General features: G+C 41.0%; 1 protein-coding gene and 1 pseudogene across 3 annotated transcripts; both read right to left on the bottom strand.

The window, feature by feature from the left end:
- Positions 1-35,722: 35,722 nt before the first annotated feature.
- LOC148040461 (thiocyanate methyltransferase 1-like) lies at positions 35,723-119,561 on the bottom strand. 3 transcript variants are annotated; one of them, XM_087699577.1, is made up of 8 exons: positions 119,339-119,559; positions 118,785-118,915; positions 118,601-118,687; positions 118,423-118,520; positions 52,617-52,716; positions 36,126-36,172; positions 35,929-36,007; positions 35,723-35,792 (listed from the first exon to the last, which is right to left on the bottom strand). In XM_087699577.1, the coding sequence occupies exons 1-8, from the start codon at positions 119,526-119,528 to the stop codon at positions 35,745-35,747; spliced, it is 780 nt and encodes a 259-aa protein (XP_087555703.1). In that variant the 5' UTR covers positions 119,529-119,559; the 3' UTR covers positions 35,723-35,744. The 3 variants fall into 3 exon arrangements, with proteins under 3 accessions (XP_087555703.1, XP_087555711.1, XP_087555720.1); XM_087699585.1 differs by lacking the exon at positions 36,126-36,172 and having other exon boundaries at positions 119,339-119,561; XM_087699594.1 differs by lacking the exons at positions 36,126-36,172; positions 52,617-52,716 and having other exon boundaries at positions 119,339-119,561.
- Positions 112,537-117,910, bottom strand: LOC148040462 (uncharacterized; annotated as a pseudogene).
- Positions 119,562-144,179: the final 24,618 nt, after the last annotated feature.

Below are 144,179 nucleotides of genomic sequence, written 5' to 3'. Positions count from 1 at the left end.
ATGTCTCTCTAAAAAGAGGTAGTAGCATTCTTGAGGCTGCACCATATTACCAACGTGCAAATATATACTACCCATGTTGAGATGGCAACCTCGATATGTGCGGATATCAACAATAGACCAGTTGGTTAGATGGATCCGCACATCTAGGTTCATGGTCATTATGATCCTTACATAGCTATTGACTTATCAATTATTATATTTATTTTGTTGCACCTATTTACAACTGGCATAGTTATAGCACCAATCCATTAGAATAGCCAGTTATACATTATTTGACTTAGTAGGCCACTTTCCGTTATGTTATCTTATCTACACTTTGTGTAAATTGTATTGTGTATAAAAGAAGAAGAAGAAACTATCAAGAAAACATTTTGGCCTCCATCTCTCTTCTTGTGTTCTTGAGTGAGCTTTCTCTTGTATATATGATGTGTGTTTGGCATAGTAGATCAAGCTAGTCCCCCACCATGTGATTCTTGACATGGTATTAGAGCAATACCCATTAAGAGAAGCTAGTTTTGAATATTGAAGTGAAGGAGAAGAAGCAAGGATTCAAGCAAGCAAGCAACGAGTAAAAAGCTCCCATTCTTCAACTCTTTCTATTGGATAGTGCATGTGGAGGCACTGAAAGCAAGGCAAAGTGAAAATCTCCAATTACTTTTTTTGCCATCTGAGGCTATTTTGGGCCTTGTTTTAGATCCACAAGGTTGTGGACAATAGTTTCAAGATATTCTACAATTTTGGTTTTATTAATCGAAAGTGGATATACATGTTACAAATTTCAAATTTGTAAGTTTTGATATGTTCATCACAAGAAGAAGCAAATACAAGTTTATCTGTAAAAAGGTTACAAATTACATGTACTATTGAGCAATCGGTGAAAAAGGTTACTTGGTGTATTGTTGTAACTTATTGTGAAAAGTCGTAGAAGACTTGCTTGTTGTTTTGTATCGATTTCCTAATAATAGCAAAGAATAGTGGAAACCCCATCCATTGAGAAGCTAGACAAGAACAAGTACCCATCATGGAAGTTTCATGTGACAAACTTCCTTATTGGAAAATGCCTCTTTGAGTTTTTTTCAAGTGAAGAAAAGGAGCCAAAGTTGAGTGACCCTATGACTGCATATGAATTAAAGGCATGGAAAAAATGGAAAGCAAAAGATAAAAAGATGATAGATAGGTTATATGTAATCATTAATAATACTATGTTGGTGTATATTGAAAATGCAAAAAGTTTATATGTAATATAGACCACATTTAAAAATATGTTTTTTGTTAATACAAAGTCACGGAAGATTCTGGTCAAGTAAGAGTTGACTACTTTGAAGAAAGAGAAATATATATCAATGAGTATGTTGTAAGGTGAGGAGCATTGTAGATGCTTTGACAATGATTGATGCAATTCCTGATGGTGATGATTTGGTATTATCTACTTTAGGTGGTCTTTATAATGAAAAGTCTTAAAAATCATTTGTTATTTTCTATATATGTACCAAAACCATTTTTAGATTTCGATGAGTTGATCTCTCTCATGATCACTAAACAGATCAATATGTAAGGTGAACCATCTAAAAGAAGTGATGAATAAGTTTGAGCATTTTACTCAAGTTCAAGAAAGGCGCGTGTTAGATCCTCTTCAAGCAACCATGGTATGGGACATGCTCATGGATAACCAACAAAACAATTTAAATCAATAGTTTGGTGAAAGACAAGTTTCAGGGGACCATGGAAACTTTAGGGGCAGGGGGAGTGCTAGAGGAAGAGGTGGATAATAGAACAGATGTTCTAGCAATTTTGGTATTGTTTATTATGATTGTGGCAAAACAAGTCATATTGTAGCCCATTGTTATGTTAAGAAGAATGATATTCGTAGTGGTAAATCATAGCAAGGAAACTAAGCATCGTCTTCATGACAAAAAGAAGATAAAAATGAGTGTAAAGAAGATGGATGGCCACCAATATCCAACACTTAAATCCTTTTGTGCCGTCAACTGCCCAACAAAGTGCCTTCCACAAGCAGAGTCATGGCACTTCGCCAAGATAAATGAAAACTCATCAGGCATCACACATCAACGATAGATATCATCAATACCCTACCGATATAGTGTTCTTGCAATCAAGGAAAATTTCAATGCCTATTGTTTAATTTTTCTTTTCTCTGATTTGGATAAAGTAGATTCAGTCTCTCCCATAGATAAATAATGTGTTATAACAACATACCAGGAGGGAATAGATGCCATATCAATCTTAAACAATGTTTCCATTTCACTTCCTTCAGCCAAGGCCTCTTTGGGCTCTTCGAAATCCACAAGGCATTCTACAATGCCCTGTAGCCTTGGTGGCTTGCTCTTGATCTCGTAATGAAACTCCTACAAAGTGATTAACCACTTTACTAAACGATCCGGTGGCTGTAACTTATTCAACAACAATCAAAGCCCTTCCTCCTTCATATAAAAAACCACCTTTTCATAAAGAATGTAGTGCCTGAACTTTTTGGTCGCAAATACCATTGCAAGGCACAACTTCTCCATATAGGTATAGTTAATTTCCAATATGCCCAACTTCAAACTAGCAATATCTATCGAATGATACCATTTTTCCTCCCAAATTTGGGCCAAACAGCAGTTGATACTATACATAGTGGCTGCTGAAAATATATAGAACATTTCACCCCTTTTAGGTGCTTTGGCAAGCTCCTACTTCACATCGTCAAAAGATACTTTGCAAGCATCACTCCATGCAAACTAACAGTTAAATGACAATAGGTTCATCAATGGCAATGTCCTTTCTGCCAAGGCATTGATAAACCTCTGATAATACCCTACCGATGACAAAAAGCTATGTACCTCCTTTGGAGTATGCGGCTGACTCATAGCAACTAGGACCTTGATCTTTTTGGGGTTAGTCGCGATCCCCACTAAACTGATCACATGGCCTAACAATAGCCCATAAGGCACTCCAAAGACACACTTCCGTGGGTTGAGAGCTATACAAAATTGTCTGCAATGCTCAAAACACTTCCACAAAATAATCAACTACATTTCCCTTATGGTGGCTTACCCCACGTCATCAATGAATACTTTCAACTCCTCTAGGGAGATGTCACCAAAGGTCTTGTCAACTGTCCTTTTCCATGAACCACGTGCATTACATAAACCAAATGCCATTACATGGTACGCAAAGGTACCAAAGACAGTAATAAATGTCGTTTTAAGCTTGTCTTGCTCAACAATTGCCATCCGATTGTACCCTGCAAAGCAATCCATGAATGAATATACTTCCCTACATGCTAATTGATCCAAAATTTGGTCAATAAAGAGAAGTAATAGTAGTTCTTGACTGTTTTCTTATTTAGCTCTCTAAAATCTACACAAAGCCGGATTTGATTATTCTTCTTCTTTCTAATCACAGCTGGCAAACACCATTTAGTATGCTGAATAGGGAAGATCAAACCCGCTTTCCGCAACTTCTGTAGCTCTTCAAAAAACCCGTCCCTTAGTTCAAAAGGCATACGCCTTACTTTCTGATGTATAGGGCGGGTTCCTTCCTTTACAGGAATAGTATGCATAGCCACACTAGGGCGAACGCCTCGAAGTTTCAAGCAAAGATGTCGCAGAACTCCTGAATCAGGGACACATAGACCTCTCTCTCTTTCGAATTGAGCATGGAACCTAAATTAATTAGCCGTGAATCATTAGGCGTACCAAGGTCCAACTCAATTACATCCACGTCTCTTATTTGATCTTGAGGCTCTATTGGCTCATTCAATGTTATCTGATAAATGTCCTCTGTAGTGGACCCTTCTTTAGAGCCATTACTCGATGACATCTCACTATTAGATGGATCTTCTACTATTTCTAGTTTAGTAGAGGATAAAGGAGCTCTCTAACTCTGAGGAGACTCAGGGTAGGCATCCACTATTACACGATTGGCACCTCTCCCTAGAATCCGGGTATATCGACTTGGTAGTCTCTTTGTAAGATCCATGGCCTACCTAGCAAAACTCGAAAGCTAGGACCTCCTGCAAACCTTATCACCCTAAAGTCCAGATAGCATTCCATGCACCTATAACGTGGACTTTAGTTATGCAACCTTCTGATTGTCTTGGATTGTCATTCGCCATCCTAAGAAGTGCGAAGTTGTCTTTTTGAATTTCCAGATCTAGCCTCTCCATCAAGTATGAACTCATGATATTGATGGAGGATCCAGTGTCCACAATAGCATGCTCTACTAATATTCCATCCATGTATGCTAGAACCCTAGGGCAATGCTTTTCAGCATGATCGAACCAATATTCTCCCACACGTGTGATGCCCAAAGGTTCTACAATATACCCAATATGTAGGATTTTCTTGAATTCCTTGCATACTCCTGGAGAAAGTTTAATCAATTGCACGAGATTCACGTCTGCTTTAACTTCACAAAGAGAACTTGCTAGATCAAAGTCGTGGTAGTTAGCCAAAGTTCTCTTCTCGCACCAAACCATTCTCTCCTTTGGTCTTTGGACCGGCTTTAATGCCTCTTTTTTAACTTTTGCCTTCTTTCTTGGAAATCCTTTATCCTTCTCGAGATCAACTTTACTATCAATAAGTCTTAGAGGTCCATCTTTCATATCAGGATTCAGAACTTGCTTTTCCCTAGCCTCTTGCTTAGGGTTTCCTTCGACAGGTTTTACAATTCATTTATCACCCTCTTTAATCTTTTGACCTCTTGTTACGGCTCATAGATTAGAAGTTTCAATGTCATTGACACATATAGCCTCAATAAGACTAACTCCACTACCATGAGGCAACTCCTCTACAATAGCCTTTCCTCTTTGCAGCATTTGTATTGGTCCCTCATCTTGCTGGAGATTATTTCCTTGTGTGCGATGGTTAACTGGACTTGGCAGTTTACTTTCTTGTTGGAGAGAACTAATCTTACTCCAACAAGTAGCAGCTAAGTGGCCAGACTTTTTGCAAATATCACATTTGACTTTTGGACAATTCCTAGGGAAATGTTGGCCACCACACCACTTACAGCTGAATCTTGAGGGGGCACCCTCTTCACGGCGTCAGCTCCCTATCAAATTCTATTGCTTCTTAAGAAAATTGACATCCACAACTATTTGTCTATATTATTCAGAAATCATATCAGTGTAGTGCTTCATCATGTCCTTAATTTCATCAAGGACATTAGAGACACTCGACTCATAGTTGCAATCATCTATCTATCGTCCCATCGGTCTAACCAGTTGATTAGGAATTGGGTGTGGACCTATTAGGACAACATTAGGATTCGTTATTTGGCCTCCACCATATAGTGGGCCTGTCTAACTAGCCATAGGCATAGTCATGCTATTGGGAGGAGTTGGTAACGTAGGCAGATTCAGCATGATACTCCCTCTAACATTCACATTTGACATGGGTCCCCCTTGACTCCCATTGGTCAGTGCCAAATTATTACCATTCCAATTTATCCTTGTTGTATAAGTTGCTTGCAGGCGTGACTCTACTCCTTCTTCTTGGATAATAGCAGTGTCAATGTCGACCAAGGCAACACTACTGAGCTGCATCTGGATATTGAAATCCAATCCATGTAGAAAATATTGCAACTGTGCACCCGGTGGAATGGGAATATAAGTATTAAGTTTGCAAAGAACTTGCTTTAGCTTCTTGGCATAATCCTGGACAATCTCATTTGGCTCTTAGCATATTACATTCAAGACACTCAACCAATAATGTCCACCCCTCTCAGGAGCAAACTCTCTACAGAAGGCCACGAAGAATTGGTTAGTGCTAGTTATGGTTCCGACCTCTAGACGATGATACCATACTGTTGCCCTTCCTTTTAACGTCATATTGAAAAACATCATTAGGTGTCCTTCATCTTGGATTCGATAGTTGAACATGAGCGTTTGAAACTCCTTAATATGGAGTTCTCCATCTTCTTCTACTAACCCATGGAAAATGGGAAAAGGTGCTCCTAATGCGGGTAAATCCGGTGTCCCTGCCAAAATTGCGATGGGTTGTACCATAGCTACAATCGGATTGACAACAGGAGTTTGTGTAGGTAAAACTACACTCCCACTTGAAGTGGGTTGATTGACTGGAAGTGGGGAAGTACTAGGACTTCCACTTGCACTCAAAGGGCTACTTATAACACTCAGGTTATTAGAACCACTGCCGCTTATGCGTAATGGGCTACTTCTTTGAGGGGAATAACACCTTACAATCTCCAACTGCCGTTTAGCCCTCTCAGCACATTCCGCTTTTTGTATTTCGGCTTGATGGTTCTTGTCAGAGGACATAAACCAATTATTTGGTCCCTAGAAACCCTAGATTCGGAACTACCACTTGTTGGCAACTCCCAAAAAATGCACCACTAATGGGACCTAAAATGGGCTGGCATTAGCTATGGCACTAGCCGGACCTCATGCACAAAATAGACAACCCCACCACAAGGCCTCGCGGGCCAGGAGCGTCTGTAATACACCGATGAACACTAGATAGACTTCATTATGCATTTGTAGCTGATATGTAGTCCAACATTTACCTTCCCTTCTCCTCAAAGGGAGATCCCATAACATGTAGGTATAGTGCCTCGTCACACAAACATCAGGAAACTCCCCTCCTCGACTGATTGCCGTGGCTCCACTGCGACTCTCCTACGCCTGGGGGATTGGCCCCAAGATGGGTCGCTCCAACATATAAGACATAACACAGAAACTCCACTCTTTTCTTGTTTTGCACAATCCAGGAATATATAAATCCTCACCAAATAATCCCAAGGAAAGCATACAACTAGCCTATAGCAAAGGCTCCTTTCCACTCAGCGTATAAGTCATGTCTTAGGAAGACAATTGCTATGCAATCCAGGACTGATACCATGCCATGCGTCATGCATAGTGCATATGATCCTCGTGCACAAACAATATTTATCAAATCAACATTTTGTGATATAGACAAAACAGCCCTTTCATGATTTTCACTAAACATATGCTTCGATGTATAGAGACTAGCACCGATCTCTCATGCTACTAGCCCCATAAACTCAATTATCACAATTATACATGAAGTACAAGATCAAATGTTTCTAAAAAATTCAAACCCTCTCAACCCTCTTTATCTCTTAACCTCACCGTTTCCCTCTAAGATTTAGATTATGCTGTGTTGCATAGGTGTAGGGTATTGTTTTATATGTATTTTTCGCATAAAACGAAAAAAACATGAACTCTAACACATAAACAAAGCAAAATTGAAGCCAAACTTCATACCTCAGCTTTATTATACAGCCACAACCACGAATCATACTACTTTAGATTTTTATAACGTGAAAATCCTATTTTTTCCATTTTTAGTTATTTTTCTCTATTTATTTGTGCATAAAAATAGGTTATTTTTTATTTATGATTAGTGACTGATCATGAAACTTGAAATATGTTTTATCTCAGAATTTTATCCCATGCGCATCTCTTTTCCCCACCCGAAACCAATAAAGCCTTCATTTTTATACTAAAAAAGTGCTTTTCGGACCATAATTTAATTATTACGCCTATTTATCATTACGGGTCTGCAATTTCTTTATGCACAACCCTCAATCATAATGAAAACAAGATCCAAACAAATTTTTGTTCCATATGAATTCCATTTCAACCATCAAACATGAAAAAGAAGAAAATTTCCTTTGTAAAAATGAGGCATACCGCTTATTTGCGTGTTGCGGGTTTTGTAATTAATTTTTTGGGGTTGCCAATGGACCAACCAGCAGCAAATCTTTAATGTTGAACATCTCTCCTCAGCGTCTTCTTGATCTTGGAGCAATTTGATTCATGCCGATAGGCAATCATCCTTCAATCGGTCTTCATTCTTCTTCATGGGCATGAACTGCCAGTTAAGGGGAGAGAGGGAGGAGAGAGAAAGACTGGTTTTGCACCTCCTCATCCGGGAGGAAGTGAGAAGATCAGTCATCTAATCAGTTGATAGGGGTACATTGAGGTGGCATTTGCCCTCTCCCCTCCTCTTCATCATTCGTCGCCTGAAACATGGCATCTTCTTTTCCCCCTTTTTTTCCACAAAAAATAGTCCCCCCCCCCCCCCCCCTCTTGCGTGAAAATTGGGGGATGGAGGCCCCAAAGGTCGCACCCCCCCAAGCCTCTAGTACATTTACACTTGCTTCCTTTGGCCCTTGGCCTCCTGAGCACCCCCATTTCCGCGTCCAGCGTCAGATTCGAGGTCTGAAATTTTTTTCTCGACCATCTCAAAGTCTCCCACTACCTGGCATCTCCTGGGATTTGATCTGGCAATCATAAAATTTATGAAAATTCCCCAACTAGCACTCGGTGTGTCTTTAAAGCACTTTTGGGACTTTGCCACTTAAAATCGTACTAATTGCAGCTTCCGCCTTCGACGAAGTTTATTTTTCCCTGAAATTTGGATTTTTTGGCTATTTTTAAGCACTTCTTCCATAAAAAATCAGCTGTCATAAGTGCAAGTAGAGTTGGCCCCATATTCACTTTAGATACTTGAATTCCTACTATGAATGCTACTATGTATACTGAAGGAAAAGGAATGGATGCAGATACTAAAACATGGCACAAATGTATTGGACATGCAAATGTGCATAGGTTGAAATTAATGTAGTCCAAAGGGTTGATTACACGGTTACTTGTTTTTAGAGTTGCAAAATTTTATAAAGTGGTGAAGCATGTCAATCTGGTAATAAGCAAGCAAGATAACCTTTTTCGTATGATAGCGATGTGAGGAGAAATATACTTGATGTTGTGCATACAGACGTTTAGGGACCTACATAGAATATCTCACTTAGTATCAATAAATATTTTATCACCTTTATTGATGATTATTCAAGAAATTTGTGGATATATTTCATGAAGGAAAAGAGTGATGTATTTACTTTAAAACTTTTAAGGCTATTGTTGGAATAGAAACATGCTTAAAAGATAAGTGCTTGAGGTCAAATGGAGGGAAAGAGCACCTCTTTAATGAGTTTAATGACTTCTTAAGGTCTCATAGGATAAAGAGATAGTTTACTTACAAGTATAACAACCTAGAGCAAAACAAGGTTGTTGCAGAAAGAAAAATACGCATATTGCTTGTATGCGCATTGATGGTTGAAAAGAATATGCCAGAATATTTTTGGTCTGAAGTTGTTCATACTATTGTCTATATTATGAATAGAACTCCCACATGTGCAATTCATAAGATGACCCCCGAATAATGCTTTACAAAAAAGAAGCACGATGTGTCACACTTGAAAATGTTTGGTTGTATTAATATATTCATGTGCTAGATGAGCTACGAAATAAGCTTAATCCCAAAGCTAAAAATATATTTGTTTATTGGATACTCTTTAGAGTAGAAAGGGTATCATTGCTATGGCCTCACAAGTCAGTTTAGAGTGAGCACAGATGTTATTTACTTGAGTTATGCTATTGGCCTTGTCAGTCAATTAATATAGAATCCTAGAAAGCCTCATTTGGATACAATTATATGTATATTGAGATATATGAAGTCCACATTTCATTATGGACTTTTTTGTGAGGTGGGTAAGGATATACATGTATTTGGATACGTAGATGCCGATTGGGTTGGTGGTAGCATGTCCGAGACAAAAGATCTACCAATGGATTCATGTTTTTCCTTAGTAGTGCAACAATTATGTGGAGTAGTAAAAAGCAACCTACAATTGCTTTATTGAGTATATAGACTGAGTATAGAGGTGTTGCTATGATAGTATGTGAGGTGATATGGCTAGAAAAGTTATTGGGTGATAACATGAACAGCATTGTCATTCATTATGATAACATGAATAGCATATAGTTAGCTAGGAACCCGATATTCAATGCTAGGATAAAACATATTGAGGTGCATTATAACTTTTGAGAGAGAATCTACTTGTAGGAGAGGTTGACTTGGTATATATCAGCATACAGGATCAGATAGTTGACATTTTCACAAAGGCATTGGGTGTAGAGAAGCTTCAAAAAATTTGAAGCTTACTTAGAGTTATAGAGATACAATTGAGCTTGAAGGGGAGTATTGAGATGGCAAGCTCAACATGTGCAGACATTGATGATGGATCGCCTAGTTTGATGGGTCTGCATATCTACACTTAACATATCGGTGGTCATTACAATCCTCACATGGCCACTAACTTATCACTTATTATTTTTGGTTTATTGCACCTACCTACATCTTACATAGTTATAGGACGAGTCAATTATTATATTCAGTTATGCATTGTTTGACTTAGAAGGCTACTTTTGTTTATGTTGTATCTTATCTATACTTTGTGTGCATTGTATTTTGTGTAAAAGAAAATAAGAAACCAAGAAGAAAAAGTTTTGGGCTCCATCTCTCTTGTTGTGTTCTTGAGTGAGCTTCCTCTTGTGTATATGGTGTGTCTTTGGCACAGTAGCTCAAGCAAGTCTCCCCACCATGCAATTCTTGATACCCCAAGGTTTGATGAACATTGTTTTAGGCTAATATTCTAGGGTAAGTTGGACCTAGTTGTAGCTGAAGAAGCCATCAAGAAAGAAGTACATCTCATGGCTAGCCACTTTATTCAAAATAATATCCAAGTAGGGAATGAAATATCAATTCAGAATAGTGCCTACATTGAGCTTTTTGTAGTCAACAAAAATCTGTATCTTTTTGTCCTTCCTGGGGACTATGACAATCAGGAAAATCCAATCAACTCAGTCTACTTGGGCTATAAAGCCAACTCGCAATAGTTAGTGTAACTTCTCTTTGGGCTATAGCAGCATAGCATTGGTTTTGATAGGCTTTCCCATCCACTGACAAGTATCACAATGTTTGCAATAGTCGTAGGCATCTTTGTAAAGGGTTGGCCACCAGTATCTTGTGAGCAGAGCCTTTCAGGCTATCACTTCTCCTTCAAAGTATCCTCCATAGGGCTTGTCATGGCATGCTTTTAGAATTTTCCTGATCTCGTCTCCTACAATACATCTTTGCAACACTTCATCCTTGCCTTTCTTGTATAGAGCGCCACCTAACAGGGTGTAGGGGGCTTATTCTAAGAGAAGCTTCTTCTTCTCTCAGTTGTAGATACCAGGAGGATACTGTTATCTTGCTAAGAGAAGCTTCTTCTTCTCTCAGTTGTAGATACCAGGAGGATACTGTTATCTTGCTAAGAGAAGCTTCTTCTTCTCTTAGTTGTAGATACCAGGAGGATACTGTTGTCTTGCTAAGAGGTTGGATATGTTTGCATACCATGGGGTTACGGTTCCAACCAGAAAGAGGAAATCATCATGAAGGAGGTTTGGATCATTCTATTTCTCTTCGTTGTTCTAAGGGATTCACAACATATGATCAACCAATACATGGGATCGACCAAGTTTGGTAAACCACTTCAAAGTTGAACTCCTAGAATAGAAGGAGCTATCTCATCATTTGACCTTTCACATCTACCTTATTCTCATCAGGAAGAATAAGGCCTCATAGTCCACATAGAATTTAAAATGCATCGATAAGGTAGTGTCAGAATTTCTCTAAGGCAAATACCATAGCGAGGCATTTGAGCTCTATCATTGTGTAATTTCTTTCACGATCAGTGACCTTACGGCTTGTGTAGTAAATGGGTTGATCTAACTTTGAGAAGCCTTTTTTACATAAGCCTTTTTTGCATTAGTGTGCACATGGAATTCATTTGTCCAATTAGGAGGTTGCAAGATGGGTGCTTAAATCAAACAATGCTTCAAAGTATTGAACACTTCGTCATAATCAATAGTCCATGTAAACTCTACTTCTTTCCTCAAGAACTTATGCAAGGTAACTACCTTTATCGCAAAGTGTGCAATGAGCTGTCTATAATAGCCCACATGGCCGATAAATCCCCTCAACTGGTTGGTTGGCACTATTAGAGCTGTAATCTTCGCAGGATTTATTGTTATCCCTTGTGCAAATATAATATGGCCTAGAAGAACTCCTAAAGAGACTCCAAAGACGCATTTGTCGAGGTTAAGAGAGATCCCATACTCTCGACATCTATCAAAGCAATGCTCCAAGTGTTCCCAATGCTTATGAATTAGGATATAGACACAAAAGTCATCCAAGTATACCTCAATGAAATCATACAGATGATTTTAGAATGCGGCCATCATCACTCATTGGAAGGTAGCAGGAGCATTACAGAGCCCAAAAATGACATTACTTTGTAAGCATAGGTTTCCCATTATGTTGTGAAGGTTGTTTTGGATTATTCCTCTTCTGCTATCTAGACTTGGTTATATCCACTAAATCCAACTAAGAGGAAATAGAGCTCATGTCTAGCCATTGTGTCCAACAGTTGGTCTATGAAAGAAATAGAAAAAATATCTTTCTTAGTCTTGGAGTTTAGCTTTCGGAAGTCCATACATATTTGCAGCTTTTCATTCTTCTTGGTTACTACCACGATGGGCAAAACCCATTCACTATTGGCCACTAGATAGATAAACTTGGCTTCAAGGAGCTTTAGCAATTCGCTTTTACCAGGCTGAGTAATTTGAATTCATGCACATGTGTCTTTGCCTTATAGGCTTGGCATCAGGCTCAAGGGCGATGTGATGTTGACATACCATGGCGTCAATCCCCTTTAAATCTTTATACAACCATGCAAACACATGCAAATTCTCCTTCAAAAGGTCATGCAAGACCGACATCTCTTCTTCTAGGAGACTGGTATCCACCTTCAGGTGACGTTTAGTACCATCAGTATCCATGAAAGTTAATTGCTTGTCACCTTCCACTTTGCGGATGAAGGTCCCACAAACTGCTTCTGGGTATAGACTACCAACTCCTTCAAGGGAGTAGCCTCCTCATCTAATATGCCATTAGAACTGGGTTCTCTTTCAATGAGGATTGGGCTTGCTCCTTGGGATGGTGAAAGGGTATCATGGCTATTTTGGATTTTATAAGAGGGTTCATTATCTCTTGACTCGAGGACTCATCTTCTGAGATTTCCTCCAAGAGTGTCACACAATAGAAACTATATGAGTCATGTTTGGGAGGTAGGATTGGTGGTTCTTGGCATGATGCATCGTCATCATTCTCTCTTGAGAAGAGTAGATTAGGGTGATAAGAGCCACTAATAAAGGAAGGCTTATTCTCCTTAATCCATTTCTTATAGATATTTTGCATATCCTGCAATTCATTTACTAATCCAAAATGTATCAAAGTTATTCTATCTAACAGCATGGGTCTTTATCTTTAACCACTTCTAGAACTTCATTCTCATTGGTATCCTCTAGATCTTTCAATTTTTTCTCATAACCTTCTTCTACACTATCATCATTATCCTCTTTAGACTTTGTCTCTGCCTCTGTAGGGGCTCTATGAGAGAAGAGCATATTCATTGTTATATCCTCTACTTCTACTTCTACATCTAGCTTTACTCTTATGTCTCTCTCTATCTCTACTTCTGTCTCTAGCTTTGCTACAACCATGTAAAAAGGAGAATACTACATCCATGCCTCTATCTCACTATCAAAGAGGTGATTTCTCAAGGACTATTCTTCTATTTTCTTAGGAAAGATCTGTTTGACAGCTTCTTCATCTCCTGAAGTGCTATCTATAACTTTATTGGAGGAGTCTGTTAAGAATTTAATAGAGGTGGATCCATTACCTTTTTACGAGTCATACAACTTCATTACCACTTTTTTGGATCCTCTACCTAAGGTTAGGGTTTCTTTGAACCAATTCATTCATGCTCTTTCTTTAAAAATCCATGGTCTTCCCAATAGCAAAGAATAGGAGGTCCCATAGGAATTAGGTTTTACCAGCAAATAGGTCAACCAATAGTCTCCCTTGCAAGAGTTGTCTTTACATATGGGAGAGTGCCCAAAGGCTTAATTCTGCTTTGGTTTACTAGTCTGATAAGCCATTCTATAGGTTGCATACCTTGAAAGCTGAGACCTTTCATTGTCACATCCGTCATTATGTTCACTTATGAATCTCCATCAATCAATGCATCCGCTATAAAGCAACCTTCAATCCAGATGCCAATCTTTGGAGGAGTACTAAGATCTAGGAAGGTATTAGCCACATCTACTTCTTTCATAGGTTATGAGGCCTTATTGATGGGGACTTCTGTAAAGAGTGCCACAAGGGCATCAAAGGAAGCTTCTACTACTATCTTGTTCTCGGCTTTTATTTTTGCCTTCTCTCTTCTCACGTACCTTTGGACTCATTCTAGTGCTTGCCTCTTGATCGTGTCATTCATTAGGGAGTTAGCTCCACCTAGTTTGCTTGTACTCAACAGAACACAGAATCAAAAAGGTTTCAGTCTTTGGAGGACTCTCTTGCCAACATTTCTTCTATTTCCTTCTTTTCAATGTTTTTGAATTCAGTTTTCATTCCACTACTACAAAGGGGAAGATATTCAATTCTGAAGGTATCAAAACTCATTATTTTGAGGATCGCCATAGTGCCATTGTCTTGATAATACCAACTTCAAAGGATTTCAATAGCATAGGTTGTAAAGAACACTCTGTCTACAAGCTTCCAATGGGTTTCCAATTAGACAAATAGAAGGTTGTCCCAGTGCACCAAGCATCCCACGTATCTTGCTGTTGAGCATCCACGAATAGATTCCAACTCTTTTCCTTCTTGTTCTTGTGAACTTCGATTGACCATGACTCCTAAAGCTTCTTCACAATCTCCCACTTTAATTATGTCTGGAAGTCTTCAACAAAGGCAAAGTATCCTATGGATGGTCATTCTCTGTGTTTCTACTTCTCTTTTTAGTTTTGTAGAAAAAAATTGGCTATTGTGATACAACTTTATGTAGCTTCTTCAATGGACAGTGGAATCAACCTGTCACATAGAGCCCCCATCAAGATAGTGACATGCTTCTGCCATTGAGGGATTCAATTCATGTAGAAAGTGGATGTGGCAATGAATATCTCCAATTCTTCAATGGTAGCAAGGATTCTCCAATCTTCCATTGCCTTTCTTCCTCTTTAATAGTACCACTTCTTCCATTTTCTAGTGCTTATTGATGGCTCCCTAGCGTGTGCACAAAAAATATGCAACTCCATGAGGAACACCAAGGAAAACAAGGAATTTACTACAAGAAAATCTATATTGTATCATCAACAAGCATGTTTTTCATATTTTAATCAACCACAAGGGAAAAAACAACACCAATCTTCTCAAATCTTCATGCAGCATCATATAGCAATTCTCCTACGGATTTATCACAATAAAACTTCAACAAATTCTTATATTCTTCATAGAAATAATCAAAAGGACAAGATAACACAAAATAATGATCCAATTGGTTATCTCACTCTCCCTCTCGCTCAAATGTCCTCTCTCTCAATAGTAGATTGGAATAATGAATAATAGTAATACATAATCTCTATTTAGTCATGGATACCCCTCCCAAGAGTTATATCTGATATGAAGGTCACCAAAGCCGTTATAGTGTCATGTCACTTCCTTAGTCTTTACTTGAGTCTTCAGCAGCTACTTCCTCCACTTCTTTGAGATTTTTTGAACTTCTATTCATCTCTTTCAATTCTAGAAAACTTCCCCAAGCTACACATTCATTCCACATAACACTAATAGAGGCATACAGGGCAAAAATAGAATAGAGATAGAGGCTCTACAAAAGCTCTATAGAGGATCAACAATACCATACAAAAGGTCATCGAAAAGTATCAATCTCATTAAAACCATTCAAACCATGAAGAATCATTCAATAAGCTTCCAAACACCCTTAAAATCCATCAATCATCATTCCAATCTCTCATTCACAAAAGAAATCAGAACAAAACAGAAGCTAAATAGAACCAATCAGAACCTATCAGGCACTCAACAAAACATTTCAACACATCATATCTCCACTGAAAAACATCATGAGCTTCTCAAACCTACTCTACCTTATCCAAAACTCTTTCAAACACTTTAAAACCAATCAATCATATTTCAAATCATACAAAAATTACCCAAAAATCCAATAGAAAACAATCAAATACACAATCATATCAACTCTCAACAAGATTGCTTGGTGTATTGTTATTCACTTGTTGTGAAAGGTTACCAAAGACTTGCTTGCTATTTTATATAGCTTTTTTAATAATGAAAAATATTGAGAAGCTGGACAAAAATAGCTTCCCATCATGAAAGTTGCATGTGACGAACTTCCTTATCAGAAAAAGTCTCTTCAAGTTTGTTTTAGCTTAAGAAAATGAGCCAAAGCTGAGTGACCATACATTTGCAAATGAATTAAAGGCTTGGAAATAATGGAATGAAAAAGATAAAAAGGTAATGTATTGACTATCTATAGTCATTGATAATACTATGTTGGGGCATATGAGAAGATTGATATCCACAATGGTAAATAGCAGCAAGAAAACTATGCATCGTCTTCATGATGATAGAATGAAGACAAATTTGAGTATTTGTTTTTGTTATACAACATATGATGAATATTGTTACACAAAAAGGAACACATGATTATGTATGGTACATTGATTCATGTGCATCTAATCATATGATCAACCATCCTAAATGGTTTTGAGATATGCAAGATTTACAAAATCTAAGTTATGTGCAAATGGTTACTGATTCATGTCGCCTAATTTTATACATTTGAAAAGTTTCCTTGTCGTTGCATGATGATCGAACAAAGAGTCTGTTAGATCTATTACATGTGCTATCCATCATAAAAAATTTAGTGCATGTTGACCAAATGGTAGAGTAAGGGCTGCAAATTTGATTTAATACAAAATGTTGTTTTGTAGAAGACTTTAATGATAAGTGCAAGTTGGTTACAAAAGGAAGTATAGATGTTGTATGTTCACTTTAGATGCTAGAATTCTTGCTATGGATCCTACTATATATGCTAAGGGAAAAGAGGTGGTTATAGACATTAAAATATAACACAAACATATTGGATATGTAAATGTGCAAAGGCTAGATTGCCTACTTTTAGAGGTGCTGAATTTCATAAAGTATGTGAAGCATATCAATTTGGTAAGCAAGCAAGACAACCTTTTTTGGATGATAGAGATGTGAGTATGAATATACTTAATATTGTGCATAGATATATTTGGCGTCCTACACAGAGCATATCTCTTGGTGGCAATAAATATTTTATCACATTTATTGATGATTGTTCAAGAAATTTGTGGGTATATTTAATGAAGGAAAAGAGTTTGTATTTTGAGCACTTCAAAACTTTCAAGGCTACTATTAAAATGAAAATAAACTTAAAAGTTAAGTGCTTGAGGTTAGATGAAGGAGAGAGGGTATCTCTCTAATGAGTTCATTAACTTCTTGAGGTCTCATGGGATAGAAAGACAGTTTACTTGGTATACTCCACAACAAAACGGGATTATAGAAAGAAAAAAAAGCATATTGCAAGGGTTCCACGAGCATTCATGGGCTGAAAAGAATATGCCAAAATATTTATGGTCTAAAGTTTTTCATGGTGCTGTTTATATTATAAACAAAACTCCCATATCTGAAGTTCATGGGATGACCCCTGAAGAATTCTTTACAAGCAAGAAGCCTCATATGTCATACTTAAAAGTGTTTGATTGTATTGCATACGTTCATGTGTCAGATGAGCTGTGAGCAAAAGAAGCCTAATCTAAAGGCTTAAAAATGTATTTTCATGGGATACTCTTTAGAGAAAAAATGATATTACTATTATAACCTTGTCATAAGTGAGATTAGAATGAGCAAGGATGTTATTTTTTATGAGATGAGTAGTTAAGTATGCATCTAGTGGTGATGGATTTGATGATGATCATGATCATGATAGCTAAGTGTAGAAAGAAAAGCAAGAATAATGGAGCCTTAGTGGGCTAGAAACATCATCTGGTACTATATATAAAGTTACTCCTTGGTCTGGGAGACTAAGGAATAGTTTCACATCTTCAAGTGCATCTACTAGTGTTGCATGTAAAGACAAAGGAAAGAAGAAAGTGTCGAATGGTAGTGATGCATCTACTAATCATTTGGGGCTCGATGGAGATTCCAATGGTTTAGAGAGTTTGGATGATGGGCTTATCATTCCTTTAGCTAGGACACGAGGTATACATAGAGTACATGGTAATGTAAAGGCTCCACTAAGTGACCCAATGGTATGTAGGTCTAGCAAGTTGTTTAGATACCTTACTAAAATATTTGTTTTTGAAGGCTATGCGGCTTACCATTATGTTTATATGGTAAAGGTGGTTGAGGATATTGAGCCTGGGTGTTTTGAGGATGTTGTTGGTCATGCTCATTGGTATATAGCAATGGATGAGGAGATTGCTACATTAGAAGGTAATAAGACTTGGGATCTAGTACCCTTGCCTAAGGGCAATATATTTATTGATTGTAAGTGGGTCTACAAAATTAAGCATAATGCAGATGATTCTATTAGCAAGTATAAGGCTAGACTAGTTGCAAAAGACTATACTCAAACACATGGCATAGATTATGAAGAAATATTTTGTCTAATTTGCTAGGATGACAATTGTTAGATGTGTGATTGCTTTGGCACTAGCCAAAGATTGGAGTTTGCAGCAAATGAATGTAAAGAATGCCTTCTTGTATGGTGAATTACAAGAAGAAGTATATACAAAGAAACCAATAGGTTATGAGGATATCAAGCATCCCACCTATGTATGCGGGTTAAAAAAGGAACTCTTTGGGCTAAAGAAAGCACCCAGAGCATGGTCTGACAAGATCGAAAAGTATCTTGTCAACATTAGCTTTCATGTTTTAGATGCTAGTCACTCACTTTTCTGTGAGAAAGGGAGATGAAAATTTAGTTATCATAGTCATCTATGTGGAGAATGACTTGATTATTACAAGTGACTATGACTGTGGGATTGCAAAGTTAAGAACCTTTTGAAGAAGTTGTTTGAGATGAAGCATTTGGATTAGCTAACATACTTTCTTTGTATTTAGGTGATCAAATGTGATTATGATATATGTTAGTCTTGCAAAGGAAGCAATATGACTTGGATATTTTATCCAAGTATAGTATGACAATGTATAAGCCTCTTTCAATGCCATTAGAGTAAAATGTGAAGTTTGAGTGCTAATGTTGAAGATGGGATAAAAGACCCTACTATGTTTAGAAGAATAATAGGGAGTGTGATTTATATGACTATCAAAAGGCACTTGAGTTATACTATTGGCCTTGTCAGTCAATTTATGCAGAAGCCCTTACAATCTACTTTACTTTGTCATATCAATTTGAGATTGACATCCCATCTTTGTGGACTAATTAGATTGATGATCAATGTACTTTTTGCATCTATCAATCATAGGTTTTTCTAGGGGAGGGGAAGATGACAAGATGTTCGTGATGATGATAATGATGGTGATTCCATTGATAACACAAATGAAGAGGACAATGTTGATGACTTCCTTGATTGGACCTCAAGTAAATATTTAAAAATATATTTTCTCCTTGGACTCAATCAAGTAACTCATTAGTCCAAGGGATTGGGTACTTGTTCTGAGTTGTGACCTAATTTAGCCTATAGTAGTCTATATAAAGACAATGGGTTTTATCTTTTTTTTTCTAAAACAGGGCTGGGACTCATCATGGTGAATTTCTTGGTCAATGATCTAGTAATTACTTGAGTTTTTCTTTTAACTCCATAGCTTCAGTGATGAACATTCAAGAATGTCTTTTTGTAACAACGAAAGCAGCTCCTAGAACTAGCTTAATTTTCATGGTCAATTTCTCTTAGAGGTGGAATTTTAGTTGAGTCTTCTAAAAAACATCTACATACTCCTTCATCCATGAAGATTCTTCTTCTAATTTGTTATCTTGACTAATACATAGACAATCCTTTTCTTGGCCTTTGCACTATCCATGAAGCTTTAACCAATTAGATTTTTTATTTTCCAGATTTTCTTTGAGTTGTCACCTGATTTCCTTCTAAGTTTTGGAATGTAACTTGGCCTCTTACACAATGAATGTGAGCATCATTGGGGGTTAGCTAGTCCATTCCTAGCAAGCATTCATAAACACCCAAGTTCATGACACAAAACCTTGTAGGCTCATGGCCTAAATTAAACCTTACATTCCTTGTTTGATGTGATGATACAACTTCCTTCCCATTTGCTAACTCTACTAAGAGTTTAGATCCTTATGCAATCTCTATACCTAGTTTCTATGCACATTTTGGAGAAATAAAGGAAGTAGAACTTCTACAATCTATCAAAATTTAGAAGGGTTTACTTTAATGGTTCATCAATATATGAATCATCGAGAATTGGTGGTTTGGTCCCTTCTTATTAAGAGTAGCATGAATCATCCCTCTTTCCATTTTTTCTTCCATTGTGGGTTCTTATTCTTCCACTCCTATGATAGTTACTATATCAACTCTTTCTCTTTCTCTTACATCTCTATTTTGGCCACAAATTTATCTTTATTAAGGAGGTTGATTTTGTTTGGTACATTGTCTTTTATAGTGGCCTAGTTCATTGTAATGGAAACACCTTTGAGCACCATTGGTTTGATTTAATGGAACAAATGTGTTACTTTTATTAAACATGGCCTTCTTTCTCATATCAAATTTTTGTTGCCCTTGTGCTCTTTTTACAAAAGCACAAGACCCTTTATTGGGCAATCCTTGACCCCAATATCTTATATTCCTTGACTTTTCTTGAAGGCTAAGTGTTTTAGCTCTCATCCAACCATTCTATAGATTCTGAGATGCATAGCTTCTAATTGAGTATCCAAGGGAGGATTTAAGCTTCGGAAAAACTTAGCCACCTATCAAGTGATATCCATAGGTAGAGCGTACTTCTTGAGAGCCACATATTGAGAATAGTATGTTTCTAAGCTCAATCCTAACTAGCAAGGTTCAAAGAACTCATTCATATTTAGGGTACGATAGGAAGATAGAATATATATTCCACACATAGCTTTCTTTAAGAGTTTCAAAAGCAACAATAACCTCTGAGACTCCAGTGTCTCTACACCAATGTTTCCATCAAAGGTATGATTCCCCTCTTAACTTCAACTTAGCTAACATGGCCTAGTTAGGGTTGCTTATCCCTGTGGCTCAAAAATAATCCTCCATAGATTCAATCTAGACTTGAGCATCTGTCTTTACATCTTTGTCTTTCCAATCAAAATCGAGAGATTTTATTTTCTTGAGAAGGGATTTATCCTCTTATAATTCGTTATGATTAATGTCAATTGGAATGTCTTAGACTTAATGTGCAAAGAACTAGTTTAATATGCGATGTTATTGAGATTCCATAAAGATCTTCTCACACTTTAACATAAGATTTTTAAGAATTTTTATTGACATTTGCACAACTAGAAGAGAAAAAAATATCCTTTATTTCAATTTTTTTAATAGGCAAAGGCATTAATCATGATAAGGCTTCTACTATAAAGATTCAAGCATGGAAATCTAATACATTGAGTGTGATAGCATAAAGTTTCGACAAAAAAGTCTAGGATTTTGTATTTGAAAGAAAGCTTTAGATAACCACCTTCACAATAATTTTGGCAATGAGAGCGGCCTACAATAGTAACTCTATCAACCAAAATCACTTTAGTTACTTCATCATAAATGTAACAATTTAGATGAACGTGCCGAATAGGATTAACCCTAGATTCCTCAAACATAAATATCTTAACAACTTTTAGGTTTTCCATCCACTCTATCCACTTAAGGTTGGTTTGGATATAGGGAAGGTGATCAGTGTTAATGAAGCAATATATGCCATTCCACATCCATCACTTTTCATGATACAATGGAGAATGATCATAAAGTCAATCTAAGGTATGCATAAATTAATCTCTCTATCCAAAATCTAGAGAATGTATGGCCAATGTAAACATAGCTTGAAATATAAGAAAACACTTCCAAGTTTTATCATTCTAATACAACTCATTAAGCATTAGTAGCTAAATGAATCATAAATAAATAATTTCTTCTCAACTCAATCTTGTCTAGCTTTAATAATTTTTCAAAAAATGTTTAGTCTCATATCTAAATTTTTGTTTCATTTTGATACCAAGTATAACGTGTCTATGTAACAAATCCTGATGGCACTTGTTCTTAGTAGTCTATCAAGAAGTAATCAAGGTAACTGCCATTCGGAACTCCTTAGAATAATCAAACATTCATAACCTTAAGCTGCTTGATTCTATCTCACAAGGGAAGCTCTACCAAGTATAACATGTCTATCTAACAAATCCTGATGGTACTTGTTCTTAGTAGTCTATTAAGAAGTAGTCAAGGTAACTGCCATTCGGAACTCCTTAGAATAATCAAAAATGTTTAGTCTCATATCTAAATTTTTATTTCATTCTGATACCAAGTATAACATGTCTATCTAACAAATCCTGATGGCACTTGTTCTAGTAGTCTATCAAGAAGTAATCAAGGTAACTGCCATTCAGAACTCCTTAGAATAATAAAAAATGTTTAGTCTCATATCTAAATTTTTATTTCATTCTGATACCAAGTATAACATGTCTATCTAACAAATCCTGATGGCACTTGTTCTTAGTAGTCTATCAAGAAGTAATCAAGGTAACTGCCATTCGGAACTCCTTAGAATAATAAAAAATGTTCAGTCTCATATCTAAATTTTTATTTCATTCTGATACCAAGTATAACATGTCTATCTAACAAATCCTGATGGTGTAAAAAATTACACGGCACAACGAACAGAATCTGAGAAAGAGATAGAGAGTATACAATAGATAAGAGGAGAATCAATAAATTCTTTAGCTCCAAACAACCGATACAAAGATGGCTCTGTCCACCCATGTGCTTCCACTATGTGAAGCTTAGATGGTGATCTAGACAGAAGATAGGTGAAGAGCTTAAGGCTACCTGGAACAACAACTCTGACTAGGTGAAAGATGAATGATGGATGGCTGTGAAGGGGTTTGTCTTTTATAGCCCGTGAAGGCCGTTAGGTCGGCCTGACCGATCTACCATATAAGCCTCCACTAGTCGGCCAAGGAATATTCCCTTTACCTTTGCCATCCGGTCACATAAACCTCATCTGATATACAAGTCAAGACTCAACCAATGTCCGGGCTCACATTTGGCTTCTCCTCATAATGGGGGCCTTGCAACTTTGAGCACCATGGATCATTGGTGGCACCTAATGAGGGTGGGGCATTGATCATATCTAACAGATGGCACTTGTTCTTAGTAGTCTATCAAGAAGTAATCAAGGTAACTACCATTCGGAACTCCTTAGAATAATCAAACATTCATAACCTTAAGCTGCTTGATTCTATCTCACAAGGGAAGCTCTACCTCAAACCCACAATGATTGATCACAAACATGGCCTAAAATAATATTTCGATCTCCTATCAGCATTTTCTAGTGTCATTTTTTAGGTGGTTGCATTCCTATCATCCCTCAAACTAAAGAAAACTTTTATCGTACTTAGCTCAAAGAGAGTGAGAAATAAGGGGGAGCGATACATATTGACCCCTCTACCCATAAGGTATAGTCTCAACTCTGGTCTCGTAAAATAGCATTGCTTGGTTTCGAGGATGACACACCAAGATAGTCAACCTTTGGCCCTTCTCTCTCGGCTAACCAAGTATTTCTTACCATAGGAAAAATCTCTAACCAGTTGCTTCCCTCTAGGAATATTTCTAATTTTCTAATTATCTTAACATAATTTAGTTTGATATATAAAAATACATTCATTAATTAATGTGTTAAACAATATGCATTCACATAAATTAGGCACAAATATGAATACAAGGGAAAATGATCCTTTTGAAAATACAAAATATTATTCAAAGTTATTATCTTTATTCTTATTCCAATACTCTTTCAATAACTATTCCAAAACTCTGTCCAAGGCTAAAATAAACCACAAAAATTTCCCTTCATTAGTATAAAGGCCTTCCAGGAGATCCACCCAAGCTCTAGGAGAAGTAAGCTAGTCCTAGCATTCCCAACAAATTATGACCAAATTTTCCTAGCTCCTTGGCACCTCCTAGTATACAACAAGTCCCTATGGAGAGACCTCTTGCATTTTATGCAAGTCCTAGCAATCAAGAGCAGTAATCCACCTTCGTTAGTAAAGAGCTAGCAAATCTAGCCTTAAGGGATGTGTAGTGCGTATATCTAATAATGAACCCATTTTTGGATAGATTAATTCTTAGCATCTAGAAATAGTGAAAACGCTACTTTCAATGTGACAAGCAACATGATATATTGTGCATGAGTACTCAACTAAGCCCTAAGCTTACAAGCATAGGTTCTACATTATTTTAAGTCATGGATCTTGGTTTTACTGATGAGACACATTTTATTGGGCTATCTCATTTCTAGTCTAGGTAACAAGATGATGCTTCTATTTCAAGCATTGAAGGTTTCCTTTTTTATAAACATCAGGTTATCTTTTTGTATCAACTTCATCAAGTTTATATTTCCATCCAAGATAATTCCTAGCAAAAAGAGTTGACATTTCCTAACCCTTGCTAACTCAAAAGGCTAATCTTTTCCTATTAACATATTTTTACAGGATAATTAGATAGTTTCTCAACAAATGTTCTTAATTATCATAACTTCCATAAACATTTTATTTCAAAAATGAAAGTAAATTTAGGCATCCATTGTTTGAATATTCTAAAACATGGACTAGGAACTATCATGAGAGGGCATTCCTATTTGAATTTCCTCCTAAGCACCTATGTTTCATGCCCGTCTACTTAACATGTCAAGTACCCACAAGGATCATGGAATGCCTAGTGGTTGCAATTTAGATTATCAATATCATTCATCCAATTTTCTATTGTTATTTCACCAAGATTACTTTGAAAAACAAAGGAAACAACCTAGAATTAAGTTGGTGTCACAAGGGCCTCACTTGCACATGCTACCTCTTGTCCAGCTCAAGTGTTTCTTTTCTTCAAAGCCATCTAGTTGATACATTCCTCACCTTCCATATAGACTTGAAGGAATTATAGGTTAAGTAGAGAAAAGTTCAACTCAAGAGAGCTTAGTAGCAAGGTGAGAGAGAGTGTATGATGTCTTTATGGAAAAGATAAGAGTTGGGTTTAATCATGGAGCGGGTGGAGCAAGATGGGCAAGGGGACTTATCAAAGGAGAATAAGATGAAGTCTCCACAAGCATGACCCTCTATCTCTTCACTCTCTCATACTTTTACCCTCACTATATCTCTTCTCACTGTCTCTCCCCCCCTCTATTTATCTATCTATACTTATATATGTGTATGTGTGTGTGTGTGTGTTACTATTCTCTCTCTCTCTCTCTCTTATATATATATATATGTGTGTGTGTGTGTGTGTGTGTGTGTGTGTGTGTGTGTGTGTGTGTGTGTGTGTGTGTGTGTGTGTAATACACACACACACACATCCCACTCTATCACAATGCTTATTGTCTTCTCTATTCTCTCTCTCACTCTATCTATCTTCCTTTATCTCTTACTCTGTCCCTATACTTCCCTTACTCTCTCCATCTCTCTCTCCTCTCTCTATCTCTCTCCTCCCACCCTCTCTATCAACGAGTGCTTGAAATGACAAATACAATAATTCCTATAATCTAAGGCTTTATATAGCCTTTGGCTTTGGCCCCCCTTCAATTTCATAGCATTATTTTGCTCCTATGCATGCTCACTTTACTCCGTTGGATTGAATTGGGATCAGCATCCTACCTTTGTGGAGTGATCATACTTGACAATCAATATACTTTGCATATCCAATAGTGACCACATAGCTTTTTTTCTTTTTCTTTTTTCTTTTTTTCCTTTTTTTTTTTTGGGGGGGGGGGGGGATAATGTTCATGATGCAATAATGATGGAGATTTTGTCGATGAAGAAGATGAAGAGGACGAGATTGGACAACTTCACTAATTCAAAAATCTTTGATTAAGGTTTAAGGTTATTACAAATCTTAACTATTAACTAGCTACAAATTTTAGTTACATGTACATACTTTTGAAACTTTAAGCTATTGGTCATCGTTGCAACATCACCCCATGATCTAGCCAATCCCAACATAGAGACTCTTGCAACTAAGCCAAACCATGCCACATGAAGCCAACAAATGAATGAAAGTAGACCTATGGCAACTAGAGGCCAAAAAGGAGAAAGTTCAAATCCAGAAGGTGAACAATAAAGTTATCATCCTAGGGTAATTATGTCTACTAAGTTCATGCACTCATGGATTAAAATTAATGGGGAATCTTTAGGTTACAAATTTGTGGAGATGAATTACATGCCAAATAATTTCTTTTTCTTTGTATTCACGTCAAAGGAGATGGCCCTCAATATCTTGGGGGTAGGCCAATGGATGATCAAATATTTCCCTCTTACTCTCTTCAAATGGATTCTAGAGTTTAACCCCAAGACTGATAGACCTACCAAGGTTTTCTGTGTGGAATTGACGAATTTGCCTCAAAATCTCTAGCCATTTGGTAAATCATTGATAGCCCTATTAGGGAACCTAGGATAGAGACCAATAAATATGCTCAACCCCAAATCATTTCCTCAAGTGTTAATTGAAATGGATTTAAGCAAAAAATTGCCAAATTTACTACCCATCTCATATACTGAAAGAAATATCATCACTAAAGATGCGCTATCCTACAAAAATCTGCCAAATGCTTGCTTTAAATGTATAAAACTAGGTCACTTTATTAGAGATTTCCTTGAGCTTATGCCAAAGAAGACAAAAAGGCATTAGAGGATAGCTTCCAAGCTATGAATAAACAGGAAAAAAGGAGCAACAACCAATGTAAGGGGAAAAACAATAATAATAATAATAACAGAAACATCCTCCTTCTTATTTATTAGTGAAGTCTCTGATGAGTCAATAGGCCCCAAGGTAGAAGTAGGGGACCCTAAAGAAGGGGAGGCTACATTAGACTTAGAAAATGAGGAGAGTTTGGTAGATAACACTAAAAAAAAAGACAACCCTAATAATGACCTTGATGAAAATTGTGATGATGGTCTCATTGAGGATATAGAAGATAATGAATGTAATATTCCCACCCCTTCATATAGGACCCCCCGCCCCCTAAATAATTAAATTAACTGAATTTTTTAAATCCCCCTCCCCCATGTCGTCGCCGAACAGGTGGTGGTGGGGGGAGGAAGATGAAAATTACGACGACGAAGAATGGGAAGTTGACATGGAGGAAGACAATGATGACGAAGGAAAAGACGATAATGTGACGACGAGGGGGAGGCCACGTGGCCTACCAACCCCCACCTTGGGATCAACGACCAGACCCTATGGCCCAAATGGGTTTCCCGTTGCCATGCAAAACGGATAGGCAATGGAGACATCACCACCAACACTCCCCACCTCTTCCACTATACATGGCCCAAATGGGTTTCCCGTTGACATGGCAGGTTGAGACAGAGATATATATATATAGAGAGAGACCCTATGGCCCAAATGGGTTTCCCGTTGACATGGCAGGTTGAGACAGAGATATATATATATAGAGAGAGACCCTATGGCCCAAATGGGTTTCCCGTTGACATGGCACGTTGAGACAGAGATATATATAGAGAGAGAGAGAGAGAGATGGAACCTTCTAGAAGGTTCTCCTTCTCTTTCCCTCCTTAGAGGGTGACCATATGCACTTGTTCTTCTCCCCTTTCCCATGAGGTTATCTGCAAGCCTAATTTCCCCCCAATTGGCCCCCACTATTTAAGAAAGAGGTAGCTGAAGTCTTTTGGGAATTTAAAAAGTGAGGAAGATTGAGAATGGCCCCCAAGCAAAGAATGTCAAGTGTAGTGGAAATCCTACAAAACCAGCAACGAAGCTTCGGGCAAGGGCATCACTGTCAATCCAACTGCGGTAACGATCATAAGTAATAAATCTCCAAATTGACAGATGCTTGCTTGATTCCCGCATGCAATTCGTTAGGTCCCAAACTTTACCACATGAGAATAGTTCATTGAAATTGATAAACTGCATCTCGATTATTCGAAGGATTGAGCTTCCCAAATACATGTATCAAGAGAAGCTAATTGCATTTAGATGCTATGCGATAACTTCATAAATAGCATATAAGGCTTTAAGCATTGTCAACTTCCCATCCTCCCATTAATAGACGTGTTTTCCTCACTTTGAAGGTATATGTTGCAACTTGCGCGCCTAATGGATTGCATGGCAAGCAACCTAGTCTAAAAGAAAATCTTTTTTTTTTTTAAACTCTAGACCTTTGTCCAAGCTCTTGCTGATATCACGAACTGATAGCTCATTTTAATAGATTGGAAACTTGAAGATGTGCATAGTTAGCACAAACAACAATCATAAGGACTAAAACTAAGATGCCTCGAGGTCCGTCTGATAACTACTACCTTCATCAATCCAATTCAGGGTTAGGCTAGGTACAAACAACAATTCTCGTCTTCAAAGGCAAGTAGAGAGCTCTAGTGATAAGAAACCCTAAGTCAAAGAGAAGATCGATACTTTTATACTTTGCTTAGGAAGAAAATTAGGTTATCAATCAATGTAGGTGATCTATAGAACTTACCTCTTGTACAGTATTTGAAACCTTAGTATATGCCCTAGCCGAAGGGAGTGTTAAGTAAAATTTTGCATAGAATCGCTCTTTGATCCCAAGGGGGAGAGCAAATATGCAATGGAAAGGTTATTACAACTATTCTTGCAATGTTTGGAAAAGAATACCATTGTTTTTGTTGGTTGATCAAGCAACACCCTAAATGCTTTTACATTCAACTAATTGTTGGATTGTTGTTTGGATGACTATTCCAAGTGCTTGTGATTGATGGTAAATTCATGGCAGGGGTCTGTGGTGACAAGTTGCCATGGGAATAAAGGAATGTTTTCTTAGAAGATGATATTAGGTTGACTGCCTTGTTTGTGCTTGATTCTTAAATGCTTTAATTAAGGAAAGGTTCTTTGCATGGGTGGATCACCTCCAAGATCGCACCATGGATCAACCCCAAAAGGATAATGCTTGATTTACGGACCAAAGGTCGAGTGGTAAAAAGGCCAACCACGTGAATAGTATTTCACTCCTAGACAACTTGTGGGTCAAATGGAGCTCTAGACACCCCTTGCCAAGTCCGGAACAGATTTGAAGACTGGCGTGGCCCCAACGTCTATGGCATTGGAAGATCCTATTCTAGATAAAGAATGGAAATTTTGGTGCCATGTGATTTGGACTGGGTACTTTTGCAGGACAGAAGGGATATATAATTTCTCTTGTATGGGTAGGAGACAAAGATTAACTTGAAGATAAGGTAAGGTACTTATTTGAACTTGTTTATCAAAGGATTGTTTGCTTTGTATTCGTGTTTGTGTCGTAAATTACGGGAACGAACCCTGTTTTCTAAACGGCTTGATTAAGGAAGCTGATTTAAATGTCACTCATAAATGTGATAGGACCTAATTAGATAATTGAAGAACGCGAAGAACGCCTATTAAGGAAAGCATGTGGACGAAACCCCTGACAAGTCTGTCCTACGACAGGGTGGTCCTAGAGAACTAGGAGGCTTCTCACAAGGTTTTACCGACAACCACGCTTAGTAATTGTTAGGTTAGAACCCTAATTCATGTTGTTTTAGGGGATCATAATGGGACTATGCCCTACGGGTAGAGAGGTTGAGCGACGCATCCCTCTCGTTTTCCATTCTCCTTGAACTAAGTGCGGCATGGATCTCCTTTGAATTGGATATCTCTGCATAAAGTAGAATGTCCAAGACCCAATGTTAGAATGTTATCAGGAGACCTTGACCACTACGAACCCAGATTTCAGGTCAATCCCAGTGGACTCAACCGCGAATATTTCATTACGAGGCAAACTCGAGAAACCCTAGGCGACAAACCCCATAACATCCCATGGGAGTGCTGGGCGACATCGCTTAGATTCATCTCTCGATGGACATTGCTTAGATTCATCTCTCAATGGACCACTAAAAGCGTGCCTTAACAGCTGATAGACGGGCATGTTACAATAAAAAAGGCTATGCTCAATTTCAGAACCCTAATCTGACCATTAGCCTAAACAAATGGAATTAGATAAGTGAGCTAAGAGCTCCAAAAGGAGACACTCTAAAGTGGGAGATAGTGAGAGCATAAATTATTTTCCAAATTTATACATAGTTATTTTCATATCCTTATTCAACTACTACTGTTAGTCAATTACCCTTATATATCTCATTGCCATTGGTCCTTCCTCTTCTCTTCTTCTTGGTCATATTGGGTAACACACTAAGCGCTCTCTTGCCCCATTCAAATCCATTCTATCAACAAATTGATTTCTAGGCAATTTCCTTGGCTGCGTACAAGACTATGTGACACAGAGTTATAATCTCCATTAGTATATATAAAATCAAACAAGCGAATGGGAGTATCATAAATATATGCCGTTGATTTTGCTACTTACATGTGAGAAATTGATGAATGCCATTTCCAAAAAAGACCGCATCCTTTCTAATGTTCACTTTCTTTATAGTAGGACTATAAAGTGTATAACCTTGTTATATCCCATAAAAAAGCATTTCTTTTTCTTAGAAACCAACCTTGTGTGTTGTTTTTATTACAACCTTATCATCCAAGTTTGTTTGTATTTTTCTCGCACAAGAGCTTAAGCCAAACACCAATAATATGCAGATGTGCAACAAAAGCCTTTTTGTATGATAGGCCTTATAAGGCATAAATCTTTGCAAATCCTTGATTAGACACCAATTCAAAGTGTTATTATCACACAAAATAGCTTCCAACCAAAAACTATGAAGTAAAGTTTGTGTTTTTACCATGCATCACACTGTCTCCATATCTATCCTATATCTCCCCTCTACACTTCATTTTGAGTGTGAAGTGTTTTGTTTTAACGTTGGATGCCTTTTCTACCATAAATGGATGAAACTCTTTGAGCATGTACTTCATTGACACATAAATGTATGAAACTCTTTGGGCATGTACTTTCCCAACACGCTACACATATTGTACCAACAATGCCGCATATCTCATTCTCAAGCATGGATAAGATACACATGAATACCTTTGACTTCAACCTCAAAGGTTAGACCCAAGTAAATCTCTTGTAGTCATCAATAAATATGACGAAGTACAATCAGTCACCCATAGAGGGTATTCTCATAGGAGCACAAACATCACTATGTACCATTTGTTAACTTCTAAGTTGGCCTAAATAGAACCATCCTTAGGAAATTTAGTGTTACATATTACCAAGCACATAACCCTCATAATGCATGTTTCAAGAGTCTACAAATATAGCAAATTAAATAATAGGTCTTACCTAATAAGATGCAATAAGAAACCATAATTCAAGTGATCAAAATGTGCTTACCACAACTTAGTATCATCTGTAAAACTAGTAATAACAACACATGCATATCATGTGCAAGTCTCTCATTGACATCCATCCTATCAAGTCTACAAAATAAAGCCCCTAATGCAACAATTACGTTATTGTTTGTGTCAATCATGGACTGTACATCTATCATCCACAAATATAATTGTGAAACTAACTTTTGTAATTGAAAAAACTAATTTGATTCTTTTTCACGCGCCAAGTTCACAAAGCACCAATGAGATAGTAAGGGCACTACCACAAGTCATTGCAAGTTTCATTGAATCGATATCTTTAATAAGGTATGGAATGGTCTTGGCACGCTAAATAGTATCTTTCTTTTAAGGCATGTCTAAAAGAGCAAAATGACTCCTTACATGAAATAATATGCTTAATGCCACCAACATTAAAATACTAAACATCATATTCAAAAATTGCCAATGCATATATCATGCTTAGAAGGATTGTAACTGCAATGTATAGGAAATTCATAATTCCTTAATATAATGTGACATCATGTATAAGATAGGACCCTAGGGTGGGCATGATGGGTGGTGACCCACAAGTGGATAAACACAACACTTCATAGGAGGATGAAGACTACTATAATGGGAGAAAATAGACACAAATGAAGAGTTATCTAGCTCTGCATCACAATAAGGAGCCCTCACTTGCCCTTACAACGCCCTTCCATCGCTTCAAGGGCTTCTGACAACACTCTCAAAAGATGTCATTAGTAATGCCTTTGCACAAGTGGATGAGGAGATGGATGGTGGAGGCCGTTTATTACTTTGGGCAATACTTGCAATGCCATGTGCTACTTTGTCTCCCATGATGAGATGGATGATGGATGTCATTTATACCTTTGGGCAATACTTGCAGTGCCATGTGCAAGTACTAGACTTTTCTTTCACTCACCCAAACTAGAACTAATGTAAGCGAAAGGCTTCATGAAGGTTCTTCTACTGAGTACTATACACACTCCTAAGGACCATAAGCAAACCACCAAGATTGAAACAATTAGGGAGATGGTTTGGGAAAGGGATTGAAAGGTTATTTAGATGACATATGATGGCCCCCTTCTCCAAGCACGAGTTGCTTAAAGTCTTGGCCACCTTGCCCAAGGATAAATGTCTAAAAGAGGATGGATAGAATAAGATCTCTTTCCATGCCTCTTGGGAGACATCAATAGAGGCTTGCTAGTTGCATTCAAAAATCATGTAGAGGAAAGATGCAAAAGAGACTATCTCAAGGCTCAATTCATCCATAGTTGTCTGTGCCCGATGGACGGATGTATTAGCATGAATGTCCTATCTAGTACGACTCATTCGATACCATCCTATGGAGTTTGAGCCAGATTGTTTAACCATTTTAAAGTGCCCATTTGTAACCATTTGGCATTTCTTTTTAAGGGGTTGTAAGTGTTGTTTAGGCTTCCTCCCCCATAACATATCCACACCCCCAATCAATCTCTCTCTCTCTCTCTCCACACAGCCCCCCTTCTTACAATATATTCTCTCCATCTCTACCCCTCTCATTTCAATTTCAGCTTTCAAGCTCTCTACCCTCAAACTCTCTCTCCTCAAGCTCTCTACCCTCTATTCTCTCAAGCTCTCCACCCTCTCTCTCCACACGGCCCCCCTTCTTACATAACATATCCACACCCCCAATCAATCTCTCTCTCCTCCCCCATAGCATATCCACACCCCCAATCAATCTCTCTCTCTCTCTCTCTCCACACGGCCCCCCTTCTTACAATATATTCTCTCCATCTCTACCCCTCTCATTTCAATTTCAGCTTTCAAGCTCTCTACCCTCAAACTCTCTCTCCTCGAGCTCTCTACCCTCTATTCTCTCAAGCTCTCCACCCTCTCTATCCTCAAGCTCTCTATGCTCTCTACATTGAAGCTCTATCCTCTCCACCCTCAAGCTCTCCATATGTCAACTCTAGTGTAAAGGCTCTAAATGTTTGAAGTGTATTGTTTTGAGTCCTAGGTTCCAACATTAAGTATAGGCCTTAAGATTATATGTACTTTTTTTTTGGATCGAACAGAGCATGCAACGTACGCCCAAGATTTATAGTACTGTACTAGTTTCAGACAACTAATCGAACACCATCGGACATCGTCCTCAAAAACCGCATGACAGGTTGAGATCACCTCCCGTCACCTCAAGATTTACAAGCCGATTGGCAAGAATTTCTCCCTCTATTTTTCTTTTTTCCTTCATAACGAGCATTTGTCGTTCTTTGATTCCCAACATCATCCCTTCCACTCTCGAGTTTGGTCGAGAACAATACACTTCACAATATTTTTACATTTTGGGAGACCACATCCCTGGCCTGATACAAAGAAGCCTTATTCTATTCTTCGATCTCAAGAAAGCTTATGATGATAGTGGGTTGCGATTCCTTAGAAGGCAGACCACATTCCTGGCTTGATACAAAGAAGCCTTATTCTGTTCCTCAATCTCAGGAAAGCTGATGATAATAGTGGGTTGCAAATTCTTCGAAGCCACTGTGCTACAGATTTCTAGGATACTGAATTAGGGCAGTTTCGGCTCTGTATCCTTCAACACACAGCCAGGTTTTGATTAGGAGACATTTTTAGAGGTCCATGAGACAGGGATGCCCTCTTCCACCATTCCCTTTCATTTTGTTGCAGGGATCATGATCTCCTTTAGACGGACAGGCAAACTAGTGGGAAAGGGAAGCCTCCCATTTAGGAGTATGAGGAGTTGACAGAAGCAGAATTCACTGATAACACAGCGGTTTGTCTGGAGAGAGATGAGGCTAACCTTAGGCCCTTGTATCAATTCTCACTTGCTTAGGCTGAGTGCCGATTTCCATATATACTCAGAATTACTGAATTTCGCAACACACTAGCTGCATAATAGCGTCATTAATCCCTGCTGCTCATCAAATGTTTCACAAGGGAAATGAAAAGTTTCTAGGCCGTTTTGGGTTGGCACAGATTATATGGTTGAATACATTTTACAAGTCCCAATCAACAAATCTCTACTGAATCGATAGCCATCATAAGATGGCTTCCAGCTGTATATATGCGGCAGCTGGTCTAGGTGTACCAAGTGCATCAGTCAGATACATTGTAATAAAAAGCATTAGCGACCATTTGGGCTCACATATCACATGAGCCCTAGATATACCAATCATTTGTAGAACTGGATACTGGATTCTTCAAATTTCTATAAATCACTCAGTACATTTGCACACCGAAGATTAAAAGTATTTGGACCTATTTGCAATCGCATGTACAAGGTTCCCAAATATATCAACCTAAATACCTGGCATTTTATAGGCAATGGTATTAATATTCTTCACTAAATTTGGTTGACTTCGAACTTGCTGCACACATCTAGCGGGCAATATTACTTGATCTCGAAATTTGGTTTGACTTCCAACTTGCTGCACACATCTAGCATTCTTAAAGATCAACCTCAAATTCTCACAGTTTTTAAAGGGCTGTTTGCTTCAAACTTATAATCAAAACTGAACGTGATTTGCATGAGCAGCACGCATCTCATAGTAGATGTCATTATCTCATAATTTACTTTTGCAAGCAGCCTAGGTATAAGTTGCAATCTGACATAGAGACTGACCGATATCAAGAAAGTACTTAAGCAGCAAATCCTTAATGGTAGGGTGGAGTTCATGCTTGGCAAGGTACTGAGGATTGCTAAGCATAAATTTCATGATGAAATCATACATAATATTAAGGAAAACAGGTGGTTTTTGGGAGAAACCACTCAGGCACTAATGCTGGTGTAAAAGAGCGTGCCTGATGCTGGTGTAAAAGAACTAGTTACTCAGACTCAAGAAAACATATAAAATAAACAAGAAATATGAATAAGCCATGATCAAACCAACCATAGCTATAATCTCTGATTTCATGGAAGGTAAAAATATGACAAGCAGCAAGGCGCACACTCACTACACAAACCCCCCCCCCCCCCCCAACAAAAAAAAGTACAAAAGCTTGTCAGCTATAACTTCAATAAGAAACCTCATGGGTAAAAGAAAGAGGCCCATGTGAAACAGTTCACTTTATCTAATTACTTTCAGATGTTAAAACATATCCTGCCCCTCTGTCAATTACTTAAATCATTTAAGCCAGGATAATTACTCAAAGAAAAATTTGTACTAATATGTAAAATATTGAAGTGTTTGCTGGTGTATGATACGGTTTAATCTGTACAGAAAGATCAATGACATTCAATAAATAGATGTGCACTGTGATCCACATTTGCCACTTGACAATCCCCTTATCCAGAAAGAATGGTGTATGATAAGGTTTTATCTGTACAGAAAGATCAATGACAACTGAATTCAATAAGCAGCTGCGCAATGTGATACACATTTGCAGCTTGCCAATCCCCTTTTCTAGAAATAAATAAACAGCTCTTATACATAAAAAAGGTGAAGTTAGAACCGTGTGACACAAATGTAGTTCCCTAAATTTTTGGCACGATCTTTTGCCACCTTCCCAGGTACTCTCGACCCTGCTCATTAAAATGGGGAAATACCTTAAGAAAGAATATATACTAAGCAGTAATACTACCAGGAGAAACTAACATGGTGAGGCAATGGTCAAACAGAAAATTAGGACATGCTCTATCCCAGAATTAAAAGAATCACCTTGCGTTTCTCAATGGCAAACAGATTTTCCTCAATATATGTGCTAACAAAACCTTCTGGGAAAAGAACCCTTTCGTACCTGCAAAGTCACCACAGACAATTCAATTTTGAAAGACATCCATACAAGCACAGGTATCACACACAGGTGCATATGTAGAATGGTGACTTCCAAAAATGTTAAAGATGAGAAATCTCACGCTTCCACAGAAACTGGATATGGAGGGCCACCATCGTGATCATCTAACTTTTCTCAATGAAAAATTCACTTCTGTTAGTAAATTTATTGAAAGAGCTTGGCAAAATTCCCACACTGAAAAAGAACATATTGAATGACACATTCTGCATGCAGCCCAAACACTTATCAACAAGACATCCACAGATACTTCCTGCCACACTTTTTATGCAATCATTGTACACTGATGTGCACATTACTGCTTGAAATCATCAGCTTACAGTTCTTATGTAGGTGCATGCTGATTTGCCTTACTAAAAATAAAATGTTTAGAAAGGAAAGAAAAAGGTTGAGCTTGGTCAGCTGTCACATGCTCATAACACAAGAAAAATGGGTAATGATCTGTATATGTTCCCTGATGATCATCTTAAGGAAGTGTGTAGGCACGTAGAAAAATGAGAGAGCAATTTATTACACCTAGTTTGATCTGTCTTAGCAACATGAAAAAAGGGTTTCACTCATTATATAGGAAAATCCAAAATCAGAATCACTACTGGATATTAATAACTCATTATGTAGGAAAAACCAAAAGTAGAATCGCTACTGGATATTAATAACTGCCAAAGTTTTTTAAAGCAGCTAGTTCCACTCCTTGGCATTCCCTTCCACCATGCTATATGTAGTCACCCATCACCCCTGCTCTGTCACCCCAGAGCAATCAGTAGCTGTCCTCAAGTGGTCAACCTTGTGCCTAGTCCTTAATGATGATTAACAGCCCCATTCAATTAAGAATCATACATTTGGGAGAGAGTTGTGCATTACGGGTACTCCAAGATTGCAGTTTATAAGAGGATTGTTAGGCACACCCCTCCACGCTCGCATTCATGATTGGAACAGTCCTCCCTGCTTATTTTGCAAGTAACATTATGTTCATGTGTTTTTACTTCACAGGCGTGTGCAATGGCAACCCCTTGTCCAATTCACAGGCGTATGCAGTTTATAAGAGGATTGTTAGGCACACCCCTCCATGCTCACATTCATGATTGGAACAGTCCTCCCTGCTTATTTTGCAAGTGACGTTATGTTCATGTGTTTTTACTTCACAGGCGTGTGCAATGGCAACCTCTTGTCCAATTCTACAAAAGCCAAGCAGCTGCCCCCAAACTTGTGCATAGTCCTGAATGGTGAACAGGCCCGGCTGAGAGCAAGAAATCTAAGAATGCAGTTTATAGTGAGCACTCCTCTTGGCACACCAGCATTATTGGTAGAATCCTCCCACTTTTCGAGTGTCTCATATTTCATTAACTGTGTTACAACATCCCCTGGCTAGTCTTCATGGTTCCCAAATACAATGATTGACAACTCCTCAAAGGCACTCCATAATGGTGTCATCCATATAGTCACAGCAGCAATACAACAGTTATTATGTGGAGCAGAATGATTTTTGAAATAAGGCACCTCAACATCCATTAGCATCCCTCTTCCTTGGCTTAAACTCTTTGGTGGAGGACCAATTTATTTGCAAACATAGTGATTGTGGCCAATGTCCCCAGAGCTCAAGTGCTAGACAAGGAAGACGTGGAAAAGCTATGCTTGACATGAAGCCCCCACACACCCACCATAGTCTCCTATGAAAGATGCCAAGGACTTCTCCATAGTGTAGAGGCATTGGATCTACAAAAAGCCTAATGAACAAGCTCAAAAGCCTCAACAGACTCAACAAACCCAAGAGTTCCAGGCTAACAAGCAATCTATGGTCCTTGAAATGCCCTTGCAAGATCCAATCTGCACATGAGACACAACACAAGCTATACTAATGTTGAATGGGACATAGGGAAACAAATATTAGAATCACCTCCGGGAACTCATGAACCCTTAATGGGCTTGCCTCCAAGCATAGGGCCACTGTTGAGCTAACATAGGCATTACATGCTGAATTAGCTAGTTAAATAGCCCCAAAAATGCTTAATTAATGAAAACCCTAAAATGGTGCACGGTTTAAGAGAGCTTTAAAACTGTGCGTGGTACAAGGTCCTAAAACTTTCTATAAATAGGTAGGCTACCCTCCACTTAGCCGAATCTTGTATTTGCAGGTTTCAAACCCTCTAGCTTTGCTGCTCACACCCCGTTTGTAGAGGACATCTCAGCCGAAGCTGCCCTTTACTGTCTACATTAATCTGATGCCTATTTCCAGCCTTCCCTTCACAATCTACACCCCTTGGAGCTGTCACCTACTATCCTCGACCCCTTAGGTGTCTGCGCATCAGCGTAGCAACCAGCTGCCTTGCATTTACTACTGATTCCAGCCTGACGACTGTTCATACTGCTGTTTGACTCTTCCAGCTTCCGCCATGCACTTGGACACAAAGGCTGTGTTTGATCATCCCAGCGGCTGCATGACAGTCCACATCATCATCAAAATCTGTGTTTGCTGTTTTCTCTCTCCTCTACCTGTCTGACCACATACTGCTGTGTTCGCTGATGTCTAACACTCAGAGGCTGCATTGCTGCGTTTCAAGATCCATCAAGAGTACGACAAACTCTTCCGCTCAACAACTCTGCCTCGGTCCACAAGATATGAGAGTTCAAGGTACAGTTTTCATTCCTACACAATTTTTTTGTTGCATGAGCATTGTATATTCAATATTCAATCATTCATTCAAATTTCCATTGTGTTCATTGTCCCTAAGTTACCCTAACCCTAACTGTATTCTATTGAGTTTATGCTTTGTCATACGCTTTCATTTATGTTTCCACCTTAGGCTATTTCTTTACATGGTATCAGAGCAAGCGTATCTTCCACAAAACCTTGACCTTTAATTTGAGAGCCCCTCACAAGAAGCAGGAACAACACAAGGGCAAGATGACTTCGAACACAACTTCACCACATCATCATCATGCTCCCAAGTCTAGCGCATCAAGACACAAGATGGAGTGGGCTTCACAACTTGCTCCTCCTTCATGGAGTCCACAAAACATATGAGATCTCACGAGCTGATTACAATCTCATCCTCATATATCGAGCTCAACAATAGATTGAAAAGTTTTTCCGTTTAGATTCAATGCACCGGTCTAATGATTTTGCAGAAAGGACGAAAGCTTTACAAAGGACTAGCAATCCTGACATGGAGACTGGCATGAAGTACAAATCATTTCCCTCTCTACCACCATCATCTTCGTCTTTACTGCTTTCATCTTTTCCACACACTTCTCCACCTTCATTCACTCCTATGTCAGGTAGGAATGTTACTACTTCTCAATCTTTTGAGTTTACTTCCTCTTTTCCACAAGATATTGGTGATGCTCAAGATGAAGGAACTCTTGATACAAAGTATTGGTTCATAATCCCTGAAGAGGATAGGTTTTTCTTTTTGAACTCAAGAAAAGGCAAGCAAAAATTGCAAAAAAACTATGATGTCTTTTCCTTCACCTTTTACATCTCATGGTCAATTTGATTTTGGTGATTTATCTATTTCTTCACTTGCATTTAATGGACAAAAGGAACCCAACACATTTCCCACATCTACACAAATGACAAATCCATTTAATCTCCCACCCACTATTTCCGTTGCACCACCCTTTCAACCTCCATTAAGTGCACCTTCTATGTCTTCACACATCACATTGGGAGGTCCTTCACAATTAGGCACGCCCTTTAGGACCTCGTCTTTTCCTCAACCGAGTGGTGTCTCCCTAATGGAGGTTCATCCTCCCATCCCTATACTTTCAAGTTTTCCACAGCTTGGAAACGCCACCCAACCTTCACCAAGTGTGGATCAATTGGTACCATAGTTTGTCTCCATGGCATTACCTAGTGGGCCTTTTGGTCATTTTGTTATGCCCTAGCCAACCATTGGACAGGGCCTATGTGTCTCATGCCTCCATCTCCACCAGCACTTTATGGAAACATTCATGTTCATGTGCCTCCACATCAATCAACATCCATTGGACATTATCAACCTATTTCTGCCTACCCACGTCCCTGTCCTACTTATCCCCCTCCACCACCTCCTTATTCCACTTATGCAACAACTCGTGGTTCTTCCTCCTCATCGGCCAAACATGCCTTTTATGATAAGACTCATTTTAACAAGTTGAACTTCACTACTTGGTCAAACTTAATGAGATATATCCTTCACTCACAAAACCTATGGTATCTTGTGCAGGGGTTGAAACCCCAACTTGAGGCCATCGTACTTGTTCCATACATGGTTGTCCGCTCATGGAAGGCTAGGAATGCCTCCACTATTGTCGAGTTGATGCAAGGTCTATTGCCTAAATTTCATTTACAACTTCAACATTTTGACTTAGCATCCGAGCATTGGGCACACTTGGCTGACCACTATGCGGCTCATGATAGGACCTGTCGTATCAATTTGAATCATGATTCATGAGCTCCAAACCTTTAAAATCACTAACCGGATGACCTCTTCTCGCCGAATTCTCAACCAAGGGGGCTGTTAAGTTCTCTAACGATCAAGTCACAATGTTTCTAAACAAGCTGCTAAGGAAATACTTTCATTTTATGCAACAGTTGATCTCACAACTACTATGTCCACTTTCTATGAATTTGAGTGTTAGCTACTATGTTACACTTAGTTGTTCGATCAATTTCATAGCTTGACCTCTACAAACGGGACTCTCATTGCTTCTTCTCAGAAGGGGTAGCAAGGGAAGGATAAATAAAATCAAATTCCAATCAAAATCAAAAACAAACTCAAAACAAAATCAAAAGTAAACTAGTGAGACCGAAGGAAATTCCCAGTCATCTCTAAAACTTGGGTGGTAGAATGTACCAAAGAAAAATCATTATTGCTAACATTATCAGAAGACTGGCCACTTTGATGACAAGTGTCGATCAAAAGCAAGAGGTACAATACCAAAAGTTAAAAAACACACCCATGCCCCTCAGTCGGGCAACCCCCAACAAGGGAGACAAGGTGATGGCAATCCTCAACAAGGGTAGTAGCAAGGCCGGCGGACCCACACTACCACCGGTTAGCCATCACAGTCAACAACGTTCTCAACGCCAGAGAGCTTGTCTGACTAGTCTACAAAGACCCACATTGTCTCCATAGAGACATTTGAGAATGTGAGTCTTGTTCACATTTGCAAGTTACCTCCTGACGAGCTGACTACAAAGGCCCACTTGTCATAAGCAAGTACTTCAGCTACTCCTTAGATCGTGGATAGTAGAGCTACCCATCATATAACCCCCATCGAGGACATTTTCATTTCTCGAGCCCCTACAACCAGACACATCTAAGTTAGCAACAACTCCTTGGTCACGATTCAGGCTCATGGCCGTGTCCCTTTTACCACTCACTAGGGCCCGAATCGCACTACGCTGATGGATGATATACACTATGTATCCCAACTAGGAGTAAACTTATTATCCATCCAACAGCTTTGCTAATTGAATCGAGTAGTCTTCTTCACGGCGATCACAATCAAGGTCCTTGACTCTCAAATTGAATTAGTGATTGCTCACTGTGAGGCACATCCTAGTGACTTGTACCACATGAGACTGTTTCTTTCCAAGCTAACTGCTGAGGGCTCTAAGTTACACCATTTTTAGGCTTTATCCACTACACGAGAACCTACGAACATTGAGAATCTTTGGCATTTTCACTTAGAACATCTTGGATACAACTCCCTTTATGAGTTGTCACATCGCATCGCCAAATGATTGATGGTTTTCCCCACTTGAAGCTATTGCGGGATATCTATAAAGCTTGTCAACTCACAAAGCAGCACCGTACCACATTTCCTCAAAAGTCTTCACATAGAGCTGAGGTGCCTCTTAGATTACTTCATGTTGATCTTTGTGGTCCACAACATCCACCGCCACCTTGAACAGCGCATTGTATTTCTTTTTTATTGTGGATGATCATTCTAGATACATATAGGTGTACTTTCTCAAAAGCATAAGTCTGATGCCTTTATATATTTTTCTACTTCGATACTACTCGTACATAACCAAGCTGGTCGTCGTGTACTATGCATGAGGAGTGACAATGGAAGCAAGTACACCTCCCATGAGCTTTTTGAGTTTCTACAAGAGCATAGTATTTCACACCAGCTTACCTCTACTAACTCCCCTTCACAAAATGGAGTCCTAGAGCATAGGAACCGGACCATCATGAATATGGTACGCTCTATGTTGTTCGCAGCAAAGCTCCCTGAGTGCCTTTGGGTCGAGCCTATTGACACTTTGGTGTACATCCTCAATTGGTTCCCCGCTGCAACTGATCCTCAAAGGACTCCATATGAGGCATTCTTTGATTCCCAACCTGTAGTTTTTCACTTTGGAGTCTTTGGATGTCGTGCTCACTCGTACACCCCTAATGATAAGATAGGCAAGCTCACTCTTCAAGCTGATCTCTTGATTTTTATAGGATACTTCTCTAAAGTGAAAGCCTATCGTTTATTCGATCCTCGGATAAACAAGGTGATTGTTAGAATAAATGTAGTATTTAATAAGAGGGCCATTGTGCAATCTTCTATACCAGATTCTGAGCCCTTTCCTCGCATCATTCCTTCAAAGATAGTGCCTTCTAAGTCGAGTCTACTACCTGCTCCTAACCCACCCGCAGATTATTCAGCTTCCAAGTCCCCTCCACAAGACTCAGTGTCTCACCGGTACCAACAAAACATGCAGGATTCGGGAATCCTTTACCGGATTCCACTCCAAAGAGCTCTAGAAGATCTGCCTAGCTTGCATCTCAACCTTCATTTGCGTCGTCGTTTACAACAAATCACATAGCACATTCTGAGCTAAATAGTTGGCAAGAAACTCTTTAGCACCCCCAGTGGCGAGAGGCCATGGAAAAGCAACTAGAAAGTATTGACTAAAATGAGACTTGGACCTTGATTGATTGTTTGATCCACAAGAAAGTCATCAACACGAAGTGGATTTTTAGGACTAAGCTAAAGGCTGATGGGACTTTAGACAAGTAGAAGGCTCGCCTTGTGGTACAAGGGTTTCGACAAAATCAAGATATTGACTATGAAGAGACCTTTGCTCCTACTATGCAGTTGATATCATTTCGTCTGTTGGTTGCACTAGCCACTCACTACAATTGGCCAATCTAGCACATAGACGTCAAAAGTGCCTTTCTAAATGGATATCTAGAGAAGGAAGTCTATGTGGAGCAACCTCCCATATTTTTTCTACTAGCCGAAAAGATAAGGTCTTTCATTTGTGGAAAGCTCTTTACAGACTAAAGCAAGCACCGCGCTCTTGGTTCCAGAGAGGACTGATGAGTTTCTTTGAATTCACGAATACCATTCTATCCCTTATGACCCAAACTTATATGTGTGTACTACTTCAGAGGGGGTCAGTTATATCCTGCTGTATATAGATGAGGGGATCAGTTATATCTTGTTGTGTATAGATGATTTGCTTATCACTAGCTCAAATTTGTTGCCATAGCAAAATTAAAGGCCTAGCTTTGTTCTACTTTTAAGATGAAAGACCTTCATTTGTTGTCTTATTTTTTGGAACAAAGGTAGTTCAATCTAGGGGTAGTATTTTTGTGTCACAGCAAAAGCACGCTCTTCAGTTAGTGGACTAATATTGTATAGATCAGGCACGGCCTATGGCCACGCCTCTTGATCCTACTATCCATCTTTCTAAGGATTCCCTAGGTCATCCCTTCAACAAACACACCCATAGATCTATAGTGGGAAGCTTCTTTGGTTTATTCACACTAGGCTAGATATAGTGTACTCAATTAGTTTACTTACTTCGTATTTCATTACACCTAGGATGTCACATTGGATAGCATGTCTTCATGTTTTGAGATATTTTCAGTGTACCCATTCTTATGGCCTTTAGATCTGGTTTATGTTTGCATGGGTACACTAACTCTTAAGGGCACGAGATTCTAACACCTAGCGTTCCCTTGGTGGTTTCCTCTTTACCTTAGGCATGACACCCATCTCTTGGGCCAACCATAAGTCAGAGACGATAGCGGCTTCTACAAGCGAAGCTGAGTATCGGGCTTTTTTTATGGTACATCATTATCACACTACACCCAAACAACCTCTATAGTCTTGGTAGACCACTGGGCAACCATTATACACCCTTTGTCCGATGCCCTAGCTACTTACGGTGGGAGACCTTGGGATAAAAATACATAAAAGCAAAATCACTCAAAACTTCAAATTGATCTTCCGTTCTAGCTTAGTTTTTAGGCTTGAGAGGGGGTGTTGAGCTAACGTAAGCATTACATGCCCTGAATTAGCCATTTAAACAGTCCCAAAAATGCTTAATTAATGGTGCATGGTTTGAGAGAGTTTTAAAATGGTGAGTGGTACGAGGTCCCGAAACTTTCTCTAAATATGTAGGCTGCCCTCCATTTAGCCCAATCTTGTTTTTGCGAATTTCAAGTCCTCTAGTTTCACAGCCCACACCCCGTTTGTGAAGGACATCTCAACTAAAGCTACCCTTTGCTATCTACATTAGTCCGGTGCATGTTTCCACCCTCCCCTTCCCAATCTACACCCCCTGGAGCTATCGCCTACTATCCTCTACCCCTCAAGTGGCTGCGCATCAGCCTGCTAAAAGTTGCCTTGCATTTTTTGCTGATTTCAGCCTGGCAACTGTTCACACTGCTGCATTTGACTCTTCTAGGTGCTGCCCTGCACTTGGACATCATCACAAGGCTGTGTTTGATCATCCCAACTGCCACTTGACAATCCACGTCATCATCAAAATCTTTGTTTGTTGTTCTTTCTCTCCTCTATTGGTCCAACGGCACCACACACTGCTGTGTCTACTATTGTTCAACACTCAGAGGCTGCCTTGCTGCATTTCGGAATCCATCAAGAGTATGACACACTTCCGCTCAGCACCTCTGCCTCGGACCATGAGACACGAGAATTTAAGGTACAGTTTTCATTCTTGTACGGCTTATTTGTTGCATGAGCATTGTATATTCAATATTCAATCATTCATTCAAATTTCCACTTTTTCATTGTCTCTGAGTTACCCTAACCTTCCCTAACCTTAACTATGTTCTATTGAGTTTATGCTTTGTCGTACACTTTCGTTTATGTTTCTACGTTAGGGTATTTCTTCACAACCACTAGATAATGGGCCATGCTCACATCACAAGCATTGGTATCCTATAGTACCAATCCACACCATCCCAATGTGTGGAAATGATATCCTATGGGCCTAGAGTCCAAGTAGGGTTATCACACCAAAATGGCACAAATGAGCCCATGATTCCCTTTTCTATGACTCCTTAACTAACCTAGCTTTAGGGTGTGTTGACACAAAGTCACATGGTGATCCACAACTATGACCAATGCGATAAGTGCCCATTCTAGAGATCCACCAATGTCACAATTTCCTCTTATGAATCCTTTGATATATGTCCTCAACAATATCCTTCGGCACAAAGTTAAGGAAACGGCTCTTGAGAAAGCAGCCGAGCTCATATATTCCCTCCACTTCCAAGTAGTGTTTCCACTTGACTAAATATTAGACTTCTTCCAAGAAGAATATTTCCTCCTAAGGTGAAGAAAAAATTTGAGTTACATTGGAATATAACAAGAAATATCTTCCAATCAAAAATCTCCTTCACTAGGACTTGTCCCAAGTACTCTTGCAAATGGCTCAAACAAAATCCAAGATGATATCTTCCATGTCTAGAGGTAAATTCAACTAATAAGATATGTAACTTATCTTCTCAATAATTTGGAATAACCTACAATATGTGAAAGACAAGCTAGTGCACATCATATCAGTCTTTCAGCACCTTTCGGTACCCACATGCCTTCCAAGGATCTTGAGGAGTATGATTCTAGTAGCCCAAAACATAGCACAATCTTGGACTGTTTCAACACCTTCCCATGCAATCATTTACATCTCTTCAATTTTGAGGAGAATGATTCTAGTAGTACAAAATATATTGCAATCTTTGGACTGTTTTGACATATCCTTTGCAATTGTTTACATCACTTGGATATCATGCAAGAAGTCAACTACAAACTGCATTTTTACTCCTTTAAATGCCATGGCTATCAACGGTTTTGGCTCATAACCATACAGCAGCATGAACATCCATACCTTGTAGTCGAATGCTTAGCACGTGTCACTATAAGATTTAAACTCAATACATAGAAAAGATAGCACTTCAAATTGTATTGATAGCAAAGACATAAGCATATGGCATATCCTCCACTTGTTCTTTTGGTTAGTCCATCAATTTGAAGGTGCTTCAAGGATGGCATGGACAAGCACATCTCCAATTTCTAGAAGACCGTTTGCCAAAAAAGATGAGTGAACTTAGGATCACAGTCACTAACAATTTCAACAAGTAATCCATGTAGTTTGTAGAGATATTCCAACAAAGAGACTAGCCAATCCATGGCTTTTAATAGTTGTCTTGTCAAAATGAACTAAGCCATTTTTACCACAATCAGTCGATCACAACCTAGGTTGCATTATGGCCTCAATTTGTTCGGGGCAATCCCACTACAAAGCACATGGATATACTGGTCCAATCTCTATTAGAAATTTAAAGTGGATGTAAACAAATCTCCTTGTCTGTAACATTTAGCTTTACTGAGCTAATACTACATGTACTCATGTGTATGAGTCCATTTTTTATCAAGAATTTGAAGAGGGTGTAACAACCTTGCTTGTTTACACCTTTTAGTTTTCTTGAGCTAGCACTAAAGGTAGTCACTAATAATCGTATAAAACTTTTTTGCATGTATCTCATCAATGGGAACATCCATTTTGCCTTGTTTAAACAATAATCCATCTTTGAAGGAATACTTTTCCACTATCTTTCTCTTGATACCCAACTTCCAAAGTCCAAACCCCTAAAGTTTATGTGCTGCATGTAGACTAGTTTCAAATCCTACTAAAGTGAGGATCTAATTGGCAACCCACCTTCAAAGAAAGAGATGAAATGGTCAAACTTTGCATGAAAGAAAGAGCATTGACACTTGGAATCATACTAAGAGCATCAACAACCTTCTTGGTCGTGCTCTTATAACAACAAGATTTGAAAGTCAAAACTATTGCATCAATTTGTTCACCTTGTGTTGCAACCTCAAAGATTGGGCAATCACAAATGAATCTCAACTAGTAGTGGCCAATCCAAACAATGAATTGAGCACCATACAAATAAGGATGCTAGAGTTTAAGCATGTGGGTGACTGCCAAGAGTTCCTCCTCCTACTACGTGATGTAATGAATCCGGGTATCCCTAAGCTTATAACCCTCAAATGCAATAGGTCGGCTATGTCAATATGAAACAAAACCCCTAGTCTTTTCCCTACAGAAAACCCATATAGGTATGAAGTATGAAACAAGTATGGTTCACTACCTCCGATTGAGCCATAGAAGGCCCTGAAATTTTCTAAATTTCAACTTTCAACTACTTAAGCATTGCAAATATATATCCTAAACCTTTCTTCACAAATGCACAGGCAGCACGAAATTGACCAAACTTGGAGATAGCAGCACAAAATTGCACGAACTTGGAGATGGCTAGTTGATGCAAATTCATGGTTGTCTATGGCAGATTTTGCTTCTTTCATGCCAGTCTTGCCTCAATTTCTATGTGACAAGCTCTAGCAAGAGTGCATAGGTGTTTTGCCCCAATGATGACATGTAAAACATCAAATCCCAAAACTTTCGGCATTGAAGTTTATTGTATATATGGTCAAGTACAGTTTTTTTTCATGTGCTCTTTTTAAAGTGTTTGCAAATGTTTGGTTCATGAACCATAAATGTATGGAAAAATCTATGGCAACACCTATGGCATAGTCATTAGCATCCGTATGAAGCTTGTAAGGTATATTGATATCAATGATCTATGATACCAGTGCACTTGTAATCGACCATTTAAATGTTTGAAAACATTGATCATGCTCAATGTCCCTAACAATAATATGCTCTTTCTTGCTTCGCATACCCTTAAGCAAATGAGGTTAAATGTTCAACATTTTTGGCACAGTTCTCTATGAACTTTTGAAAGAAGCCAATGAAACAACGTTTTAATGAAATATGTTTGTCGTACAAGAAAGCAATTATCTACTTTCCTAGATACAAAAGAAATATATGATTCATCATCTTGCTAGAAAGTTGCACAAGTGTTTGCTAATCCAAAAGGTGAAACCCAAAGCTAATAGTGTCCATATTGCAAAACACGGTTTTCAAAACACCCTCAAGAGCTATCCACATCTAATGGTAACAAGATCTTAGATTACTCTCGAATTTTGAGAAAGCCTATGACTGGACTGGGATTTCCTAGAGGGCACCATGGTAAGGTTGGGTTTCCCCCAGGCTTGGATTTCCAGGGTCTCCGCACTTTACAGATCGGCCACCAACAGGGTTCTCATAGGAGGGAGATGAGGGGAGGAGTTTCGGCTGGAGAGATCGGTCCGACAAGGCTACCCCCTGGCCCCGTACCTGTTCCTTCACTTTGCAAAGGCGATGTCTCACTTCCTCAGGTCACATGTGAGCGGTTTACGCGGCCTCCGACTTCCAGTAAGAGAGGAGACCGAGCTGTTAGACTCTAAGTATGCAAATGACACAGCGCTCTACATAGAGGACGACGAATTGATGCTGGAGAGAGTGAGGTTGGCTCTTGAGGTGTTCTGCACTGCAGCGGGAGAAAAAATCAATTGGCAAAAGTCGGTTGGATTCCTCACAGACCCGAACTCCAGCACGGAGTGGGGCGTCCACCTGGGATTTAGATGGGTGAGCAGAGGACAGACCGTCCGGTACCTAGGGTTCCAGGTGGGACTCGACATCACTCCCGCCCAGCAGTTTCTTCCAGTCCTCCATTCTATTCGGAGGAAGCTGACCTACTGGAGCACGGCTCGCCTCTCACTAGCTAGCCGAGCCCTCATTGTTAACCAGGTCCTCTTAGCAACGGCCTGGTACATCGCCTCATGTTGGTGCTTCTCCTCCTACGTACTACAACTTCGCCGCCTAGTGCGGAACTTCCTTTGGTCCGGGTCAAACGGCTCCAAGGATTCCAAGGCCAAGGTGGCGTGGGCGACCATCATACGACATCGGTCAGAGGGAGGGCTTGGAATCATAGACCCAGAGTATCAGAGTATGGCCCTCCTAGGCAAGCTAGTTGTCCACGGCCTCACATTGGGAGGGCAGACCTGGAAGGTCCTATTGCAGGAGGGTCTTCAGGACTGTAGATGGAGGCTTGGCGGTGAGTGGAGGCCGTCCCTAAGATGGATCTTCACGACAGCCCAAATCACCCCCCCTAGATCACCCTTCCTACGCAGCTTGCTCCACGTGTGGCAGGGCCTCCATAAGGCCCTTATCCAGAGCCCCCCAGGCTGCCAGGAGGAGATAGATCGTCAACCGGTGATTTGGAACCCCCAAGTCAGGGACCCGAAAGGGGCACAGATCGGTGAGCACCCCCACATCCAGTGGGCTGGTTGGGAGGCTGGCCCAGCTCGTATAATCAGGACATGGCGGAAGGTGTATAGGATGGCGGACAAGGAGGTGCTGAAGCAAGTGTCAGGCTGCCAGCGAGGAGTGGAGCTAAGGAGAAGGGAAATAGACGAAGCAATACCTCAGGAGTGGCTAGCTCCCCCGATCCGAGAGCTGATAGAGCCCGGGGAGGTATGGGCCGCCAAGTTTTCACCAGCAGGCATCCCCTTACAGGTGGCAAGAAGAGTGGGTGGCGCTCCACCTGGGACCTTTTTCACAGTGCAAGAAGGGGGGCGTCTGGCTCTTGACAGAGGGTAGCAGGACGAGGGGATAGCTGTCCTTTCATGAAAGAGGATCCGGGTGATTGGCCTTCAAGGGAAGATATGGCGGCTGGACCCTTTGGTCTTTTGGCAGGAGCTCAGGGAGTGGCGCCTCTAGATCTGGAAAGAAAGGCCACTTGATGAGCTGGAGTGGGATCCGAGAGAGTGGCTTTGGCCGGCCACTGTGGTCGCCAAGAAGCCACCAAGGTTCCCGGAGTACACCGCCAGGATTGGCAGACACATACTGATGCAGGAGGACATGGATTGGGCGCCATCACGTAGCACGCACTGAGCGGAGCACAACATCAAGGAGCCGTTCCGATGGGCCTTCTGGCGCCGCATATGGGACAGCTAGAGGCCGAGGAGGGTGTCGTATTTTTTGTGGCTGGTGGCACATGGAGACTTGGCGGTGGGAAGTTGGCTTGCCCAGATGCAAAAGAAGGGAGTTTGTAAGTGCTGCACACAACAGTCGATGGAAACCCCAAAGCACTACCTTTGGTCATGTGAGGCGGCACAGCTTGTGTGGAGAGGAGTATGCCGCATCCTGCGCCGAATAGCACCCAGCCTTGGTTGTATCTCTTGGGGTGCTTTCTGTTGGCAGGCGGTCAACCAAGGCCACCACCTTCTGTATGAGGCCGAGATGCAGGACACGATATTCATGATCGAGGCAGGGTCGTGCGCAATGGTGAGTTTAGAGGCTCTACCCATCCGCCAGGTACTGGAGCCCACAGCAGACCGCTCTGAGGTATGGGAAATCATAGGGAGTCTCACTAGTTGGCATATCTGGAAGGCATGGTGTCAGGTGGCTTTCGGCGGAGAGAGACCTTCAGTACACGCAACCCTAGCAGAGCTCTAGACCTCCATCATCCACTCCCTTCGAGGCCGATGGGATCAGGTGCAGGGCGAGTCTAGGGCTTGCCAGGAGCTCCATGGTCATTTCATGCGCACTTGGGGCGGCCAGGACCTGTTCTTCGTAATGCAGGCAAGCAGCCCCAGATGGCGATACACCCCCCCCCCCCCCCCCCCCCAATGGCTTCTTGCCCCTATCCCCCCCAGACCACCTTGAGAGGCTTGTATATATGATGTATCTGTGACTCTCACCAGCTCCAGCTTGGTCTGTTGAGCATGAGTACTTCTTTGTATTTAGGTTTTTTCTGGAGTAATATAACTAGCCATATTTTATTTGCAAAAACAAGATCTTAGATTGATCTTGGTGAAGTACTTCACACCGCAGCTTCTCTCTATGATATCCAAGATCTTGGGCAAAAACCTATAGGCTATTCTCAATGGTTACCATATTGAGATCTTTGTAGTCCACACAAAGGCACACCTTTCCATCCTCCTTTTTAGTGATTTGCAAGCCACCACTTCTCCAAGAATCAAATTCAAGGAGAATTATTAATGAATCCATTCTCAATAATCTCATAACTGCCTAGCTATCTCATCACCCTCTTTTGGACTGAACCTATAGGTTACCAAGAGAGGAGTGTTTCTATCATGTGACCTAATGTTACATGAGAGGGTTTGAATTCCATTGAGTAATCTCAGCAAATCCGGTTAAGTTTGACCATTCATGCCCTTATAACATTACTATTTCGCACTGTAAGAAAATTAAACTGGAAGGAAAAAAGATTGGACTTTATCAACAAAACATAGATAACCTTTAATATTAGACTACTTGTATTCCAAAGATGAAATCATATATACATCATACTCAATTTACTTTGGACAATGGACATCCCTCAACTACATGATAGCAATCAGCAAACTCAAAAGAAATTACATGAATTTGACGATCTATATGAAGTGAGGCAGATATAATGACATCAACATGGTCGAACATCGTTAGTTAAAAGTTGAAAGCTTCACACTACTACTAGATCTTGAGATCTACTAGGTGCATACAGTTTAGGTACAAGAATGCACGTAAGTTCTTAAGCTAGGTGTACCAAGCAAAATGCAGCCTTCAATTGTATAAAGAGTAAGAAGCCCAGTTCAAATAAGGGCCTACGAATCTTGTTGATCTGGGAATTTCGATAACAATGTCAATACCTTATTGAATCAAGAAATTGCTATATAGGATTGTCAAAAATACAAAGCATTGATGACTTCAACAATATAACTTACATTCAATAAGATTTTCTATCCCTTCCTTTTGGCACCCATGGACACGTAATCTGTTATGTAAGAATCGTGGTATATTTCTCATAAGAACTTTATCTAGTGCCACATTTCTTTGATACTAGGGAATTTTCATTCAATCCTTGAGAATTCGAGATCTTCAATTTATTTTTTTTCATAGATGATATTGGCAACTTCAACAGCTTTTATTCATTGATGATATTGGTAACTTCAACAATATAACTTATGATACAAAAGGATTCACTATTCTTCCCTTTTGGTGCCCATAGACAATTTCCCTAGTGTTATGGATCATGGTATATTTACTATGGGTATTTTATCTAGTGCCACATCGCTTTCATATGTAATCAGAATTTTCGATTATAAAAAACATCAATGTATATTGGCAATCTTTTGAAAGCCCGTTGGCCTTCATCATTTTCACCCGCCTATCTTATCATTAAAAGATGTTATTCTAATCAGCAGTCATAAGATGTTTGTTAGTAAACAATTGCAACAATTGAACAAATCAAAACAATTCCCACTTTTCAAAATAGAACAAAGCTAATTTGAACTGATTATATTTCATTTCTGGGTCTTTGAAAATGAAGATAGAAAGGAACTCGTTGCCTATATTGTTGAATCTTACTGGAAACATAATTGTAATTAGCTCGCCATCAGCATCAAGTAGCTCAGACATTTTGGATGCCCATAGGGGTCTTAATCGAGGCTCTAATGCGCAAAAGAACCTATACATGAGCATATTATATTAGACAATTATATGATCAAGAATAGAGATTCAGTTCACCAGGTACTTAGTCATGAATGCACCCAAAGTGACCAAACCAAGCCCAAAAACAGCACTCAGCAACTAAATTTAGACAACTTAAAACTTATTGCTTATATCATTGAATCTTGCTGGAAACATAACTGTAATCAGGCCACCATCAGCATCAAGTACTTCAGACATTTTTTATGCCCATGGAGATCTTAAGGCAAGCTCTAATGTGCAAAAGTTCCTACACATGAGTATATTATTAAGGCTATCTGAAACCAGCCTTCCTCCTCAGATAGGGTGGTAATTACCTAATTTAACAATAATTACAACAAGTAAACAATTCATACAAACTGAAATGCACACTTTACCACTTAAATCTTGGACAATGGACAGCCTATTGGCCCCAAAATTGGTGCCTTTGCGGTATTTCTTTACCTTCAGTTGCAAATGGATGGAGTCCCTTGTCATAAATGACCAGCAAGCCTCCAAACCATTTTGCTCCTTCGTTTGCTCGAGCCCCCCTTTTCAAGCCATGCACTCCCCTCCCCAGCCCTCTTTGGATTCCTTCTAGCTGGCAGCCCTCTCTTTGACCATTGGCCCCTCTTTGATTGTTTGAACTTTGATACTTCTCTCATCTACAAAAGGTACTCCTCTCCTCCATGCTTCTACACTGATTCAGCAAGCACTTGTGATCTACCATTCTCATCTTCCTCTCTCGGATCTTGATTCTTGAATGGACTTGTGATTTGTCATTTTCGAATCTCACCTCCCATCCGCTCTTTCCCGCACCGGGGCACCCTATCAAAGCATTTGCCATTCTCAAATCTCATCTCCCATCCCCTCTATCCCACACCCTATCAAAGCATTTGCCATTCTCATCTCCCATCCCCTCTCTCTCACTCTTGCTCTTTCAACTTTACCCCAACCCTCGAGCCTCTGAAGTCTCCCTCTCAGCTTTCAAGAGTCGAGACTCTCTCTCTCTCTCTCTGTCTCTCTCTCTCTCTGGGGCCTCTTTATCCGTCATCGACACCATGACTCGTGAGAAGCACGAGGCCTTCAATTTGCATATAATCCATGTGGAGAGGGACACAAAGAAGTCCAACTCCCACCATTGGACATGCAAGTATTGCGGGAAGCACTATACAAGTGGTGCAACTCGGCTTCTCCAACATCTTTCCAAGACGGGGGGGCAAGTTGCTCCATGCAAGGAGATCCCTCCGGAGGAGATTCTCGCCAAAATGAGAGGGGAATCACAAGAGGAGGAAGTGGCTTATCGGCACCAACTCCTATGCCTACTAACGAGGAAGCATCCAATGTGGGCGTATCTTCAACCGATGCGGGAGAGGCCTCTACCATTGGTGGTGGGGGCTCCACATCCACATCCGGCTCCAGCAAAAGACAAAGAGTGGAGGCTTATGCGGTGCCGGAGAAACAATCGTCTCTCTCTCAAGCTCCCGTTCATGTGCGTGGATCAGTTGCCTTTCTTAGAGAAAGGCAACGACTTGCGGACATTGAAATTGCACACACGGTGATTGAGTGCAATCTTGCATTCAATGTCCTAAAGCAAGAGCAATGGAAGAAGATGGTAAAATCCATTGCCAATGTGGGTCCATGTGAAGGATGAACCGGTGTCACACACAACGACATGAGGACGAGAAAGATTGATAAAGAGAAGGAGAGGATTGATAGAGCCCTTGATCCTATTCGGGCCGCATGGATAAAATATGGTTGCTCTATTCTAACTGACAGTTGGAGTGATCATAAGAAACGGGGCATCATCAGTATACTCGTCTCATGTCCACTTGGCACTTACTTTTTACGGGCCGTAGAAATCTACAAGAGGGGGAGAAAAATGACGAGTGCATTCATCTACCGCCACATTCGACAAGCTATCATTGAGGTATACATTGCAATTTGCATTTTAAATTTGTTTCACTTTCTTTCATTATGATAATAATAAATATCATGATTCATAATTGAAATTTGATTTATACATAACTTGTAATTTGTAAATTGTGGTTATAGGTGGGCCCCTCAAATGTGGTGCAAGTTGTTACCAACAATGCATTGAATTGTCGGCACATGGGCCATTTTCTTGAGGCCGAGTTCCCTACGACTGTGTTGACTCCATGTGCAAGACATTGTTTGGACTTACTCATGGAAGATATTGGGAAGCTCAAGTGGGTGAAGAGGGTAGTCCGCAAAGCTACATCAATTTTCACATTCTTCACGGTAAAGGTAAAGGTGCTTGCGATGTATCGTGAGCATAGCACATTGGAGTTGAACAAGTTTTTTTCAACTCGCTTTGCTTACATGTGGTTATTGCTGGAGCCCCTTTATGAGGTGCAAACAATGGTGTTCACTCTATGGAATGAGTGGGATGAGCATGAGACAGAGGAGGCCAAAGCCATGCAGCGCTTGTGCCTTAATGAGCAGTTTTGACAAAAAGTCCATGTCGTTGTCATTGTCGTGACTCCCTTTTATAGGGTGTTACATATGAGTGATTGTGAGGGATCCACCATGGGTCTTCTCGTTCACTTCTTTAAAGCAGCATTGGCGGAGGCACGTGCTTGTACATGTTGTGCTAAGAATTGCTCTTAGCCACTTAAACAGCCCCAAAACATGCTTATTTTAGGCTTATTTTAGCCAAAACCCTAAAATGGGAAGCAAATCAAGAGAGTTAGGTGGGAGAGGATCTAGAACCCTTAGTTTCTATAAATTGGCAGCCAGCCCTCCACTCTTTCCTTAATCCCGCTTTTGCAGGTTTCTAGTGTTATCAGCTTGTTGCCCACACCCCGTTCGCGTAGGACATCTCAGCCCTTGCTGTTCATCACTGTTCCCTACAGTTTGGCGCCTGTTTCCAGCCCTCCACACGCTGATTGCTATTGTTTCTGCCTGGCGACTAACTGCTAGTCATCTGCACTGTTGTTGTACAGCCTGCCACATCAGTAAACTGCTGCATTTGCAGGCCCCAGTTGCCACCTTGACAACTTCTCTCTCCTGCTGCAGTCGCTGCAATCTTTCTCTTACCTGTCAGCTGTCGTCTGCAGTTTTCTCTGTCCTCACAGCTACGTTTGGCAGTTTTCTCTCTCTACCTGCTACGCCTAGCAGTTTTTCTCTCTCCTCAGCTATTGTAAGCCTGCGTTTGCCGGTGTTCGACATCCGAAGGCTGCCTTGCTACGATTCGAGATCCGTTCGGAGTACAACACACTCTCCAACTCATTACCCCTACCCTAATCCTTGAGACAAAGGAGTTCGAGGTTCAATATTCATTCACTGCATGGTGTGTTTGCTGCATGAGCATCGTATTATTAGTAGTAATATCATTTCATTTATTAATTGTGTTCATTGTCTCTGAGTTACCCTAACCCTAACCCTAACTGTGTTCTTTTATCAGTCTGTGCTTTGTCGTACGGTTTTGTTTATGCTTCTATGTTAGGGTATTTTCTTTACATGGTATTAGAGCTTGGTACTCTCTGAGAAGCCTAGGCCTTTGATTTGAGAGCTCTTCGCAAGAAGCAAGAACAACAATAGATTCAAATGACTTCGAACACATCAACATTGATTCTGTCTCCAGAACAGCCTATGCTGAGAACCGAGCGAGAGTGGGCCAATCAGCTTGCTTCACAAAGTTCTGACATGGTGGAAGACACATCTGAGTACATGGAAGAAAAGATAGGCAAGCTAACCTCTGAAGAATATAAACTGATCATCGTCTGTCGACGAAAGAAGATTAAGGAGCTCGACCGAAGGATTGCCCTTCAAGAAAAGCTTCTAAATGAAGGTATGCTTGAATTTCACTCTTCAGGTGTTGCACGTAAGCCTGATGATGTTGCAGGGCCATCGAGACCTCCATCAAGGATGGGCCCCCCTTTTGGAGAGCAAGATCCGGAGTATGTTCCATTTTTTCAAACTCTTCCATCCTCTCCGATGCAAGGTACTTTTGATTCGTCTTTTGTGCATTCTTCTTTTACCTCTTCCGTTTTGCAATATACTAATAGAGGTCATGTGGCAGAAAGAGTCCAGTCTGTTGACTACGGAAAAGGTCCTCTTGAGAATCAATTCTTGTATGTTAACACACGTCGAGGGGATTATAAGAAAAAGGCAGGTAACTCTTCTTCTGCCCTTCCTTCTTTTCCATCTACTTCACATAATCAAAATGAATTTGGTGTTCCTTTGACTTCATTACAGGTGCATCATCATCTTCACAATTTCATTTTCAATCTTTAAATTATAAAAATGAACAAAAAGAATCTGCACCTCATACACCTCACTTTCAAAACCCACCCATCCCACCACATTCTTCCACTACTTCACCACTCCCATTTAAATCATTTACATTTCCATTTCAAACACCTCATGTCGCACCACACATCCCACCGAGAGGTTATGGAAACATAGGCACATCCTTTAGGACCTCATCCTTCCCTCAACCGAGTGGTGTTCCACCTACCTCATACACACTTTCGAGATCATTGCAGCCTGGGTATCCCACTCAGTCTCTCCTGAGTGTGGATCAGTTACCTCCACAGTTTGTCTCCATGGCATTGCCTAGTGGATCTTCTAGTCATCCTAATGTGTCGCAGCCTCACTTTGGACAAGGCTATCGTGTCCCAATGTCTCCACCTACACCGGCACCTTATGGAAACATTCATGTTCCAGTATCTCCGTATCAATCAAGATTCGGCACTCATTGGACACTCACAACCTCCTTCTGCCTACCCACCTCTTCCCCCTTCCTCTTTCTCTTATCAGACACACCCACCTCCATCATCTTTTCCACCATCATCTTACGCCACCTACCCGACACCTCATGATTCTAGCTCATCTTCTGCCAAGAATGCATTTAATGACAAGACTCGTTTTAACGGGTCAAACTTTACTACTTGGTTGAATTTGATGAGACATGTCCTTGACTCACAGAACCTATGGGATCTTATGCAGGGGTTGGAACCCCAACCCGATCCCACATTTGTTCATGAGGTCGTCTGCTCATGAAAGGCTAGGAATGCCTCCGCTATTGTCGAGCTGATGCAGAGCTTATTGCCTGAGTTTCATTCTCAGCTTCAGCATTTTGACTTAGCGTCAGAGCGATGGGCACACATGACTGACCGCTATGCGGCTCGGAATAGAACCCGTCGTATTAATCTTGACCATGAGCTTCAGCTTTTCAAAATCACTAACCGGGATAACTTGAAAGTCAAGTTGGCTGAGTATCAGCGTCTTCTCGCTGAATTCTCCACTACGGGGACTCCCAAGTCCTCTGACGATCAGGTCACATTGTTCCTAAATAAACTCCCCAAGAAATACTTTAATTTTGTGGAAGAAATAGTTTCAAAGCCTACCATGCCTACATTCTATGAATTTGAGTGTCAGTTTTCCATTACGCACGGTTGTTCGATCAGTTTCATATGAATTCCTCTTCAGAGGGGGCTCTTTTTGATCATTCTCAAAAAGGGCAACAAGGGAAGGGCAAACCAAACCAAACCTCCACTCAAAATCAAAATCAAACTCAAAAGCTAAATCAATCTGGGGATTCTCAAGAAAACTCCAAATCACAACTTAAACCAGGGTGGCAGAATGTACCCAAAAAGAATAGGCCATTTTGACGACGAGTGTTGATCAAAGGCATGAGGCACAACACCAAAACCTAAGTCTCAGACCCCCGCCCCTTAGTTGGGCAACCCCCAGCAGGGGAGACAGGTGATGGCAAGGGGCACTTTAAAGGTCAGATTCACATTGCCACCGCACAGCCATCTCAGTCGACAACGTTCTCAACTCCAGAGAGCTTGTCTAACTGGTCTGCAGAGGCCCACATCGTCTCCGTAGAGACATCCGATGCAAGTCTCGTCCACATCTGTGAGTTACCTCCTGACAAGGTTACTGCAAAGGCCCACTCGTCAAAGCCGAGCACTTCAGCTCCAATTTGGATTATGGACAGTGGAGCTACACATCACATGACTCCTATAGAGAACATTTTCCGTACCTGAGCCCCTGCAGCCAGGTGGGTCCGTGTAGGAAATAACTTCTCGGTCAAGATTCAAGCTCAAGGTTGCATCAGTTTTGCCACCGACAAGGGTCCGGATCTAGTTTCGCTGGACAATGTATATCATGTCCCTCAGCTTGGAGTGAACTTGTTATCTGTTCAACAGCTTTGCCGGTTGGGGTGAGCAGTTTTCTTTACAGCGACCACAGTCGAGGTCCTTGACTCTCTGACTAGTTTAGTGATTGCTCGCGGTGAGGCACAGCCTGATGGCCTATACCACATGACTCACTTTCTCACCGGGCCGACTGCGGAGGACTCCGTGTTCCATAGCTTCCAGGCCTTAGCCACATCTCGAGAGCCTATGCACAATGAGTGTCTTTGGCATTTTCGCTTAGGGCATCTTGGTTATGACTCACTTTATGAGTTGTTACGCCGTGAGCTGGTTGAGGGCCTTCCACCCCTGAAGCTAGCTCGAGATGTCCGTAAAGTCTGTCAGCTCGGGAAGTAGCACCGTACCCCATTTCCTCAGCAGTCTACACATAGAGTTGAGGAGCCTCTTAGATTGATTCACGTTGATCTATGCGGACCGACATCCACTGCTGCTTTGAATGGTGCCCTGTACTTCTTTTTGATAGTGGATGATCATTCTCGATACATGTGGGTGTACTTCCTCAAGCATAAGTCAAATGCTTTCATATATTTTTCTGCTTGGGTAATGTTGGTTCATAACTAGATTGGTCGTCGTGTCGGGTGCATGAGGAGTGATAGTGATGGTGAGTTTATCTCCCACAAGTTTTTCGAGTTTCTATAGAAGCATGGCATTTCTCGCCAACTCACCTCTCCCAACTCCCCCTCTCAGAATGGAGTCGTAGAGCGTAGGAACCGCACAGTCATGGAAATGGCACGCTCTATGCTGTTTGCAGCAGAGCTTCCTGAGTGCCTTTGGGTCGAGACTATTAACATTTCGGTGTACATCCTCAATCGATGCCCGACTACGGCTCTTTCTCAAAAGACCCCATATGAGGCATTTTTTGGCTCTCGGTCTGTTATTTCCCATTTCAGAGTCTTCGAGTGTCGTGCGTACACACGCACGCCTGATGACAAGATAGGTAAGCTTACTCCCCGGGCTGATCTCCTTATTTTTGTGGAATATTCCTCTGAAGTGAAAGCCTATCATTTGTTCGATCGTCAAACAAACAAGGTGATCGTTAGGCAGGATGTTGTTTTTTACGAGAGGGATATTGTGCAGTATTCTGCACCAGATTCCGATCCGCTTCCTTCTTCCACATCATCAGAGATCGTGCCTACTGAGCCTGGTCTGCTTCCCGCTCCTGACATTCCTGCAATTTCTTCAGCTCCCAGGTCCCCCTTCACGAGACCCGTTACCTTGCTAGTACCAACAAACCATGCGGGATTCGGGGATCCTACCATCAAATTCCACTCCAAAGGGACCTAGAAGATCTACCAGGTTTGCTCCTCAGGCATCATTTGCAACGTTGTTTACAGCTGATTACATAGCGCATTCTGAGCTGGATACATGGCAAGAGGCTCTTCATCATCCTCAATGGTGAGAGGCCATGGAAAAGGAGCTAGAGAGTATTGATCAAAATGAGACTTGCCCATTGGTGGATCGTCCGAGCGACAAGATAGTCATCGGGACAAAGTGGATTTTTAGGACAAAGCTAAAAGCTGATGGGACTTTAGACAAGTACAAGGCTCGCCTTGTAGTGCAAGGGTTTCGACAGAAGCACGGCATTGATTATGAAGAGACCTTTGCCCCTACTGCACGGTTGACTTCCTTTCAATTGCTACTCACGCTCGCCGCTCACCACGGCTGGCCAATACATCAGATGGATGTCAAGAGTGCCTTCCTAAAGGGATACTTGGAGGAGGAAGTCTATGTGGAGCAACCACCGGGCTTTCCTTCAAGGAACCCTAGGGATAAGATATTCCGCTTGCAGAAAGCTCTTTATGGGTTGAAGCAAGCACCGCAGTCTTGGTTCCATAGAATGGATGAGTTCTTACAGACTCATGAATTCCATTCTACCCCTTATGACCCGAACTTATATGTTCAATCCACACCAGAGGGGGTTAGCTATATCTTGCTATACGTTGATGACTTACTCATCACAGGTTCAGATTCTACTGCCATAGCGGAAATTAAGGCTAAGCTTAAAGCTACATTTGAAATGGCAGACCTTGGTTTGTTGTCCTATTCTTTGGGGATGGAGGTAGTTCGTTCTGGAGGATGTATTTTTGTAACATAGCAGAAGTACGCACTTCAACTTGCGGAACAGTACACTTTGGATCAGACACAACCAGTGGCCATGCCTCTTAATCCTATTGTCCACTTGTCGAAGGATACCCTAGGCCAGCCCTTCGATGCACACACCTATCGTTCTGTTGTAGGAAAAGTTCTTTGGTTAATTCACACTAGGACAGATTTAGATTACTCAGTTAGCATACTCAGTCAGTATTTCACAACACCTAGGATATCACATTAGATTGCATGTCTTCGTGTGTTGCGTTATTTGCGGTGTACTTTTTCTTATGGCTTGACATATGGTTCTGGTTTATGTTTGCAAGGGTACACTGATTCTGATTGGGTAGGAGATCCTGACACTCGGCGTTCCCATGGCGACTACCTCTTTACCTTGGACACGGCTCCCATTTCTTGGTCCAGTAGTAAGCAAGAGACGGTGGCGGCTTCCACGGCCGAGGCTAAGTACCGGGCTCTCTTCGATGGCACCACCGAGGCCACCTATTTGAGAAGTTTACTGGTGGCCCTTCATTTTCCATGTGACTCTCCAACAGTTGTCTACTGCGACAACCAGAGTGTCGTTGCCCTTGCGGGCAATCCAATCATCACACCACGGACACGGCATGTGGGAGTCCACTTCCACTCTTCCAAAGAGCAGGTTGAGCTAGGCACTATTCGCCTTGAGTTTGTGCCTTCATTAGTTAATTTTGCAGATATCTTGACCAAAGTGGTCAACCGACTGGTTCTTCAATACCTGCTACCTAGGATCGGCTTGGGTACACCCTCCCCTACTTCTTCAACTTAACTGAAAGAAGGTGCTTCCCTCTTGCTTTTCCTTCCATTTTGAGAGGAGGCAGCTTCTACTCTTGATCGTGACAGTGATGATGCTTACAGTTTTTAGACATTACATTCACTTATTCTTTTGTATTGTATTATGAGCATTTCTAACTTCATCCGCACTGTTAAGATGACCTGATTGTATAAGGACACTTGGACAAGTGAACAATTCCCCTACAAGGGCACTGTCCCAGTGGCACCGTTGCATATCATATTGCATGAGCATGACATCTTGCATCTCCCTTTGCATTGCCCCATGCATTGGCATTTTGTTCATGTAAACATGCATCTATGTGCATTTATTCCTTTTTGGTCTTTTGAAGTGGTCGACTCTAGGATCCACCATATTCGTAGCATAACACATCACAGTTCTCCTAAAGGCAATTTCCCTACCCTTGCTTGCTTGCTTGTTTTGCTTGTCTTGCTAAGCCCACCATCCTCTTTTTTGCCTTTCCACATATTCACCACATGATTGGCACATACACACACTTTTTCTCATCCTTATGCACTTATCCTAGTCAGTGCGAGGAATTGGTTTGCTAGTTTTGTGCTTGACTTGGGTTTAAAACTCTCTTTATCTTTTCCTGTCTGTCACTTAATCAACCGCTGTCCCTATATTACTTATGTATTTTCAAAACATTTCAAAAAAAAAAAAAAAACAAGTCCATTGATTCCATCCGCCTTTGTAGGACTTAGTAGGCCCTTGGGCAGCCACCAAGCACCCTGGGTCCGCTATCTTGGCCTCTTTGGGGTGATCACTTGGGCTCCCTTGGTAAGATAGCCATCGCCTCTGTAGAGTTGGTAGGCCACTGGGTAGCCGACGTGCACCCTTTGTCCGATGCCCTAGTTGCTTTGGAGTGGGACGCCTTGGGGTAAATCAAAATTTAGGCTGGCCTACTTTTCTTGCTCTATTTTGGACCTAAGAGGAGGTGTTATGCTACGAGTTGCTCTTAGCCACTTAAACAGCCCCAAACCATGTTTATTTTAGGCTTATTTTAGCCAAAACCCTAAAACGGGGAGCGAATTGAGAAAGTTAAGTGGGAGAGAATCTAGAACCCTAATTTTCTATAAATTGGCAGCCAGCCCTCCACTCTTTCCTTAATCTCGTTTTTGCACGTTTCTGGTATTATCAGCTTGCTGCCCACACCCCGTTCGCGGAGGACATCTCAACCCTTGCTGTCCATCACTATTCCCTACAGTCTAGCGCATGTTTCCAGCCCTCCACACGCTGATTGCTGTTGTTTCTGCCTAGCAACTGCTCTACTGGTCATCTACATTGCTGTCGTACAGCCTGCCACATCAGCAAATTGTTGCATTTGCAGGTCCCAGCTGCCGCCCTGACAGTCTTCTCTCTCCTTCTGCAGTCGCTGCAATCTTTCTCTCTCCTATCAGCTGTCGTCTGCAGTTTTCTCTCTCCTCAGCTACGTTTGGCAGTTTTCTCTCTCTACCTGCTGCGCCTAACAGTTTTTCTCTCTCCTCAGCTGTCGCAAGCCTCCACACTGCCTGTGTTTGCTGTCTACCTCCCTCTACAGCCTGCGTTTTCCGCACACTCTCTCTCTAGACTGCAGTCGACATCAAATCCCGCTCACATTGCTGCGTTTGCCGGTGTTCAACATCCGAAGGCTGCCTTGCTACGATTCGAGATCCGTTCGGAGTACGACACACTTTCCAGCTCATTACCCCTACCTTGATCCTTGAGACACAGGAGTTCAAGGTTCAATATTCATTCATTGCATAGTGTGTTTGCTGCATAAGCATCGTATTATTAGTAGTCATATCATTTCGTTTATTAACTATGTTCATTGTCTCTGAGTTACCCTAACCCTAACCCTAACTGTGTTCTTTTATTAGTCTGTGATTTATCTTATGGTTTCTGTTTATGCTTTTGTGTAGGGTATTTGCTTTTCAGTACAGTGATCACAAAGACACAACATGCACATGTTTTAGAGATAGCACAGAGGAGATGAGCATGGATGCATAAGCCCATCCATGGTTTTGCCACATTGGTACATCCGGCCTACAAGTCACCAACGGTGATGGATGATAGAGAGTTCCGTTCAAACCAGCTTGCTTATTTGACTCATGTGGTCCCTGTGGATGACCACAATGGAATGCTAGAGAAACTAGGATGCTATGCAGATCAAAGAAGGCATGTGGCTTTTGCTTCTCCCACTTGTTGGAGGAGAGAGTCACTTGTGAAGCCTTTATTTTGGTGGCAAAACTTTGGATACGCAAGACCCTTCAATTCTTGGCCATGAGGATCCTTGCCCAGGATTGCTCTTCAAGTGTATGTGAGAGAAACTGGAGTGTCTATTCTCTCATTCACACAAAGATTCGTAATTAGCTTAGCACACGACAGTTAAAGCGGCTAGTCTATTGCCGCACTAACTTACGCATGATGAGGGCTATGATGAGCATGGGTAGTCCGAAGCAGGTAAAGTTTAAACACTTAACCATAACATTTAAAATTTGTTGTTTTAACTTTTAAACTTTGATCTTTGAAGTTTAAACTTTATAATTTACAATTTAGACTTTAGCATTCATAATGATCAATCTTACATGCATCACTGCATTGTATAGGTAAATGTCGATACATTCAAGTTGACGGGCGACACTCTTCCAAGTATACATAAGAAGGTGGACGAGGAGGAGATGATTTTTGTGGAGCTCTATAGAGAGCTTATAGCAGCACGCTCTATAGAGAGCTTATAGCAACAGATACTCGTGACACTCGCACTCAGCGTGCTCGTGGGTAAGGAGTTCGAGTAGGTGGTAGCAAGGGCATGGTCATTTGACGCCCTCCATCATTGAGGAGGGGTGGTTCGAGTGGCTTGCAGACATATGTAAGGCGAGGCTCTAGTAGCTCACATCTTGTGCCACATGATGACATCCCCCCCTTGCTTACACAGCCGCTACCTAGGGAGCCATCATTTGATGATAATGGTAACCTCATCAGTGAGGATGAGTATGAGTGTGTCTCATCATCGGATGCCGAGGAGTCATCTTCAGACTCTCTTGATGAGCACTCAAATGGTTCTGATGATGATGATGATAATGATGACAGTGACGCCTCATCATAGATTCATATGACATAGGTCTCTCTTTTTTTTTGTATCAGATATACTAGACTGTAGTTATATCACATATTTTGCATAGCCTATGCGACTGCGATGGTCACCCTTATGTATTCATTTTATTCTGTAATGAAATGGCTATTTCCACTTCAAATATGTATTCTATGATCTATCGTTTAATGATTTATGATTTTTGTTATTTAAAAAATCATCTTAATTTTTTTTCGTACTAATATCATACCATACCTTATAAAATCATAAGGTACCAATTAGCACCGTATTTTATAGTACCGTACCGTATCGTACCTTTTGTACCTGACAACTATGGGCTAACCTCTTAAATCTCCCTCAATTTTCTCAATTTCAACTACTGGAATTCAAGTCCTACGCCCTCAATTTTGAGAACGTATCCCGAGGTAGCTATCAAATCCTAATTTCTGCTGTAAATTAGGGTTTACAACAAAAATTTTCCAATATCTCCACATCTAATGACTTAAATGGTTAGATTTTACTAAGATAACTTGAGAGATGATTGAACTGCTGCTACCCTACTCAAACAACCATGGAAGTTGCCACTTATCATTTAGGACCACCAGAAAGACTATTGCCTCCTCCTGTACGTTGTCACATGCACCAAAAGGACCTTAAGTTGTTGTCATCTACTTCTAGAGGGCTCCAAAAAGCTTTCACCTACTATAGGAATGGTCCCTAGTGGTTGCAAATCACATCAACAGCATCTCCTAGCTCTCTAACAGTCTCTATTCTCTCTCACAATGGCTAGAATAGACTTTCACCAACCCCCAAAAACGTTTTTCCCACTTGCATGGGCAAGTTTTGCCAAGTAGCAACCTTTGTAGCATTATCCAACTTATTAAATTAGTTTTCAAAATATTAATTTTAAAAATTAATTTAACAACTATTCTACTACCCATAAAAATAATTCTACTAGCCAATAATTAAATTATCTTATTAATTATGAAAATTAATTTAATATTTATTCTACTGCCCAAAAAAATAATTCTACTAACCAATAATTAAATTAGCTAAACCAATGTGTCTTCCAAGTATCCTTGAGCAATTATTGACCCTTAGACTAGCATTAATTGATTAACTAATGTCTAGTCTCTAATGTCACCACTGACATTAGTAACCACTAAATTGATCTAGGTCAAAATCTGACATTGGATACCACCTAGTACCTATCAAGCATTACTTATTACAACTTTTACCTTTGACAAGAACTAATATCCCAAGGTTCTAAGTCCCATACTAAGAAATAATCAACTTGCACCTCACATGTGCAAGTCGCATTAGCACATTTGATTAACTTTTAATAAAATGCTAAGAAAAGTAATAAATTTTTATGTCCTCATGACACTATCAAATAACCGAAAAGGGAAAGTCAAATAAAAGATGCTAAATCATGGATGCCCAAGTAGCCAAATCAAGTTCAAAAATGACACTCAATTTATTAAGATTAGACACCTAAACTGCAATCAATTGTGTATTTGGTGTTTAACCCTATTGTGAAGTATATCTTTATTTTCATGAGGGCACACTACAAGCATGCATTTACAGTTCAAATGTCTCACATGGTATATCAAGACTATCCTTTGGCTTTCACATTGTACATCTTGGTGGTAGAAAGAATGAGCATGTTTTTCATTAATGTAGCTGATCTAGCTTTGTGTTACATCCATAAATGTATTCCCTCAACCTTTGCAGGATCCATGTGTACCCCATCAACTGATACAATATGCTTCACAAATGGATTTCATGCAAAAAGAACTCACTCTTCTTGTCGCTAATCACTAATTGATGCTTACGCAACTCATTAAACACACTGTATAAGTATTATCTATGCTCCTCCTCATTCTTTGAATGCACTATTATGTTATCAAACAAGTTATCCACACAAATACTCTATGTAATCTAAAAATTCTGTCCATCATCCAATTGAACATGGTAGGAACATTTATAAGCCCAACGTCATGACAAGAAACTCATAAAGCCCAAAAGATGTCCTAAATACGACCTTTGGCACATCTACTAGCCTTATAGAAATCTAATGATACTCACTTTTCAAATCAATACGGCTGAAAATGGCTGACCCCTACAGTCTATCCATGGCATCATCAATCCTGGATATCTAAAACCGATTGTTAATCATGATCTTCTTCAAAGCACGGTAGCCAATGCACATATGCCATGACCCATCTTTCTTTTGGACCAAAAGCACTAGCAAACAGTAGGGAGATGAGTTGGGCTAAAGGACATACTTTCAAGGATAGAATCTATATCATGATCTTCTAGCCTTTCAGGCAATGGCTCCTCCAAAAGTGACTAAAAAAAGCAATCAGTATAGATTTTCAAAAATGAAATGTGATCCTTATCCAACTCAGGCACATTTTCAACGTTTTTGTTATCACCTTTACCATTAGTAAAAAGCAAGTATGCTGAAAGAAGATTTTTTGTTACTTTTAAATTAGCAAAAGTTGATACAACAAGGACAGATTCCCCTTTCAGTTTTACATCCAATGTATGGCCCTTGCCCTTATGTTGAATAGTAATGACTTTAGCATGGGAGTCAATCACTACATGCACACGATGGCACCAAGGCATACCGAGAAATATATCATAACCCTCTAATGGTGCAATGGTGAACTCCTTGTTGTCCATGTAACTCTAAATGTGTAAATGAAGCTTCCTAATCAAATGTGTGGCATGCTCTACATGGTCCTTGCATGCCATATCCATTTCTCCCATGAGTCTCATCTCATCCTCTCTTTGATACCTAGACGAGTTGCCATGTCTAAGGAGATAAAATTGGCTTCCACACTATTATTGAAGAATATTGTTGCATGTTGGTTCCTAATCTTTCCCCTGCTCTATAAAGCTCAATAGCATCACATTAGGCTAATCATTGACTACATCGGACACCAAACCAGCTAATGTTTTAGGCTTTTTCCCCTTGGGATCTCCCTTATTTTCAGCTTTTGTATCTTGGTGCCCATTGGGACAATCCTTTGCCATGTGCCCCTCTTGTTCACATACAAAGCATTTATTTGCAGTCGTTAATTATTTAAGTTGTGCAACCCATTTTCAAGTGGATGTCTTCCCTTGCTATTTTCACCTCTTCTCAGCCTATTTTAGATCTACTCCTCTTCTCACCCTTTGGAAACTTCTTGGATGGCTTCTCATAGTCACAGTGGCCTTTATGTAAAAATTCTTGATTCCTTTAGGCAACCCACAATAATACTTCTCAATTTGCTCATAAAGGGGAAAAACACAATAAGAAGTAACGAGCAGCAATGCATTCCAAAATTTTTTATTATATTGCTCTAGATTTTTGCAATGCAATACAACATTCACTTCAAAAGTGCTCGCCAACCAATTAGAAGCAAAACATTTGCTTAAATTGTATCCATGTTGATGGTGCTCTACCTTGCATTAGAAATGTGGACCACCATGGCAATGTATTTCCCTTCAAAAAGGTAGTTGACTTTCAAAGCTTAGAAGATTCAATGAAGTTGCCTCCTAAATAGGCTACATCAAACCGTGGAATGAAATTCATTGCTTTCAATCTGTCTTGCACGCCACTCACAATAGCAAAGGAACATCATTGCACCCCCTTGGAAATGGCAGAACACGTTCCACCGCCTTTTAAAAAAAGGCAATGGGGAAACCCTAGGGCGGGAACAGCTAGGGAGCGGAACAAGAAGGGGAAATTCCAAAGCTACCATTCCACCAAATAGTAATGTGGGACTTCATTATAGATTGTTGGGAAAGAGGGAAAAATGACACCTGTGTTAGATGTCGTGCACTATCACTTTTGCCCCCCTCCATAATCATATGCATGGACCAATTGTTGCTCTCTCTCTCTCTCTCTCTCTCTCTCTCTCTCTCTCTCTCTCTCTCTCTCTTTTCGTAAAAGGTAATTGTATTAATTACGGAAAAAAGTACAAGATTACATGATTACATGAGTACAAGAGACACGAGGGCCCTAGGCCAACGTGTGGGAAATCCCCGGACTAATACACTAAAAAGGTTACACCAATCATGGCAAGGACCCAGAGGCAATTGCCGAATGCCAGGAATGCAAATCCTCCCGAGGGAGCAAGTCAGAGTGCCTGATGAGATCTAGCTGCCAATGCAAGAGCCCTTTAAGCCTTGCAATATGTCGCGGTACATTAGAGGCCGAATCAAAGAGAAAAGCATTGCGGGTGGTCCAAATGTGCCAGCATCCCCAGTATCTGAAAAAGTGAAATAAGATCTTCATATGTAATGGGGGCGGTGTACTTTGGGTGCACAAAAACCCAATCGAAAGGAGTCAGTGAGGACCCACCACTGCGCGCCAGATTTGCGACAAGAGTGACCAGATATTCTTGGCGAGCGGGCAAGAAAGGAAACGATGTCGGGCCGATTCCGCCGTAGTGGTACAGAAGAAACAATTGCCATTGGAGATTCGACGCTTGGAAAGGGCCGAGGCAAGAGGAAGACCACCAATCATTACCCGCCAAAGAAAGACCTTGCATTTGAAAGGTGCCTTATTCCGCCATCCCTCCATCAGCGTTGTCTGCCACCATGACAGTGATTTCCGCAGGCCCCAAACAGTATTAGCTTTCACACCCAGCCATTGGTGATCTTTAATGAGAAGATGATACACCTGATTAGTAGAGGCCTTTTCCAGACTCAACCGGCCTGCAAGGTCCCAGTCCTGCCAAGGGCGATCCATAGCCAGGGCAGGAAAGGGTTGCCTACCCTGAAGTTCCGACGAAAGCTTCCCCCATAAATCACGGTATCCGCGCGGGATCCTGAAAAGTCTCCTAGCAGTCCGAAACGATGCGAGGACATTGCGAGTAGCAAGGGTAGCATCCGCAATCGAAGTCACACCCAAACGGGCCATGCGGTTAAATCTTGGTCTGAGCTGATGTTTATCTTCCCATGAAAGTAATCTGGATACTGCCAACAATTCCAGCTGAAAGGAATTAGTCTGCAAGCGGTCCCCTACAGGATGCCAACGGGCCTTTTGGAGCACCACTTTCCAAGAGCCGACCAAGTGCAGTAACAAAGAGGAAGAGGGACTGGAAAATCAAGAGTCAGCATTAAGGACATGCCACCAGGAGGCCCGAAGCCATGTGTTACCCTAGCGGAGGCCGCTGTCCTCAAGAAAATAATGGGCTATGATGGTCCACGGGTGATGATCCACATACATGGCATGAAAAAGAGACCAACGAAGAGCCAGCATATGAGTTTCCGCATCCAAAATAGCTTCACCACCCATGCGCTTAGGGGTACATGCATGTGACCATGAAATCCAGGAAATGCCTGCCTGCAGTGAATCTTTCTTCCATAGCATGAAACGAATGGGATGAGTGAGAGCCTTCAAAGTAGTAGGCGTCCATGGCAGTAATGGCAGGAAATACGTTAGCATTGGTAGCATAATTGTCTGAGCCACTTTGAGGCGGACATGGAATGGCCAGGCTTGTGACTTCCAATACATAAACTTCGCGGCCAGTTTTTGTGAAATCCACTCCAGCAGGTCCTTTGGCCGTACATCCACCCCCAATGGGTATCCAAGATGCCTGACAATGGAGCCACGGGAAACCACCTGGCCCTGCCAGCCTAATGACTGTAAATCAGGCTCCATGCAACTGAGAATGGTTGACTTAAAGGCATTGATGCGAAGACCAGAGGCTTGACCAAAGAGCGTCCAAACATCTAATGCCTTGCGAATGTTGTCCCTGTCCGCCTGCAAAATCATAAAGGAGTCATCAACCAAAGATTGGCTAATGAAGTGCTGCCCCAAAGGAAGAGACAACCCTGCCAGCTGAGCAGAAGCCGCCATGGAGGATAACATTGAAAGGACCGGGTGAGTCGCCAGGGCAAAGAAGAGAGGACTCAAAGGGCAACCCTGTCGGACCGAGCGTGCAAGGACAAATGGCTCTGTAACCCCACCATTAAGCATAACTCTTGAAGAAGCCGCAGTACTAATGGTGTAGATCAATCGGGACATCCGGATACCAAAGCCCATAGCAGACATGAGATCTGCAATGAAAGACCAGTCCACACAGTCAAACGCCTTTTCCAGGTCCAATTGAATCAAGACCACTTGCTGATTGGAGTGCCGCGCATAGTCAATAGCCATTTGCACATTTAAGATATTATGCAAAATGTTGCGGCCCTTAATAAAACCATATTGGAGAGGGTGCACAATAGCTGGAAGGTACTTGTGAAGCCGATTTGCCAACACTTTGGAGAAGATTTTAAACATCGCGCCCATCAACGAAATTGGTCTCCAGTGTTGCAGCTTTGACGGAGAAGGGACCTTTGGAATCAGTTTGATAAGGCCTTCTTTCCATGAAGAAGGCATGACCCCTGTTTCCCAAACCTGCTGAAACATGACCACCAATGGCTTTACCAACTGCGTGGCCGAGTGCTCAAAAAATTCATTAGTGAGACCATCCCAACCAGGACTTTTATCCTTAGGCAGGTGCAACAAAACATCCATAACCTCCTCTTCGCAAATATCCGCCTCCAAAGTGGCTTGCATATCAAATGGAACCTGCTAGCGGACCAGATGATAGAAGACCGAGCGGGCATGCATAACTTGGCTAGAAGGCAAGGGAGAAGAACCAAAAAGATCCATAAAATAATTTCTGCACATATTGATAATGGTCTGCGGATCAGTGACCATGCGACCTTCCGAATCCTGGAGTCGAGTCATATTTTCGCGAGTCGGAGAAGCATGCAAGGCGCGAAAGAACTTATGAGACTGGCAGGCACTATCTTGCAATGTGTCAGTCAAGTTATGCAGCTTGGCCTGCTGATAAGATTTCAAGCTAAATACTTGAATAAGATGGGCCAAACGCCGCTCCAGTGACAGCAGAAAATCATCATCTGGGGAGTCCAGGAGCAAGGAACGGACCAAGGCCAATAAGTCCTCTGCTGCATGTCGACGTCGGCGACAAAGAGAGGCATAATGAGTCCCATACTGCCGAGCAACCCGCTGCACATTAGAGAGCAGGCGTGCAAATGAAGCCAAGCCCTCAGAGACGAAGTCCAATAAGAATCTCTCAATCAATTGCTGCATATAGCCCTGAAAAATTGGATGCTTCAAATAAGAGGAGTTAAAGCGTAAAGGGAGCCTATCCAGCAACTGCATAAAAGGTGCAATAGATTGTGCCCGCATCTCAAGCTGGAGGGGGAAATGGTCCGACAACGCATATTGCTGCAAGACCTTCATCTCCAGCATCTCGGGAAGAAAATCATCCCCCTGCATGATATACATTCTGTCCAACCGCGACCAAGTGGTTGCATATTGTGCGGAATGAAAAGTAAAACCTGAAACAGAAGGGTGAAGCCACGACCAAAGATCTTGCTTAAGTACGTGCAAAGCAAAGGAGTTCCACACCCGGCTTTCCGGCGTATCCATTACCGAATGCCCTGAAGTGGACTGAGAAGAGTCAACACACATATTGAAATCTCCCATCAAAAACCCCCTGTGGCCAAGTGACATGGAGCCCTGCAAAGTCGACCATAGATCCCGTCGGGATGCGGAATCATTCGGAGCATAGAGTCCCAGCAACCATAAAATCTCTCCTTCAAATAAGACTTCGATTACCAGAAAGCGGCCCTGCACATCATTTTTAACAAGAACAGGCTGGTATTTCTCATGGACAATCATCAGCACGCCCGAATAGTGCGTAGCATGTGTCCCTGCATAAAACAAACGGAATCCATGACAATCCACAACTTTTCCTGCTTCACCATGACTTTTGTGCTCCACTGCACACAATACATCCCACTGGTTCTCATGCAAGACAGTCCACATGGTATGTTGCTTATGGCGAGAGCAAATGCCTCGCGCATTCCACGTGGCTATCTTCATATATTTTCAAAAAAGGAAGTCAGGAACGAGGCGCCTATTGCCTCGATTGCACCTTTTCCGCGAGAGCATCCAGGACACCCTCATCCAGAAAATCAGCCAATACTGCAAACGAATTCGGGCGACCTGCTTTAGAGGTAGAAGGAAAATCCACTGCCTTGGGAGTGGAGCGGGGATAACGCCGATCCCAAGGTGTAATCACATTACCTTTTGCATCAAACGCCAGCTTAGCAGGTGGGCCCTTGGGGCCATCAGAATAGACTTTCCTTGAAGATGGATTACGGGGGGCAGACGGGGCCATAGTACGCGCAGCTTGCTGTGAGGTGACCATGTCTTTCCTGCGCGTATACGTGCGCACAGAATCCTGGAAAGCATTAGGCCCAAGATCCGCCAGGCCTGCATCCAACTTTTTACCTTTTTTTTGTCGTGCCTCAATCCAATCAGTGCTAGGGGAATCCAAACCCCGGACCTGTTGTTTGCCTTTATCCATGACAGTAGGTGGCTGAAGGGTCTCCTGTGTCGGGGCATCAAGCACCATGTCATCCTTGGGCAGCACAACCTGCGCCTCCTCAGAAGACAGTTGCCGTTCTGGGCATTCGGCCATAAAATGCCCTAATTTACCACATGAAAAGCAGTGTCCGGCAAAGTTGCCCCATTTCAGGCGAAAATGCAAAGGATGCATGCCAGAACAATTGAGGCGAAGCCACGCAGGCCTTTTCCTGGCCGTATCCCATAACATGCATAAACGGTTTCGGTTCATAGCCCTGAGGCTTGGGGGAACCACCACTGTTCCCACAACCGCCATCGCATCCTTCAACAATGGCCAATAGACCGCTGGACAATTTTCCACTTCCACCCACACCGGGCATTCTCATTGAAGCAGACGCTGGAAGTCAGCCATAGGGCGCCATGGTACAACATGGACCAAGCGGCGATCAAAGAATAGTGGCAACCTGGACAGGAGCTCAGCTCGATGCGTTTCCGATTTCAACAGCACCTCATAAAAGCCGCGAGGTCCAAGGAAGATCTCCTCAACACGCTCCCCTTGCAATAAATGGTGCATCCACTGGCGAATATGCGAGAGCACTGGGATCCTGCCGGTGAAGAAAAGTATAATTGCACGGTCATAAAATACCGAGAAGGACCGCAAGACTGATTTTGGGTCCACCGTGGCTTCCAGCACATCATCCGTACCCGCATCAGAGAAAGTTTCATTATTATGCTGGACATAATCGCCAAGCAGAGTATTGGCAAAGTCCAGCAAATGCTCCCAGTCAATTTCCTACGAATCCACAGGTTCAGAGGCAACCTGTGCATAGGAACGTTCCTGAGGACCCATTGGCTCGTCAGAAGTATGCTTGGAGCGTTTGCCTGCAGGCGGCAGTTCAGAACCCGGAGGCGGCTCCTCCGTGCATGGCACCATATCCTCCAGCTCCTCTGAATCGGAATCAAGGCCAAGGGCTGCCACCGTCCAGTCTAGAAAATCCATATCCAGGCCAGCCATACTGCTGTCTTCTCGCTTTCGCTCGCTCCCTCACTCTCTCTCTATGCAAGTCCCGCAGACCTGCAAAATCAGGGAACCACCCGGCTGCAGCAACAGGACTGCAACGGGGCTCCTGTGGAGAGCAGGACAGACACACGCAGATGAACCGGGCGCACGGGAACGGGGCAGACACCAGTGAGGCTTCAACGCGGCTGCAACAGTCTTCCACATTGACGCAGAGCAGCCGACCACAAACGGAGTGCTCTGCACCGGGCAAACGTCGACAGGGCAGGCGTCAAGGGGTCAGGCACAGGCCAGGCGTCGAGGGGGCAGCTTGGAAGGGGTCAAAGGGTCAGGCACAGGCCGGGCGTCGAGGGGGCAGCTTGGAAGGGCGCTGCGCGCTGGCGCAGAACCAGTGACCAGCGGCGGATCTGGCGCAGATTAGGGCGACGGCAGGGGGCGCGATACACAGGCTGCAGAAGCACACGAAAAACACAACGTGGAGGGGCAAGAGCCGAATCCGGATTGACGCGCTGCCCTAGACGAGCAGAACGAGCAGGGAAAAGTGCCGCAGCAGGAACGTCCCGTCGCAGCCAGTTCCGCCATCGCTCCTCGCCATCACCTTCTCTCTCTCTCTCTCTCTCTCTCTCTCTCTCTCTCTCTCTCTCTCTCTCTCTCTCTCTCTCTCTCTCTCTCTCTCTCTCATGAAGAAGTTTGAATTAATGTATAGAAATATTTACATCAGGCCTTCTAGCCAACCAAGCACAATCATAGCCTTTTCAAAATACATAAGGCCTTCAAGCCACCCAAACAAAATGGCAATAGATGTCACAAAACCAAAAGGCTAACAAAAGAACACAATACAAAAACAAAACTCTCTAAAAAGCTATCAAGCAACAATGCACATGAGTGAAGGAAGGGGATCATGAAGATGGTACAATACTGGTGGAGCGAACAGTGTCCATGCATGGAGCAACAATCTCTCCAATAATGAGACCAACTGAAATCATAGAAAAAATCTGCCATATTAGCAAGCCTCACACTCATCCCACATGGCCATGGATACTCAAGGCCAAATCAAATATAAAGGCATTTCTAGTCTGCCAAATGTGCCAAAGAGCAGTCCATCACATGAAGTGAAAGAGGCAAGGATGATGAGATTGCAACCTGGCTAAAGAAGTCATCTTGCCAAGGACCCAAGAACACACCGTGATTCTTTGACCTATCAATGAGGTCCACACTCTGGAAATGAAGTCCCGAACCTGTTTGGCAACCAAGCAGAAAATAAAAAGATGAACCAGTATCTCATCACAAGTAGTACAAAAGATGCATTTTCCCCAGGATATCTTTCGGGCCTACAACGCATTGCTTGCCAGAGACCCCCAATGAGAAGCCTCCAAAGAAAAGCTTTCCCTTGATAGGAAAGCTTTGATTTCCATAAGAGAAGCAGGCGATCCCTCCACTTAGCTACACTATCATGGACCGACCCAAATTTATTAGCATTTTCAATGATCCATCTCTTATCCTCCACCATTTTGTGGTAAATTTGATTAGCTAATAACTTCAAACGATCACACAAAAGCCCAATCCAACCATGGTGACAAGGGTAGAGGAGAAAGAAAGGGAGAGCGTTTCCGAAAGCGGCCCTCCAAGGTCAACCAAAGTAATCTATAACCTCTCGGAATTCAAAAGTACTGGAAAATGCACCTGAAAGAATAAACCCTTGCTCAACCTGGGATAACAACATCCTGGATTGTCTTCAGGCCCAATCGCACCATCCTATTAAATTTAGCCCAATTGCTTCTCAAGTCAATCAAGCAACCTAGAAGTAGCCAACACCTTTGTTCACAAAGAATTCGCTTCCTTTCTAAAGTTTGGAGGGTGCTATACAGTAAGGCAAAGAGAGTCCTGCCAAGATACAATCAAGTGGGTGAGAAAAATGGACTTCGATTTTTCAAACAATTGGGTGGAATTCAGGATATTCCACCACGAGGCCAAGAAAGTACTGCACCCATGGGAAATGCCCACATCCTCCATAAAAACCCTAGCAATATGGCTCCAAGGGTGATGCTAAGCACATAAAGCCTATAAAAGAGTAAACCTCCAAGCTTTCATGTGAATTGTCACATCCAACAAGGCAACACCACCCAACCGCTTTGGTGTAGTCACATGTTGCCAAGATACCCGTACTTGGCCCATATGATTTCCTTGTTTTTCCTAGAGCATGAAGCAGATAGGCTGCAGTAGCTCATGCAACCACTTTTGCATCCATGAAAGCAGTGACAAAAAATATGAAATCATACTGATCATGATTGTTTTGGCCACTTTTAATCACACATGCAAAGGCCAACCCTGAGATTTCCAATACATAAACTTATCATGTATGGAGGAAGACATCTAGACTATCAAGGCTTGAGAGTCCACATCCACCCCTATGGGATAGCCTAAGTGGCAAGTAGTCTTACCTTGAAGAACCACACCCCCCTACCACCCCAAGTTATTCAAGTCCCTCCTAGTACAACCGATCATAGTAGATTTATGTGCATTGATATAAGCCAAAAGCAAGACCAAAAAGCTTCCAAGTTTCCATTGTCCTTTCCAAGTTGGGTATTTCAGCCTTGAGGAACATAAAGGAATCATTAGCGAGAGACTGACCCAAAAGTTTTTCTCCACTAGGAAGTGTCAATCCAACAATCTGTCCATCATTAGCCAACTTATCCAATAGAGAGAGCATCGTATGTGTCACCAAAGCAAACTGTAAGGGACTAAGAGGGCATCCCTAGGAAGCGAGCAAGTACGAGTAATCTCCTCAGTCACTCCCCCATTAGGTGTGATACGTGCCATTGCATCAATGCTAATAGTATCAATAAGAGAAACAGTTCGAGGCCCAAACCCCGACATTAATTGTCATAGAAATGACCAGCTGACATGGCTGAATGCCTTCTCAATATCCAATTGGATCATTACAACCTACTGGTCAGAGGCTTTTGCATAATCAATTCCCAATTGAGAATATTGTGCATGATGTTGCATCCCTTGATAAGCCCATACTATCACGGATGAATCAACCATGGAAAAACTTTTTGCAGTCTATTCACAATGATTTTGGAGAAGATTTAATCTCAGGCTCCCATAATAAAAATGGGTCTCCATTGCTTCAAAGTTTGAGGCTGGGGAATCTTAGGTAATAGGCTCACTGCAATCCGCCAATCTGAGGGCATACAACCTGACTGTCAAACTTGTTGACAAAGACAAGCCACTGGGTCCTTAAGCTAATCCACGTATGTAGAGAATAATTCATTAGGGAAGCCATCCCAACCTAGGCTTTTCCTGTGAGGCAAATGAGACAAGACCTCAACCTCCTCCTCAATGATATTGGGGGAAACCTTGATGGTTGCTACAAATTAGAGTTTCAGTAGCAATTTCTTCAATTGCTCTTTCACCAATCACTAGAATATGTTGAGAATTGCCAAGGGAATGTCAAAAGATGAGAGAGGAAATTAGCTAAAAGGAGCATCTTCTAAATGGTAGCTCTAATGGCAATTTTGATAGCTCCAACCGCTTTGAAAAGGGGTAAAATCCACGTACAACTAGCAAGACCTCCTCTATCGCCACCTCTCACTAAGATGGTGAAAGAAACTTATTGCCCCTATCTTGTCGCACAATGCAATCAGCTGTGGCCTCTCTCAGAGCTCATCTGGGCGAAAGCTCCTTCCTCCCAACCTTTTAATGATGGACTGATCCTCAACCTATCAAAAGTGGGTAGAGTGATGGAAGCATAGAAGACTATTGTAATAGACTACACAACATAAGAGAGAAAAGAGAAAACAACAAAACAGAAGAACACTACAAAGAGAGAACTCAAAGATATGCTCACGAAATGGAATCCATATACCAAACACAAGATAGTCGTATATAACAATGAGTCACTCATTGTGTGGGCACTGACACTAGCTCCCTCTCTCCAACATACCCTGCATTGGAAACCTACAAGTGAATGATAATGTCTCAGGAGGAGGGGGGCCCATGAACATATAGGCATAAAATAATGCCAATAATGCATCAGGTCAGCCATCAATAAAATAACAATAAAATGCTGGTGAATCATAAAATAATGCCAGAATCTTCAAAAATAATCACTAGAAAAATGCCTACTAAAATACGCTAATGTGCCTAGCCCACAAATACACCTACCTAGACTCACTCATGAGTTGACTAATCTGCTAACAGCCTCTCTCAAATCATGGGTGAGCTGATACAATAGAATGGTGTCAAAATAGTGTTACAAAATGCACTCATACCATATCAGAGAGATAGATAGTAAGGTTTGCAGGAAGAAACATAGAGTGTACGCCAAACACTGAGAGAAGAAACTCAAAGAAAACACAAAAGAAGATGATGTTGAACAGTGAATCACTGAATCATGGCTAAGTGAATCAAGCAAATATAGCAAAGCCGCAGCTCTGACGATGACTGCACTATCCTATCTGATCACGCAACAACACCTGAAGGGAATCTACACAGTGAAGGGAGCAAAAAGCAGTCCTCCAGGCAGTAGGATATCAACGGTAATGTTGAATGGTGAAGGAAAGGACAGCCAGCTGTAGAGGGAGCAAAATGTAGTCTTGAAGAGCTGTCAAAGATAAAGAATATGCTGAAATATTTCTCAGATGTTGGCTGCTATCAAGGCGACTAGTAGACAGCCAGCGAGAGAAGAAAATGCAAGCATATCTAATGAAGATCTGTCCATGTAAGTGGCTGTAGACAGGCAATTGCTGGACAGCCCTTCAAGAATGAAGATCTATCCATATAAGTGGCTGCAGACACGAGACTGCTGGACAGCCCTTCAAGAATGAAGAAAACACAAAAACACAAGTATCTAACAGTCTGCAGCCACTTACATGGATAGATCTTACACAGGTAGATTTATCCCTGTAAGTGGCTGCAAACATCAGGCAACCGCTGAACAGCCCTTCAAGAATGAAGATCTATCCATGTAAGTGGCTGCAGACAGGCCACTGCTGGACAGCCCTTCAAGAGTGAAGAAAACACAAAAGTACAAGTATCTAATGCAGGGCTGATAAAGAGGGTGTAACTTGCTGTAGATGGCCTAAAACTACTGCAAACACAAGCCTAATGATGGTGCCAGGTGAGTAGGGCTAATGCCACATGATGTAGGCTGCAAAACGCTAGGTGGAGATGGATGCAAAAGCTATAAACCATAATGTCCTCCTCACAAGGTGTGAACGGCAGTTGAGAGGATGGAGAAAGGAGAGAAGAATATGAAAGAGAGTGACAAAGTGTCAGAAGGAATGAATGTGTGGGATAAAGAATGAGGGAAGTCAATGCCATATTTATAAGCACAGACTATGAAACATCCCCCTAGGATCCAACCCGCACACAAGACTCAACGCAAACTCACAATAAAAAGAATTGAACATCAAACTCACCTCCCAGCCATAGAGCCATATGGGCTCACCTCCGAGCCGAAGAGCTAGCAACACTCCAAATCACAACTGTGTCCCAAGGGTTGGCGTCCCATACCACCATCCCAATGTACAAATGCGTTGCCATTGGGCCAAGAGCCCAAGAGTGGTAATCACACAATTAATGTGCACAATAGGTCCTTGAGTCCTGTAAATAGGACTCAGCTGCCCTAACCCCGAAGTGTCCTTATTGCATTCGCACTAATTCACTTCATGACCACTATGACCAATGCTTCTAGCACCCATTCGGATATCTAGGGACGTAACAATCTCATGTGCTGTCCTAACTCTCTCTCTAGTGACAGACTTCTTCTACAGAGCCGACCCTACTAACACTACCAACCTAGCAGAGACAGAGCCACCCCACCAAATACCTTACAGGCCACACCGTGGTGTCACATTGGATAGAGCCACTTCCCTTCGTTGAGCACGACGACCCCATCTACCAGGACCACGTCCGAGGAGGCCACACCATAGTCGGATTAGAGTCATTATCACGAGACACTGCAGACTCACCACCAGGCATATCAGTGAAGCAACTAGGGACCGCATCATAGCTAAGATCGAGATCAGCTACAGCCCATAGTCCCCACCACACTTTTGTACATGGTTCTATCAGATCTGGTTCTCCTTTCCTTTCCTTTTCTTTTCTATCGATGGAATAACACTACACATAGTTCAACCCTAGTATAGTCCCATCATATAGTTATTTTCAGTATTGTTTCATAGGCCACCCACTTATTTGTAATGTTATCTTTACCTTACTAATGAGATGACATTAGACATGGATGTACTCTGGATTTTGTCTCATAGGCCACATTGGCCTTATGTAGACGTTAATCTCTCTCTCTCTCTCTCTCTCTCTCTCTCTCTCTCTCTCTCTCTCTCTCTCTTTGTGTGTGCCTCTGCTGTGTCCCAACCTGCCCTCAACTTATCTACCTGTTCTACCCCGCCTTACCTCTCCCTTACCCCCGCCCTACCCTATCCCACCCTGCCCTCACCTTGTCCTGCTCGCCCCACCTCTCCCTTGTCCTACCTTAGCCCTTGCACCCACCTTGCCCTACCTTGGCCCTCACCCTATACCATGTACCCTACCCACCTACGCCCACCTTGCCTCCCATCCTAACACCTAGTCCCCACCTTGCACCCTATGCTACATCTCCATCCTAGTGGTTTTGTCCTACCCCACCCTCTACTACCGAACCACTTAACCCCACCGACCTTAGACCCCCCGGACCCGAGAAAGAAATGTCTCTATATACCTGAACAGAAGTACAAGTAAGGCTAAAACCAACAAGCAGGGATGGCAAGTGTAGAAACCAAACTAGACACGCTAGAGAAAGCCATGAAAGCACTAATCGCCAATACTAAAAAAACTCTGGATAATAGCATTAACCGTCTACTCAACAAGATCACAAAACTCGAGAATAAGGCCAAAGAGTGGAGAAATGAGAAGGCAACCATGTTAATAGAAATCAAACAACTAAAGGAGGAGATTGTGGCATTGAAGAGCACCAAACAAGAGGAAGGGGAGATCCAAGAGGACATGATCACTGCCCTAAAGGAGGAAATCTCCAAGACAGTGGATATTAAGCTCGAAACCATGCAACAAGGGTGGGTAGAGGTAGTGTCAAAAGATGATGTACCAGCGAGACAGTAGGGTTTGCGGGGAGGAACACGGAGTGAACTCGGCAAACATGGAGAAGAGAAGAGAAGAGAGAAGAAACTTTGATGAATGGAATGAATCATGGAGTGAATGTGATACAAGGGAACAAGGGTGTCGTAGCACAAGGAAGATGATGAAGACAGCCACAAACCACGAACCACAATGTCCTCCTAAAGGGGTGTGAGGGTAGTGGAGAGGTTGGAGAGACGAGGTGACGGACTGAATGAATCAACCGTGAGGAATGAATGAGAGAGTGGTCTATAAATAGGCACAGTCAATCTAGGATGGCGGCCTTTTTGGGGCTGCAAACCCTAAACGCAAAACGCAAAAACGCAAAAACACAAACTACGGGTGAAGGGTGAACACCCCATCTCAAGCCCAAAAAGGAAAACGAGAAGAGTGAGGTAGAGATGCAATGCTACATGCTGAAGAATGCTCATGCAACAGGTGCCACTTGGACAGTGTCCCTCGTGGGGAAATTATTCACTTGCCCAAGTGCCCTAATACAAAGATAATGAAAACATGCAATGCATAGAAGAAATGTCATACTTTGTGTGGTGTCGAGAACCATAAGGATATGCCCGTACTTGATCTCGGGAGGTAGCTCCAGGCTGACCAAGTGACCAAGGCAAGAAGATGTAGAGGATCCCTAAGATCCAAGATTTCCACCGCAAAGGGAACCTGTAGTAAAGAACAGTAGATCGAGTGAACAGGAGAATCCGAAACTCAACCTCGGGAGAGAAGCCACTAGCTCCGTGCATCCATGCTGGAAGGAATACAAAGGCCTTGTCACCAAGTCGCAGCCGAACCTCCGAGGTCCCGATCTAGGTGGTACCTGAAGATCCTAGGTATCAATAGAAGAGATAATTGGTCGAAGACAGCCACTCCAAGAAAGTAGAGGATGGGTGAAGAACTTCATGTGGAGTAGGGTCCCCCTCTTAGGTGGGAGGTGGAGGGGCCCCCGCTGAAGTCGAAGAAGAAGTAGATACCCCCTCTGAGGGCAAAGAAATAACATCCTCCTCTGAAGTAGAGAGGAAATCCAAAAACTCATGGATCACAGACTCTGAAATGTCTGATGACGAAGGAAGTGCCGCAAGTCGTGCTGAAGAAGTATCTAGGGTGCCGAAGCGCTCTCAGAGGTAGCCTCTCGAACCTGAGTAGTTGAGGGTGGGAAAAGGTGGGGCTCAGAATGAGCAAGAGGTGGGCAACAGTCGTTGTCTCTCAGTGTAGCAGACTGGGTAGCCGAAGAAGAGGAAGGAATCAAGCAACCACTGTCTCTCGACGGAGCAAACTGACGAGGAGACAGTATCAAACAATCACTCTCTCGATGGAGCGGACTGCAGATCCGTAGGTCGTGGAAGCCACTGTACTTGAAAATGAGTGGGAGAAGACTGCCGCTGGCATTGTGACGATCTCTAGGAGGTCGTAGCGCCAATCAATCCTCCATGTGCTCGAAAGGACTTAGTGCACATCGAATGCGTTTTATTGCCTTGAGCATAGTACTTTGATAGCCAATGCAGAACGATCTCTGTGGCCCAGAAAGGAGAGATGGCACAAGGAGTGCCTGGTGGAAGACGCATATACTCCGGAGGGGTGGGGAGCAAAGGTCGAAGTCGGCAAGCATCATTGGAGTGTCCGGTGATGCCACAGTAGGAGCACCCAGCAGTCTGGACATCTGTTGGTAAAGAAGCCATGGATACCAATGTGCCTTGCTGAAGAAGGAAAAGGTTAGCCACCATGAACCACGAACCACAATGTCCGCCTCAAGGGGTGTGAGGGCAGTGTGAAGCACAAACCGCAATGTCCACTCCAAGGGATGGGAGGGTAGTGGAAGGGCTGGAAGTGAGCTACCAGTGGGAGGAGGGTGTGACCAACAATAAGATGTTGCAACCAGTAGAAAAATGCAAGTGAGGAGAGAGAAAGACTAAAAACGCAGATAGGGCAGCTTGCAAGAGAGAGAAAGACTAAAAACGTAGGCAGCAGGATTGTAATGACGTGGCAGGCTGTACGACAACAGGTCTACACAGGAACAACAGTCGCCTGACTGAAATCAGCTCCAAACTGTGTGAAGAGGGTTGGAAATCAGGCACCAACTAATGCAGACAGCAATGGACAGCTTCGACTGGGATGTCCTCCGCAAACAAGGTGTGGGCAGCAAGCTGAAACACCTGAAATCTGCAAAAACGAGATGTTGATGCAGCGGAAGAAGAGAAGTGGATGCCGAACCCGCCACTAATCTTTGCCTTCACTGGAGTGGAGGATCTTCGCTGCTAGGTGAGCAAATCCAGCTCTGATACCATGTCAAAAGATAATATACCAGCGAGACAATAGGGTTTGCGGGGAGGAACACGGAGTAAACTCGACAAACATGGAGAAGAGAAAAGAAAAGAGAAGAAACTCTGATGAATGGAATGATGAAGACCTGAATCATGGAGTGAATGTGATACAAGGGAACAAGGGTGCCGTAGCACAAGGAAGATGATGAAGACAGCCCACGAACCACAAACCACAATGTCCTCCTCCTAAAGGGGTGTGAGGATAGTGGAGAGACTGGGGAGAAGAGGTGACGGCCCGACTGAATGAATCAGCCGTGAGGAATGAATGAGAGAGTGGCCTATAAATAGGCACAGTCAGTCTAGGATGGCGCCCTTTTTGGAACTGCAAACCCTAAACGCAAAACGCAAAAATGCAAAAACGCAAATTGCAGGTGAAGGGTGAAGGGTGAAGGATGAAGGGTTTCTCAACAGGTAGTGAATAAGAACATAAAAGAGGAAGTAGAGAAAGACAATCAAAAGGAGGAGATACACATTGTCAACACCACTCCAAGAAGAGAGGAGCTTCTCTAGTTGTGGAATCAAGAGGCAAATTGGATTTGAAGGTTACTGGTTACAAAGAACGGCAAGATATTCCAAACTTAGCAAGAGATTTACTCAATCAATGGAGGAAGTGGAGACTCCAAACTGTATGCCAACATTTTTGGGGCCAATCAAGTGTCAACTTGTCTCAATTTCTTGAAGGAAATCTGCTCAAAGTGGGAAAGTGCTGAATTTTCAACTTGACATTTGTTTTTCTTAGCATTCATTGTATTTCATACCAGTCATCTCCTAGTTATGAGCTCCATTAGAGTCTAACAGAGACATTGGAGCTCTAGTAGCCCATACATTTCAGTTTCCAGCCTTGAATTTCATTTTTAGTGTGTTTCAATCTGTTCACACTGCCAATCAAGCATATGTAGATTTGATGAGGCAGCAGCTTTTATGGCTGGCTGGCTGCAGACTACACCCATCGGCCCCATTATGAGCTATTCAGCCAGTTTTGGGCTGGTTACTATTTACAGCAGTCCCCCCTCTTGCGGCTGCCTATTTATCATCTTTCATTGCTGCCACTCTCTTTCTCTCTGTTCAGCCTGATTCTCTCTCATATCATCCTGATCTCCCTCACCGACATCTTGAGCCACATGCAGGAACTGATCAGTCCTCTTTGTATTCAATAGTCCTTTTCAGACTAGTGCAGTCTATTCCTTCCATTTTGTATGTTCATTTGAGTCTCTCTCCCCCCTTCTCTCTCTATGTTTGTGCTTCTCTTCCGTTGCACACTCACATGGTATCATCGCCAAAGGAGAGGACTCGGAGCATCTACAAAGAGGAGACCACACTCTCTTTGTTATTTTCTATATAGGACATTTGCAGTTGCAGCCTCTGAAGCCTAGATGATTGTTGCTATTTGTTGGGCTACATCAAAATGCAACACTTCTCATGACGGATCAGCTGATTTCGGTGGAGATGAACCATCTACAGGCCATTTTCTGCAAAATGCAGCCTGGGCTCTTCCAAATCCAGAGCAGACCGACAACAAAATGCAGCATATTTCTTTGTGTGATTGTGCAGATACTCCAAAAGGATAGATGGATAACTGATTCAGCTAGCTTGATGATTCTGATGAGGACCAACAAAGACCTAATCATGTATCAAAAGATTGACATTCTCATCAAATAGATTGTCGCAAAGACCGTCACGATCAAGCGACACAAAAAAGAACAAAGGTCGGATCACTATTCCAATAAATATCGGAAATCTAACCAATCCAAAAGATCAAAGTGTACAGAACCCCCCCCCCCCCCCCCCCAACCTTCTCTATTTCTTTCTACTAGGTCTCCTGCTACAGGACCTCACTTGGCCATAAAGGCACCCTTTGTGCGAGTGTTTATTCTTCCTTTCTTGACTAAGGATTATGAGCTACCATGATTCAATCCTTGTTCACGTCAAAAGAATCCCGTCCACAACAAAGGTATGGACTAAGCTCTCTTCTTTATACCAGGTTCCAATTACTCCCTTTGGTCTTGCAAAGTGGAGTGCATCTTAGATACCTTCTATTTGTGGGATTTCATCATCGGCCCCATCCACTATCGAATTGTGGATCCCCATATTGGATCAACTATAGATCATGCAGCTCTTTGGAATAGGCTCAACTCCCAAACCTACCATGATTCAATTCTTGTTCATGTTAAAAGAATCCACTCCACAACAGAGGTATGGATCAAGCTTTCTTCATTGTACCAAGTCCAATCCATCACTTATCACATCACTCTTGGGGCAAAATCCTAAATGCTTTTTGTTGATGATTCCACGACTATGAAGGGCCATATCAACAAAATGGAAGAGATACAAGATGAGCTTCCATCCCTTGGCAAGAAGATATTGTCTAAAGACACGGCTGTGACTATTTTGACACACCTTCCATCTCCAAAATATGATGCTTTCTATGTCATTCATCTTACTTCTAGGATTCAAGACACCATCACTTGGAAGGAGCTTGTACTGATGATTTTGAAGCAAGATGCTAGATACAAGGAAACTAGTACTGGCAGAGCTAGAACTACTAGTCGCATGTTTGCAATTGCATCATCTTTGGGAGGGGGCAACAAGAAGGAGAAGAAAGCCAATAACAAGGAGCAAGAGGAGAAGGATGAGAAGTCCAAAGGGGTGTTGAGCTAAAATTTGCATTATATATTGATTACCTTGTTATTACAATTCCAAAACTCAATTATTCCAAAACTGTCATTAAACTAGCCATTTTCCTAGAGAGTGTTTGTGTCCCATGAGCCAAACCCAAATTTGGAAGGATCCTCTCATCTATAAATAGGCAGATTTCCCACCACTCAGCCATCCTTTTTTTGTTGATTGTTGGCACCTATGCTTTGCTGTCCACACCCCTTTCCAATGGATAACTCAGTTCGAGGTTGCTGTCCATCAGCTGGTGCCTACATCCAGCCCTTCTCCATCAATTGGTGGCTGTATTTCTGCCCTCCAGGCCTATGTTTACTTATCTGCAGTAATCAAGCCACAGTTTCCAGCCATCACACACTGCCTAGAAGTCACTAGACTGCTGCATTTACTGCTGAGGAGACATTTGCAGCCTGCATTTTTAGTCCAGCACCTATCACCAGCCTGCCACATCATTATTACTGCTGTGTTTTGCTCTTTACAGCAGTCCCCTACATCCTACTGAGGATTTCCAGCCTGTTGCCTACTGTTCAACTTGTCCCAATCCTGTTTGGCACTAAGCTCTAGACTCTCCAGATCTGCCTTTGCTGCTGCCATAAACTTTGGGAGGCTGTCTACTGCACTTCAAGATCCGTTAAGAGTACAACACACTCTCCAGCTCACTCTTTGCCCCGTTCCTAGAGAGAAGTTTGAAGCTCAATATTCACCTTGCATAGTGTGTTTGCTGCATTGAGCATTGCATTTATTTGTTATTTTTCATTCATCTTTAGTGTGCATTGTCTCTAAGTTACCCTAATCCTATTGAGTTTTTTTAATCAATATGTGCTTTGTCCTACAATTGTATTTGTTATCTGTAGATGAGTATTTCTTTACAGCACACGGTCCCTATCTAAGATGGGTGGTGCAACTAAGGTGGTGGTGACAAACTGCATGGGCAACCAGCAACTTCTTTGGAAAAATGGGTGGCATAAGCTAATTGTGCAAGCGATACAAGATAGCGCTTTTGATTTGCAGCAAAGGGATTTTATTATTTCCTACTCCACGTATATTGTTTCTTTATTAAGTTGCATGCGGGTTTGGACACATTAAAACTCAACCCTCCATCTTCTTAAACGTTGGACTCTTTCTTTCACTCTTTAATCGAATTCTCATTCAAGGCAAAACTAAGCCCTTTAAGCTATTCCCCTGCCCATGCCACCCACCCCCCAAAAAACAAAGGCTTCAGTTCTGCATTACATGCAGAATGATTATGCTTCTTTTGCTCCTCTCTCTCGCACTTCTTGAACTCCAAAACCACTCTTCTCTTAATCTCTCTCTCAAAACCTCTCCTTTGGTTTATACCATGTCTTCTCATGGTGTTTCTCCCTTTGATATGCCCATTCATGCAGAATCTCAGCACATGGAGGACAACACATACACAAGCAGCATCTCGAAGTTGTTGCTTCTTTCAAATTTGAAGGAGATTCGTCCATTGTGGCGATTCTCCAAGCTCAAGTGAATGAAATGCAGCGCCAATTAGCCGAGCTCTACACTCCCCATTTTTTGTATATACACACAGTCATGAGCGGGTTGCCTCTTTAATTCTAACCCGATTCCTTTAAAGGGAAGAAGAAGGAATGTGATGAGACAAACATTGACTTGTGGCTAGCCAAATGGATGGCAATTTTCAAAAATTATTTAAGCTTGATATGGGGAAGAAAAGCTTGCATACATATTCACAAGAGTTTAAAGATTATTGCATAAGACAAAGGCCATGGATGATGCTTAAGCGTTTCTCTACATGAGATACCTTTTTGGATTGCCACCGAACTACCAAAATGAAGTGCTCAACAATCCTGTTCACTCGCTCAAAGACATCTATAGGTATGCAAAGAATTTTGACAATACTTTGGTTAAAAGTAGGAACAATCCGTTGACTGGAAGTTCCGAGTCAACTTCGGAGTTGCACAAGAAAAAAGACACCAAGCGTAAGGTCACTTGTAACGACAATCGCTCGGAGGGCCATTGTTTCACCTGCCATCAGATGTGCCATTTTCACAATGATTACGAGTGTCTCCAAAGTAAAAAGGTGAAGTCTACTTCCAAGACTTTGATAAATACTCTTGAGGCTCCAAGTATTTATTCTGAAATTCTATTTGAAGAATGTTTTGTTAATGCTAGTAATAGCAATAGTAATTCCATTAATAAAACTTTTTTTTGGTCAAGATGATCTTTTAAAGCTCTAGTTTTATTATGGTCAACATGATCTTTTAAAGGTCACAAGACATATAAATGGCCAAGACGTTATAGTTTTATTCGATAATGATTCTACTCATAATTTTATTTCCTCTCACTTAATGTAAAATCTGCGTCTACACACGGTATCCGTTGACCGAGTTTATCATATCTCATGCACGAAGGGCCTCATGGTGGATCACTAGGATCGAGTGGTGTCAAACTTATATCTTTCGATCCAACAATATTATTAAATCATGGATTTTCGGCCAACTTATAAGCCTTGACTATGTGCATGTCATTCTTAGCATGCCACAATTCTTTGAAAAATATTCCTCCTTGTGTATTGATTATAAAAATCATGTACTTTCTTTTTAGCTTGATGGCCATTTCGATATAATTGAGGGCTCCGAAATCACACTTAATAATATACATATGACTTCAATAATAGAGTTTTCTCGATGTTTTTCTAATCCAACTGTTACTACTTATATTTGTTTTGTTGAAAAAGTTCAATCGTCTAATAATCAATGTAATTTGATTTTTTCAATAATAATCTCAATATAAATTCAAACATAAGTGAGTATTTGAATCCAATATTACATGAGTATACTGATATTTTTCCGTCCAAGTTATCAAACAAACTTCCGTCGTCTCACAAAACCTTAGACCATTGTATTGAAACTTTGCCTGGTAACCATCCCGTCTCTCAACAACCTTCTAAGTTTAGTCTAAAAGAGGAGGACAAGATAGCTAGGCAACTTCATAACTATGGCTAAGGGTTATATTGAACCCAGCAAATCCCCATGAGATGCACATGTCCTTCTCTGTATGCCCAATGATTAGGATATACCCAAGAAAATTTTGTACAAGTATCACGATGTGCCTAGCACTAGATACACTACCATATATCGGACTTTGGCATTGGTTACTCGTTATGTTTATTGGCTGCATATTAAAACTATGGTTGAGTCTCATGTACATGAGTGTTCACAATGTCAACTTAATCAAGCTGAACGGCATAGATAAACGAGGATAATGCATCCTTTACAAATACTTGATAGAAAATGAAGTAGCATTTCTGTGGATTTTGTAGTAGGATTGCTCCATACAAGTCAAGGTCACGATGCAACCTGGATTGTAGTCGACCGATTAACGAAAATGGCTCGATTATTCCTACAAAAACGACTGTGAAAAGCCATAAGTTGGCCCGTCTCTTTGTTGAACAACTTTATAAACTTTATGGTTTGCCCAATCAAATAGTCAGTGACCGTGATCCTAAGTTCACTGGCCATTTTTAGCAAATGGTCTTTTAAAAGTTGAAAACTCAATTGTCCTTGGCGTCCTTGGAACACCCAAAAACCGATGGATAGACCAAACAAACAAATCAAACCATGGAGGATATGCTTCATATATACATTTCCCGCCCCGCAGACAATCTGATTTGAAGCGTTATCTTTCTCAAATTGAGTTGGCTTATAACAGTGCTAAGCATTCAGCTACCAATTATAGCCCGTTTATGCTTATGTATGGTTATGAGCCAAAACCACCAATTGCCACAGAGCTCAGTGGAGTGAAAATAGATTATGCAATCTATAGTTGACTTTCTCTACGATATACAAGGGATATTGACGATTGCAAGGGAAAGCATTAAAACAGCCTAAGATCATGCTACATTTTATACTAACCAACATCGTCCTCCCAGAGAGCTCGAAGAAGGCATATTGGTTTACCTTAAAGTTCCAAAGTGCTATAAATTATCTTCGAGGTATTGCGGTCCTTTCCAAATTACCAACAAGATACGTAGTATATCCTATGAGTTAGATTTACCATCGGAAATCTCAATTTATCTTCTATTCCATATGAGTCATTTGAAAGAACAACTAGGTTTCAAATACTGGGACGGTGAGCAAATTGTTCCAATTGAGGAAGTCCCGCGGCTTGAGAATACTACTTGTTACATTCTACTCGAACCCGATTTGGTTCTTCACTTTAGGACTAAACAATCCCATCGAATCGTTTATCTCAAGTATTTGGTCAAGTGCAAAAACTGTCCAAAGCAGAGGCCACTTGGGAGTCAAGGCGTTCATTGAGAGTTGTTTTTCTCACTTCATTCCTGAGGATATCGTAGAGGATACCAATCATTCATCAGGGGCAAAGTGTTATGTCCCTAGACATTGGATGGATACTAGTAGCACTGGTCACAGTGGTCATGAGGTGAGTTAGTGCAAATGCACTAAGGACACCTTGGGATTAGGACAACCAAGTCCTATAAATAGAACTCAAGGCCCTATTGTGCACATTCATTATGTGATCACCACTCTTAGACTCTTGGCATGTTAGCCAACGTATCCGTACATGAAATGGTGTGGGGTTAGTGGTATGGGACACCAACCCTTGGGATGTAGTCGTGGCTCAGAGTGTTGCTAGCTCCCAAGCTTGAGGGTGAGCCCGTTTGGCTCTATGGCTAGGAGGTAAGTCTGTCCAATCTCTTTCACAATGAGTTTGGCTTGTGTCATGTCTCGTATGCAGGTTGGATCCCAAGGGAATGCTTCACGCCTTCCTATTTGCCTACTTATGGAAGGTCGTTCGGTTGCTGAATATCATCAAACATCTTCTCAATATCTATGTTTTGCAACTAGACAATTGCCTACACTACTAGCTCACTCAAACATCATCAAACATATTGAAACTTTTGTTGATGCATTTTAAGATTGCTTCAGTGTAATGTCCCCATTACTTAGTTTATTTTAATATGTGTATACATTCCAAAGAAAATTGATTCAAATTGATTCATGTCGAGCTTTTTTTTTTCTTAATACTAGCTCTAATTATAAGACTGACTCTCATTATGAAGATAATTAATGAGTTATTATATGCCAGTTCATGGAAGAAAGACTTGGGAGACCCTCGCAAGACTAGTTTATTAAAACTATGTTTGTAGTATAGAACAACAAAAAAAAAACTAGCCTAGTGGATAGTCACTTGGCAGTTAAGCGCACTTGGGTGACGACACTGCCGAGATGGGTGACCTCCCGAGAAGATTTTCCTACAAGCTAGTGGAAGCTTCTCGCGTGCAACCAATAACGACAACGAAGCCTTTGTAGCCCGTTACCAAGTATGCCAAGGTCTATGCCTTAGTCGCCGCCTTAGTCGAGAGCCTTGGAGTGAGAAGGACCACACGGTACTCGCTGATAGATTCGTAAATTTTTATCTTCACGCTACAAAAATGGATCTCCCTCTCTAGCGTCATCAATGATGTCATCAGAAGCGCTAAAAGAAAGCGTTCTCTCTTTGTCATCGATAATGTCATCGAAAAACGCTAAAAAAGCAAGCGTTCTCTCTTCTACCCCTCCCCCCTTGCAAAAGTATAAATTGGGAACTTGGGGATGACCAGAAAGAGAAACAAAAGCAATCTTGACGGAACAAGACACTGATCGAGAAGAAGAAGACTCTATTCCACGAGATGAAGAGACATCATTCCGTTCAACCCAAGGAAGGGGATATGCTGAAGGTCTCTCATCCTCTTCTACTTTGATCCGAGAAGAGAAGACACTAAAGAACTCTATCCCATTCTATCATACCTCTACTCTGGTCTCTATTCCATCTACTAGAGAGAGTGAAGTATTGCTCTCCACGAGGCAAGAAGAATCATCCGCAAGGCCTACATCATTGAATCCCGCAATATCCATCATCATCATCGAGAGTCTTACATCCTTGCCAACCGGTATTACTGTCGTGTTCTTCTTCTTCTTCTATGAATCATATTTCCGTCATGGCCCCGAAGAAAAAGAATTCAAAAGCAGAAATCACGAATGACTTTACTATCATGGAAGCAACAATTGGAGTTGCGAGCACAGGAGTCACTAACAAAGTCACAGGCGCAGATAACGACCCTTTACCAATCGCGATACCACAGGTTCTTCTAAAAAAATTCTATCCAAATAATACAAGTCTCTTGAGAAATACTAACTTAAGACCAAGAAACTTGGTTACAAGAACTGGGAAGTTAGAGACCCCAAAATCTAGATACCCCTAGTTAAATTCCAAGGGTTGGATTTCAGAAACCACTTTATGACTCTTCAATTAACACCTGGTCTTTTCACACACACACACAAAAATAGAGACCTCACTCCCTCGCTCAACACCAGATCAGCCCCGAAGACCGACGCCCCTCTCTGTATTTCTTTATCAATTAAAAGATGGAAAGTTACAAAAATGAAATGTTCCAAAATACATAACCTGAGAACCATTGGTTTTCATCTTTTCTGAGTAAATCCCTGCTACATAAGAACAGTACAACATGATCAGAACAACAAGCCTTTTAGGAAAGCATTTTCTGTAACCATAACTCAATGATTTATGTCCAAAATTGCAGTCTGTAGATCTCTGAATTCACTGTTCTTACTGTCCAGCATGTCTAGAACAACATCCCTTTTAGGAAAGCATTTTCTGTGACCAAAACTCAATGGTTCATGTGCAGAATTGTAGTTTGCAGATCTCTGAATTCATTGTTCTTACTGTCCAGCATTTTCTGTGACCAAAACTCAATGATTCATCTGCAAAATTGCAGTCTACAGATCTCTAAATTCATTGTTCTTACTGTCCAGCATGTCCAGAACAACATCCCTCTTAGGAAAGCATTTTCTATAACCAAAACTCAATGATTCATGTGCAGAATTGTAGTCTGCAGATCTCTGAATTCACTGTTCTTATTGTCCAGCATTTTCTGTGACCAAAACTCAATGATTCATGTGCAGAATTGCAATCTACAGATATCTGAATTCACTGTTCTTATTGTCCAACATGTCCAGAATAACATCCCTTTTGAGAAAGCATTTTCTGCAACCAAAACTCAATGATTCATGTGCAAAATTGCAATCTGCAGATCTCTAAATTCACTATTCTTACTATCCAGCATTAAAACAATCCCACAAACAGCACTAAATCATAGCTGAAAAACCCTATTCCTGTGTGGCATGGTCATTACTTCCTTTAGTTCTTGCATTTGAGAAGCCAACAGCTGCTCCCGAACCTGGACAATGAGGCTCTTGCCTCAGCATAAGTGCAAAGAAGGCACAGAACTGTACCTTCAATGGAATCATCCCATCATGCAAAGCATTTCCTTTGAAAATAGAGAGAGAATTGATCAAAGGAAGCAAGCTCTACCTCCGTACATGAGTCAGAGATGAAGAAGTACTCTCCATAATTGATGGAATTGCAGCAATCTGCCCTCAACTCCTCAAAACTTCGTTCTCAAATCTGCCCCTTATGCCTATTACGTTTTTTTTTAATGCCCTCTCTCTCTCTTTTGAAAATTTATGCCAAATGGCATACATGTAACAATTTTCTCGTTTAAACTTTCCGGTCTAAAATTCTCCATGATCGGTGTAAAATTTGACCTCAGCACACAGACCAAAGAATTAATCCTCGTGCAAAAATGAAGATAATGACGCGAACAGATTTTGGGGTCCAAAAATAGTAACTCCCTAAATTTTAGGGATGGTGACCCCTGTGTTCCTCAAGTTGTTCTGAGCAACTTTTATCATTGCAACCACATCAAAAAGTGTAATGTGACTTAGTTACAGTGACTTTTATTCCATGAGCATTCTCACATGTGTATCTCCTATCTTGGTAGGACTCATTGTCTTGCACCATCTCCAGTGGTTAAGCGCACAGTCCCAAACCACTGGCATTCTATTCTTCAGTGCCCATTCAATATGGAACCGGTCCTAAGACTCAGACAAACCGTTAGTCCAATTTGTCTCAATGGCTGCCTCTTCTGGCTATGCAAAGATCCCGGCTTATTCCAAGAGAACTCTGGGGGTAAAAAGCAACAACAACTAAAGAAAAGAAAAATAAACTATTTATATAAGTAAATAAGGAAAGCAACTGCAAAAAGTATCACCACCTGGTGATATACCCCCCTCCTGAAAGAAGCAAGCAATCTCGATTGCATGCCACACATGCTAACGGATGACACAGGACAATAACAACATTCTCCATGTTATTAGTGTCATCGCATGTATCATTTGTTGTTAACAGATGATACGGGGCGATGGTAGGAGTTTTCCCTACTACCATTTGTGTCATTGCAAGTTCAAGTCTCACATAGCTGGAGAATCACATCTGTATCCAACTATAATTACTCGGATCCTTTCTAATATACATGTTTCCGGATGCAACATAGGGCGATAGCATGTATCTCCGAACTATTAGTGTCACAACATGTATAATCATTCAACTTAAGTGTAACAAATACAACTTCAAAGCACTCAGATTTCATTCAATGATACACATTTAATGCTAAGTGTAAACCATACATTGTGCATTATTCAATGAGATGCACTATTCAACTGTACAAAAGAGAATGTACATTGCTTCAAAAAGCATTCTAAGTCACTCTAGATTCCAGCAAGAAAGCTTCTCGGTAAAGTTGCAATAACTGAGGCAAATCTATCAATTCAGTCAGCTTCTTCTATCCATTTAGCATCCATTGGTAAATAGTTCTTGAACTTCACCAAAAATATTCTTATAACTCTACCTTTCACTTTCCTATCCTTATGTGCCAGGATATGCTCAGGAACTAGAATCTCATCTAATTCCTCTACTTCGGGCTGTTCCTCTTGAACCGTATCTTCTGGCACTTCACCAATAAAAGGCCTCAATAGGCTCACATAGAATGCATTATGAATTTTCCAATTCTCTGGCAATTTCAGCCTATATGCCACGTCATTGATCTTCTCTGAGACTTGAAAAAGGCCATAGTAACGCAAACTCAGCTTTGGAAATAAATGTTCCTTGCCCTTCTGTTTTCTCAAATGTGCCTTTTCAAAACGCAATAAGACTCAATCATCCTTTTTAAACAAGAGTTCCCGACAATGACTATCAACAGCTCTTTTCAGTTTAGCTTGTGACTTTTCTAAGGCATACTTGACCTTTTTATATGCTTCTTCCCAATCTTTTACATAACAATCTGCTTCAAAAATGTTATCTTTTGTTTGCAAAATGGGAGGCAGTTTCTTTCCACCTTCCACAATCTCAAAAGGTGCTTTGCCAGTAGATGAGTGCACTACATTATTGTATGCATACTCAACCAATGACAAGTAGTGTTCCCAAGAAGTCTTATGGTCTAAAACATAACACTTTAGTAGATCTAATTGCTTCTTCAGACTGTCCATCAATTTGTGGATGGAAAGAAGATGAAAATTTCAGCGTAGTGGCCATGTTTTCAAACAATGCTTTCCAAAACAAGCTAGTCATTCTTGAGTCTCTATCATTGATAATTGACCGTGGCATTCCATGGTACTTGAAGATATTATGCATAAATATCTTTACCATGTGTTCTGACTTAACCTTTTTCCTTACAGGAATGAAATGTGCAGTTTGTTGAATTTGCAAATGATAGTCCAGATTCCATCATTCCCTGAAGAAGTTCTTGGAAGATCAAAAATGAAATCCATGGCAATACTTTCCCATGGCCTTTCTAGAATAGGCAATGGTTGCAATAACCCTGGTGCCTTCTGTCTATTAAATTTGACCTTTTGGCATACAAGGCAAGATCTGACATATGCATCAATATTAGATCTCAAGGCTGGCAAATAGAAGAAAGTCTCTACCGCTTTGATTGTAGCATCAATACCACGATGTCCTGCATACAATGGAGCATGGCTTTCTACTAAAACTTTTGGCCTTAGCTGTTTTGTAACGCATAGTCTTCCATGCATCATGATAAAGCCTTCTTTGAACACATAATGATCATGATGTTAGCCATTGATCAACTGTTCATAGATTTCAGAGAAATCTTCGTCATCAACATACTGCTCTTTCATATCATCCAATTCATGGTGATAAGAAATTGAAACAGCTGACACCTGTGGTTTGCGAAATAAAGCATCTGCAACTACGTTCTTCTTGCCTTCCACATGCACTATCTGAAAATGAAACATAGATAGGAAATTTGACCAACGCATGTGTTTCTCTGACAATTTAGCCTGTGTGAGAAAGTATCTAAGTGTTTGATGATCCGTTTGCAATACAAAATCAATATCAAGCAAATAGTGCTTCCAACTAGAAAGTGCATGGATCACATCCAATAACTCTTTCTCATAAATTTGGCGGGTCCTTTCAACGATAGAGAGTACTCTACTCTCGTATGTCACAACTCAGCCATTCTGCATTAATACAGCACCAATGCTATTTCCACATGCATCACATTACACTACGAATGGCTTACACAGATCTGGCAAAATAAGCATTGGATCTGTAGTCATTTTTCCCTTCAAACATCTAAATGCTGATTTCTCTTTGTCAACCCATTGCCATTTGGCATCCTTCTTTTCAAGCACATGTAAAGGATAAGCAATCTCTGCAAAGTGTCTTACAAATCTTCTGTAGTAAGAGCATAAGCCAAGGAAATTGCGGACATCGTGAACAGTTTTCAAGTCTGGCCAAGAGACAATTGCTTCTATCTTTGTAGGATCCATCTTCGCACCATCTTTAGAAACTATGTGCCCAAGGAAGTGAATCTCTTCCAAAAAGAATTCACTCTTCTTGCCATTAATGAGCAATCTGTTACACTTAAGCTCATTAAAGACTGTAACTAAGTGTTTTCTATGCTCCTCTTCATTCTTTGAAAAGATAATCATATCATCAAAGAATGTACCAACGAAACTTCGATAAGGGCAGAAAATTCTATCCATCATCCTGTTAAACGTAACAAGAGCATTGATCAATCCAAACGGCATGACTAAAAATTCATAGAGACCAAATATCGTTCTAAAAGCAGTCTTATGGATATCCTCTGGCTTGATTCTGATCTGATGGTACCCACTTTTCAAATCTAACCTGTTATACATTCCTGCTCCCTGTAATCGATCAAGAATGTCATCTATCCTTGAAATCGGAAACCTATTCTTGATCATGTTCTTATTCAAGGCTTTGTAGTCAATACACATTCGCCAAGAGCTGTATTTTTTCTGAACTAACAACATAGATGGAAAAAAAAACTACTGGACTGAATTAGTCCCTTCTCTAAAAGCTCATTAACCTGTGTCATAATCTCTTTCTGTTGCACTGCATTGACCCTATACGGTGGCCTATTGGGCGGACTAGTCCTTGGAATAAGATCTATGATATGATCTTCAAGCCTCTTAGGGGGTAACTCTCCTGGTAACAAATCTTAGAAACGGTCCACTGAATTTATCCAAGAAAGCCCTTCTACTTTCATCTAGTACAAACACATTACTGTCAACTTCATTAACTTACTTTGCAAAAACCAAGTACGCAGAAATATGATTTTTCATTACAAAAGTAATTGCAAAAGCATAAACAATTGGGACAAACTCTCCTTTAAGCTTCATATCTAACACGAGTCTTGCCCTTATGTACAATAGTAATCGTTCTATTGTAAGTATCCAAGATAGCATGCTTCCTGTGGCACCATGGAATACCCAACAGGACATCATAGCCCTCGCATAATATGGAACTCCTCTATGTCCACATAGGTCTGAATGTGCATACGGAGTTTGCCAAGAATGGGGGTGACAGGTTCAGTATATCTTGGGCATGCCAAATCAACCTGTCCAACTAGTCCCATTTCCTCGGGACATATACCCAGCTTATCTACCAATGCCGGTGAGATAAAGTTTGCACGAGCTCCAGGATCAAAGAAAATAAGCAATGTGGAATCTCTGATCTTTCCCCAAGCTCTGCACAATTCTGTAGCATCATCAGCTGATTGATCTCCCACCATATCAGGCACTAAGCCAATGCTGGGCTTCTTTTTACTTGGCACATCTTTATCCTCTGCATCTTTAGAAGATTACTGTGGGCACTTAGAAGCAATATGGCCTTTTTGTTCACATATAAAGCATTTCCCAGCCATCATTAAAGCTTTTCTTTCTTCAAATGATTTGCCAAAAAGTGCCCTCTTCTATCCTTTGCCTTGTTTAAAAGAAGTCTAAGGTTGCTGCTAAAATCTTTTCTTCCAAAAAGACTTCTTTGTAAAGCTGGTCTTTTCTGGAAATTGCTTCTTCTTCTTGCCACGATCCTTCTTAAACTGAGAATCCTTCTTTTCAGTGTCTTTAAAGCTGTCAGCTTTTCCTTTCAACAATGCATTTGCCACACCGGCATTTTCAATTAACTATACCATATTTGTAACCCTGGTCTTGGTACAATAATCCTTGATGGCTTCGGGCACAAACCGCAACAGTACTTTTCAATTTGTTCTGAAAAGGGCACTGTCCTGTAAGAACTCACGGGCAAAAGTACTTCCCAAAATTTCTTATTGTACTCTTCTAAATCCGCACAATTTGCTACATCCAATTTATGCCATGCAATCATGAAATGTGCAGAAAACTAGGCATAGACACAATGCATGCCCCTAGGTTGATAGTTGAGTTAGCTGATGGAAAAGAAATTAAGTGTCTGTTAGGAATGGACTGGTTAATTCCCAATGACGCTCATATTCATTGTGAAAAGGACCAAGTTACATTCTTGAATTTTGTAGGACAACAAGTAACCACACAAGGAGAAGCAAGAAAACCGAAGATTCAATTAGCGAAAGCTTCTCGACTCGCTAAAGGTTTAAGAGAAGGCTCACCTGTATACCTAATCAAATTAAATAAGGCTGAACACGATAAAGAAGCCGAAGATGAACCGTCATGGCTTAGGGAATATGCTGACGTATTTCGTGAAGAATTGACTAAACTTCCACCACAGAGAGAAGTCGACCACGAAATCAAGCTAGTACCAAGAGCTGCACCAATTGCAAAACGACCATATTGAATGTCCATTCCGGAAGCCATAGAACTAAAGAAACAACTCAAACAACTCTTAGATCACAGATACATTAGACCTAGTAACTCACCCTGGGGATACATTGTCGAGGGCTAAATCAAGTAACAATCAAGAATAAGTATCTGATTCCAAGGATCAACGAACTACTTGGTCGACTACAAGGAGCAAAGATTTTCTCCAAGATTGATCTCTGATCAGGGTATTACCAGATCAGAATCAAGCAAGAAGATATCCCAAAAACCGCTTTTAGCAGCACAAGGTACGATCATTACGAGTTTATCGTAATGTCATTTGGATCAACCAACGCCCCTGCTACCTTCAACAGATTAATGCAAGATATATTTAGACCTTATCTTGATGATTTCGTCCTTGTATTCTTTGATGACATCTTAACATATTCCAAGGATGAAAGAAGTCACGAGTCACAACTGCGGACAATTCTTGAGACAATGCAGACTCACAAGCTATATGCTAAGAAGAAGAAGTGTGCATTCTTCAAGAAGAAAATCGAGTATTTAGGGTTTATAGTTTCAATGGAGGGAATTTCAGTAGATCTGGCCAAGATCAAGGATGTACAAGACTGGCCGCCTCCAACCACTGTAAGCGAAGTTCGTAGCTTTTTGGGTTTAACAAGATGGTATCGGGTCTTTATCAAGAATTATGCCTTGATTGCTGCACCCCTCACCGACCTACTCAAAAGGCAGGTTGCCATTAAATGGATCCAAGATGAACAGTCTAGCTTTGACAAGCTCAAGCTAAGTTTAGTCACAGCTCCGATCCTCAAACTACCTAATCTTAACAAAGAATTCGAAGTGGTGACCAATGCGAACTCTCTTGCTTTGGGATGCGTACTCATGTAGGAAGAACATCCAATAGCATATTCCTCCAGAAAATTGAAGACTCACGAGAGAAATTATGCTACTCATGACTTGGAATTACTTGCAATTATCCACGCTCTTAAGTTATGGAGACATTATCTACTTGGTAAGAAATTCTCACTGGTAACCGACCATAAAAGTCTTAAATGGATCTTCACTCAACCAGATCTAAATATGAGGCAATGTCGGTGGATCGAAGTCTTGCAAGAGTATGATTTTGAGATCAAATATAGACCGGGCAAAGAGAATGTAATTACAGATGCTTTAAGCCGCAAATCATTTCTCAATGCACTTATCTCAGAAGAACCTCTTAGAGCTCAAACACTAACTATAATGATATCAATGCCTAGCAAACCCATGATCGAGCTAGCCAAGGAGAAGACAAATAATGATCCCAAATATCAACAAATGCTAAAGGAAATTCAAAATAAATAACAAAATTCTAAGTTTAAGACAAAGTATTTTAACTTCTCTATTGACGAAAGGCTTGTCTACTTCAGGACAAGATTATGTATTCCTTCAAGTCAAGATCTTAAGAAGAAGATACTATGGGAAACTCATGATTCCCCATTTTCAGGACATCCTGGCTATGCCAAAACTCTCAATTCAATTAGGAAAAATTATCATTAGGAAAAGCTCAAAGGTGGCGTACTTAAATACGTAATTGAATGCTTGAGTTGCCAATGAATAAAAGCCGAATGAGTTAAGCTGCCAGGAAAGCTACAACCACTTGATATTCCTCAGATGAAATGGAAATTCATTAGTTTGGATTTTATAGTTGGATTACTCTTAGTTTAAGGAGGATACAACTTGATCATGGTAATTGTGGACATATTAACTAAGGTTACCCACCTTATTCCGGTCAAATCCAGCTACAAAGCCTCAGATATTGCCAAGTTATTTGTCAAAGAAATCTTTATACTTCATGGACTACCAAAGAGAATTATCAACGATCGTGATTCTCTATTCACTTCGCATTTTTGAAAGGGATTATTTGAAGCTCTCGATACACATCTTTGTTTTAGTACAGCTTATCACCCTCAAACTAATGGGAAAACAGAGTATATAAATCAAGTCATTGAAGATATACTTAGGGCATATTGTTGCAAAGAACCTAAACGGTGGATGCAATATCTACCTTTGGTGAAATTTGCTTACAATGTGTCCTATCATCAGAGTATTCAAATAACCCCATTTCAACTCTATATGGGCAAGAATGCCTAACCCCGCTAAACTTCTCCAACCCTACCTTGTAGGTTGAAGCTTCTAAGAAGATACTTGAAGAGATGGATGAACAAGTTAAAACCATCAACCAAGATATACAAGCTACCAAGGATCGGCAGAAAGCCTATATTGACCTAGGAAGAAAAGAGTGAATCTTCCAAGAAGGGGACAAGGTTTTTATCTATGTACGCTCAAGAGGAGTTCTTTATCCTTGGGAAAATTCAAGAAGTTAAGCCCAAGATACTGTGAACCTTACAAAGTCATAAAGGCTCTTTGACCTAATGCTTATAAGCTGCAACTTCTTGAAACCCTAAAAGTTCATGGTGTATTCCATGTAAGTCTCTTGAGGCCCTATGTACCTAATCCTGATCATATTATTGATGATCAACAAGTTTTAATGCCGAGCCAAGGTTTCCTTGAACTTCAATCTAATAAAAACTTGGATGTAAAAGAAAGAATCCTTAGGAATAGGACCCTTAGAAAATATCTCATCTAGTGGAAGGATTATCCTGAAGAGGATGCCACTTGGGTCGATGAGATAACCCTTATGAAAGAATATCCCCAGTTTTTCTCGAGATGAGGACATTTCAATTTCTCTAAGGAGGGAAGAATGTAATGTCCCTATTACTTAGTTTATTTTAATGTGCATATACATTCCAAGGAAAATTGATTCATATTGCACATTTATTTATTTATTTTAAATACTAGCTCTAATTATGAAACTGACTCTCATTATGATAATTAATGAGGTATTATATGCCAATTCATGGAAGAAAAACTTGGGAGACCCTCCCAAGTCTAGCTTATTAAAACTATATTTGTAGTACAGAAAACAAAAAAATAACTAGCCTAGTGGATAGTCACTTGCAGTTAAGCGCACTTGGGTGATGACACTGCCAGGATGGGTAATCTCCCGAGAAGATTTTCCTACAAGCTAGTGGGAGCTTCTCGCGCGCAGCCAACATACCAATGAAGCCTTTGTAGTCCGTTGCCAAGTATACCAAGGCCAAGATGCCAAGGTCTATGCCTTGGTCGCTGCCTTAGTCGTGAACCTTGGAGTGACGGCCGCCCGATGACGCATCGCGCGGTGCTTGCTGATAGATTCGTAAATTTTTATCTTCACACTACAAAAATGGATCTCCCTCTCTGGCGTCATCAATGATGTCATCAAAAGCACTAAAAGAAAGTGTTCTCTCTTTGTCATTGATGATGTCATCAAAAAACACTAAAAAAGCAAGTGTCCTCTCTTCTTCCCCCCCTTGCAAAACTATAAATTAACGACTTGGGGATGACCAGAAAGAGGACCCTAAAAGAAAGCGTTCTCTCTTTGTCATCGATAATGTCATCGAAAAACGCTAAAAAAGCAAGCATCCTCTCTTCTATCCCCCCCCCCCCCCCTTTGCAAAACTATAAATTGAAGGATTGGGGATGACCAAAAAGAGAGACAAGAGCAATCTTGACAGGACGAGACATTGATCGAGAAGGAGGAGACTCTATTCCACGAGATGAAGAGACATCATTCCGTTCAACCCAAGGAAGGGGATACACTGAAAGTCTCTCATCCTCTTCTACTTTGATCCAAGAAGAGAAGACACTGAAGAACTCTATCCCATTCTATCATACATCTACTCTCGTCTCTATTCCATCTACTAGAGAAAGTGAAGTATTTCTCTCCACGAGGCAAGAAGAATCATCCACAAGGCCTACATCATTGAATCCCACAATATCCATCATCATCATCGAGAGTCTTACACCCTTGCCAACCACTATTACTATCATGTTCTTCTTCTTCTACGAATCATATTTCCGCCATGGCCCCAAAGAAAAAAAATTCCTAGTGCAGAAATCGCGAATGACCTTGCTATCGTGAAAGCAACAATTGAAGTTGCGAGCACGGGAGTCACTAACCGAGTCATGGGCACAGATAACAACCCTTTACCAATCGCGATACCAAAGGTTTTTCTTTGAAAAATCCTATCCAAATAAGATAAGTCTCTTGAGAAATACCGACTTAAGGCCAAGAAACTTGGTTACAAGAGCTCGGAAGTTAGAGACCCCAAAATCTAGATACTCCTAGTTATATTCCAAGGGGAAGATTTCATTATGTAAAACGCAAGTGTCGATTGCTACTAGAATTAAGCATCACTTGAAAGTTGCATGATTGATTGAAGTCATAACTGCTTGCAGACATCAATCTTGTTTGTGATCTTCTAGATTAAATCCCGATTGAATTAAGTATTGGAACAGATAAAAATTGAGGAGCCCTGTACCTCCCCCAAGGATAGGTGTTGAATCCCCATACCAAGAGGGGATGTTTTTACCGCAGCGGAAGCATGGACCGGCTCTGATGGCGAGAGGTCTCCCACCAGAATTGTATTAAGTAGAAGGTAGATAGGGTGCCAGAGGGACTCTAGCTAGTAAATCCCTTTTCGCACCTAGGAACTACTTGGTCCCCTATATGGCTCGAGTTCTACTTGGGATATCTATAAATGCTAGCTATAGGTGGATTTAATCTTGGTGACATGCAGATGCGCCGGATGAGGCAGTACGTGAAATTGTAATTATTCTCCTGTATGGGCGGTGTCAAGTGTTTTTCTGAAAACTAAAAACCCCTAGTCAAATTGTAGTTAGGTTTGATTTTTGCTAGCTTAGTTATTTGCGTGATTGTTTGTTTTGTCATTTTGTAATTGGATTTCTTGTGTTTGTTTAGTTTAGGATTTGTTTCTGATATTTTGTTTGATTTGTTGAGTGTGAAACTTGATAGCCTTGGTCGAGCTTGGTATTTTTTTGGACAGGTTGAAGGTGGAGTTTAATAGTAGCTGTCAAACATTGTGGAACATGGTATATTTTCTTGTTGAAACTCTTGCACATCACGGGGATTATGGGTTCACGAGCACTTCACGATGCACTTGTTTGATGCAATGCACTCGGGATCGTCTCTTGAATTATTCAAATACTTCCAGGCCATGGGTTGGGATGAAGCACGTTTTGCACCATCGTTAAGTACTTGCACGGCATGAGGCCTGCTGCAGCTATATGCAGTAAATCTTAGTTGCACGCACACATGAGAGAGCACTTGTCATTGAGCATGCACATTTCTTGCACGCACAATATTTAGGATGTTCATCACAAAATTAGAAACCTCTGGTCGAGTCTGTAAGGTGATTGGGTGAGTTAGAGAGTCATGAAGGACGCCACCAATTGTGAGATGGGTTATTCATATCTGGTCAATATCTTGAGGGCCATCTTTTCTAGAGCGTTGGTGAGATTATGGGTGGGAGAAGCGGAGTATGTTATATCTTTTTTAAGAGCGTTGAGAGGTGAGAATAAGGAATTTTAAATTAACAAGAAATTTTGTTTACATTTTGCATGACGCACGATCACATGTAGATAGACTAGGCACAATTTCTTCAATGCATACATTATTTTTGTGTGTAACATCGATTGATTGGTTGCATATCATGGATCCAACATTGCATATTATTCTAAATCATGAATGATTGGGCATGGAGTTCATTTAAAAAACCATATTCTTGCTAGGGCACATTGCATTAAAAAAAACAGGTTCATATCTAGGGAATATTTATTTTGAAGACTCGATGATCAAAGAAAAATGTCATAAGTTTTACATCGTCAGCGAGTATTTTTTGAAGAAAAAGAAAACATGTGTGCTAAAAGTGTGTGCAATCACAAGAACAATAGGCCAAGGAAGGAAATAAGTCGACCAAGATAAAAGATGGAGAAAAATGATGTGATTTACGAAAATCAATATTTTTGTCCATTTTTTATGGATTTTCGTAATTCTGCCCGCGTGGGCTTGTTGACCAAATGCATTCCGATCGTTTTGAGTACCCGAACGAATATATTTGGAGTTCAAATGACGAAATTATGATCCAAACAAGTTGCAAACACGCATAGGGTAGAAAAAACGAAAATAGTGAAAAGCAGTAGAAAAGCAAAAGCCAAAAGCTAAAAGCAAAAAGCCTAAAGTATATGAGTGTGGATAGAAAACTATATAAGGAGATAACAATCGAGAGTTAAGGGCCTTCCCCCTTGATTACAATTGTATTTTGTGAGAGAGAAGAGTGGAGGGTCACATGCGAGAGGATACTCTTGACGTGCTAAATTTGAAAGTTGAAGAATTTGGATTTGTGGCGCTGAGTGTCGGCTCAAGGTTGTTAAGGTACGAGAATATATTTCACTTGGTTTGTTTTCGAATTGTTGGTATTTTTGTTATGTTGTATTTGTATGTGGTTCATGTTGTGTATTGTCGAATATTTAAATTTTCCAAGTTGTATTGTGCATCCGACAAAGTCAATTATCCCAACCGGTACTCCTTAACGTCTCGTTATCGAGTTGTGAGTGAGGCTTGCTCTCGATCACCGCTCGCGTAACAGCGGGAGAACACACACTATGGAATATAATCAATGAAATTGTTTTATTCTAATTATATGTCCGTGAGGAAATTACATAAACAAACAACTGTGCATAAAAGGATTTTAATTAACAAGCTGTTTTTATATGTTTCACGTAATGTAGTAATAATTAGATAACTAAGAACTTCCATAGAGGAAAGCGGATGGATGGATTCTCGATGAATTCAGTCCTATGGCAGGGTGGTCTCGATTAGCCAAGAGATTTCCCCAAAAACAAACACTCGGAAGAAACTCTAGGAATGGCCGATTCGCTGACTTACTTAGGGTTTGGTCTCAGAACCCAAACTGTAAATTATCTTAGGGGAAAGATACGGCGACTGTGCCGCCAGGGCACTACGAGGAATTTCATAAATCCTTAGTCTACTACTGGAAAAAAGCGTTGTACTCCATGAACCAAGGGTAATGGCAATCGCTCCTTTCGGACAAGAAGCCTCTCGAAAGACACATCTGGATGTGAGTTAGTTGTTGATAGGTGACTATTAGATCAATTAGGAACCTTCAGGTCGATCCTCCGTGGGTAACGGCAATACGCTTCCCTTGCGGGGTAGACCTAGGGTTAACTAGCCGGACAAATCCGATCATTCTGATTAGAGTACGAATAGCGACGACTAGAAGGTAAACTCTGAGCAACTACTAAAATGTTATCCATCAAGAAATCAAGGTGGGTACGTTACATTCAGAGTACAACATTCTACAAGCTGACATCAACATCTCCAACTCCTCAGCTCACCTCATCCCTAGTCCTCAAGACATGAAGGTTTTGGTATATAATTTGATTTACACATTCATTCATCACCACTTAGTTATCTTCATCTTCAATTCTATTGGTCATTTATTTATCATACACTCTAAGTTTTCTATGTTCAAGCATTTCTTTACAAGGAGTAACTTGCTCTGAGCAACCAAACCTGCCTCACCTATGGGACCCATCTCATCCTTATGGATGCCAAGTTTATTGCCAACTCTGGAGATATACAAATTTTGCAAGCACCAAGATCAAAGAAGATCAACGCCTATTGATCTCTAACCTTGCCCCAAGCACGGCATAACTCTGCCACATCCCCATTTGGCTGCTCACCAACCATATCTGATACCAATCCTGCAAATGATTTAGGCTTCTTGCCTTTTTGCTCTTGTTTTGCATCAGTGGTTTCATTCACTTTAGACTAAGGATAATCACATGCCATGTGCCCTTCCTATTCACAAATAAAGTAGTATTTTGTATTCTACAAAGTCTTATGCCCACTTGGTTTTACCACAAACAATAGTTCTGAAATGAAGGGCCTCTTAAATATCTCATTGTTCTTCATAAAGAGAAGCTGCCCTTGAAACTTGTATGCATGACCCTTTAACAATTCATTTGTTATTGTTGCATTCTTAATCAGCTTAGCCATGTTGGTCAATTTTGTCGTCATGCAATAATCTTGAATCTTCTTGGATAATCCATTAGCAACACTTCTCAATCTATTTTGACATAGGCACATCTCTGGATGAAGTGATGAGTAATAGTGCTGCCCAAAACCTTGAGTCCTCATCATCCGAGTCCTTGCATTGTTCAGCATCTAACAGTTGACCTATGCCAAAACTCCCATTACTCCTACCTCAAAAGTGTTTTTCAGCCAAAAGAGAAAACTTACTTAAAATGTATCCAGGTGTTTGGTGCTATGCCTTGCATGAGAAGAGTGCCCCACTACCATAGTGCATTACTCTTCAGAAAGGTGGTTGCCTTGCTCACTTTTGAAGACTATAAGAAGTTCCCTGTAACCGGCCTATTCACTGGAAAGGGCGGTAGTGTACAACCAAAGTACATAAATGCTTTCACCCAATTTACAGTCGTCCACTTTACCTGAACTTAAAGACACAGAATCAAGAAGAAATACAGGAAGCTAGAATGCTCCTGTTGCCACATAGACACCCTGTTGGCCCCTAAGTTAGGCGCCCCTTGCGGTATTTCTTTATTTTTAAAAAGAGAGAAAATACAATGGGCTGTCTTTCACCTATTCTGGGTGAAATTTGGCAACATAACAGTACAATTACTGACCCAAAACATGCCGACCAAGAGGGGAAACTCTGCCCAAGTCTGAATCTTCTGGTTGGAGTGCAGAGTTGACCATTTCAGCCTACTGTATTTACTGGTTCAGACCTGTTCTGAAACCTGTTTACAACTCATACTGTTCCCTGTACTGTTCAGCCCACTGTAATTACTGATTCAGACCTGTTCTGACACCTGTTCTCAGCTCATATTGTTCCCTGCACTGTCCTGCATCATCTGTGCCAAGTGCCCCTTGATTCTGACATCAATTGGGCTCTGAAATACCCTCTGAACAGTCCAGAATCAGTTCCGGTTTAGTGCTGTTTCAGGCACTTTCTTGGTGAGATTACCACCCTCACCTGTCCCTGCTGGGAACTGCAAACAACTGCTCCTATTCCTGAAGAAAAAAAGGCTCCTGCCTCATGCAAAAACAGCATATTCCACACAGCTGTACCTGAATCAGAAGAAAGGCCCTTGATTCTGCAGCATAACCATACTGTCAGGGAGAGAAAGAGAGAGAATAGGAAGCAAGCTCAGCCCTCTGTGCATCATAGACAAGGTAGACCAGCTCTCAAGAGCTCTCCATCTGCAGCAATCCATCTCCCTTTCACAAAATGAGCCCCCCATGCATTGAAACTCGTTTTTGTGCTGCCCTCTCTCTCTCTTTTGGGAATTTATGCCCAAATTGTGACACATGGCATACATATAACAATTTTCCTATTTAAACCTTTCGGTCTAAAATTCTCCATCCTCGGTTCAAAATTTGACATCGGCACAGACCAGAGGATTAATCCTCGTACAAAAACGAAGATAATGACGCGAACAGATTCTGGGGTCCAAAAATAGTAACTCCCTAAATTTTAGGAGTTGCTTCTATTGCATCCCCACTAGTCTTCTGACCATCTTTGCAGACTATGGCTACATCCAAATCTGTAATGTAGCTCAACTGAAAGTGAATTTCCACTAATGACCCCACATGGACTAATCTCTTGAAGATTTGTCCATCTTCACTTTAAACTAGTCTCTTCCAGGCTAGTTCTTCAACACACTTGTCCATATACACTTTCACAAGTCTCTTTCAGGCTTGTCAATCTACAGTGCCATCAGTCTCTTCCAGACTTATATTGGACCTTAACTGTCCAGTCTTGACTCACTAGACATTCCTGTCCGTTTCACATACTGGCCATGCAACTCAGGCATTTAGATTTCAAGAGGGATCCTTCCAAAAAGAAAAACCAAATAAAATATGTAATAAAGAAATCAACAAAAAGGTACTAGTTGTCACAGTCTTGTGACATACCTCCCTCTCGAAATCGCAAACATTCTCGTTTGCATGAATGTCATACATGCTTCCAGCTAACCCAGTGAACTTACACTTGGCAGCACATATACAACACATACATGCTATCAGTCAACATTGTGTACTGAACACACTGTTAACACATGTATGTTCTAACTGTGAAACATGGCAGACTATCATCATGTGACTCCACATCACTGTTTCCAGATATAGTGGCCGGTACACCACAATGATATCCCCATAGTGGCAGATTCTCATTTGATGACTCCACATCACCCTGACTAGAGATCTAGTGGCCGGTACATCAAAATGATATCCCCATTGAGTCAATTCACAGAATACATGCCCGATCGAGTAACCATTGTTACAACATGTATTCAATTCAATAGAAGTAAAAACTGTATTCTTGCAAGCAATACTTACTTCTTTAGCACTGAGAAAACCATATGGACACAATAAGTGTTAACCTATACAAAATCTGTTTCTGTACATAATTTCTTTCTTGAGCAATTGTCACTTTGACAATCTATTTCAGCTTAGAGATACAAGGGGTCAAGGTAGGTTGCAAGCGAAATGCTTCAAGGTAAAGTTCCAATACATTAGGTGACTCTGCAACTTCACCTTCGTCCATCCACTTAGCATCTATAGCTGGATAGTTCTTGAACTTAACCAAATACCTTCTAGCAACCTTGCCTTTCACTTTCCTTTCCTTATGTGCCAGTACCTGTTCTGGAACAAGAATTTCATCAAGTTCCTCAACTTCAGGCTGTTCCTCAGCTGGCATATCTTCTGGCACATCACCCACATAAGATCTAAGAAGACTTACATGGAAAGCATTATGAATCTTCCAATTGTCAGGCAATTTCAGCCTATAGCTGACATCACTAATCTTCTCTGTTACTTGAAAAGGCCCATAGTATCACATATACTAAGTTTAGTGAAAAGACTTTCCTTGCCTTTCCGTTTCTTTAAGCGTGCCTTTTCAAACCACAACAGTACCCAATCACCAAGTGAAAATATCAATTCACAACGGTGATGATCAGCAGCTTTCTTTTGCTTTGCCTGAGTCCTTTCAAGGGCATGCTTAACTTTCTGATACATTTCACCCATACTCTGCACATACTGATCTGCCTGAAAGATCTTATCCTTTGTATGCAAAATTGGAGGAACCTTTTTACCACCTTCAACAATTTCAAAAGGGGCTTTGCCTGTTGACGAATGCACAGTATTATTGTATGCATACTCGACCAAAGGCAAATACTGCTCCCACTTTGACTTGTGTTCTGACACATAGCACTTAAGCAAATCCAAGACAGTAGAATTTGCCTCTTCTGACTGTCCATCAGTCTGTGGATGAAATGACGATAAGAACTTAAGCGTTGTGCCCATGTTCTCAAATATGCCTCTCCAGAATAGACTTGTCATCCGTGGATCACGGTCACTGACAATAGACTATGGCATACCATGATACTTGAAGACATTGCACATAAACAAATGTGCCATCTGATCTCGTTTTATCTTCTTCCTGACAGGAATGAAATGAGCCTGTTTGCTAAACCTGCAAATAATAGTCCATATCCCATCATTTCCTATCTGTGTCCTTGGAAGATCAAAGATAAAATCCATAGCTATGCTTTCCCATGGTTTATCCGGAATAGGCAATGGCTGTAAAAGCCCTGGTGCTTTTTGCCTGTCAAACTTGACCTTCTGGCAAATCAAACACTGCCGCACAAAAGCATCCACGTCTCTTCTCAAAGTAGGCCAATAAAAGAATGTCTCTACTGCTTTGACTGTTGCATCAATACCACAATGCCCTACATACGGTGGAGAATGACTCTCTGTCATAACTTTCCGTCTCAATGGCATAGTCACACATAGTCTACCATGCATCAACATGAAACCATCCTTGAGAAGATACTGCTCATGATGTTGTCCATTAACAAGCTGATTAAAGATCCTTGCAGAATCTTCATCATCAGCATATTGTTCCTTCATATCATCAAGCTCATGATGATAAGGAATTGACACAGCTGAAATTTGTGGCTTCCTTAACAAAGCATCAGCCACAACATTCTTTTTGCCTTCTACATGCACAATCTGAAAATGGAACATTGACAAAAAGTTTGCCCAACGCATATGCTTTTCTGACAGCTTAATCTGAGTGAAGAAATAACGCAAAGTCTGATGATCTGTCTAGACAACAAAATCTGCCCCAAGTAGGTAGTGTTTCCAACAAGAAAGCGCATGAATCACAGCCAGCAATTCTTTCTCATAGACCTGCATAGTCTTCTCTGGCCCTCGCAAGATTCTGCTTTCATAAGCCACTACCCGGCCATATTGCATTAACACTGCACCAATGCTATTGCCACAGGCGTCACACTGGACAACAAATGACTTCCTAAGATCTAGCAGAATGATCACTAGACTAGAAGTCATCTTTTCTTTAAGAAGATTAAAAGCTGAAATCTCTTTCTGTGTCCACTGGAAAGAAACTCCTTTCTTCTGTAAAGCATGTAAAGGTGAAGCAATCTCTGCAAAATTGCGAATGAGCCTCCTGTAGTAAGAACACAAACCCAAGAAGCTTCTAACATCATGGACAGTCTTCAAATCTCGCCATGTTCTAATTGCTTCAACCTTAGCAGGATCCATTCGGACACCATCCTTTGACACTATGTGCCCCAGGAACTGGATTTCTTCCAAGAAGAACTCACTCTTCTTGCCATTGATAAGCAACCTATTACTGCAAAGCTCATCAAAGACTGCTTTCAAGTGTTCTCTATACTCCTGTTCATTCTTTGAAAAGACAATCATGTCATCAAAGAATGTACCAACAAACTGCCTGTATGGACAAAAAATCCTATCCATCATTCGATTAAACGTAGCAGAAGCATTAGTAAGTCCAAATGGCATTACCAAGAACTCATAGAGACCAAACGTGGTCCTAAATGCAGTCTTATGCACATCCTCTTGCTTAATCCTGATCTGGTGGTATCCACTCTTCAAATCTATCCTGCTGAAAATTGTCGCTCCTTCCAAACGGTCAAGGATGTCGTCAATTCTTGGAATGGGGAACCTGTTCTTGATGGTACTCTTGTTCAACGCTCAGTAATCTATGCACATGCGCCAAGAGTCATCCTTCTTCTACACTAAGAGCACTGGTGAGCAAAAGGGAGATGAACTTGGCTGAATCAGCCCTTTTTCTAAGAGCTCATTCACTTGGCTCAATATCTCTTTCTGTTGGGCTGCACTAACCCTATACGGAGGTCTATTTGGCGGGCTACTGCCTGGGCACCAAATCTATTGCATGATCCTCAAACCTCTCTGGTGGCAACTGTGATGGTAATGAGTCAGAAAAACAATCACTGAACTGAGACAAGAAAGCAGACCTGTCTCTATTTAACATAGAGAAATTTGACTCATCATTATCCTTGACATCACGTGCAAAAATCAAGTACGCAGAAAGATGATTCTTTATTACAGATGTAATGGCAGAAGCCGATACAACAGGTACAGATTCTCCTTTAAGCTTCACATCAAGCACATGAGTCTTTCCCCTATGTTCCAAAGTCAGTGTCTTGTTAAAGGCATCCATCACACCATGCTTTCTGAACATCCATGGCATTCCCAACAAGACATCACAGCCTTCAAGTGGCATGATATAAAATTCTTCTGCATCAACATAAGACTGTATATGAAGACGCAGCTTCCCAAGAATGGGTGTCACAGACTCTGAGTGACTAGGACATGCCAACCTTGCCTCTGCTATGTAGCCCATCTCATCTGCTCTGATGCCCAAAGTAGAAGCTAACTCTGGTGAGATAAAGTTTGCCTTAGCTCCAGGATCAAAGAAAATAAGTACATGTTGATCCCTAACTTTACCCCAAGCTCTACAGAGCTCATTAGCATCCGAGTATGGCTTGTCTCCCAGCATATCTGGCACTAAACCTGTTGAAGGTTTGGGCTTCTTTCCTTTCCTGTCCTCTTTATCATCATCAGTTGATCTCTTATTCTTGTCCGGACAGTTAGACACAATATGACCAGTCTGCTCACAGATAAAGCATTTCCTCTCAGCCATTAAAGCCTTTCTCTCTTCAAGAGACTTGCACACAAAAGATTTCTTCTGGTCCTTTGACTGCTGTCCAAAGAACTTGGCTAGCTTCTTCTTGAACTGCCAAGATTTACCTGTGCTTTGAGAAATCTGAGAAACCTGTTTACCAAATGGCTTCTTTGCTGAAAATTTTTCAGATTTGTCCTGTTTAATGCTGCCCCCAAAACCACTTGACTGTCCCAACAATAATGCATTTCCTGTGGTAGCATTCTCAATTAACTGAGTCAAAGTGGTGACCTTTGTCTTTGTACAATAATTCCGAAGTTCCTTGGGTAGCCCACAGCAATATTTCTCTATCTGCTCGGTCAATGGCACAACCCTGTAGGAAGTGACTCGAAGTAAAGCCTCCCAAAACTTCTTGTCATAGTCTTCCAGATCCTTGCATTTAGATGCATCCAAATTGTGCCAAGCTGACATAACATCGATCTCAAATTCATTGGTCAACCAAGCAAAAGCAAATACTTGCTTAAAGTAAGTCCAAGTGACAGGAGCCTGTCCTTGCATCAACAGTGTACTCCACCATTGACTAGCATTGTCTTTAAGAAAAGTGGTAGCTTTCCGGACCTTAGAAGGCTCTGTAAAGTTCCCTCCTGCAAATGTGGCATCAAATTGTTGTAAGAAAGAGAGTGCCTTAGTCCTATCTTCAAACCCTCGAAAGATATCAAACTATACGGCTGCACCCCCTTTCTTGTATGGCTTTGGCTTCTCATGAGCCATCAATGGATCCATAGGATATGCCTGTAACATAGGAACACTAACAAATGGCATGGAAGTTGCCGGACCACTGACTACAGGGCTTGTAGACACAATACTTGCTTGCTGATTTTGATAACCAACCATACCAAAAGTGCCCTGTGGCATGCCAAAACTGCCCTGAACTCCCTGAAATCCAAGCTGCATGCCTATATTACCATACATGGGGTTTGGCATAAAACCCTGTGTACCCCCAAACACTGTTCCTGGTACATAAATCTGGTTTCTAGGCGCATAACCAGCCATACTCTAAAATACAGATCCACCTCCAAAGTACCCAGGATGTACAGAGGTCGGTGGGAAAACCTGTGGTAAAGCCTGAAAACTGTTTCCCTGTCCATTTAGGCCAACATTTGGCTGCTGTAAAGTGGCAGGCTGAACTGGCAATGCCTGTGTAACTAGTGTTTCCGCCACCTGTTCCTGGACAGTCGGAACCAATCTTGGAGTCTCCATTGACTCCACAAGCTGCTTTAGTGTTTCCACTGAATCTGCAGCATACTTACCCTTATCCTGGACCTCTACTGGATCCGAAATCTTTGCAGATTGCCCAACTTGCTGTAAAGGAAGGGAGGGCTGCAAAAATGCCAAAAACCTTGGATTCTGCATCACTTGAGTAAACATACTCACGGCAGTAACTAACTGAGTCTTGAAACTGTCTTCATCCATAGAAGAAGCTGTAAGAACTTGTGGCTCAACCATAACAGGAGGAGTAACAAACTGTGGAGGTCTAGAAGACTCTCCCACTTCATGAACAACAGGGATCTCCTATGATGAAGAGGCTTCCTCTCTGATGTCTTCCTTTCTATCAACCATAATGCACAATTCTGTGTCTTACACCCAAACAAACCCTGGCTCACTCTTTAAGGAAAAAGTGATTCGGTCCCGGCAACGGAACCATTGTAACCAGCTTGTTCACTAGAAAGGCCGGTAGTGTACAACCAAAGTACATAAATGCTTTCACCCAATTTATAGTCGTCCACTTTACCTGAACTTAAAGACACAGAATCAAGAAGAAATACAGGAAGCTAGAATGCTCCTGTTGCCACACAGACACCTTGTTGGCCCCTAAGTTAGGCGCCCCTTGCGGTATTTCTTTATTTTTAAAAAGAGAGAAAATACAATGGGCTGTCTTTCACCTATTCTGGGTGAAATTTGGCAACATAACAGTACAATTACTGACCCAAAACATGCCGACCAAGAGGGGAAACTCTGCCCAAGTCTGAATCTTCTGGTTGGAGTGCAGAGTTGACCATTTCAGCCTACTGTATTTACTGGTTCAGACCTGTTCTGAAACCTGTTTACAACTCATACTGTTCCCTGTACTGTTCAGCCCACTGTAATTACTGATTCAGACCTGTTCTGACACCTGTTCTCAGCTCATATTGTTCCCTGCACTGTCCTGCATCATCTGTGCCAAGTGCCCCTTGATTCTGACATCAATTGGGCTCTGAAATACCCTCTGAACAGTCCAGAATCAGTTCCGGTTTAGTGCTGTTTCAGGCACTTTCTTGGTGAGATTACCACCCTCACCTGTCCCTGCTGGGAACTGCAAACAACTGCTCCTATTCCTGAAGAAAAAAAGGCTCCTGCCTCATGCAAAAACAGCATATTCCACACAGCTGTACCTGAATCAGAAGAAAGGCCCTTGATTCTGCAACATAACCATACTGTCAGGGAGAGAAAGAGAGAGAATAGGAAGCAAGCTCAGCCCTCTGTGCATCATAGACAAGGTAGACCAGCTCTCAAGAGCTCTCCATCTGCAGCAATCCATCTCCCTTTCACAAAATGAGCCCCCCATGCATTGAAACTCGTTTTTGTGCTGCCCTCTCTCTCTCTTTTGGGAATTTATGCCCAAATTGTGACACATGGCATACATATAACAATTTTCCTATTTAAACCTTTCGGTCTAAAATTCTCCATCCTCGGTTCAAAATTTGACATCGGCACAGACCAGAGGATTAATCCTCGTACAAAAACGAAGATAATGACGCGAACAGATTCTGGGGTCCAAAAATAGTAACTCCCTAAATTTTAGGAGTTGCTTCTATTGCATCCCCACTAGTCTTCTGACCATCTTTGCAGACTATGGCTACATCCAAATCTGTAATGTAGCTCAACTGAAAGTGAATTTCCACTAATGACCCCACATGGACTAATCTCTTGAAGATTTGTCCATCTTCACTTTAAACTAGGCTCTTCCAGGCTAGTTCTTCAACACACTTGTCCATATACACTTTCACAAGTCTCTTCCAGGCTTGTCAATCTAAGGTGCCATTAGTCTCTTCCAGACTTATACTGAACCTTAACTGTCCAGTCTTGACTCACTAGACATTCCTGTCTGTTTCACATACTAGCCATGCAACTCAAGCATTTAGATTTCAAGAGGGATCCTTCCAAAAAGAAAAACCAAATAAAATATGTAATAAAGAAATCAACAAAAAGGTACTAGTTGTCACAGTCTTGTGACATTCCCCCCAAGTAAGCTTCATCAAATTGCTACAAGAAACTCTGATTTCAGGTTATCTTGCATACCACTGAAGAACGCAAAGTTCAAACATTACTGCAGATCCACCTTTCTTGTAACCTTAGCCTTTTCCTTATGCATTAGATTGTCATAAACTGGTGGCTACAAATAAGGAGGCACAGGTGGTATCATTCCTCCATTTACATCTAGAACACCCATACTTGGAGTATTAGGACCAGCCCCTAAAATTTGTATTCCATACTACCCTGGAGAGCCTCCCACATGTTCATACAAGCCTGATTGCAACCTTGGCTGCATATCAATATTTCCATGCAGGCCTTGTTGCATTCTTGGTTGCATACCACCAAAAACATCACCATGTAAATCACTGAAGACCGGGTTGTAAACGGCCACAATAAGTCCTTTGCATATCAAGACCACCTGCTGCATTGCCATCCATGGCCTAGAACACTAAAGCACCTCTCAAATAACCTAGATGTATGAATGGCTTCTGCATAATTGCCTGCCCAATTGCATGCTGAAAATTATTCCATTGTGCATGCATACTAGTAACATACCCATGTATAGATTGTCGAACCAGAGCCTCGCGCACATTGGGTTTCTGCCCATCAAAGGGCATAGACTAAGGCTGCTGGCCATGTGCTCTTCTAGCATGTCCTGAATATGAATGCCTCTTCAAACATTAGATCTGCAAATTTTGGGTGTTCAGCAACCTCTGCAACTACACTCGCTGCATTCATCAACTACACTTGAAGCATTGCATTTGTGTCATCTTCCTTCTATTACTCAAAATACCACTAGGAGTTACATACACCTATGTAGTATTAGTTACAGGATTCTACTATTGTCCAACGTTGGCATAACCTTCAATTGAACCTGCACCATGTAATGCCTGCTTCTCAGCAAAGAACAATGAGTTGTCATCATTTGCATCTTGTTCCCTGTGAAATTCACTCCTGTACACTAAATTACAGCAAGTCAAAACCTGTGTATACACCTCCAGACAACCAGAACTCATCCCCTTTTGGAACGATGGTGTCCTCCTAGCAACGGAACCATGAAATCAGAGCTTCTCAGTCAAAAACCCTAACCAGTATCGTCTGTTTTGCTGTACTTCAATTTGGGTTCATTGTGCTTGAAAGGCTATGTTTAATTTCACTGAAGGCCAGTTCATAAACCTGTGTCTTCATTCTGGGCAGCAGCATTAGCAGTAGGGTCTGCTAATTGGGCAGCAGATGGTCACATTAGGAAACAGGCTGCTGCATTTTGGGCAAAAGCAGCTCTTGTTACAGGTAGGATTCGTGTTTTGGCTGGTAGGATATGGAGCAACAGTCCAGAGCATTTAACGTACCCTTTAAAAGCTGTAAACAGCCGCATGACAGCTGATAAAGCAGTCATCTGATGTAGATGATAACGTGCTCAAATAATATCTGTAACCCTATTGTTTCTAGTTGGGTGTCACCAGTTGCCTCACATTGGGACTTAACTCTACTAATTTACGAGGTAAGAAGTTTCAGACGGGGGGGAAAGAAAGTGTGTTTTATGCTGTCCATTGTTGAACATGAAAAGTAGATGGTGCGTCCACCCGAACGCGAAACATTTACTCAGTACCATCAAAATTCTGTGTGTTTTTGAGACAAGGGCTTCATGGCCATATCAGAGACCTGAGAATTGGGAGCATCTGGGAAAAAAACCGCTCTTTATGCTTTCATTATGCAGTTCCAGACTCATTTTACTATCAAGAGAGAACAAAAGAATTCTCACGTGTAATCTAAGATAAGGTTGAATGGTGCAGCGGGTTTGTAGTTGAAGAAGTCAGTGCATATGAAATCAACCATCTTGGCTTTGGACTCCGGCAGATTCTGCAGAACAAATCAGACAAAACCATCATAAAAAGTGAAATAAATGGAGCTTGTAAACAAATAGAAGATTGCAATACTACCTCACAAGCCTGTTTGATTGCTGTGGTTGATATGTCTAACCCAACAACACACCTTGTGGATGAAGCTAAAGCGATGGCGTCATGTCCCTACAGCAATAACAGTGTAGCCAGTTTCCTTCCCCATTACTTTTTTCTTATTGTCTGCATTTATCTTAAAACGCATGCCAAACGTAATAATGTTTACCGAGCCGCATCCAGGAACAAGTGCTCGGCCCTCAGGTAGGTCATTTCTTCGCACAAGCTCTGCAACAATGGGTGTCACACCCCCAATGTCCCATGGAGTGATATTCTCAACCCAGCACATTTCCCAAGAGCCTACAGAATCACAGGAACTAAGAGTCTATAAAATATTCTTTAAAGTCACTGGCACCATTCGAAGCCTTCTCTAACGACATCAACCTCAGTCATCAATTTGAGCATCCTGACATTGTTGGCAACACTATGAAATGGACACACAAACAACACAGGAACTGACACTATCAATTCATTTATAATATGTACTCTTTGGCATCAGTTTGAAGCTTTCTCAAAGCACGTCAATTCGGGCATTCTAACAATGAGGGGCATACAGCAAATTCAAATGCATGCGTGGGTGCATGAGATTCATTGCAATGGAGAAACTGACACAGGAGACATAGCAATGATAGCACATTGGACAAAAATAGATTCACTGCAGCGGAGAAGCTGACACAGGGACGTAGCGGGAGAATTGAGTAAGGGCAAGCTGGTGCACTTAACTGGTGTTCCTCAGAACCTCCTGTATCCTCTCAACGTTCTTCATGTTGGTTTCTGTGCTGTGATGATTGGAATTGCGTGCCATCATGCTGGTTGTGGTATTCATTAGGGATGGTCTGGCAATTCTCATGCGGTTGTTATTCAAAAGTACCCATGACGAGGCAGAGAGGACGGCTGTAATGCATCTCGGCATGGCCTGTCCTTACAGGAGCCCCAGGAAAGCCTCTTTTAGCCACTTAAGGATAAGAATATAATATGAATTTTCTAAAATTACAAATGAGCTTAACTTAGGTCAAACAATTGAGCTATGTAAATTTTTTTATATTTTAGATTTTGTAAAATCCTAAAGCAATGCATCCTCGAGTGTCACTCTATTGGCCCTTTCCTGTCCCTCTTTTATGAACCTTTCATTTGTAACTAAGGCTACTTGATAAAAATATCAAAATATCCTAATATTTTTTCTTTGAGCTCTATATAATATAAATAGTTGGACCATTAAAAGCATTTATGCAACTCACTTGGAAAAAAAAATTGTAATGGAGAATTGTTAGATGACAATCTATTGGCCCCTTTACCTTAGACGGATAGTGTTTTATCTTCCCCTCCCTTTTTCACTCTCTCCCACTTCCAAATCCGTTCCCATTAATCTTATACAAAACCCTTAGCTTGCTTTTTGTAATATATACTAGTGTTTCACCCTCACACTTTGCATGCATGAAACACTAAGGTGTTGTACTACTAAGCGACAAGCGAAATTCACTTGACAATCCATTTTTCCTCTTTCTCTCTTCTCTTTTCCCTCTATGTTTTTAATTTTTTTATTTTCTCTCCCTTCTCCAATTCCTTATGTCTAAATTTTTATCTTTTTCTATTTTCATCTTTTATTATAGTTTATTTTCTCTCATCTCCTCTCTCTCTCTCTACTTTTTCTCTCTCTTCTTCTTCTCTCTCTTTTTCTTCTCCCCACTTCTCTCTCTCTCTCTCTCTCTCTCTCTCTCTCTCTCTCTCTCTTAAAGTATGTGAAAAACTATGTCAAAAAATGTATTAAAAATTTAAAGAACATTTAATTAAAAGAGGAGAAAAAAAGAGAAGTTTAAATTAGAAAGTTTAATCTAACTAAAAGAGAGGGAGAAGAGAGACAAACTTTTGATTTAAAAAGGGGGAGAAAGTGACCTCTCTCTCTCTCTCTTTTCATTTTTTCTCTTCTCTCTCTTCAGTATATCTTTAAAAAATTTTATTTTCTCTCTCTTTTAAGCTATATCTTTTCTCTCTCTATAGTTCTCTCTCTTTTCTTCTCCTCTCTCTTTCTCTCTCTCTCTCTCTCTCTCTCCTTTTTTTCTCTCCCTGCTCTCTCTCTCTCTTTCTCTCTCTCTCTCTCTCTCTCTCTCAACATCTAAAAATTAAGCTTTCATTCTTTTTTTCTCTTTTAATTAAATATATTTAATAACTTTTTCAATAAAAAATTTTTAAACATTGTTTTTTAGATGTTGAGAGAGAGAGAGAGAGAAACTTTTGATTTTAAAAGGGGGAGAAAGAGATGTTTGTAAAAAGTTTAATTTAATTGAGAGAGAGAGAGAGAGAGAGAGAGAGAGCTTACATATGAGAGAGAACGGGGTTTTATTAAAAGGAGGGGGAAGAGCCGGGGAGTGATTAAACGTGAGAGAGAGCGTTTTAATTAAAAAGGGGAGGTTTGAGAAAGGGGTAGGTTCGAGAAGCCCTTTAGAGGTTGTGAGCTTTTCAAACCTACAACTAAAATAATACAGTAATAAGATCAATAGAGCCCCTTCCTTTTCCTCTCTCTCTCTCTCTCTCTCTCTCTCTCTCTCTCTCTTTGTGCCATAAAGAACACTTATAAATAATGCAATGCATATTAATTTTTTATTTTAGGGAAAATAAGTAAAACATCAAAAGTTTATACCAAATTATCCATATACACAAACAACCAAACTTCATATTAGATTATCCTTATACGCAAGCAACCAAACAACAAATGACCAAATTATCATTCAATCTTTAAATAGCTTTCTTTTGTTTATCATTGGCAATACCATATGACTTCATTAACATATATATAGTAGATGAAGCTTCACCCAAAGCATCAACATTGGACTTTACTCCCTCAACAAATATAAAAGCCTTAGTTGACTTTATACTCCTTACCCCACACCATAATAATGAAACACAAAATCAATCAAAATTATTGGTTTCATATACTCTCTCTCTCTCTCTCTCTCTCTCTCTCTCTCTCTCTCTCTCTCTCTCTCTCTCTCTATATATATATATATATATATATATATATATATATAAAACAAAAACTTAATTGAGTAATATGTGTAATACTTCTAGTGTATTCCCTTCTAAGTTTTTCTTATGTTTTTGCAACTTGTTTGATTATATATTCTAATTCAATGTTCACAATTCATCATCCATGGAAGCCAACATCTAGCATGCAAGTAGGCATACTCCTGTTGCCCCTCCAAAAGTTTGGCGCCTTCTAAACTCAATTTTCACCTCGTTCTCTTATTTTACGTGCGATCTTATTGCTTTTATGAAGAAAGCTAAAAAAGCCTTCTAAACTTAACCACATTAAGAAAATAGCAAAGTATTCCATAAAGAAAGCTTATTTCAATAAAAATATATCTTAAATCTCATATTCTAAAATAATCTATATTAAAATGTAATATTTCCGCTCGAAATGTTAAGTTGACCTTAAACCCCGCACACTCCGCGCAATAAGGCACCTCAAAGTGATCTTCCACATCGTAAAACGCTGGCAGTTAAACGCTTACCCCACGCGCACGTTAATAAATCTCAACCGTGTTGTGGAAATAAGGCCGAGGCTAAAACCCGCAAGCCGCACGAGAACACCCTTCTTGGAAAAAGGAGCAAATGGATAATGGTCAATTTTGTGCAAATTTTTTAACCCCCTCCCCCCCGCCGATGCATGGCAGGGGAGAGGAGTGTGAGAACTCCTTATGAGGTGGAGAGCATGGGGGAGAGAGAGGGCATGCAATTATGCCACGGGGTGGCTATCTTCTTCCCCCCCCCCCCCCCCCCCACCACCTATAAGACCTTCCCCCTGGAGCTTGGGGGGGAGGCACAAGGAGAGAGAAGGGAGAGACCCTGCCTGTTACGCTGCCCACCATCACCGCCTTCACGGGCTGTTGTCGCCAGATCCGCCTCCATCGCCAGCTGCGCCACGGCCTTGCCATCGTCATCATCACCATAATTGTCATCTTCATCTCCCTCAATCATCGTCTTCCCCCCTCCTTCCCAATCATTCCCCTCCGAGTCATGTTTTGTGATAGAAGTATAAGAAGCTTCTTTAGAAGCTTCTAAAGACAAAGCTTCCATAAGCCTTGTGCGTACGGCTTATCCCCAGGAATTAAAACCTAAGCCTCCAAGGCCCCTGATCCTGCGCAGGAGAGGAAGATCACGGACTGTGAGTCTTCAGGACGTGCAAGTAACTCAAGGGGAGCTGCTGCGACAAAAAAAAAAACGCTGCATAAATGGCTCCAAAACAAAAGACGCAAGGCGCACGCGCGGGAGTCTCCAACCCAAGTTACACGTGGACATCGCTACGAGTCCTCATGCCCAGGTTTTTTAGAAGTTTAATTTCGCATAAAAGGAATGCATTGGGCATGTTTAATTTTCATGGTAAAGTTATGAATGCAAATTACTCATTCGTCTTACGAGTTTAGTTACATGTTGCTCTTTGCGTGCATTTCCAAAGTGACAATCCTAAATGTATATTGCATAAATTAAAAAGATAAAATTGTTTAAATGCATCCTTGTTTTCCTCACAAGAAAGAACAAGCACTTAATGCATCTAGGCAATGATTCCCTAGATGTGATTTGTAGGAAATAATCGTCAACGTCCATAAAAATGTTGTCCAAGTTATTGCATTACATGGAAGAGATTTATGTACCATGCATATTGCATGCGATGTTAATTGCATCCTAGGTTCATTAAGTGTCAAAGGATAAATTAAAATCATTAATGGTCTCGTGACATTCATGAACTTCTTTTATCGAATATGTTTTGGAAAAAGATGCATTTCATGTTAAATCATGAATTCAATGCATTGGACAAAGGGTTTATAGGAATAGTTCTCGTTGAAACTCAACGTAGATTTCTATACAAGTTAGTCTAAATCTTCAATCACTATGATTTACGCAAGGAAAAGAAATGGTTATTGCAAGCCTTATAGTAGCAAAGAGGGTAAAGTCTATGATTTGCATACTCACATGGAATGTTGCATTTTGGGATTATTTACATCTTTTTAGGGGAAAAGTATTAGCATCTTAAGGAAGGATCCCTTCTTGTCAAGACAATTAGTTCGAATAGGTAATTCATTTGTAGTGGTGTAACTCAAACGGTGATTACCTCAATGAGCTAGGTAGAGTTTAGTACGTTAAAAATTCTACCTAGTATCTCACTTGGGACGCCAAGTCAAGACTTTCAAACCCAAAGGTTCTACCCACATTCATGAAATGTTAGGGATTAGTTAGTCGCCCATACAATAACGATCTAGGGTTTTTACCCTAGGGAAAATTGGCCTAATACTAGACTTCCGATTGAGTTTAGGAACCCTAAGACCAAGCATTGTTGACCTAGTAAGATTGGGGTTGGGTTGAGTCAAGAGGACATCCCAAACCCTACATTGAGATCAAGCGTATTTCTTGACCAAGAAACACTATTTGATGGGAGAAATGATCCCCCAAGTTAGGTGTGACACTTGTGCAACAAGTTGCAACGTCGCATGGCTTTGTGCCTTAATCACAAGATAGATTTGCCATTCCTGGGAACAAGGTTGGCAAGTTCCAAGTACAAGCTTAATTTCCAAGAGGATGAGTAGTCATCCTGCTACTGAGTTGCCAAGTTAGGGTAACGAGCAATCAAGTTAGAGCAACAAAGTCGCTAGGATTTACTGTCTTAATTTAAGAAACCTAAGGTGTTGGTTAATTTGGGTTAATAGGGTATAAACCCTAACCCAAGGATAAAAGGATAAACAAACAACAAACCCTTGGGGATCTTGCCAAGTCGCAATCGATCTCGGATCAAATGCTGGATGCATTCGGAGAGATGGATTCACACCTTAACAGTTGGACAAGTAAACGACCATTGGATTGATTGTGTTTGTATAATTAGGAGCATTGTTCATATTACTTTGCTCAAGGAACTAAAGATGGAAAAATAATTAATGCTTCAGGTTGAAGACCTGGAGGGAGAGGCAGCATCAGTTACCCCCGACTGTCTGCCTGACCCTATCCAAAGGGGTTGTTAGCCGCACCGAGTACGTGGACCGAACCTGCCGCGAGAGGTCTCTTTATGGGTACTACTTGGAGCAAGAGGACGCTTGGGTGCCAGGGGGGGCTTTGGCCGTAAATCCCTTGCCTCTGGGTCCTGCACAAGAGGCCGATATGACTCAGGATTGGATATCGAGGCCCGCATACTAGTCTACGGGGGGAAACTTGGATTAATAATCCCTGAGGATTATGGATTAGCCTTCGACGGATTATGGATTGCCTTCGGGAGGATTATGGATTCCAGCCTTCGGGCTGGATTATTATGATGTATTCCAAAGACTGTTAAATAAGATAAATTGTTGAAAAGGAACTTGCTTGACATTGTTTTTCTATGTCAGTGCTAAGATTACGTGAAGGAACCAGCGCTAAAAGGCTAATTAAGGAAGCTGTTTTTGCGTGTCAAATGAAATGTGATAGGTAATTAGATAACTAAAGCAACCTTGCAGAAAGTGCGGTAGATGTGGCCATGGGCCCGTCCTACACATGGGTGGTCCCGGTTGGCCGGGAACTTTTCTCAAAGGAAATTGACAGCAAGGAACGATGACCTAGAATCTAGAGTACTAGAGATCGATTTATGATGTTTTAGGGGAACGGAATGGGACTATGCCTTATGGGCAGAGAGGTCGAGCTTTGCATCCCTCTCGTTTCCCATTCTCCTTGAACCAAGTGCAGCTTGAATCCACTTCGACCCTGCCGTTTCTGTGTAAAGTAGTTCGCGACGCTAGTTGCTGTTCTAAGAATTTGACCATTAGGAAAACCCTGATTTAGATTGGTCCTAAGTGGGAACGGCCGGAATGCTTTCGCTTCGTGGCAGACTCAGGAGGACCTAGATCACAAACCCCGTGACAGTCTGTAGGAGTGCCAGGCGGCGCTTTCTAGACTCTCTTCTCGATGGGCTGTTAAGACGTGTCTTGCAAGTGAACAGGTGGACACGTTACATAAAAATAAATAAATTAATAGTACCAAAGATAATGATCCAATTATTACTAAAGAAGTTTAAACTTATAACTTATAAATAGAGTAATAAATTTAATAATACAATATCATATAAATACATAATATTATATATTATACTTAAGATAACTGATCATAATCATGAAATTTACGCTTGGACTTACACTAACACCGACTACTACCCAAAGCCATTGCTACCTGCTCTGCACATCAACTGAAATATTCACAATTGTTAGAAAATAATTAAATAAAACCCAACAAAAGTGAATACCTAGCAGTTTTCAACTACAAAATAATTAAAATAGGTTGAACCTAACCTTAATTTAATTTGAGTGCGCACTCAAAACTCGTAAACGACCAGTAATTTGATATGTATTTTGCGTAATCCCCCGTTGTGAAATCACCCACGTGCACATTAAATTAATTTGATGCCTTGAAAAGGACAGGCGTCCCCGTCAACTTCTTGCACAAGGAATCCACCTTGTATAGGAGCCCTGGTCAACAAACAAATTTTACAGAATTCACCGTAAAATCTCATAGAATCCACCATGACTATGCTTCATGGCATCATCTCCTGACAGCATTCTAGTGTCAGGACTTGGATATTCTACTTTACGCAAAGGTACCCAAGCCGAAGCAAACCCATGCCGCACTTGGTTCAAAGAGAATGGGAAACGAGAGGGATGGGCCTCTCAACCTCTCTGTCCAAAGGGCATAGTTCCATTCTGATCCCCTAAAATGGCATGAATTGGATTCTAACCTAACAATACCTAAAGGTCATATGACTATAGAACCTTGTGAGAAGCCTCCCAGTTCTCTGAGACCACCCAATTACAGGATGAACCCGTTGGGGGTTCCGTCCACCCGCTTCCCTCAGTAGGCATTCTTTGTTATCTAATTAGGTCCTATCACATTTGTGTGTGACATTTAAAATTAGCTTCATTAATTAAGCCTTTTAGGGAAACAAGTTCATCCGCGTAATTTATGGCATAGACATGAATACAGAGCAAGCAATCCTCTAACAAATAAGTTCAAACAAATTCCTTAACTTATCTTCACATTAATCTTTGTCTCTTGCCCATACAAGAGAATTTATATATCCCTTTTTTCCAATAGAAGTACCCGGTCCAAATCACGTGGCACCATAATTTCCATCCATTATCTAGAATAAGATCTTCCAATGTCATAGACGTTGGGCTCATGGAAGTCCTCAACTCCATTTTAGACTAGGCAAGGGCTGTCTAGAGCTCCACCTGAGCTCAAGCAACCTAGGAATGAGTTACAACTTCCATGGTTAGCCTTTTCACCACTTGACCTTTGGCCCATGAATCGAGCAATGCCCTTCTCGAGTTGAGACATGGTGTGACCTTGGAGATGATACACCCGCACAAAATATCCTTCCTTAATTAGTCCAATTAAGAATCAAGCATAAACAAGGCATTTAGCCCTAACATCATTGTCCAAGAAAACATTCTATTCCCATGGCAACTTGTCATCACAGATCCCTGCCATGCACTTGCTATAAATCACAAGCACTTGAAATAATCATCCAAATGACAATTCAACAATTAGCTAAATGTAAAAGCATGTTTGAACAACCAACAAAACCAATTGTATTTTTTCAAACAATACAAGAATAAACGCGATAACCTTTCCATCGCATATTCGCTCTCCCCCTTGCGATCAAAGAGCGACACTATGCAGAATTTTAATTGACTTTTTCTTCCTTTCCCCTAAAGAATGCAAGACAAATTTGTAACGATGCAATACTATCTTCTAATGCAAATTAATCCTTGAATTATTGTGCGAGTTGTACTCAACTCATGGTTTGGTAGCACAAGATAACTCTTTAACCATTGCTCAATGCAAAACCTTCATAGGATGGATGCAAGACTTTAATGTAAGATCAACTTGTGTACCATCAATGCTTATGTCGTATAACCTTTTCCATTCATGTACCGACTACGTGCACAACCTTCAAGGTAACCTTATATACTCTTTCATGCTATGCTTGATTTTGTCGTGTAGTACTGGGATACAATGATTATATTTGGGTACAAGGTTTTGTGTGAACCTCAACACGCCATATACATAAATCTATGCAAGGTCATCTTTGGTTGTGGAAGGAGTTATCCCATAATTCCCTATGAATATTAACTATTGAGAAATAAATTTAGGTTACTTGTTAAAATGAACTCATGTGCATGCCAAAGTGATATACCCTATGTCTCAATGAATAGCGGAGATGGTAATTAGTACTTGGATATTCGGATATGAATTATCCATACTCGATGTTGTATTCATGTTAGCAGCAACACCCTCGCCGGTGGCTCTATTGTTGGATGCGAGATTACCGTTGGTGCATGTCTCCCTCCATTTGAGGGCCATAGTTTCAGCTTATAAATCTCTCTCTCTCTCTCTCTCTCTCTCTCTCTCTTAGCGTGCCGGGATGACTCTCCTCTATTGCAAAGGGGGTTTAACCCGCAAAAAAGGGAATAAGTTGCGAGGGAAGAGACGGAGTGTGTGGTCACCTTCTAAGGAGGGGAAGGGAGGAATCACCCAGAACCTTCTCTCTCTCTCTCTCTCTCTCTCTCTTTCCACCCTATAACCCTCTCTCTCCTCTTTCTCACTCACTCACACACACACACACTCTCTCACACACACACACACACTCTCTCTCTCTCTCTCTCTCTCTCTCTCTCTCTCTCTCTCTCTCTCTCTCTCTCCCGACAGCAAAAGGGGAAAAAAGAATAAGGCGGTCTCTCTTATTCGCTTAAGGAGGAGGGGGGGTTTTTATAGGTGCTGGAGGGGGGGGGGGGGGGGATGGTGGAGGCCCTCACCTCCAGTCTGGGTGGCCATATTAGTTATTGCCATGCAAAGCGCAAGAAGAAAGAGATGGGGGGGGGGGGGAGAGGTGGCACATGTGTGCCCCTCCTCCCATCGACTTCATCGATATCATCTTTCTCCTTCTCGACATCATCTCGCCGCCTCCACTCGCGTCATCATTATCTTCCTTCCCCTCGCCACCTATTCGACTGTGGTTGGGGGGTGAGATAAAAAAAATAAACTAATTTTATTAAAATTTGGGGGGGGGGGGGGGGGGGTGGAATTGCATGCGGGGGTATTACATCCTCTTCCCCTTAGAGAACTTGAGATGCTCTTATCTAGGAAGAACTAGGGAAGACAAACATTAATGTGGCTTAAGGCATGTGGGTTAGGACTCGCCATGTGTTTGTTGCGCTACTCGTAATGACTCGAGTAGTGCAACTCATATTATTGCAATTAATTGTAGGTACAATAGTAGGATTTATTCCAATACAAGTTGTATTACATGTTGATAAAATTTGCTAATCATCCTGAAAAGGTGTAGTGGGTTCTAAGTCTTTGTCTTCATCTGATTCCTCTATATATCCATAGATTGTGCCTGTGTAGCTTCGTTTTCTTGGAGGCTCAATATCTTTTGGACTTAAATCAGGGTAGTTTGGCTTGGATGTATCCTAGCTCATTGCAATGGAAGCATTAACGGTAGGGACATCTCCTACGGATGTGCCCTATCTCTCCGCACGTGTGGCATCTCTTGTCCTAATCTTGAGAATCATCTTTGTCACAATTGCCTAGTTTATGTTCTTGGATGATTGGCTTTGCTCGAAGTAATACATCTTGCAAGTTAGTTGGACGCATTGCTTCTAGACGGTGGTTCAGAGGAGTGTTTAAGCCATGGCAAAACTTGGATACTCGTTGCGTAATATCCATAGGTGGTGCGTATTTTTGTAGGGTTACAAACTTTGAGTAGTAAGCTTCCAGGGTTAATTCTAGTTGCTTGAGATTGAAGAATTCATTCATCTTCAAAGTCTGGCAGGTTGGCAGAAGGTAGCATCCGCGTACAACATCTTTCAGTTGAGCCCAAGTGACAGCTCCTTCAGAAATACCTTGATCCTTGCACCGTTGCTTCCACCATAACTGAGCTTGGATAACTAGGCTATCATTGCATAATTGGTAGAGCCAGTTCTTGCAGCAAAGAAATAGTCATCCATCGGCTCAGTCCATATCTCCGCCTCTACTGTGACATCTATCCCTTCTCCATCAAACTCGGGTACCTTAATTTGCTTGAGAAGGAATTTCTTCTCTTGCATGTCAGCATTCGTGGGTGCAGAAGGTGCATGACAATCAAGCCATACCATTTAGGTTATTCTGTTTAAGATATGTCTACAAACCATGCATTAATCAGTCATGTAACATCACAAAGTTTCGATGTGATATCATCTATAACATGCGTGCCTATCGACTGTCCAAGCATGTTTTTAGTAGTCCATCGAGAGATGAATCTAAGCGACGCTGCCAGGCACTCCCACAGAATGTTACGAGGTTTGTCGCGTAGGGTTTCTCGAGTTTGCCTTGAAATGGAATGTTCGTGGTGGAACCCACTGGGTTCAACCTAAAATTAGGGTTCCTAGTGGACAAGGTCTCGTGACAGCATTCTCGCGTCGGGACTTGGATATCCTACTTTACGCAGAGGTACCCAAGCCGAAGCAGACCCATGCCGCACTTGGTTCAAAAAGAATGGGAAATGAGAGAGATGCGCCACTCAACCTCTCTACCCAAAGGGTATAGTCCCATTCCGATCCCCTAAAATTGCATGAATTGGGTTCCAACCTAACAATACCTAAAGGTTGTATGACTGTAGAACCTTGTGAGAAGCCTCCCAGTTCTCTGAGATCACCCTACTGTAGGACGAACCTATCAGGGGTTCCATCCACCCGCTTCCCTCAATAGGAATTCTTTAGTTATCTAATTAGGTCCTATCACATTTATGTGTGACATTTAAAATATCACCTTCATTAATTAAGCCTTTTAGGGAAATAGGTTCATTCGCGTAATTTATGGCATAGACATGAATACAGAGCGAGCAATCCTTTGACAAATAAGTTCAAACAAATTCCTTAACTTATCTTCATGTTAATTTTTGTCTCCTACCCATACAGGAGAATTTATGTATCCCTTTTTTCCAACAAAAGTACCCGGTCCAAATCACATGGCACCATAATTTCCACTAGAATAGGATCTTCCAACGCCACAGATGGGCTCATGGAAGTCTTCAAATCCATTTTGAACTAGGCAATGAATAGCAAAGATAGCAATTAGTACTTGGATATTCAGATATGAATTATCCATACCCAATGTTGTATTCATATTAGTAGTAACGCCATTGCCAGTGGCTCCATCGTTGGATGTGGGATTATCTTTGGTGTGTGTCTCCCTCTATTTGGGGGCCATACTTTCAACTTATAAATCTCTCTTTTTCTCTTCCTATCCCTCTCTCTCTCTCTCTCTCTCTCTCTCTCTCTCTCTCTCTCTCTCTCTCTCGTTGGAGAGGTAGCGTGTCAGGGTGACTCTCCTCTATTGCAAAGGGGGTTTAACCTGCAGAAAAAGGGAATAAGTTGCGGGGGAAGAGACGGAGTGTGTGGTCACCCTCTAAGGAGGGGAAGGAAGGAATCTCCTAGACTCTTCCCCCCTCTCTCTCTCTCTCTCTCTCTCTCTCTCTCTCTCTCTCTCTCTCTCTCTCTCTCGGAAAAGCAAGGGGGAAGAGAGAAGGTCATCTCTCCTATTCGCTTAAGGAGGGGGGGGCTTATAGGTGTTGGGGGGATGCATTATTGGGGGGGGGGGGGCATGGTGGAGGCCCTCACCTCTAGTCTGGGTAGCCAGATTAGCTGCTACTATGCAGAGAGGAAGAAGAAAGAGATAGTTGGGGGGGGAGAGATGGAACATGTGTGCCCCTCCCCCCATTGACTTCATTGATATCATCTTCCTCCTTCTTGACGTTATCTCACCACCTCCACGTTGCTTTGTCGTTATCTTCCTTCCCCTCTCGCCACCTGTTCGGCGGCGGCTAGGGGGTGGGATTAAAAAAAATTAAACTAATTTTATTAAAAATGGGGGGGGGGGATTCACACAAAAATCTAGAAGGAAGGGTAAAAGAGAGACTTGGTTAATTGATGCCCTAATTGGATCTCTCAACACCTTAAATATCCCATTAGTATTACTAGGCATTCCCATGATAACCCATGTCCTATTGGTCTATCCCCACTCTTTTACATTCCATCCTGACCCCGAAGGTTTTTTCCCTCAAAAATAAAAAAGAGGACTTATTGGTGTGGCTCGCAAGGGAAGGGGGGGTGCAGAGTACTACTTTGTTTAGCATTACAAAGGAGAATATAGGTATGGGAAAGTACAATCTCATGTAGAATCAGGGCATACAAATGTGTATATGATGTATACAACATGTGCAAGTTGATAGCATATGATTTTTGCCACCAAGTCTTGACAATTAGGGGCTCACAAATAGTGGATAGCATGCTGTCTAGAACAAGCATGCTAGAGAAAACAGGTCATAACTTCCTATGGGTAGCTCCAATTGAGGCATGTGACATGTCGAAACAAAGCTCATGAAGTGTACTTTCAGACCATATAGGTGACACTTGACTCATTAATGCAAGGTAAAAACTGCTCTAAAATAGTGTGTTGTTAGCAAGTTGTATGCAGTGCAGATTGGGGCAAATTTAGCTAATCCTCAGGCAAAATTGTACCCTTGAAGTAGGGGAAGAACTACACTAGTGAAATGTTGACCGAGATAAGGCTTTTCCAAAACCATTTCATTTCCTAGGATCAAATGGATAACCTACATAATAAGCATCAATAGCCTAAGGGTCATCCATACAAGCATGGGTCATCGTACTACCACTGAGGTCAAAAGGATAATTGCAATTCAATGCATCTATTGTATCATAGAAGTAATTCATGGTGTCATCTTCAAGCACTAATGGTGGCACAAGATCCTCATTGACCCATATGATAGCATGCATTGACTTGTCCATAAACTCATTGGGAACCACTGTGTCGAGGTAGAATTGAAGCAGATAAGGTTGCAATCACTACAGCATTCACTACATCAACCCCTAGGCATTTCATGTCCATGAGCCCCACATGCGTGGCTACTACTGGGCATTCAAAGTTAAGGGCCTTGGGCTGATGGGGCACCTACTCATGAAGCTACAGTGAGATGTTCTCGGGCATCGTTTATAAGAAGCATCATGTTGCTCATAAAGATGCGCATGTTTCTCACAATAATGATCAAGTGGTTGATGATATCAAACACTCTGTTTTGCTAATAGTAATGTTGCTCCTCATGTACATACTCATATACATTTGCATGATACTGCCCATGTACATAAGGTTGTGTAGATAGGTTGTCCATATATGTGACCAGAATGTAGCTCATAATAAGAACATGCATGGTCATCTTATGTATGCTGATGCTCAAAGTATGCACAATCATCATATGCATGCTAATTATAAGTAGGCACATGATGTTGCCTTTGTGCATTGAACCCATGACAGTGGTCATGGTATTCATAATTTCCATGAGAATTCCCATGCTCTTGCTCATAATCATGTTGAGCCATCATTTGAATTGCAAATTTGAGCAACTTGAGTAGTAAAGGCTACAAGTTTGTCATTGATTGCCTTGGCTTGCGTGTTGGTCACTGAGATGATTGAGATCATTTGGTCTAACTTAGACATGAACTGATTGTGTTGATCAAGTAGTTGATTGCGGCTTTCATCTTGGAAAGTTGCTTGTTGCCATAGAGTAGCATGCAATTCATTCATATGGGGATGCCAAGAGTGAGAAAAGGAATTGGAACTAGGAGCCAGGACTAATTTGTTTTTGCAAATACCATTGTCTCTTTCTTGGTGCATTTTATCCATCAAGTCCTTATGCCTTTCCGCATCCCTTTCATCAATTCACTATGAACTGTGGAGCAAGGCTCTACATTCTTGGTCACTAATCTTTCTTTTATCCTTGTCCCCTACCATTGAAGGTGTAGTCCACACAAACCCCTAATCACAAAAACTGAGATAACTTTGGCTAGGGAGCTTCGGTTGGGGAACTTTTGAATTCAAAACTGAGGGGAGAGTGCCCTCTAGGAGCCTATGTAAAAAGTTTTATGACAAAGAATATTTAGAATTGGATGTGAACAATTTTTTGTGGCTGTACACAAGGGGACTGCAACCTTCTGTCTCGCAGGACCACTGCACACAAAAGTGGGTGTAATTCTCCAATGGGAGCTCTGATTGGGGAGATTTCTAGCTCTACTCACAGCTATAAATCCCCTCTACACAAGGAGTATATGTATGCAATAACATCTCTTATATAGAAAATTTTGTAATAAGAAATGTGTGGCTGAAGTGCGCAGTCCAACACCATGTTTGCAACTGTGAGAGGCCTGTTTTGCATAGTTGATACCCTGTAGGGTCTAACCAAGTTATCAAACTAAATGAGGACCTTTGGGAGATGTGTGAGCACCCTAGGAAACTTGCAAATACTTTTCAACCCACAGATACCTTTGTAAACACCTGTGGACGTCTACAATAGCATGTATAAGCCTATTATGAGCTTCAAGTTGTCCCGTAATTCATTGTGGGTTGGAAGTCTCTACCAATATGGTCCAAACCATTGCTAACAAGTGTGTAACCTTGTCAAGTATGATTGTATCATGACCAACATAAGCATCACTATCAAACAAGGGCATATAATTGCCAACATAGACATAAGCATACCACTATGAGTATCATTGCCAAGTTCATAGACATCTCAATGTTAGCATGAGCATATGAGTGCCACCATAAGTGTCATTGTAAAAAAAGTCAATGTGTCAATATCCTTTGCAATTATGATAGAATCTCTGAGCCATAAGTATACCACATCCATAGACCAATTAGCATCAAAACATTTATCATGTACTCCCATGTATACCATAGTTGCAATGCTCCATATTAGTGCACTTTGGGTTACTTGATGAAAATTCCATAAGGAAGATTGAAGACTCAATAGTGCCAAAGTGCCTAGCTATCCAAGACTCAAGGAAGAGGAATGTCCAAGATGCAAGTACTATGAGAGATGCTCAACAATGAGAATGAAGGTATATAGGCAAAATTCCCCAATTTGTGGTTCCTAATAGCCTCTCGAGGGCTAATGAGCATCAAACTTTGCACTTTTAACACTATATTAGAGAAATTGGGAATTCTCATATAGTTTAGGAATTCCCAATATAGTTAATATTTGGCCATGTGATCAAATCTTGTCTCCTTACTTGAAAGTGAAGTCTATCCTAATTACTATATAGGTTGTCTTTCCAAGTCCCACTTTGAAGCATGGTTTAAGATTTAGCCACATGGCGAAATCTTTACCCCTTATTTGAAAGTGGGACTTGGGAGATTTCTACTTTCTCTAATATAGTGTTTGTTGATCCATCGGAGCCATGGGTTATTATGAAAGAGCTTCAAGACTCAATAACCAATGCTTCTTGAATGGATTTGAAGCTTCAAAAGTGGTCATGGCTGTCCATGATCTTCAAGAGAGTGAGTGCTCCAATTTCTTAGAAGATTATTTCAATATTAGGTCAATGCGATCAAAGTGTTGGATGAGAGTACTTCCCTTCTATTCCTAGAGTAGATGAGAGGGTAGTATTGATTTGAGTACTCCACAGGATGAGGAAGAACAAAGGGAGAGGGGGAATGCCGAGGATGATGAGGAAGATGATGAAAGTGATAGGAGTCTCTCCTCAGAGGAAGAGGATTACAAGAAGCCTATTGTGTGAAGCCAGCCAATGGACACCTTGGTGTCTCCTGCTCTCCATGTATTCTGCAATTTTGTGTTTGAACTTTCATCCATGGCCAACAAGACCATCTTTGCCCCTATCTCAGATGTCAAAGCCGAGTAGGCTTCCAAAAAGGCCATGAAGTTTGCTGGGGCAAAGAAGCCTAAAGTCACCAAGGCTCCTATTGCACATTCTACCTAACTCCAAATGATTTTGGAGGTGATCTCTCTACCCTGAAGGAGTGCATTGTCCCCAACCAAGTTGCCACATCCAAATTCATAGAGAAGAAGTACAAGACAAGCCTTAGTAGTCAGACTTAATAGCAAATGTCTCTGACAATGTTTAAAAGATGGAAGACAAACCTAGCCATCCTCCCCATCCAACAACAGAAGCAGTTCCCACACTCAAAACACCACTTCAATAACACACTTCAATAACAAGAGAGCCATCATCTGCTTGCAAGAAAGTTGGAAGAGGTTAAAGCTACTCCCCTGACCAAGTTGTCACCACCGATGGTGTGCTCTGTGAGCTTCACTTTCCCGAAGGAGTTGACACCGAGGGTTTTTCCCAATTTGTAATTAGGCAACTAGAAATCAGCACTGCCATGCCCTCGGCCATCCATGCTTGTCATGGCATAACAAAAAGAGGGAAAAATAGATGTCGGATGCACTCTGGATCCAGCGGAAAGGGAGATGCATCGAGTGCTCTCAAATTTATGCTTGAGAGGCCAAAAGCTCTTGAGCTGTAGAGAGCTCCTAGGGGAGATGGTGAGGACTTGGGTGGACCACCAGCTTAGTCTTCTTCGTGGTCGTCACCATGATAAACTTGAGGATCATAAATGAAGGAATCGTCACTAGTGCGTTTCACACACACACACACACACACACACACACACACACACACACACACACACACACACACACACACACACACACACACACAGAGGAGAAAAATGAAGAAGAAAGCTTTCCTTTGAAAAGTAAACTGTAGTCAAAACTCTCTCCAAGTCTCGTGAGCTTCCAAATTGGCCATGGTTGTGGTACTCCATTAAAGCTTCTTATAGCTCTTGTCTTGCTGTACCTATCTGATTGGTGTTTTTTTTTGTAAAATAGAACTAGATGTGAGGAAAGAGAAAGAAGAAAGGAACAAATACCTAAGCTCTAATACCAACTATAATGAAGGAGATCTAGGAGAGAGAAGGAGAGAAGGAAAAAATTGCAAAGAGGAGAGAGAAAGAGAAAGAAGATGAGAGAAGAGGAGAGAGAAAGACAGGAAAAGAGAGAGAAAGAGAAGGGAAGCCATGAAAGCTAGAAGGAAGGGTAAAGAGAGACTTGAGTATTGATAATTGATTCCTTAATTGGATCTCTCAACACCTTAATTACCCCATTAGTATAACTAGGTATTCCCATACTAACTCATGTCCTACCAATCTATCCCCACTCTTTTACACTTCAATCAAGTAACATAATCCATAATGACTAAAACTATTTGTAAATCAATTGACAAAATGTTTTAAAGACAATCAAAAGACTATAAAATGAAAATATTGACTTGAGGCTGATTTCCTCTAATGAGAGTAGTGGTGCATGCTTCATTAAAATACTCCTTGGGGATGCAAGGATGGGTGAATCTAAGGTGTTTCGTCTAATAGCTAGGCTAAAGCAACTTGTAGTAATCTTGTTAGGCCATCACACCATGGAAGCCATCATGGTGATTATGTAAATAAAAGGCAATCCATTCCCATTGATCACATTCTACATGTGCGTGTGAGTGCATGTGCATGTGTCTATGATGATCACCTTTTCCCTCTCAAGATTCTTCACAATTTCGGACTAAATTTTCCTCATAACACTATCATAATTGCACCTTGCAATATAAATGGCTTGCTACTTTTGTGTGTAATACACAATATACAATGTGTTACTATTTTGGCACAGATAGAGCACATTTGCTTCTATATTCACACATACACTAGATTTGCATGCTCAAAATGTTATTATATTTTCTAAAGGGGTTCAATACACCATCCATGTGAACATGCCTTTCTCTTATAAGACACACCTACAACTTTGTGAAACACAAGACACATTCATATACAAAGGTAGGGAGAGCTCTTATATTCAAAATGTAGCATCGAGGGAGGCAGTCCCATTAGTCAAATGCACATTCCTTTGTGAAACATAGCCTCTATATTTGGCAAAGGATAGCACCATGTTAATAGTAACTCCACCTCTAGTTTTTTGAAAGTAAGGGGAATTGAACCCCAAACATACAAAAGAGGCGTGTTAACTAAGGAGTTTACCTACAAAAGGACAACGAAGAACAAAAAAACATAAATAGACACAAACACACACACACACACACACTCTCTCTCTCTCTCCCCCCCCCCCCCCCAAAAAAAATGTATGAATGTATGCAATAAGAGGGTCTATGAAGTCAATATGATTTTGCCTCTCCAAACAAAACTTCCAACTTTGAATTTTCAAGCAATTACAATTTCATATGCTTAGTTCTGAAAATTATGCGATGTTGAGAATAGCAAATGATGCTTGGTCATAGAGGCCAGATGAATGCCCATAGAGGCTGAATTTATGCCCTGAAGAGGCTAGGAGATATGACAAATATGTATGCTCTAGAAGCTCTAGGAAGAGATGTCCAAAATCCCATATGCACAGTGAGTACAATGGTACTATCCCCAAAAGCTATATAAGCATGTACTTGACACTCATTTTAAGGGATGGAACTATCAGTTCGAGTTACTCAAGATTGTCTTTATGAGTCCAAGCTAATCTATCTTGGAACCTAATTCACTTGAGTTGCAATCTCTCAATCTGATAATGTATCGAGTGTTTGATTTGTGCCCACCATAGCTAACTAGCTCTAGATCCATGTTTATCAACATGCTAAACTATCAAATGGAGCATTGTGCATATGGGCTCCATATGGGGCACACCTTTCAATATCTCAAATATTTTCTAAATGCAAGTCTGAATTAGTTTTATGTCACGCCATTCTTCCATGTAACCAAATCTAAGCTTTCGTGAAGCACACTCTAAATATCATGATTGAACGCACTATGTAATTCAAGATTATGTGTGCCATGCAAAATTAGAGGCAACCATCAATCATTAATTCTTGCAAATTCTATAAGATCAAATTGATTAGAATGTCAACATGTAGTTCTCCTATGATCAATGCAATACACATGGGGGCATTGAACACTTGTATGAATACCTTTCCCCATTGACAAAGGCTTTGAGTAATTGTAGGATGGGCCACATGCATGTTCCCCCTATCAAATTCCAATTGTGATGGAGGCAAATCAAGGATTTTGTATGCACATTAGGAGACCGGGCTATGCATGCAAACTGCATAAAATTATTCTACAATTTCATGTAATAGAGGCAAGGCTTTTGCAAGCATGCTCCCTTACTAAAATGTCATCCCTATCAAACATACACAGCCCACTTTCAATCTTGAAGTGAGTTAGAATGATATCATTCTAGACTTGCTTGAAATGAAGAGCAAGGAGGGGATGAAAGCATACATATCTACCGGCACATTCTAATTGACCTACTACAAATTGTAAATCTCATCAAGTGCATTAGCAAGGTAGACATCATGTTGAGAATGAAAATGTTGTAGGATATATTATTTCAAAATCTAAGATTAAGTCAACACCTTGATGTGACACACACACATTCAATCATAGCATGAATACTCCATATCACGTGTGCTATAGTAAGTGCAACATTCCGGGTGTGTGTGTGTGTGTGTTCTTTCTTAATAGCAAGTTTTCTATTTCTAAGCATTTTAATGGTTGCATGTAGCCCAAATCAGAGGGCACTATAGAGACATAGGACCACACCAATGCACAACTATATTTCACCTATGTTTCAAAACGTTATGCACTACAAGGTTGCACATATGATATTAGTGATCTTAAACATTATTGTGTTGAACATTCCACATGTCCTAGATGGCATTTTGGATGTTGATTGGATGCTATTCAAAGAACTATATGCATGTATATTAAAGCTTTGGATTGTGGACGTTTTTTGAACTATCATGATCCCCATTTCCAGCAACATGCTATTATTGTTCCCCCGTGCCTACAATGATATGGCCTCTCACAGTTGCCTCCCTTTGCCGAATGAAAACAAAAGTAAAAAAGAAATATAATTGAAGCAAAAGATGAACTAACAATCATAATCTGAGTACCTATCAATACTTGGAGAACTCAAAATAACGTTATTTGGTACTAACATGAGTGATCTATTGCTACAACTATGTCCCTTTGTTGGACTACAAGCCCCTGCCATGTGAGCTAGGCCAAAGCTATAGAAGTTTAATCCTAATCATAACCGCACAAAGAGAAAAAGGGGCCTATATAAAAATAAAAAAAAAGAAATGGTTTTGTAACACATTATGCTATTATTTTGGTGAGAGTCAAGTTGTCCAAATTGTAACAACCAATTACTAGTTTGAAGTTATCATTTGTATTAGTCAATTTTTCAGTTAAAGACTAAGGTTTAAATGCATGAATAGAAGCCATGATCGGTCAAAAAGGCCATAGAAGGGGTAGGATGCAAGGGACATGGGGAAACCCTAACCCAAAATTTCATGTATAAAAAGGATGGGAACTATGGAAAAGGCTATTCACGTATGTGCAAACTTTATCTTCCTTATTTCTTATAACTATGGCCTTAAGAGTGAGAGTGAAGGAGAGTGACTTGAGAGCTTGTGAGAGAGTGAGGGACATGGAGTGTGAAACTCTTTGCATGCTATCTTCTTTTCTCCATCCTGCCATGGTGAGTGCCTTCATAAGCAAGGGTTCATGAGTTGAGAGGGTGAGGGACCACATGGAGCAAGAAATTGTCTTCCTCTCTTCTTCTCCTTGAGCTCATTTATATCTCTTCTTCGTTGTGGTGATAAGAAAGTAACATAAAAGATGAAGAAGCATGTGCTTGGATCAAGAATGAGGGAAACTAATATGTAGACCACAATGAAGGGGGTAAGTATAGATAATCATGTTCTCCCATCTCATATGGATCTATCATGTGAGTAAGTAGGTGATAGCTAGTTGTTGCAAGTTGCATGTGTCAAACTCTTGAAATAATAAGAGTGCATCCAATGGTGTCAACATCAAACTCGTAGAGTGTGACATATTGGTTCCATTGCTGGGTCCTAGACACATTGATAATGAAACCACTCATATGTGTCAAAACCATAGAATGGGATAGCGTACTCACTCGCATAGCTAGAGACATGGGTAGTATAAGGTCATAGTCTAGGACTTTGTGATAATTAGAATTATTATCATGTTGTTAGACCAATAACAAGTGAGTTAGACTAGTAATAAACATCATTATGGTAATCATAACAAGATTGAAAAAATAATTATAAAAAATAAGTGGAAGAATAGATGCTTAATTCCATAAAGAGTTTCATGATGCCTGGCACTTTCACCGCAAGAGCCAAGCATTAGATTTGGCAAGATAAGAGGGAGATGGAAAGTGAATATGTTGTAAGTTATTTGGCCTCCTCTAAAGTAAGAGAGAATTGCAAAGAATAAAAGGAAAGAAAGTAGGAAGGATGGAAAAAGTACATGCATGCCTTTTTGGGTTGTTGTGGTTTTCATAATCTCTATAAGGAGTCTACAAGATGCCCCAATTTATCCACACCAATTCTTGGATGCCCCATGTTGTCCAAAATAGGCTACCTACTCATGATTGCTACCTAAGGAGTCTTTATCATCATCCTTTGCACAAAACATTTGCAGCAATAAGCCCTCTCCATCAACAAGACTAGCACATGTCCCTCTCAAATTGGAAGTGCCTAACTAGTGTTTGTTTTATCCAAAAGGAGCCTTTTGTCCATCTAGACAACCCTCAACACCTCCATTCTCTAACATTGCACAATAAGTGTCATCATCTTCTTAACCAAACCAACAACAAATCAATTCCCTACATCAACAATAAATCCATTGTTATCATCTCCAAAATGAAGGCCCCTACTGCCCACGTGTTGTCCTAACCTATCCATGTTGGCATAAATAGCCGTTTTGCCCACAATTTAGCCTACGAGTCATCTCCATCTCTCTTTGCATCAAAATCAATAGACCACAAATCCTATTCATCATCAAAATCTTCATAATAATCTGAGTGGAGGCACCTAATTTTCAAGTGTTGCCTAGACATGTCCACATTTCTAAACACATGCATGTAGCCCACAATCTCAACCTAGGGGCTTTGTAATGCAACAAGACCCCCTTCATCATCACTATAATCATGTTCTTGATCTTCTTCATATTCATCAAGAGCTGGAGCTTGTTGTAGATTGCATGTACTTATTGGCTTGAATTGCCACACTTCCAAATTATGCCTACAAAGTACACCAACATGCTATCGAAAAATTAGAACTGCAAGCATCATCATCTTCCTCATAGTAAATGGCATCATCACTAACAAGAACATCGAGAGAATTAACACAAGATCCATTAGAATCATCATCATCACCATCAAGAACTCGAGTTCTTTGCAGGGCTTGAGAGATTGCAAAAACACCTCAAAAACACCCATAGCCCCATCTTCAGACCCTTCATCTCCTATTGAAGCTTCAATTTCTTCATCTTCTAATAAAGCTAGCTATGTTATTCTCTTGCTCTCTTTCTCTTTGACATCTTCTTACCACATTTTCCATACTCATATCATGGTTTGACACCCAGACAAATGATTGGGAGAGGAGAAAGAGTCATCGCAAAGGGAGAAAGTCGTTGGGAGAAGGAGCAAAACTGCCATGAGTAGAGCCAAATAAGAAGCTACAACTAGCTACTTGATAGTAGGTGGGGCTTGATAGCAGCAGCTTAATAGTAGGTGGGGGTTTATTGAAGGTTCATGCTATGATTTTAATTTATATTGGTTGTATCCACCTAGTTGGGGGATTAGACTACATTATAGAGAAAGAGAGTAGGGGGGAAGGTTGAACCTAGCATGCTAGATACCCACCTTGTTTGCAAGGGGAGATGGAGAGAGAGGATTTAATGGAAAGCAAGCAATTGATTCATACATAAGATTGGTTGTTGCATTTTTTAAAATCCATGGTTGAATGATTGAGTGTGTGCGAGAAGCGCCTTAGGATACAATCACACGTAGAATATTACATGTAATCATTAGGTCCATTTTGCATATGTGCATGCACATAGTGCACATATGCCTAATGCACACGTGTGCATATATACAAATCATCCACAATACACATTCTTCACATCACCTTGCACATATTCCACAAGCACACTTAGAGTGCACTTCACACTTTGCACAATTATACAAACATTAAACTCATTTAAGTTAGTTCGTACACTTAAGATTGCCTTACTATTGTTGGCTTTCTATCTCATGTAATGATGATACATGTGGGTTATTCCACATTCAAGGCACCATTGGTTTGCTTCATTATTTTTTGATTGTTCATATCTTTATGGAGAATGAGAGGACATATATACTTGTTGGCTGCAGTTCTAGTAAGCTATTGTTTCCCTAGGCTAGATCATGTCCTAACATCATTATAAGCACGGGTATGTAATCCATCAAGATAGGGTGACCCTCTTCATTATAGCAAACAAAAAGGTTAGTGTGCTCCTTGTTCTCTATTTGTTCCTCAATATAATGGACAAACGCATCACTTGGGGGACGCTTGGTAGTCTAGGAATTTTAGAGGGGTTGGTTTTAGCTCTTCCTGCTGTTTGTCTTTCATCTTAGGGAGTTGACATGGCCAAAGACTGTGGCAACCTTGCATAATTGAAAGCCTTCATGGAGCTTTGTAATAGGCTACTTCATACCCAGAGTGTCCATTATTGGTGCATTTGCATACTAACCTCGATTACTTTGAAGGAAGGTGGTCTCTACCAAAATATATGCATAGTATCTATTATTGTATCTGCCACAATGTATGCACTACATATTCTATCAATAGGTCATGATAGCTTCAGGTTCTCTATCATTTTCAAGAGCTCTTGACTTTGTTTCTTCACATTAGCCATAAGGTCTTGTGTGTCATTCACTTCATCTTTACCATGGCTTAGTTGAGGGTCCTGATGGCTACCTACAAATTTCTTGTCCATGTTTCTGCCTTAGTGTAGGTCATCAACGTAGATTACTTCATCAACAAGTGCATTGTTGATGCTTGATCAATTGAGACCCGAGTTACCTACAATGGTTTTGTTTGCAAATTCCTTTTATGAAAACTTTACTTATAGCCTTGGTAGTCGGTTTTGCAACAATGGTATGCATTTAAAGAGGCTTCTTACTTTGGAGACATAGTCTCGCATGCTCTTTTCCTCTTACTAGTTCATTAGGTGAACAATGAGGTATGAGAAATGACTTATTTTTTGGGCAGATTTTTGTTGTTCTTGTGACAGGGTTAGTTGATTTTGAGGGTTTATTGGTTGATTTTGGTTGAATAGGAAGTGTTTTGGAATGTGTTGGGATTGGTTGAGTATGTTTGAGAAGCTTGTGATGGTTTTTGGTTGAGATCTAATGTTCTGATAGGTTTTGTGATGTGTCAGTTTGGTTCTGATAGGGTTTGTTTTGCCTCTGTTTTGATATGTTTTCTTTCTGTTTGTAAGGTTGAGATTGTGAATGAGATTTTTTAGGAATGATTGAGAGTATGTTGAAATATTTTTTATGGTTTGAAGTAGTTTTGGTTGAGGCTGTATAGTTTTTATGCCTTCTGTTGACTGTTTGTAGTGTTTTATTGAGCTTCTGTAGAGCCTCTATATTTGTTTTGTTTTCTTATGTTTGCTTTTGCAAATGTTCTGATGGATCAATGTTTAGCTTGGAAAATGTTTTGAAATATTGAAAGAGAAATAATACAAGCTCAAAATAGCTTGAAGAAGCAGAAGAAGTAGTTAAAGAAGACTTGAA

The sequence above is a fragment of the Lygodium microphyllum genome, chromosome 2 (genome assembly GCF_053477565.2).
Source record: "Lygodium microphyllum isolate KBCC chromosome 2, Lygodium_microphyllum_v1.1.10, whole genome shotgun sequence".
Lineage (NCBI taxonomy): Eukaryota > Viridiplantae > Streptophyta > Polypodiopsida > Schizaeales > Lygodiaceae > Lygodium > Lygodium microphyllum.
Note: the sequence above shows the minus strand (reverse complement) of the source record. Positions and strands in the feature narration are given on the sequence as shown.

What these genes read in the sequence shown, in the direction of transcription:
- LOC148040461 (XM_087699577.1), bottom strand. Translation starts at nt 119,528, where the DNA reads ATGCCGAGATGCATTACAGCCGTCCTCTCTGCCTCGTCATGGGTACTT. An exon ending in CAATCAAACAGGCTTGTGAG is followed by an intron (nt 118,521 to 118,600) that starts GTAGTATTGCAA and finishes TTTGTTCTGCAG; the next exon opens with AATCTGCCGGAGTCCAAAGC. An exon ending in TTGCCATTGAGAAACGCAAG is followed by an intron (nt 35,793 to 35,928) that starts GTGATTCTTTTA and finishes TTTAATGAGCAG; the next exon opens with GGTCGAGAGTACCTGGGAAG.